This window comes from Chrysemys picta, chromosome 2 (assembly GCF_011386835.1).
Source record: "Chrysemys picta bellii isolate R12L10 chromosome 2, ASM1138683v2, whole genome shotgun sequence".
NCBI lineage: Eukaryota > Metazoa > Chordata > Testudines > Emydidae > Chrysemys > Chrysemys picta.
This window is the reverse complement of record NC_088792.1, coordinates 179,949,712-180,073,624: the sequence shown is the minus strand read 5'-3', so window position 1 is coordinate 180,073,624 and position 123,913 is coordinate 179,949,712. Positions and strand designations below refer to the sequence as shown.

The window sequence follows — 123,913 nt, the reverse complement described above, 5'->3', positions numbered from 1 at the left end:
GCCATAAATAATGATAGCTGGAGCAGGCCCGTTTGTGCTGCTCTTTCTTTGTCTGCTAGGTTGGCAAATATTTGAGATGAAGAGTGTCAAGAAGTTATTCTGCAGTTTTGTTCTTTCCTAGGTTACAGACATAAGTATATTTGTAGGTAGAGGTCAGATGGGGGTAGTGGAAGGAATGGTGATTCTATTTTAAGGTTTGCCTATAAAATATGCTCTGCCCATGTCTACATAGGCTGTGCTAGGCTCCTTGGGCTTGGAGAAAAAATAAATGGTGACCCCTTGCCAACACCACCCACTCGTGACACCAAAATGAAATATCACAGTAAATTGTGCAGGTCTATGATCCCCCTCTCCTTTCTTACATGCATGAAATAGTTAACAGCGTTGGTATTTAATTATCATCATTGGGCATCTGAGTTAATACCCTAGTGAGCACCTTTCAGAGATACTGTTCCAGGCTTTTTCCAGGCTCAGGTAGGCTATGTCTTTACTGGGAAGAAAAAGAAAGCTGTGTTTTTTACATCAGATAGTTGTCTTGACTTAGACTGTAGATGGTCCTTATTTCAAGATAATGAATCAGCCCAGCCTCACTTTAGAGTATTTTACAACTTCACTTTTAGACCTTAGCACCTGAGATTTGTGTAGAATGTGGAAGGAAGAGAGTCTGTAGGTTTTTTTAGGGGTAAACAATACTCATTTTAAGAAAAGGTTCTTATATTTTCACAAAATCTTGCACATTGTGGAATCTCTCCTGGTACCATCTATCTTATTTCATTCAGACAAAATATCCGGTATGTTAAAAAACAAACAATTTTTGGAATGTTTATGTCCAACTCACTCACTGGATATGCAGATTAAATTTTGCAAAAAGAACAATGCACACATCTATTGTAAGCAGGTTGAGTTCCCACCCTGCACCTAGCACAGTACACACGCACAGTGGATCTAGTCCAAGCTTACCCATGTCCAAGGATTTGCCTTTATTGCTAACATAAATAGGAACAAAATATAGACCTCAACCAACACTTTTTTTCTGAAAATGTCTGTTCCTAGGGTTTTTCCCTGTAGAACCCACTGGCTTTTCTTCTAGTTTCTTGCTCCCCAGTCACTCACAAACCTTATTAAACTACTAGGGTTGAGCTAAAAGGACCCATTAGCCTGACAGCCAAGGTGAATCAGCAGAAGAGCTCTGTATCTCTATGTAGGATCCTAATACCCTGTTACATCTTTTTAAAAAATTAAAAAGATGTAGTAATAATAATGGTAAAAACCCTCGTTGCATATTTGGCTATCTAATAATAGTACTTTAGACACTCTTCCCACAGTATGGGGACCGGTAAGTAGCACAATGGTGTTTGTTCTGGTTGCTAGTGTAGCTTAATAAAATGTAGTTTGTTGGAATCTAGTATTACACATGTGGTATCTCTGAGGGATTAACACTTTTAGCAATTATGTTTATTAGGAAATAACATATGCATACCCTGGATGTCACTTACTTGGATAAAATGTTCACAACCTTAAATGGAACATGTGTGCGTGAAACCTGTTAAGTAAATGATGAAGGGGGAGGGGTTCCATGCTTTTTGAAACCTAGCTGTTTATTTGATTTGTTCACATCATGTACTTTTAGAAGGGAAAGAAGACAACATTAACTGATGAGAGGTCAGATCTTAAAGAAGCAAATACAAGACCTTCTTGGTTTCTTGAATTGAAGCTGCATAGTCATTAGTAAAAACAACCAAGACAGAATCTTACCACAGTATATACAATGATTGGAAAGATCTAGGAAATCCAAGGAGAGAATGTACATTCACAACCTAACTTTTAGTCCAGATTTAACTGCGTTCCATATTGTATCTGTAAATAGCAGGTACAAATGATTGCAGGCACAACCTTATGCCAACAATTATTTACAACTATATTTCAGTCACTTGGATATCCAAGTACCTAATTTACAGGTGCTGTCAGGCTGTGCAAGTAACCAAAATTGCACTGACCGTCATTTATACCTGTCATTTGGAGATGTAAAAATAGAGACCACTCCCTTAAAATATAACAAATTTACTGGGGAGGGGATTGTTTTTCTAATGTTGTGATGATGCAAGCTAAGTAGTTTTTATAAGGGACATCAGTAAACCTGTCCTTAGCCTAGAAATTGATGAAAGTTAAAATCACCAAAAACTACAGAAGAATGATAGTGCTGTAAAACCGTGCTCATATGCAAATGTCTAACATTGTTTTTGTCTTTCAGAATGGCGGAGACACAGGTGTTGATGGAGAGGCTGGAAAAAGCTGTAATTCGACTTGAATCATTGTTTTCAGATTCACACAGATCCATTGGAATGGAGTGTGGAGCTGTAAACGGAGTCAATGGAGGTATGAGTGGCTCTTTCAAGAACTGCATGCCTTTTTTTGGAATGCCAGATATATAGCCTGTAAGTGGAGCATGTTTTTTGTTCCAAGAGAGAAAGAACAATCCCAGCCCCTTGAGAGCTGCACATTAGCAGAAAGCAATTTTTTTCTTTTTGTAGACTCAGTTGGAAAATGTCAGGAGGCAACCTTAATCTTAATCTTAATCATACATTAGCATGCCCTAGAAAATTCAAGATTTGAACTAGTCTTAAATATATAGTCCATATTTCAAGCTTTATTGCTCTTTCTGTTTTACTGTTTATATTGTTACAGAGCACTCACAGTTGAAAATGTCTGCTGGGGCTAATTAGCAGAAGACATGAGTGTTCCTGAAAAGTCAGAACATACATTTTACTGAAGAAATCAGCAATCAGGATTTATTTTCCAGCTCCTGAATTGAATTTCACTGTGCGGAAACACTGCATTGAATAGCTTGATCCCCTTAATCACAGCTGAACTTGTTCATAAGCATTTGCTCACTAATTGCTGCCACCAGCGCAGCATTGGCCTTATTTGACACTCTCTTTCATCCTCTGCCCCCAGAAGTGCATCTCCAAAGCCCTCCAAACAGAGGAAGGAAGGCTAGGATCCCAATCTACCCACGCTTGTCTGTACCATGTTGCCAAGCCATACTTACTCACACTGTGCAGATCTTAAGTTAGACTTTTGGTTGTCTTTGACATTTCCAGGTTAAGCAAAACTGCATGAGCGAATAGTCAGACAAGAACACATGACCCACACAGAAGCTGGGAAAATAAGTAACTATTAAGAACGATGTATTTTCAAAACATAGGCTCCAATCCTGCAATGAGCTCCATGCGGGGAAGACCCCTGCATCCACAGAAAGCTCACTGCAGGATTGGAGCCATTGTTACTAAGGTCCCTGTTGTGATTATTTTAATTGCAAAGCCACATCTACCCATTACATTTGCACAACCCTGTGCCTATGGGGCCAGCTACATCAGATGGAGGATTCACCACTGGGGAAAGTGCTGCTTTTAAATCCTGGCTGGGCTGCGCAGGAACTCAACCAGCAAAGCCTGTCTGTGAGAGGTTGTAAATCAACACATCTCCCAGCTGGTCTGGCCCTGCCTGTTCTGGAGACTGCATCTGTCAGTCCCAAGTTTCCTGGAGGAGCAGGGGCTACAGGATGTTCCCTGTATGGCACTCCTGCCACAGGCAATTACCATAGATGTGAGCCCAGAACCTAGGCTGTGCTGGCAGAGTGCATAGAGCCCACATCATGTGCAGTGTCACACTCAAGCAATCCATGAGTTTGGAGAGATGTATCAGTTCTAGCAATAGTGTTCATTTTAGGCCATTGTTATCTGTGTGGTGCCATGAGCACAGCTATAAGTTATATGCCTGTGGTGGTATGTTTCAGGGCAGGTTCTCACATTCCAAATAGTCTCTATGGCTAAACATGATGGCCCAAGTTCCTCACCGGGGATGAATGTGGCTCAGTAGCATGACACAGAGTTCCCCGTCTGTTTTTATTCATGCCACTTTCCTTAACGGTGTCCCTCAAAGATGGAGGCTCTGGGCATGTTTTAAGCCACGTTATCGCTCAATAGTCAGAGCTTTACAGCTGCACCTGTTTTATAGGCTAATTAGCAGAAGACATGAGTGTTCCTGAAAAGTCTTTATTTCCTTTAAAACAGGAACTCATGTAAAAGAGTATGTGTTCTTTCATAGCAATGACCCAAATAATTTACCATTGCTTACTTCGGAATATATGTGTGATCAGTTAGGCTTGAATGTATATTGTATTCCATCTTAGTTGGTTAATATTTTTATCATACATGGCACGGGGGAGGAGAGTACACGTTTTGGTCCTGAAGATCATGGTGGCAGGCTTGCAGGAAAAACGTGCAGTTTCTGAATTACAGAGAGGTCTGCAACAAACTCTAGGATATGGTCTCAGAAATCAGCAGCTTTGCTTCCTAAAAATAGGTATAGCTGTGTTCTGACTTTCTACAGTGTTAGTGCACTTGATGGGCTGCTCTTTGAGTCTCTGTGCTCCAAAATAAAAGCTTAAAATGAGCGTGATGGAGACTGGCATGGATTTTTACAAAGAATATAAATGGGCTTTGGAAAACATTTTCTTCTCCACCATAAAAAACTTTGTGCAGTAGGTCCCACAAGAAACTTACACATAAACATTTCAAATGGATGAAAGCCCAGAAATTCCTTAGAATTAAAGGTGAGATGAAAAGTAAGTGACATAAGGAGAACAGGACAGCCTAGGCATTCCATCAAGCAGCTTAAGCTAAACACAGGCAATTCCAAGTCCTCATTGTCAAAGCTAGTGTTTTCTGTCAAAGGGCCAAAATGCTGTTACTGCAAAAAGAGCTTTCAGGGTTATTAATCAGGGTTCTGCAGTAGTGCAGTGCCAACTGGTTAAGACAGCATTGGGCAAAGCCCGGTGTCCCTTCAGAACAGGCTTTACTTTTTACCAAGTAGAGGGGAAGCTCAGGGAGAGAGGAAGGGGAGAATTTTGACCCTGATTCTGCAAAGCACTTGAGTGGCTTAAATTTACACATGTGCTGGATGAGAGCCATAGAGAGGATATATCTCCATAGAGAGGATATATAGACAGCATATCAGGGAGCGAAAAAGGGACTGGAAAATATCCAAGAAAAGATTACTTTCTCTGGCTTAAATGATATATAAGGCTATTCAGAAAGCCAGTTTGGTGTAAGAAACTGATTCTTACCTGGGTTTCCCAATAGTCAAGACAATCCACATCCAGTTTAAATAGAATCCATTGTATCAGGATACAGTAGTATACTCTATATGAAAAATCATGCTTGTATTCATCAGCTTGGTATGTTAAAAGTCACATAGTCATTGAGATTAATGATTTAGTAAAGTTAGCTTTTTTCCAGTCACTGGAGGAGGTTTTATCATTAATGGAATTTGCAGTTTTGCAAACTCAGACAATGAAACAAGGAGATTCCAATGCTGTGTTGATACTGATCGCTTAGGAACTGGTTTCCCTATATCGTAGAATTGCACTATTGCCATATTGAAGCCCCATCTTCCTAGAAATTGACATTATTTTTTAATGTCTGCCAAACAATTTATAAAGCTTCAGGAATGGGTGTGTGGAATAAACATAGCAGTGGTTCAGTACAGATTTCTTTAGGAGGATGACACTTGTTTTATGTATATTAATAGCACTGTGTCAATAAAAAGGTCTAAATCATGCTTACCTGGCCATTCTGACTTTGCAATATTGAAGAATATTTATTTTAGCACCTGTTATTTTAGCACAAAGGCAGCTAGCCACATACAGTATACAGATTACATTATTTTCACACGGCTAGCCAGGTTCCGCTGGGAGCAAAATTGTTTGGTTGTTGCTGGAAATAATGGTTATGCATTAATTTTTACTGATTTTACAAGTCAGTGAATATGGCAAAATATTACAATTTTTTCCCATTTCTACAGTATTTTTCTCTCCAGCAGCAAAGGACAGTATCACAAATTACTGACTTTATGAACCGGTTGTAATGAAATGCCTTTCTCCCAAAGGTATAGCACCGTACGTAGAAGCCTTTGACAGACTGTTAAATGGGAGCGTGGCTGAGTTTCTCAGGAATAGCAAGGTCCTTGAAGGTGATGTGAAGATACATGTGAGTATTTTCCCATTTCCCCCCAATATAACTATGGTTGTCTCTAAATACACAAAACCACCTCTACCAGTCTTGACTGTGGAGAGGGCGATAGAATTCTCATTGCTGTTGCTTTAATTATTATTAGTAGTAGTTCCCAGAGATCTTAATCAGATAGAACCACATTGTGCTAGTGGTTGTATGAACACAAAATATGATACAGTCCCTGTCCCAAACAGTTTACAATCCAAGGCAGTAATGTAGAAAAAAAAACCCTTACACATATGCCTTAGTATACACAATATGAGTAGTCCCATTGCATACAGTTCCGCAAGAGCATGAATGTTTGCAGGATTGGGGCCTAATTAAAGACGAAGTGCAACAAATGAGTAAAAAGCAATATGAAGTAAGGAGGATCCAGCACCACTAAGATCACATGAGTACAGAGGGTATTAATGTGCACAATTCGGTTCCAGATCTTAAGTTTTGGGTTTTTTTTATTTTATTCCTCATCTACTTTCTTTATTTTCAGGACTTTTGCCTATTTTGTTTTAAATTATTAAATTGTTTTTAATCTGCCCAATTTTTTATATCTATGCCTGTTTCTTTTTTCTTTTGCAATAAATTTTGTAACAAGGAATTTTTATAATGACAAAGTTAGTTCACATTGAATGTGGTCATGTTATGTGCTGAAACCTCCCTTTTGTGATCTGGGTTTTAATTTTTTTTAAACTGTCTTTTCTAAAATTCAGTGACAATATACTCCCATTTATCTGAACCCTATTATCCGAACCTCCACATTATCTTAATCCCTCCTGGTCCCCCAGCATGAGATACATAACTCTACAGCATGTATCTCATGCTGGGGGACAAGGAAGGGATTCGGATAATGAGGAGGTTCTGATAACAGCACAGAGACCCCTGGCCACGACTTTGAAGAGGAGCAGGAGGAGGAGCCCCCCGGTATGCTGCTCATGGGAGTGAGGGGAGCCCTCTGCAGCCCTGCTGTCATGGGAGTGAGTGAGCAGCACTGCAGAGGACTCCCTGGGCAGCTGCAGGGCCAGTTACACCCGTGCCCTCTAGGCGCAAGGTACAGGGAAGGCTGGGGTCCTGGCAGGGCAGAGCAGAGTCCTGTATGGGGATCTCTGCTGTGCCCAACCAAGACCGCAGCCTCCCTCCCTCACCTTGCACCTGCAGGGATCAAGTGTCACCCCGTCCGTGGCAGTGCAGGGAGCTCCCGGCCCTGGGGGAGACCACCCTGCTGCCGAATGACTGAATGGCTCCTGCCCTCGATTATCTGAACTCCCAATTACTGAGATAAAATCTGTGTCCCCCACACTGTTTGGATAATCAGGAGTATACTGTATTTTCTGTGGCAGAGGGACAAAGGATGGATTCATCTGATCACAGCTTGCAACATCCTGTCTATCCTGGTAATGTCATAAAGCTACATGCAAATGGGGGGCTCATCGCTCAAAGTCAGTTAGCTGATCTGAGTTGGGGGTGAAAGTGTATCAGGGATTTTCCCTCATCTCAATAGAGCTGTGCGTCCATGCCTTTCCCCATATGAATTAATCCTTGCCTAATTCATTGCTGCTGCTACTCTACCCCACAAACCCTGCAGCAAGGAAAACATGCAGCTTCCACTGAGTTTGCAAAGCAAGGGTATCTACTTTACTCTCACCTTACCGGCTGAGAGCATCACCTTCAAAAGACCCTTACACCCAGTCTGCTCGAGGAACAAGAGTTCGGAGGTTGCTCTCTGAACTGGGTCTCTTGTATGGTTTTATACATTATTGTCCAATAGGGTTAGAGTGCGTCGGTCAGGAAGCTCTAGCATATTGGAATGGGTCAGGAGATCAGGTGGATCCAGAGTCTGACTGTCTTTAGAAATTGCTGCAAAACTTTGCTCTTCGAAAAAGTCTTCCTACCATAAGAATGACACTCCCAACACTTCTAGCCTGAAACCCCTACCAGCAAAAAATAAAACAAAACAAGAAAAAAAGGGAGGGGACTCCTAGGTGCTATGGGAATACAAATTATAAAATAATAATAAAATATTTTTAAAAACAAAAACCAGGCCCTAAGCAGAGATTTGACCTCAAAAATAGAGAAGTGCCAGAGCCACCATGAACTTCACTATGAACTTCACTATTGCAATTGATGGGCAGCAGTATAAAACCCCATGATAAATAGGAAGACTTAGTATTGCATCCTAACAAACAAACAAAACAATGACATGGGCTAATTTACATATGGAATCCCAAATCTCCTCTATGGTAATGGGTACACTGCAAAGCCAGCCACAGAACTCTGCTAATTGAGTAAATCCACTCTAATCTGGCCACCATTTGACATACACAATTTAGTCCACTTAAAAGAATACTTAAATGAAAAGATTTAATCTTCCTGAATATGTGGGCAGTCCTGGCATATTGTGGGTGCTACTGGAATACAAATACAATAATAATAAAGAGTGTTTGTTCAGAGCTACGGAAACTATTAGCAAGTTTCCATCATATAAAGAAAATGGGATTCTGTTTGTAACCTATTAAAATATTCTGAAATTTTAGTCTCTGAATTTACAACATGAAATGCAAACCATAGTTGCCTTATGTTTCTACTTGCTGCTGCAACAACATCTGTGCTTTACCTTAACAAGCAGAACGAGGAGTGTTTTTCTTCTGGGTGTCTTATAGACCATGTGTCCTAAGCATTATGCTTGCAGCTGCTGTCTCTTTCACATAATGAGCTGAAGGGAAGATTGTATTTTGTTTCAAAAAACACCTGTTGCCTAGAAAACCTCACATACCTGATTGATCAGGATGGTAATATGAGAGAGCGCTCACAGGGGATGTTATATTATGCTAAAGAAATAAGGGATTTAACGTGATGCATTTCATGTTGATTGCTGTAAGAACGGTGTGGTTTGAGTTTCTAATGAAAGGAAGAGTACAGCTACATCTAATGTCCGCTGCAGTGCCCCACTCCTATGTTTTTCTGAGCATACTGTATGCTAGTCTTTGGAAAGAGAACAAAATAAAAAAGAGGACTGATAACTAGCTTTTGTAAGCCATGCTGAACATAACAGTGCAGTGGATTTCAGAAAGATTAGTTCACTAAAGAAGAGTTCGGCGTAGACCCAAGCCAATTAGTAGTAGAATGGTTTTGAATTCAAACTATAGCATGTCTAGTGATGATTATTTTGGGAGGTCAACTGCATTAAAATAGCTAACCACATTAAAAACCAAAAGCTAGGATTTTTGTATAGCCTATTGAAAACAAGCTATATTAAACGTTTATGGCCAGATCTTTGGCCTTGCTCTGCTCCTGTGGTGATGCATATTGGCCACAAAACTAGTGTAACTGTCTATCTGGGTATTTAATCCATGCCTCTCAGAGCCCCTGACATAGTGAGGCTGCTCTAACTTGAGTCCAAGGATGAAAAGATCCAAGGAATCAGGGGAGTGCAAAGGTGCCTCCTGGTTTAAATTGCACCTGTGGAGATATTCCAGCAGCCACAGATAGCCGGAGCAGAGTTGCATCAGCTATATCCCCTTTTGCCTGGCCATATCCCCTCCTCCCAGGACTGTGATGAGGGTGACAAAGAGCCAGCTGTGCCAGATCTATTCTACCTAGTGATTCTGTTACATTGAGGAGACTGATCAGGCAGTACAAAGGGGCCGAGGACCTGGCTTTGTCAAGTGTTCAGTAGGAGTCAGTTTGTGTTGGTTATGTGGGAGTCTGATATCCCAGGCTACGGGATGCTTTGGCTCAAGCAAATTAGAATAATGATGTTCAAGATAAGATGTACAATGTAATGATAAGAATAGAACATACAAGTAGAGAAGTCTTCTGAGGTAAGGTGTGCATACCGTAAGATTGGCATATGACAATATTTCGTAGGACACATGATGGAAAAGAATTACAGTCTCCTTGTCAAACACATTGTATGATACGTGTTACTGTATTCAAAGAATTGGTTATCTGGTTAACTCTAATCATAGTTCCCTTTCCTCACATTCCAACTTATTTAGTCCATAGAGGAAAAGGTTACTGGTCTCTCTTCACTTCCAGGTTCTACTGTTTCTGCCAGAGAAACAGTCTGCAGTCCCTAGTGGCACAAAGTGTATCTGAAAAGTGGTTGCAGTGTCTCAAGACACTTCCTCATCCCTCCCCCCTCTCCCCTCCAGCAGGGGTCCTGGAGCCATCCCGGAAGAGGCATGGAGTATGCCCACAGGCTGTGCTGATTTAGCCAATCCTTTGAGCAGCCTCTGCTTGTAGGGCTCCTATGGAGCCCTGGCTGTCCTTCAAAGCTGCCTTCCCTTGGCAGTACCCCTGGGATGAAGCTGTCCCTGCTGGCATGCAGGGGAGGGGATGGGGTGATTTTTATACATACATACACGAGCAGAAATTAATCAACCCCCCTGTATATTGTGTGTGACATTTAAATTGGGTTTCTGTGTAGTTTCTTGAGAAGAAAGATCTTGAAGTCATTATGGATAGTCCTCTGAAAACATCCACTTCATGTGCAGTGGCAGCCAAAAAAGCTATCAATGTTAGGAATTGTTAGGAAAGGGATAAATAACAAGACAGAAAATATCATAATGCCTCTATATAAATCCCTGGTACTCCCACATCTTGAATATTGCATGCAGTTCTGGTTGCCTCATCTCAAAAAAGATCTATTAGAATTGGAAAAGGTACAGAGAAGGGCAACAAAAATGATTATGGATATGGAACAGTTTCTGTATGAGGAGAGATTACAAAGACTGGAACTGTTCGGCTTGGAAAAGAGATGATGAAGGGGATACATATCCAAGGTCTATAAAATCATGAATGGCATGGAGAAGATGAATCAGGAAGTGTTATTTACTCCACATCACACAAGAACTAGGGGTCATCCAATGAAATTAATAGACAGAAGGTTTAAAACAAACAAAAGGAAGTACTTCTTCACACAACACAGAGTCAGCCTGTGAAACTTGTTGCCAGGGGGTGTTGTGAAGGCCAAAAGTATAATGGTATTCAAAAAAGAATTAAATAAGTTCATGGAGGATAGGTCCATCAATGGCAGTTAGCCAAGATAGTCAGTGATGCAACCCCATGCCCTAGGTGTCCCTAGCCTTTGACTTCCAGAAGCTAGGGGTGAACGATGGGATGGACCACTTGATGACGGTCTGTTCTGTTCATTCCCTCTGAAGCACCTGGCATTGGCCACCGTCGGAAGACAGGATACTGGGCTAGATTGACCATTGGTCTGATCCCATATAGCCGTTCTTATGTTCTAGGAAGGTCTTGTAGTTAAGACACTGGCCTGGGACTTAGAAGATCTGAGTGCAGTTCCTAGCTCTTCCACAGATTTTTTGTGTGACCTTGGGTAAGTCACTTAGGCTCAGATACTCAAAGGTATTTAGGTGCCTAACTCCCAATAAAAATAAATGGGAGTTAGGTGCCTACATACCTTTGAGGATCTGGGCCTTAATCTCTGTTCCTCATCTGTAAAATGGGGATAATAATCCTTCTCCCCCACATACTTTCTCTATTTAGATTTTAGATAGTTCAGGCAGGGACTCTCTTTTGCTGTGCATATACACAGCACTTAGCACAATGGGTCCCCAATCTCAATAGAGGCCGCTAAGCACTACTCCAGGGCTGGAGCACCCATGGAAAAAATTAGTGGGTGCTCAGCACCCACTAGCAGCCAGCTCTACCTTTACCCCCAGGACCTCCTGTCCGCCGGCAGCCCTGCCAATCAACTCCTCCCCCTCTCTCCCAGCGACTAATGCGAGAAACATAGTTCTGTGGGAGACAGACAAGATTGTCCATGATCTTTGCAGGTTGTTGTATCCTTGCTTTGTGCTGTTCGCATTTTTCACAGAAGGTATTAATGCGCCTTGCTTCAAAGCAGTTAATGGTGACATGACATATCTGCAGCCATCTTGCTCTGTCGTGGGCTGTTGCTTCCCAGTTGTTGGAATCAACCTGATATACTTTCACGTTTGACTTCAGTGTGTCTTTATATAATTTCTATTGGCCACCACGAGAACAGGTACCTTGCATTAGATGACCATAAAATATGGCCCTAAGTATTCTCAAGTTGACAATAGAACGAGATGCCCAGACTAATGCAGCTGAGCATTTATGAGCATGCTTTGAATGCCAGACATCTGACAACGATTCAGGATTTTGATATTGGGAATCTTGCCCCACCATTTGCAAATGGACCAAACGCAGCACATGTGGAACTGATCAAGTTTCCAAATCATTAATAATAATTAGACTAAGATAAGGTAACTTTATTTTTCTTCATGTTGGTAACTACTATAAACAAAATAAGTAATAATCTACATCTGTTCATGACAAGCATTTTACTGAAAGATATGACACTCCCTGTACTCAAATCATCTATCCTTTACAGGGAGATGTGTAGAAATAGACAATGGACTTTCATGGTCATGATTTTTCAACAGGATCTCCTCTCTATGATGGGCAGAAAACACTGTTACAATTTATATTGCCTAATTTAACCATGCACTATCAAACCTATTATTTGGCTGATTCCTCATTAACAAGGCAATGTGCTTACAGGGCAGCAGAATGCACATGTGTACTCTCATGTTGATCTTGCTGTGCCCACAGGCTGTGTGGTTTCAGGCATTGTGCTAAAAGTTGAGTCAGGACTCAAAGTAGAGAATGATGTCAGTCTGCCCAATGAGAAGCATGCAGCGGGGCTGTCTCTCAGCTGTTGAAAGCAAACACTAGATAGAACCGTTTTTAGGGTAGGGAAACAACAGAGCAAAAGAAAAAATAATGAAGCAAAAATATTTTTAAAATATCCAAAATACACTTTCATAAAATAAAGAGAAAATTAAATAAAAAATAGTCTTAATGTAATGTTGATTGAAAAAAATTAAATATTAAAAAAATCCAGAAATTCTCAAAGTTCCCAATGCAATACCAACATTAACGTTTGGAATTTCCTGACTTTTGATTGCTTGGAAACAGCTCCCATTGAAGTCAAACAGAATCTTTCTGTTAATTTTAATAGAAAATTGGATTGGGTTCTTTGTTGGAAAGGTTACCTTAATATTGCAGTAATGCCAGTTTTAGCTTAAAAAGGAGGAGAAAAAAAGTCCAACAGACAATGCTTAAAAATCTTGGGAAATGGTGCCCAGCATGCCTAGCTGTGCATTGCTGGCACCAGAAGCATGCACCTGTAAGTTTTAAGGGGGGGGGGGGGAATTCTACTGGGAGTGCTCCAGATGGCATTTAAGTCAAGTCAGAACATTAAGAACCCACAGACAAAAATAGTCAATCTATCAACAATTCTATACAACAACCTGCTTCCTTAGGCTTGGATTCTGCATAAATTTACACACATGCTTAAGCATTTACATTGTCCCACTGAAACCACTGGGACTGCTTGAGGGAGGCAGTAAGGTTAAACACATGCATAAGCGTTTGTAGGATCATGACCTTAGACTGTAAGCCTCTCAGGGCAGGGACAGTGTCTTCTGTGTTTGTACAGCACTGGATATTGTGGGATCCTTATCTCAAAATGGATATTGACAAAATAGGGAAGGTTCAGACAGAGGCAGATTAAGGTTTTGTGGGGCCCTGGCCAGAGCAAGTGGGGGGGCCCTCCCAATGGTCCCGCCCCCGTTCCGCTCCTTCTGCTTGTGGCCCCGCCCCTGGCCCCACACCATTCTGCCCCGCCCACTGCGGCCCCTGTTTGTTCCTTTCTGCCACCCCCCACTGTGGCCCCAAGACTGGAGAACTCTGTTCCCTTGCCACGGCCCTGGGGCCGCAGTGGGGAGTGAGAACTCCCCCAGCCCTGAGGCTGTGGCAGGGAGTCAGAGCTCCTCCATCCTGGGGCTGCAGCCAGGGTCTGGGTGCTGGGAGCTTCTTCTGTCGGGGATTAGGGTCAGGGTGTTGCACACGCACTGCAGAAGACAGCTGTAGGGTTGCCTTCCAAGGAGTCCATTCTAAGCCCCAGGATAGGGGGCTTGGCAGGGGTGGCACTGCAGCAGGCAGACTTTGGAGGTTCACAGCCATTAGGACAACGGTTCCCAAACCTTTTCCCTGCATGACCCCATTTTCAGATGTATTGTTTCCTATGACCCCAGACAGTCTGAAGGATGCCATTTTAAAACCGTGTCCTTGAACAGCATCACCTTGTAGGTGCAAGATCAGGCTGCATTTTTGTTCTACGCACCAATGGTGTTCACCCTGGAGTGTGATCTCGCATACACCATACATACGAGGTCATGCTGTACGGAGGATTCCATTTTACAATCCTGCGCACTCAGGATTGCTAACGGAGCGACCCCACTAGAGGTCACGGTTCATAGTTTGGGAGCCACTGCAGTACGGCAGTCCTCCTTAAAGCTCTTCTTTGCTGTGATGCCTGTCAAAAAAAATTGACAATGGTGAGGCTGCTTCGTGTTCTGAGACCACTGCATATCATGCTGACCAGTACTGTCTCATTGTTTCCTTGCACTCCCCTATCTGTCTGCATGTACCTATTGCTTGTTTCTTGTCTTATACTTAGATTATAAATTCCTTGGGGCATCTTTTTTTCCCTGTGTTCGTAGAGCGCCTAGCGTAGTGGGGTCCTTGTCCATGACTAGGGCTCCTAGGAGCTATGGTAAAATAAATAATAATAAGTCCTGAGAGGCCATACCTTAGACAGCCCCAAGGCTAACTTATGCTGGGGACCTCTTCAGCCCCAGACAGCCCAAGATTGGGAGAGTGCAAAGGTGGGTTAAAGCTGCCATAGCCATCCATCCTTCTAGGATGGGAGTTCTGTGCCTGTCACAGTGCTAGCAGACTCCTATGGAGTCCTCACCAAAATAGAAGCTGCCCTGATCCAGCAGAAAATCTGAGGGAGAATGGCAGAATCAGTATTACCTGCCCTCCCCATCAGGGCGAGCTCCCCGCATCAAGCTATAGTTGACAGCTTCTTGCACCATTGAATCTGTCCCATGGTTTTAATTTCTCTCACAATGAAGGAGAATGTATTATTATTTTTTATCTCAGAGCTGTAGTGCTACAGTTCTGAGCCCAGTTTTTCAAGTTGAGAATAATATACCCCTCAGTGTCCATTTTTACAACTTTTCCTCTGATGCTAAACAGTGGTTCCCCTCTCTTATGTTTGATTGAAGTTATTTGTTTACAGGCTGTGAACAAGCTTTTTCATTAATTTTCAATCTCATTTTCTCCAGGAACCACGTGCCCTCACTGCCCTGCATAACTCCTTTCTCCCCTTCCCCCTCCCCCCACCCCCCTTTTTTTTTTGTAGTTGGTGGCTGCAACTGTTTGAGTCGCATAGAAATGCTGGGTTTGGAAACTGGGGGTTATTCATTGCAGTCAGCAGATATGCAAACAATGAGTTCAGAATCTGGCTCTTCAGTTAGTTTCTAGAAAAAAGGAGTTCAATGAATAATGAGCATTAACAAGGCACAAGAGAAACTGATGTGCAGTTTGAATGTTGTTTTAAATAATCTGGGAGTGATGTTGCAGGAGGGGGGAGCGACTGGTGTTGTAAATGTGCATTTGCCTCTCTTTGTTCAGATTGAAGCATATTATCAGTATGTCCAGTTTCATGAATGCTGGAGAGTTAATTTGGATGGAACAATCCTGTTGTTGCTAACTTCTGTTATCATATGACATCATAAACTAAACTATGTCACTTCATAATCAATCTGAACTGTGCACACATACACACAAAAACACCATTGGGTAATGCCAGAATTTATTTAGTTATTTACAAATTTAATTTCACATTTCTCCCCAACTCCTGGAGGTGCAGTAAAATAGATTGGTGCAGGGTCTTGAAGTCAGTAGTTAAGTCTGAAATCTTTTTATAGCCTCCTATTTAAAGAATGACCTTAGGCCAAATTCTGCTCTCAGTTATATCACTGTGAACCTGGAATAAATCAATTTAATTCAATGGAGTTACTTTGAATTTACACCTGGTATAACTGAGGACAGAATTTAGTCTCATGAGCTTATTCTTATAAAATACCTGTTTAACAGAGACCAAGGGTGGTTGCAAAACTGCATATTTAATACCTTTCTTTGCAATCGATACTAAAAATTAAATCAGAGCCCAAAATATTCAAACATGGTGCCTAAAAGTAGACCCCTACATTCATATTTAATGAATAGGGGCTGGTCTACACTACAAACTTGCATTGGCACAGCTGCATTGATGCAGCTGCACTGCTGTAGCACTTCTGGTGAAGACACTCTACGCCAGGGGTAGGCAACATATGGCACGCATGCCAAAGGCGGCACGCGAGCTCATTTTCAGTGCCACTCACGCTGCTCGGTCCTGGCTAACGGTCCGGGGGGCTCTGCATTTTAATTTAATTTTAAATTAAGCTTCTTAAACATTTTAAAAACCTTATTTACTTTACATACAACAATAGTTTAGTTATATATTATAGACTTATAGAAAGAGACCTTCTAAAAACGTTAAAATGTATTACTGGCACACGAAACCTTAAATCAGAGTGAATAAATGAAGACTCGGCACACCGCTTCTGAAAGGTTGCCGACCCCTGCTCTAAGCTGATGGGAGAGAGCTCTCCCATTGACTTAAAAACTCCACCTCTGTGAGAGGTGGTAGCTATGTCGGGAGAAGCTCTCCCACCAACATAGTGCTATCTACACAGAGGTGTTAAGGTCAATATAACTATGTTGCTCAGGGGTGTAGATTTTTCACACCCCGAGCGATGTAGTTATACCTAAGTAAGTTTGTAGTGTCGACCTGGCCCTAGATAACTGGCCTGCTTTAGTGCTTTTCAGAGATCCTGAGCACCCGCAACTCCAAGTCAATGAGAACCCTGGATACACAGCACCTCTGAAAGTCAGGCCACTCTTTAGCAGAAGGTACCTAAATATAGTTTTAAATGCCTTAACTTTAAACACCTACATTTGTAAATTTTGGCCTGGGAGTCTTCCAAAACCATATAAATGGAAATCAAATACAAAGGAGCCAGGATTCTGACACCATTACTCACGTTGAATGGTATCACTGATTTCAATAGGACAACTCACAGAGAAAGTTGGGTAAGGGTGTCAGAATCTAGACCTAGGTATATAGAAAATATAACGTACACATGACTGAACAACGTAAGAATTCATTTGTCATGGATTTCTTTCTGAAGATAATACAAACGAGAAAAAATGAGCAATTATCTATTCTTTGTACTGAGGCATTTTGACAGATTTGTGATTATATAGAGAAAACCTCATCCCCTGTGTGTTGTCTTTCAGTTGGGCCTTTGGAGATCAGGAAGCCCAGTGAAGGTAGCAAAAAGAATATTTATGAAGAGAAACCTCAAAGAATGCCGTAACCTTTCAACTTTACACACGTAATAGCTGAAGTTCACAGAACTTCTTTTGACTAAGTCTTCTCACAAAGACATGTTAAACTACAAATACAAGTGTCTGCAAATCATCTAATATTGGATTTCAGAGAAACCAATTGATCTGGGAAGCAGAGGAGGAAGTGCCACTGCTATTGCATATCATTCCCCACCTGCCTCCAAAACTCATTGAAGCCCCTCCACGGGAGTTTTGATTAACTGTTGACCTCATCTTGGAGGGTCTATAGGTTTGGGTGAAATATCTATTTGCTAAGGATGCTTCTGGAAATAATAATGGAGGTTACTGAAGCTGTAACAGCAAGTAGAAGAACTAAAATATATGTACTAAAAATAGACTTGGCTATAGATTTTAAGCATTTAGTGTTAGAGACTTAGAGTGAAGCCTAGTAGAAGTCGGTATTATGTACTTTCCAGAAGGTCATGAAATTTAGCAATATGTATCTTGTGATAGGTAGCAATGTATTGTATAGCAAACAGGTAAACTACAAAAGAATATATGATAGCATTTTAGGGGCTTTTTGCAATAAGAGCTAATGGCATTGCTATATCAAAACTATTGGAAAAGGGACTGACACAAATGGTTGGGTTAACTGTCTGAAATTGTTATTCCTTGACTTTAGCAAAGCTTTTGATACGGTCTCCCACAGTATTCTTGCCGCCAAGTTAAAGAAGTATGGGCTGGATGAATGGACTGTAAGGTGGATAGAAAGCTGGCTAGATCGTCGGGCTCAACGGGTAGTGATCAATGGCTCCATGTCTAGTTGGCAGCCGGTTTCAAGCGGAGTGCCCCAAGGGTCGGTCCTGGGGCCGGTTTTGTTTAATATCTTTATTAATGATCTGGAGGATGGTGTGGACTGCACTCTCAGCAAGTTTGCAGATGACACTAAACTAGGAGGCGTGGTAGATACACTAGAGGGTAGGGATCGGATACAGAGGGACCTAGACAAATTAGAGGATTGGGCCGAAAAAAACCTGATGAGGTTCAACAAGGACAAGTGTAGAGTCCTGCACTTAGGACGGAAGAATCCCATGCACTGCTACAGACTAGGGACCGAATGGCTAGGTAGCAGTTCTGCAGAAAAGGACCTAGGGGTCACAGTGGACGAGAAGCTGGATATGAGTCAACAGTGTGCTCTTGTTGCCAAGAAGGCTAACGGCATTTTGGGCTGTATAAGTAGGGGCATTGCCAGCAGATCGAGGAACGTGATCGTTCCCCTTTATTCGACATTGGTGAGGCCTCATCTGGAATACTGTGTCCAGTTTTGGGCCCCACACTACAAGAAGGATGTGGAAAAATTGGAAAGAGTCCAGCGGAGGGCAACAAAAATGATTAGGGGTCTGGAGCACATGACTTGTGAGGAGAGGCTGAGGGAACTGGGATTGTTTAGTCTCCAGAAGAGAAGAATGAGGGGGGATTTGATAGCAGCCTTCAACTACCTGAAGGGGGGTTCCAAAGAGGATGGAGCTCGGCTGTTCTCAGTGGTGGCAAATGACAGAACAAGGAGCAATGGTCTCAAGTTGCAGTGGGGGAGGTCCAGGTTGGATATCAGGAAAAACTATTTCACTAGGAGGGTGGTGAAACACTGGAATGCGTAAACCTAGGGAGGTGGTGGAGTCTCCTTCCTTGGAGGTTTTTAAGGCCCGGCTTGACAAAGCCCTGGCTGGGATGATTTAGCTGGGAATTGGTCCTGCTTTGAGCAGGGGGTTGGACTAGATGACCTCTTGAGGTCCCTTCCAACTCTGATATTCTATGATTCTATGAAATGTAATTAGGGTCAACTGGAATACCAAATATGCATAGGGGTCTGAGTCTTAATGAGATATGGTCCTGGATATATGTGGGAGGGCGGAATTGAAAAAGGTGTAGGAAAGGTTGTCAAACTTATCCATAGCTGGGACACCAGGATGATCACATGCGGTAACAGGATAGGAAGCCTGGCCCAGCACCATCCTCTTGTGGAGAGCTCCAATGATGGTTTCTTCCATCTTTATTTCTAATGGTCTCCTCCATAAGGTTGCAAGTGTGCACAATGTAAGATTGTAAATATGAACTATGTAGGAAACCACTTTACTGTATTTATTGTTATGTGCATTGATTTTTCTGTTATTTCAATTATATTTGTATATATTAACTAAAGTTCAAAGTTTCCATGTGCACTTCACCAATTTCAGCTTCTTAATTAACTCTAAGTAGCCACCTTAATAAAGAACTTGTTGTTTGTGATAGTTGCACATTGTACCCTAGATTAATCCCAGGTTACAGGGAGTTGGCCAGGGCCTGAATGTGTTGGAAGGGAGCAGGCTGGAGGTGGGAGCACATAGAACAGAGGAATGGCTGCTCTTCACATCAGCATGACCTCTCCTGAGTTTCTCCTCTACGGGTTGGAATCTTTTCTTAGAAAGGTTTCTGCGGCAGTGGCTGGTGAGGGATTACATAGCAGCACAGTTCTTGTGGAAGCTAACCTGTCAGGAAATGATGAGAGCCATAGAATCGTAGAACTGGATGGGATCTCAAGAGGCCATCTAGTCCAGTCCCCTGCGCTCATGGCAGAACTAAGTATTATCTAGACCATTCCTGACAGGTGTTTGTCTAACCTGCTCTTAAAAATCTCCAATGATGAAGATTTCACAACCACCATAGGCAATTTATTCCAGTGCTTAACCACCAACAGTTAGGAAGTTTTCCTAATGTCCAACCTAAACCTCCCTTGCTGCAATTTAAGCCCATTGCTTCTTATCCTATCCTCAGAGGTTAAGGAGAATATTTTTTTCTCCCTCCTCCTTGTAACACCTTTTATGTACTTGAAAACTGTTATCATGTCCCCTCTCAGTTTTCTCTTCTCCAGACTAAACAAACCCAATTTTTTCAGTCTTCCCTCCTCACAGGTCATGTTTTCTAGACCTTTAATCATTTTTGTTGCTCTTCTCTGGACTTTCTCCAATTTGTCCACATCTTTCCTGAAATGTGGTGCCCAGAACTAACACAATACTCCAGTTGAGGCCTAATCAGCATGGAGTAGAGCGGAAGAATGAACCAGTGCAGAGCACAGGGTCTCTGTGCGAATGACTCTAGACCCTTTGGTTTCTCTGAGATCTCTGTGGATCTCAGGTGATCTGCTAATTTTGGGGTCCATGCCCCTGTTCATTCTGCGGAGGTAAGCCCAGCCCCTGGGAAAGATACCACATAAACATTATGAGGAAAAGCTCATTGGGTTTTCAATCCCCTATATGAGTAATTCCCTAATACAGGACAATCAGGCCCTCAAAAGAAAAAATAGAAGTCTGCACTCAGGTTTCCATGGGGAAGTGAACCTGAGTTAATGATGCTCATTCCTTCTGCTTAAAGTCTTTGAGCTGCTTGGAACTGGGGCTAAATGGTTTTTTTTAATGACTTGCTTTTAATCTGTCCCCGGCATACACATGATTTTCATTCACTTCAGCGGGAACTGCATGCTTGCATGTGGGGATGGAATTTGGGTCCCTGTAATGCAAATGACTCTAGACTAAACTATTTGAATATTTGTGGGAAATAAGAAGGCATTGGGTACAGCAGTTTCCATTCCATATTAACCTGTTGGGGTAGTGGTAGTTTTTTTCCTCTCTTTATTCCCCTTTCACTGAACTGGCTGCCATTCTAGCCCACAACATCCAGTCAGAAAGAAGAGAGACATAACCTTTCCCAAGATGCTGTCTATGCTGCTCTGTTGATGTATTTGCAGGCTGTGATGCATCTGTCCATCCATCCTTTTCAACCTGCTATCCTCAGGAATGATTCCAAACAAATCACACTGGTGTCATGTTTACTCCCTATAACCTTTGACATGGGGTTCGGAGGTTATTCCTTCAAATTTTGTTAAATGATTTCTGCTTGGAAAATCACATGCTATTCTTGGTGGTCACTATTTTATAGCATTAGCATTTCACCTCAGGAATCGTGGTCTCAAATCATAGGTGGGTCACGAATGAAATAGCTATTTGCCCTTATCCATATCACAGAACTCATATTATTTGCCATGATAGACAGATTTTCTTTAGTAAGAAAAACTGAGGACTAGAATGGCAGGATAGTGTATATTAGTAGTGAAGCAATCTCTTGTACTGTGTAGGAAAGCACTGTAAGTGACTCTAGCTGTTGCCATCAGGTTCAGTTTTATGATCATCAGAAATTATACATTGTATAATGTGACTTTCAGAGCACAAACTTCTGCAAGGTTGAGAATTAATTTTGAATATATCAACCAAAATATTATCTCAGTAAATAAGCCTCATGGGTCAGATCCTGAGCTGGTGTAAATTGTCATACCTTCATTGGCTTAAACTGAACTACAACAGTTTACACGAGGTGAGGATCTGCGCCCTTGTACTCTGCAGCGAGATGAATCTAAATCCTGTAACCAGGCTCCTGCAGCATGCATGGTGCTGAACTTAAAGAGCAAACTTAAATTCTGCAGCATTTTCAAACAAATTGAAAAATAGAGGGTATTTTTTTTAAAACGTACTTAAAAAGTGAACATGACTCTTAATTACGTAAGGATCCCCCGGGCCATTTATTTTCATAATTAAATTTTATTTATTTTGTTTGCTGCTCTAGAGTTGTCATTTATCGATGTGTTGCAGATTTTTGTATGGACAACTTAAAATTTCATTGTAGAAGTTGAGGAGACTGGAGGTGGAGAGATCGGCAGATTGCTATTGTGCCAGGGACATTTTGCAGTCAAGAACTGTAAGAGAGGACCTGGGTGTTCAGGGCCCAGGAAAGAGTTGAGATTTTTGGCTCTGTTTTTTTCATTCTCCCTAGTGAACCAAGGCACAGGCCATTTGAATTGTTTTGGGAGGGTTTGGACTCCTTGTTTCTCACCACCGCAAGACTTGACAGCAATCAAGTGTTTGCCACTTGTCATTCCTTCCCTATTTGAATGGGCCTTTTAGACAGCCAAAATTTCCTCTCTCTTTTAAACATATATACACACTGCTCCTTTGCTCCCTGTATTTGTATACAGACCTGCCCTTCTAGGGGCCCCCACGAGTCCCTCTCTTCCCTCCCCCTGCAGGGAGCTGCTCCCGCCCCAAGACCCTTTTTGGCAAAGCTGGGCATTTATCCCATTTGCTCTTGCCAACCGATGATGGACAAATGCCCAGTTTTGCCAAAAAAGTCAGGACGTCCAGGGCAGGGCTTAAAAAGGGGACTGTCCTGGCCAAAATAAGACGTATGGTCACCCTAGACTGTAATAAAAGCTGCCCAAGGAGCCTGGGCAGCTGTGGGGAACCTGCCCTGGGCGAGGAGCCGGGGTGCCTGAAAGCAGCCCCCAGCCCATGTCCCAGCCTCCCAGGGTGCACTGTCCAGGACAGGTGGAGGGTCCAGGGCTCCCCACAGCAGACCAGGCTCCCTGGGCAGCTCTTACCACAGCCCGGCTTCTGGCCAGGCCAGGAGGCAGGGCAATGGGGGGAAGGGGAGGAGCAGGGGACAGGGCTCCATGGTGTGGTTTGTGGGCGGGGGGCAATGTTATTTGTGCCCAGGGCCCCAATAAATCTTAATCCACCTCTGTCAAGGCCCCAAATGATGAAGCTGAATAAATAGTGTCCAGACATCCTGGGCCTCAACAAAACTCCCATGCAATCAGTGTCTGCCCTCCCTCGCCTGGGCTTAAACTCCTAGTCCTTCCCCAGGACCCTGTCCCTTGTACAGGAGAGCAGGCTCCAGGGTAATTCCCTGATCTTTTTCCCCAGTAGCTCTCTACTGCTTCCCTCACCAGGGGACTCTGGGAAGCTCCATGTAGCTCTCCCAGAGAGCTTCCACCAGTATACATGTACAGCCACGCATTCACTGTCCTAACTACTGCAAGGCTCTTTATAGAGGCCAGGTATTCTCTCTGAGGCCCCATTGAAAGGCAGCTAATTAATCACAGGTGAACTGTACCCATTCCCTCTTAACTGGGCCAGTCATCCTATGACAGGATCCTTGCTATCCCTGGCTGGACAGGATATATAAGGAAGAAAAAACTGGGTCATAGGGGAAGAAGACTGTGGCCTCTTTCTCCTTGGCTGGTTGAGGCAGAAAAAGCCTGGGGATGGTGAGCAGCATTTTTCAGCTGAGTTGTTATTTTGTGTTGTTTATCTCCTTTGTTATAAACTATCTACCATGCAGGGACTGGGGCATGGAGTTTGCTTCCCTTTCTTGCCTGCTGGAACAGCCCATCAGCCTACAGCACTCATATTCCCAAACTCAAGGTGCAGGTATGAAATGTATACAAATACAGAATTTATAGTTTGCAAAGATAATAAAGAACAAACATTGCCCCAAAACAAAGTGAATTACCACCACCACCCCTAAAGCCTGAGAGAAGGGATGGACTTACCATTCCCTAGGGCCATGTCTGCACTACAGAACTGAACTGTTCATAACTGAATTGGTTCAAGCACAAATGGCTCAGCGTGACCCTATCAGTTCACATTCTGAACCAATGAAGCTTTGCCCAGTGTCCAAACTAGCACTATTCTAACCAGTTCAATTGCAGTATACTCCCTAGGCATCACTCCCAGAGTTCCTGGCACCACTACTAGAGCAGTGCATTCAGGGAGATGTTCAGTGGTGGACAAACGTAAGAAAGGCCATGCCGGATCAGACCATTGGTCCAGTATTCTGTCTTCTGACAGTGGCTGGTGCCAGATTCTTCAGAGTGAATGAACAGAATAGGGCAATTATTGAGTGATCCATCCCCTGTCATCTAGTCCCAGCATCTGGCAGTCAGAGGATTAGGGGCAATGAGTTTCACAGGTTGTCTTTGCATTATGTGAAGAAGTACTTCCTTTTGTTTGTTTTCAACCTGCTGCCTATTAATTTCATCGGGTGACCCTTGGTTCTTGTGTTATGTGAAGGGGTAAATAACACTTCCTTATTCACTTTTTCCACGCCATTCATGATTGTGTAGACTTCTGTCACATCTCCCCTTAGCCATCTCTTTTCGGACAGTCCCAGTCTTCTTAATCTCTCCTCATAGGGAATCTGTTCCAAACCCCTAATAATTTTTGTTGCCTCTCTCTGTACTTTTTCCAATTCTAATACACCGCTACCTCGATATAACGCGACCCGATATAACACGAATTCGGATATAACGCAGTAAAGCAGCGCTCCGGGGGAGGGCGGGGCTGCGCACTCCGGTGGATCAAAGCAAGTTCAATATAACACGGTTTCACCTATAACGCGGTAAGATATTTTGGCTCCCGAGGACAGCGTTATATAGAGGTAGAGGTGTATATATATTTTTGAGATGGAGTAACTGCATGCAGAACTGCATGCAGTATTCAAAGTGTGGGTGTACCAGGGATTTATACAGTGGTATTGTGATATTTACTGTCTTATTATCTATCACTTTCCTAATGGCTCCTAACATTCTGTTAGTTTTTTTGACTGCTGGTTCACATTGAGTGGATGCTTTCAGATCGGGTGACCAGATAGCAACTGAGAAAAAATGGGACAGGGAGTGGGGGATAATAGGCGCCTATATAAGAAAAAGTCCCAAAAATGGGACTGTCCCTCTAAAAACGGGACATCTGGTCAACCTACTTTCAGAGAACTATCTATGATGACTCCAAGATCTCTTTCTTGAGTGGTAACAGCTAATTTAGACCCCATCATGAGGGTGCTCTGTGGGAGAGTGGTTTGAACCACTATGATTAGGGCAGTGGTCTCCATCTACACTGGCATTAAAACAATGCAGTCGTTTAGACTGGCTAACAGGAAATTTAATCCAAAACGGAAGTTTAACCATTCGGAGCACTTTTGTATGTGGACATGAGATATTTTACAAGTCTGCTAGGGGAACTAAACGTTCTTTGAACACTAAAATTCTCTAGAGTAGACAAGGCCTTACTTGGCTGGATAAGGGAGAGAAGTGAATTCCTTAATCAAGGACCCTCTGCTGAGAACACGCCGCCACCAGCCACTGTGAAAATACATGTATCCTCCAGATGTTGCAAACATATGTACTGATGACAGCCTTCACTAAAGCCTGAATTTTAGCTAGCATCAGCCCAAATATATACCTATTTGAAATTGTAGAGGTAGCTTCAAAACCGTTTCTCTCTCTCTCTCTCTATCTCTCTCTCTCTCTCTCTCTCTCTCACACACACACACACAAAATATAGTTTATTTAATCTCTTTAGTCAGCTGTCATGCACAGAGCTAAGTGTATGTTGTGGCAGCTAGGATGATACAGGTATGCTGTTTTTCCATCATGCTTTCTCTAGATTAGGGGAAGTTCTGGCCAGAACTAGGCCACAGTGCTTTTTAGATGCATAGTTTACCCTACAGTACTTGTACATTATGGAGCAGATTTTCGAAACTGCTAAGAGCTCAGCAGCTCCCATTGACAGCCATTAGGACCTGAGTTCTTTTTAAAATCCAGCCTCTTATTTAGGATCTTAAATGGGAGCTATTGGGTGCTGAGCTTTTTTGAACATCTGGTTCTATGTATAATGTTCCTGTACAGCAATCTAGCCAGAATTCTGCAGTGACCTTTTGTAGGATAAATGCAGTGTCACTGTCTGTAATATGCCATTGCTCTTCCTTTTTAAACACCTCACAGCCTTTGGGACTGTTTCACACATTTCATTGTTATCTATGTGTTATCTACCTAAACAGACAGCATTCTTTTTACAGGGAGCTGGTCCATGAATAGGATTATTTATTCAATATGCAGCCAGCAGAGTGAGTGGAGCATAGGGAGGAGGTGTTCACAGTGATCTATGCGTCACTATTGCGAGACCTGGGTATTGATAAATGTTACTGAGAATGTACAGAAGGACTCACTCTTTATCTGATTTATAGTCAATGGAAGCACTATAGACTTCCATAGGAAAGGAATTGGCTTCATTGTTTGTTTGTTTTTAATGCTACTTGTCATTGTAGCAATTTTCATCTTCAGAGCACTGTATAGTCATCAACTAATTAGTCCATACAACACACCCTGAGGTTGGTATGTAATAATATAATGTGTCATCATCCCCATTTTATTCTTGGGGAAACTGAGGCAGAAAAGTTAAGTGCCTTGCCTAAGGACTCACATCAAAGCCAGGATTAGAATATAGGCAGGCTTTGGCATCCTGGCCCATAATCTGTTAATCATGTTGCCTCACCTCTTGCTATGAAGTATTTTTGAACACCTGTAGGGCAGATTACTAGGAAGAGAGAAGTGCTTTGATGAACCTGCTTCCTCTGTAATATACACCTCAACTGAAGGCACCTGCCCACTAATTGTGAAATCTGTGCACCAGCCTTGAACAGACTAAAAGGACTCCCAAAGATTTTGCATGCCCAGAGAGCCATGGCTGCAAAATATGTGCATTGGCACCCGCAGCTAGCCAGACATTTTGCCTCGTCCTGTAGGACACAAATCTAGCCATGTTTACCCATGCATTTATGACCTCCAGATTGCATTTCATATCTGGGAAGGAAGCCAAATAAAACTTTAAAAGCTTCAGCTGATACAAAATGCAGCAGCCCATCTGCTCAGCCACAAAAGTCACTGTAAACACATCACCCCTGTGCTCACTGTCACTACACTGGCTGCCTATTGAATAAAGAATCCAATTCAAGGACCATCTCTCTGTAAAAATAAATGTATCTGTTTAGGTAAATAACTAGTTTGTTAGAACCAGGTAGGTAGAGGCCTGCATGGATACAAAATGTGAGTCCGCATCCAATCCGCGAGCTGCAAAAATGGTCCGCGGACATAAAGTGGATATCCACGGATTTGCAGGGCTCATCAGGTAGGTGACAATGAAATGTGTAAAATAGAGTTCCAAGCCTGTGAGGTGATTAAAAAAGGAAGTGCAGTGGTAGATTACAGCCAGTGACACTGCATTCTCAATGTGAAGAAGCATTTGTGTTACTTCGTAGGGACATGGTGGAATGAAATCAACACACCTCCAGAAACATTGATTTGCAGTAGAACTCAAGTAGGATCATCTTTAAATATTATTGCCAGGAGAAGGAAGGAAAAAACCTTTCAAAGTGACAATAAAAGGACTTATAAAAGTATACTATATGAATTGCAAAGGCTATGTTAACGCAACCTTTTGGTCAAGATTTAAATACTCATGCCAGGAACATGAGCATTCTGGTACCCGCAGCAGCCTGTAGTATCTAAAGCCAGATTAATTCCTGGAATACAGGAAATCAGCAACATTACACCACAGACATGAATTCGCTCACAAAGTATCTGAGGTTACTAGGTATGATATTAAAGGTAACATTCATATGTGCAAATGTGTCTGATTTACTGTTGCTATAACTTTGAATTTCCTGACTCATATTTAAAATCTCAATCAAAAGTTATATTCCCATGGACTTTTTTAATTTCCTTGTTTTATTTTTAGGTGGGGGGTAGATAAATAGAGGAAAGACAATGGGGAAAAACAAAAGGACCAATATGTACATTCCCATTTGAAACTACAGTTATTAGGATAATTTAACCTAGTCATCCTGTTTTTCATTTATTGATATTATTACAGTTGTAGTATCATAGTGCCCAAGAACTGAATTCAGAAAGCAAGACCCCATTGTGCTAGGTGCCATAAGATGGTCCCTACCCCACAGAGAACTTACAGAGACAACGGCTGTATGCAGACAGACCAACAGGGGAGTACAAGGAAACGATGAGACAAGTATTAGTCAGCATTATACACAATGGTTTCAGCACACCAACAGCCTAGCTGTTGTCAAGCTTTTTGTAGGCTTGATGGTAAAGGAGAGTTTTAAGGAGGGTTTGAAGGTGGATAATGAGATAGCTTTGTGGATGTTTATGGGAGCTCCTCCCAAGCATGAGAGACAGCGTATGACAGGGGAGGAGGAGGAGGAGACAAACTACGGCTCGCAGGCCATATCCAGCCTGTCAGACCTTTTAAACCACCCTTCGAGTTCCCACCGGGGAGCGGGGTCGGGGGCTTGCCCCACTCCGCGTGTGCCGTGACTCCGCGTGGCTTCTGGAAGCAGCGCCATGTCCCCCCGCTGGCTCCTACACGTAGGGGCAGCTAGGGGGCTCTCCAGTTCTCATTGGCCGGGAACCACGGCCAATGGGAACTGCAGGGGCGGCTCCTGCAGACAGGGCAGCACGCAGAGCCGCCTGGCCATGTATCTGTGTAGGAGCCAGAAGGGGGACATGCCGCTGCTTCCAGGAGCTGCTTAAGGTAAGCGCCGCCCAAAGCCTGCACCCCTGGCCTCCTCCTGTGCCTTGACCCCCTGCCTCAGCCCTGATCCCCCTTCTGCACTCTGAACCCCTTGGTCCCAGCCTCCTACGCCTCAAACCCCTCAGCCCCAGCCCAGAGCCCGCACCCTCAGCTGGAGCCCTCACCCCACCCCACGAGTCCCAGCCCAGACTCCTCAGCCCCAATCCAAACCTCCTCCGCATTACAGACCCCACCTCCTGCACAGCCCCAGCGCATTCCAGACCCCTCAGCCCCAGCCCAGAGCCCCCTCCCCCACACCCAACCCCCCTGCCCCAGCCCAGAGCCCCCTCCTGCACCCTGAACTCCTCATTTCTGGACCCACCCCAGAACCCACACCCCCTGCCAGAGCCCTCAACCCTCCTGCACCCCAACCCCCAATTTTGTGAGCATTCATGGCCCGCCATACCATTTCCATACCCAGATGTGGCCCTCAGGACAAAACGTTTGCCCACCCTGGCTAGGAGAAAGCACAGATATGCTTGTTTGAAAATGTAGCTATATGTATTTATGAACTGTTTGTTATCTTCTATGCCTGTATTGGATTCTCCTGATCTGCAGTTGAATGAGGATTAGATGGTACATTCTAGCCCATGCCAAGTTTTGTGCTTGTTTGTGCATGTTCAAAAACACAGAGGACCCATTGCTAGCAGTAGCTGAGCACCTCCTGTAAGGTGCTGGACTCCCCTACCACCACTGTCTTGTGGCCAGTCTATACTGCTGCAGGGAGTTAGACTAGAAGCAGAAAGAGAGAATTAAGTCATAACACTTGACTTGGAGGTACCAACTAGAAGAATGAAGGCTATAGGGGGGAACTAGGGCATAAAGAAGGAACAGAATAATTGTTAATGCTAAAAAGATGAGGTTAATGTTACTATTAACAATTATTTTCCTTCCAAGATTAAAATTTAATTTGTTTTCCTCTTCTTATAGGCAGAAATGGTACGTGCTGCTTTCCAAGCACAGAGAGCCTTCCTGTTGTTAGTGTCTCAATATCAAGAACCTCAAGAGGTAAGAAAATCAGTATAACATTTTGGGAGGCAACCTGCTAGAATGTCTGTGCACGTATAAATGGCAGCACTCAACCTCTGGTGCACTCACTGCTCTGTATTTAGAGCCAATATGTGAAGATGTGGTATAAATGCTGTACTGACATGAGTTTGGGATGGGAGCAGTACCAGTGGCAAAGCTAGAAGTGGGTGATGCGGCTACTCTTAAATGAGTGCTGATATAACCACACTGTTATTTATGCTGTTTGTCACATATATGACAGAACATTTAAAAAATATTTTAGAGAGTTTTAGAACTTTTTTCCTAGGACTAGTTTTTGCAGCCCTCCACCTGTAAAGCAAGGTACCTTAGTAGCTAGAAATTCCATTGCACAGGGATCAGAGTAAGCCATAAAATCCCCCAAATGCCCTAAAACAGTTTTTCCATGCCTAAAAGTGTCGCAATACTAACGGGACCTTTGGACCTTCTGGGACTGGAAGCGAGTGCTGTGTATCTCATTGGGAAGTTGGAAATCTCCTGTTTCCCATGGAATAAAACTCCCATTTCTAGCCCTGCAGGAACACTAGGTAACAGACTTGAAAGTCACAACATTTTTTATGTATAGAAACATTATTATTGGCCCAGGGCTGACTCATGCCTTGCCTAAGGCCCAGATTACACTAATTTGGGGAGAAAAATACTACAAGGAGGTATCATGAGGAGAAGGAGGAAACATTTCTCTGTCAGGATGATTATTTTTTTAAAGCGGAGTTATTTGAATCCTTCTTCACAATTTGAAGCTAGGGCTTGGAGCAGCCATGCACTTGCTGTGGAGCCTCTATTGCAGATTCTGTAATACACTAGGCTTTGATCTGTCTGTATCAAATATCCCAGTCTCTCCACGGGCCCACCCTCAAATCCTCCTTCATGGAGCATGCAGGGAACGAAGAGTCCCTGTGCACAGTCTGTCCGTGGCCTGCAATCTCAACCCCCTTGTTTTGGCTCCTTGCTCGATAAATTGTATAATCCAGTAATTCCTCAGCAGGGTTTCTAGTCACTAATCTGAATTAGGAAGGTTCTGCTGTCACTGACATTCCTACAGATACAAATAAAATGATATTTGAATCAGTACTTTTAATGGTGTGGGCACTCCAGGAGGAAAACAGGGCCGAACCTTGACACATGCAAACTCCAGGCCAGACCTTTGATTTACACAGCCCAGAGCAAGAAGGGATCAGGCTGTGAATTGTATCCTCATCTGGCCCTGCGCTCAGAGGGTAGAAGTGGGTCATGATTCCCATTAGGGGCATGGCCTCAAGCAATCATTTGTCCTGCTTGCAAGGCCAGCCCTGCATGAAGCTATAGAAACTCACAGGTAGATCAACCCTTTACAATAGACAGATTCCAATTCATTATTGTTATATAGGCATCTCTGACAGGAGTAAAAAGTTGATTATTTGGGATTGCTGTTGTTTGCCTTTTTAGATGTTGGGGTATCAGAATTATTTTCTCTGTGCTTTGCTAGTGAGAACTGTAGTGGCCTTTCCCTACATTGAGCCATAACAACTTTCAGGCAGTGCTCTATAGTGCTCTACCATCCTGAAGGGCCCTAGAGATTAAACCTGCCCATGGCCTGCATTAACTCTATTTCAGTTTTAAAAGCTTTTTACTGAAGTCAGAGCCATACAGTTTATACAAATCAGCCTGACACACACTGACAAGATACATTCAGCTTGTGCATAAACTTTAGACTTCTTTTTCTTACCTTGTGCTCTTGTGAATAAGGGGACAGGTATGCAATGGATTTGAGACTAATTTCCAGCAGCTCCCATTGGCCCGGAGCCGCGATCCGTGGCCAGTAGGGTGACCAGACCACAGGGATGAAATATCGGGACGCCGGGGGGGGGGGGGGGGGGGCGGAGCAAAAAAAAAATGGCGGCGGAGCCAAAAAAAAAAAAAAAAAAAAAAAGCAGTTTCGCAGGGGCGGGGGGGGCATTAGCAGGCCCCAGCCGCGCCGGGCGCACGTGCTGCCCACCCCAGGGCAAAAGCTGGCCCCGATGCAGAAGGGGCTAGGGATAAAGAGGGCGGGGGGGGGGACAAGAAACAAAGTCCGGGGCTGGCCACGGCGCGGGCGTGCAAGGGGCCAGGGCTGGCACAGCCGAGCCACAGCAGCGGCCGGTCACCTGTGGGGCTCCAGGCTGGGCAACGGGCAGGAGCCAGGGCTTTTCCCAGCCCTGCAGAGCCTCCTGCCCCCCAGCCTGCCGTGGGCACATGCAGCGCGTCCCGCCGCCGGCAGGGAGCCCCACGCCTCTCCCGCTCGGCTGCGCTCCAGCGGCTCCTTCCAGGCGGGGCGAGCCGCTGGAGCGCAGCCAAGCAAGAGAGGCGCGGGGCTCCCTGTCAGCAGCGGGGAAGTTTATGGGGACCCCGGCTGGCCCCTCGCCCCTGTCCGCCGGCCTCCCTGCCTGGGACAAGTCTCGCCCCCGCAGCCTCTCTTCGCCGCGTGTCTCCGGCGGCCCACGCTGCCCACCCGGGCCAGAGCCAGCCCCGGCTGCTGCCTCCACAGCAGCGGCCGGTCTCCTGAGGGGCTCCCCGGGGCTCCAGGCTGGGCAACGGGCAGGAGCCAGGGCTTTTCCCCAGCCCTGCAGAGCCTCCCGCTCCCCAGCCCGCCGTGGGCACATGCGGCGCGTCCCGCCGCCGGCATGGGAGCCCCGCGCCTCTCCCACTCGGCTGCGCTCCAGCGGCTCCTTCCCGGCGGGGCCGCGGCAACTTTCCCTTCCCCTCCCAGGCTCCTGGTAGTTGCCCGACCCTCCTCCTAACCTCCTCCCTCCATTGAGAGATCCAATGGGGGAAGGAGGGGGCGGAGTCGGGGTTGGGGGGGCGTGAGCGCCGGAGCAGAGGGTAAATTTCCTTCTTTGTCCCGCGTCCCGACCGAACATCGGTCGGGACGCGGGACAAAGAAGGAAATATCGGGACTGTCCCGATAAAATCGGGACGTCTGGTCACCCTAGTGGCCAGTGGGAGCCGCGATCGGCCGGACCTGCGGACGGGGCAGGTAAACAAACCGGCCCGGCCCTCCAGGGGCTTTCCCTACTGAAGCGGCGACCCCTGTTTGAGAAACACGGTTATATAACAACCAAGGTAGGTATGACCCTTTCCAGGTTACCCTGGGTTGTGAGGCACCTCATTAGCATCTGCACTTTGCGTGAGGAATCCTTGTCTGTGCCTGCCAGGGGTCAGCTCCCTGAAACCACCAGCCATAGGTAGCGCACATCCTCCCCTCTCAGCCCACGCAGGCTGCACTGTCTCCTCTGCAGGTTAGCGATAGATAGGCACACGCCAACCCCTGAGTCCTCTGAGCATCTCCATGCAGTATCCAGGCCCCAATACACTGGGCACTCACAGAAATCCTAAATCCTCTGCTCCCAAGGGAACAGTACACCCAAGCGTATCCATTACACATTAGATCACAACTTATTACTGTCCAAAACCACCTCTCCTGACACCTCAATCTGGGACAGTTCCTCAGATTTGTCACCTAAAAATAATGGCTCATGTATGGGAATCTCCCTCACATTGTCTGCAGTTAAGACCAAAGAATTCATTTGGCTTCTTGGCAAAAGTCTTGTCTTCCTTGACTGCTTCTCTAGCACCATGGATTGTTTAGCAGGCTTCCTGCTTCTGATGTACTTTAAAAAAATTGTGCTGCCTATTTATACTTTTCCACTTGGCTTGCCAGAGTTTATGCTCCCTTCTATTTGACTTCTTGTCCTTTTGTCTCTAACTGCCTCTTTTACTCTCTTGTTTAGCTATTTTTTGGTCCTTTTACTGTTTGAGGTATACATATAGTATGATGTTCTAAAAAATTTCCTTGCAGGCATTTCACTCTGCTGACTGTTCCTTTTAATTTCCATTTACGTAGCTTCCTCATTTTTGTGTAGTTCTCCTTTTGAAGTTAAATGCTACTGTAGTGGGTTTCTTTGGAATTTCCTCACCTACAAGAATTAGGGTGACCAGATAGCAAGTGTGAAAAATCGGGATGGGGATGGGGGGTAATAGGCACCTATATAAGAAAAAGTCCCAAATAACGGGACTGTCCCTATAAAATTGGGATATCTGGTCACCCTAACAAGGTTGTTAAATTTAATTACATTATGGTTGCTATTCCTGAGTGGTTCAGCTATATTTACCTCTTGGACCAGATCCTGTGTGCCACTTAGTACGAAATCAAGAATTGCCTCTCCCCTTGTGGGTTCCAAGACTAGCTGCTCCAAGGAGCAGTCATTAATGGTGTCCATTAACGACTAACTTCCATTGTAAGACACCCAATACACAATGGTCAGCCAGGGAGATAAGTGTCTCCTATCCCTTGTCTGAACAGAAACTGTTTATCACCTTCTGGTGATCTGTCTTACATACCTTAAGAATGCAGTTTTCAGTATATACACACACATGATCTCTTCCATATTATCTGTAATATATTTTGCAGTGATTGTGATGAACAGTGTGAGACAGGCTTTCAGTAGAGACCTTACATGACATTCTTTGGCACATTATTTTCCATATAACTGATTCAGGGGATCCCTGTAAAACTCTACGAATCCCCTTTGCCCTCTGCCAATTGGTTGATTGCCAATCAAGAAGTTCCTGGGTCACAATAGGTTAAGCACTAGGCGTGCTAACCTGAAAAATGATGAGTCAGGCCCACCCAAAAGTTTATGATTGGCTTTAAAAAATAATGGATTTTGGGGTTCTTTTTTTTTTTTTTGTCTTCTTGTTTCTGAGCTTTTAGCATAATTGAGTCACATTTTCAGGCTTTTTTCTAGCCCTCGTGGTTGCTGAGAATTTCAATTAAAAAACAAACAAATAAACAACCCCTAAGATTCTCATGTAAATCACCGCTTTCCAGGAGCTGGGACTTTAAGGAACACATCACATATTGCAGAACTTGCAATACAATCACAAGACTTGGCAACTTGGTGTATAATTTTATTTGCACTTTGGCTGGCATGACACAGTTTTGTTACCTTGTTGAAACCTACACTAGGACTTACATGGTCAAGGCTGGAATGTTATAGCTATAGACGGAGGTCCACATAGTAGGCGAACACCATTGGAAAGTTAAAAATGTCATAAGTATTGAAAAATCAGTAAGGGTTTTTTTCTGATCACTTTTGAGGGAGACCAAGCCCAGTGCATTTGTTGGTTTTAATATCAAGAGCATTAGACAGCATTGCTGATATACACATTTATTTTGGTGTGCCTTCATAAAAAGGATATTGCTGTTCATTCTGATTTTTTTTCAGACCCAGTTCTTTGCATAGCTTTACACTCCGCTATCCCGTGGGCAGACCTGAACACTGCTGATTGCTGCTTATTCTGTGCAAAATGTAGTTTGCATGGCAGCAGCTTGAATAGTATTTTCCATTGCAGTCCATGCAATTCCAGGCACTACTCTGTCTTTTCACATCTACATGTCAGTGGTAGAAAAAAAAAAGTGTTACTAATTCTACACAGATTAATGGGTTTGCAGATTGTTTTCTGCACCACATATGAAAACTGGTGAACATAGAATAGCCCAAGAGAGGGAAGGAAGGGGAGACCCCCCCAGGACTATATCAATGTGATGTCATCTGGGTCTGCTTGTATTTATAGCCTAAAGCTACAAAGTCAGTGTGGAATCCAAACAGGAAAGCTAATCATTAGTGTATCGGAATGCACAGGGCAGAGAAAAGCAAATGAAGATAACAGGGTATCTGTAAATGCAAGAGAAAAGCGAGTAATTCTGTCATTCAGCTGTCTAGACTGTTTGCTTTAGTAATGTAAAGCTGTGAAAGAGCCAGTGAGTTGCAATTATGGCATAGTAGCTTTGTAGATATTCAGAGACAGCGGTGTGGAGACTGAGAGGATTTACTGAGTTCCTGTGGTATTGGGATGTCGCACATGGTGACTTTTTAAGAAAAAAAAAATAAAGAGAAAAAACCTTGAAAAAACAAATTAGCTCAGCTGTCTTTGCTAAAGAAACTAATGAATTAGGCAATCAGCATTAAAAAGATGCCTGTTGTGGTGATAATATTATAACTTTGAGGGTCAGAAAATAGAAATACATAATGTGTAGAAGCTGGGATTTTTTTCTCTTCTCCTTTTATTCAAATGCTGAGGTCACTAATTAATTTAGTTCTTTAATATCTGTAATCAGTGTGTTACTATCAAATGCTCTTCTAATAGTTAAACTCATTTAGCTTGGTTTTGTTCAGAATTGTTTCTTAATATTAGCTTCTACATTTTTTCATCTCGGAGCTTGTTGTGGTGCACAGCCTTTATCATCTGTATATGTGAAAATAGCTGTTCCAGATGGCATACCAATCCTGCATCAACTGCAATAAATTACTTAGCAGAGTGCATGTTCTCCTTACTTTTTATGGTCATGTTCTATATTTGGAGGTGCAGTGGAAAAGATCACATGACAAAACTATCATTTTATATTAATGTTTGTCTCCCAACTAGTGGCTGCTGGATACAAACTAATTCTAACATTCATCCACTTATTGGAAGTAATTTTCTGATGCTACATTTTAAAATGTTATAAAATGTAAACCTGTCTACCATAAATTAATTATATATGGGAATGGAAGGGGGTGAAGAGAGAGCTAAAGAGGTGTAAGTGTGTTGTGTTCTGTGAAAAATTATTTTAAAGGCATTTTGAGTACTTCGATTTATGTGTTTTTTGAGCTGTTCAAAAAATTAAGATAACAAAACATTGTGAAACAGTTTTGAACTGAATTTCCTATTCCACATATTCTACTCCAAATCTAATTCTGAATCAAACAGCATATTATTTTGTGGCATATTTAAAGTTATTTGTTTCCTTGAGTAACTATCTTTTTAACAATATAATTTTTTACTTGTGATCTTCAAGAAATGCATTCTTGTTCCAGAATGGTACCATTCAAAGTCATAGCAGTAAATATTCTATGAATGATAAATTTTATGCCACTGCTTCTTCAGTAACTGTTTCTTTTCACTTCAAGAGTTTAAATATCTTAAGAAACTGCTTTGTCAGTTTGGTCTTCTATTTTTACCACTGTTCCCACAAAGGGGATCATTAATATGATAAATTTGCCCATGAATTATTATAAGTATAAGCAGTATCAGCTTTAGATCTGTGTCAAACGCATTGCTGCAGATAGTACTGGACTGAGATGTTGTAGCCCATTTTATCAGGAACCTCTCATATTAAAGTTTATTCCTCAGATATATTGTGGGAGACAGAGGCTGCTTTTTTCATGATGTAATGACTGGACTTGCCATTAAGTCCATTCATTTAAAATTATACCACAGCACTTCTGAGGTAAAGCCCTTTAAATTCAAAATTTAGTGTCCATACAAACAGGCACAGCTAGAAATGTAAGAAACTGTTCATAAGAGATTATCACAACTAGATTCAGATGACAGATGCAGTTCAGACTATAAATGGTGCTAGAATATAATTCCTTACACACACACATACACAAAAAGTGCCGATTGAATTCATATGTCTGCCAGTCCCCAGCTGGTCTGATATTAACATTCTGTAGACAAACATTCCGCTCAAATACCTGCCTTTAATGTGCAGATACTATAACCCAGTAGTTCTCAAACTTTTTTTTTCGTAGACCACTTGAAAATTGCTGAGGGTCTCGATGGACCACTTAATGATCTTTCCAAATGTTGTTTGTACCATTAGCTAACTATTGTAAAGCACTTTGGATAAAAGCGCTATATATAAAAATAACTTAATTATTAACTTTTTTTATTCTACAAATAAAAGCACACAACTCATATTTTAATATCAGTAGTCTAATGTGATGGATGTGCCCTCTCTCCCCCGCCACGGCAGCCCCTGAGCTGGGGCTGGGAAGGAGGGAGGTCTCCAGGCACCTAATTAGTGGAGCCAGGCCTGCGTGGCTCCACTAATTAGGTGGGTGTCCCTACATTCTCACATGTGCGGCGACCCAGGCATGTACCTTAGAGGGAACTATCCACAGACCACCTGAATGGAGCTCGTGGACCACTAGTGGTTCGCGGACCACAGTTTGAGAACCTCTGCTATAACCAATTTGGGGGTGGGGAATGGGAAGGGCTCACCTAGAAAAAAATAAATCACAGTAACCTGTACTCAAAACCCCACAAAAACTAGGGAAGTTAGAGTAGAATCGTAGGAGCAAAATTTGAGGTTTTAAAGGGCCTTTTACTCTAGTCAAATTCCCACTGACTTTAATGGAAGTCATGCCAGAGTAGAGACTGAATAAATGCATCAAAATTTAGTCTATAGAAATTAGAGATGAATGTTTCCAGCCAGCTAGTTCCTGCAAGTGCAGGATTGTTCGCAGCATCATATTCTTACGTTTTTCTCCAGTCTATTTTGTTCAGATTGAAAAGAAGTTGAACACCATTCAGATGAAGCTAGCATCTCAGAAACGTTCGAAAACATCAAATGGTATGAATTCAAGTCAATTGAAGAAACCCGTCTTCCAACTAAACAGGTCCCACTCTCTTGGACGGTCACCCAACATTCTCTAAGGTGGTATGGTCATTTGCTTCTAATGTCCACCAGCTTCCCCTGAGAGAATTATTTTCTATTTTATCCAATGAAAGCAGGATAGAAAAGACCCCTCGGAAGACCTAAAACACAATGGCTGGATAGTATCAACAGAAACCTGTTGCTCATAGGCATCTAATCCAGTAACCCGCCAGATTTGGCTCAAGACAAAACATTATGGAGGCATATAACTTGTTCGGTGGCCTCTATGCTCTCCAAGCAGTAGCATGGGAACTAACTTATTTTAAAATGACCCCAGTAATAGGATGGCCACTATGTCCCATGGGAGACTACTGCCTCAAGTAGGAGATTTTTCCTATTACTTATGTAGAATTTCTCTTTGTTGATTGTCATTCCATTACTGATTGCTCCTAGATATACTACCCATGGACCACCTATTTTCTAAATACATCCCTCCCTCTTCAGTTATTGCTCAGCCAAACTAAATATTTTAGATCAAGATCTGCTGTCGTTTTACTCATTTGGTTGACTTCAGCAAGGCTGCACCTTTGTAACTAGAAGTAGAATTTGGTCCAATTATTTTTTCTTCTTTCTTAAATCTTTCTAGACCCTCAGGGCACAATCTTATAAAAAGTGTGGAGGTTGAAGTGAATGAGAGTTGAGAGTGCTGAGCACCTAATAGGAGGCACTCAGTACCTTGTATCATTAGACCCTTATTTCTGCCCCTGCCCACTCCCCCCCCCACACACACTCCCCCGGTTCTCTGAATTCCTTCCTGATTGTCAGCATGTTTCAGGTATGAATAAGCCTAGCAGTGCGTGATGCCTGTGGTCTCATTAATGCCATATAAAGAGGGTCCACAGGCAGCATACAGTTCCCAGCTCCTTCGCATGATGCCTTTTTATATGCAGCCCAAAACTGCATGGGCTCTTTTTTTTATCAGCATTGCAGACTTGCATCCAGTTATCCACCACCATCCTTGGTTGTTTTTTGGTAAGTATTATTGTTTTCCAAGTAGTTATCCACCACTGATTGCATATTTCTCACTTTTTTTCTCCAGATGCACTTTACCAGCTTCAGACTCATTTTATTTCCTGCCCACCTAGCTAACCTCTCTAGATCCCCTTGTATGGTTTCTCTTTCCTCATTGGTGTCTGCACAACCTTCCAAATTAATGTCTTCTGCAACTCCATGATTTGAGGTGTTTGAGATACAGCCCTGCATTGCAGGCAGGGCACTTAGCCTCGGGAAGGCATAATGCCATCTGGAGCTCCAGGGAGTACAGAAAGACTGTGATTGTTGTGCTGCCATTGAGGAAGTCCATTCTCTGTACCCTACCAGCTCTTCTGGCCAGTGCAGAAGTGGGGGTGGAGCTACAGTCCTGCTTCTTCACACCCCTTTGAGGGGCAGACACCACCACCAGCACTAGCCTCTCACAGACCTTGCACTTCTCAGTGTGAGCACTGTCATCATGTACGCATGCAGGGGACAGACACAAGTAAGAGGGAGGCTTCTTCCGTCTTTGACCCCATAGCACATCCATGTAGCAGCTGAGCACCATCTTACCATTTTAACGGATATGCTATTCATTGCCTCTCGAGGATCAGGAGTGAAATAGTAAATGCCTCTGGACACAACACTAATAATCCCTGTAGCACCTTACTGGATACCTGCCTGAAACATTTCCTTTTAGGATTTATCCTTTCTCCATAGTCCTTCAGCCAGTTTTCAATCCCTGCAGCTATGTTCATACTCAAGCCCTTGAGCCAGATAAGCTTACATGAAACCATTTTGATGTAAGCATTCTGGTAAGAATCCCTAATCCACTAGGGACCATGTTCTTCATTTTTTGCACACCCAGAACTGAGGTAGTTCACTCCCTTGGCCAGCATGTCCACCCACTTCCCAGCACTTTTGGGCTGCACTTACCCCCACTACATCTTCTGGCAGGAGAGACAACGTGGCGATTGGGCACTGCTGAAATCTCCACCTCTGGCAAATTTGCTACTACTAGTGACCTGGGATTGGGGTTTTTGCCATCATAAACACAGGATGAATCCGGTTAGTGGATTTTAACAGTGGCAGTGTTTAGAGAAGAATGATTGTCCTTCTTAAAGCCAGGGCTGGCTCCAGGCACCAGCCAACCAAGCACATGCTTGGGCGGCACCTGGTAAGGGGCGGCCAATCTTAGGGTGGCGGGGGGCAGCTCGGCGGGTGGGGGGGGTTCCGGCGGTGCAGCGCTTGGCAGGGGGTGTTCGGCGGCGCGGCGCTCCGCGGGGAGGGGTTCGGCAGCTCAGCGGGGAGGGGTTCGGCGGCACTCCGCGCGGAGGGAATTTTCAGCAGCGCGGCGCTCAGCGGGGATGTTTGGTGGTGCGGCGCTCTGCGGGGGTGTTCAGCAGCGCGGCGCTCCGCAGGGGTTTTGGCAGCGCTCCGCGCCGGGGGATGGGAGGGTGGTGTTCAGCGGCAGTTTCAGTGGCGCAGCGCTCCGCAGGGGGGCGGGGGTTTCGGTGGCATGGCGCTCTGCGGGGGGTGTTTGGCTGCGCTCCGTGCAAGGGGTTCAGCAGCACGGCGCTTGGCGGGGGTGGAGGGTGTTCGGCAGCGCAGCGGGGGCTGTTTGGTGGCGCGGCACTCAGCGGGGGGGGGTTCGGCAGCGCGGCACTTGGTGGGGGGGTGTTTCGGCAGGGCAGGGCAGCAATGGGGGGGGTGTTACGGCGGGGCGGCACTTTTTTTTGCTGCTTGGGGCGGCAAAAAAGTTAGAGCCGGCCATGCTTAAAGCTGGAGTGTCCATGAATGCCCATGTTGGAGTGGTACTACTACATGTGATTGCTTTTTAAAACCTGAGAAGCTTATATAGCTAGTCAGCTCAGTCTTCCTGCGCACTTGTGTTTTCAGTTAGTCCACGTGCTCTCCTACAGCCATTCTCTGTCCTGAAATTTGCTTCAGTATATTGTTAGAACATACAACGCAAGGCATACCATGTAACAAACAGAACCCAGGATTACCTCGAGCAGCAAAAATTAGGAGCAAATCAAAAGCTTGATAACTGCTCTTGCCTGAGTATCAGCCCACAGTTAGGAGTGGAATCTGTTCAGTTTGCCTGGAGTAGCAGAACACCTAGATGGGTCTTCACAGTTTGACTGTAGGAGTGTCTTTTTGTTGGTTATACAGTGCGCTGCCTGGCCAGAATGGCCGCAGAGGGTAACGCGGTATGCAGTAGCATGCAATTCTAATTATAAAAATTGTCAGACTGACTCCAGGCTCCCAAGATAAATATATTGGGCCTGATTCTCTGTTGGTGTATCTTGGCACAGCTCCACTGAAATTTACACCAACCCCAGGTTTCTTCACTGATTAGGAAGCTATTTATCTTTCATGTTCTTGGCTGTTTGCTTTCCTAACATTTTATGCATAAAAATAAAAACCACAAGTGACTAAAATAGTAATTTGTCAGTTTTGACAGAACACCTAGTCGTTATTAGGTTGGGATTGCTGTGGTTTTTAAGAGAAATACATCAATTGCCATTTAAGTCACTGCTGAATCACATGCTTCTATCAATAGACAACTGACTCGGTAAGGCCAGGAATTTTTCCCCACACTTTTGTCGCACCTTGTTAAGGCCCTCGTCCTGCACTATTAGTCAATCGGAGCTTTGCCATGGACTTCTGTGAATGCAGGAACAAGCCCTAAATGTATAATTGTGTTGGAGACACATTTAATTTAAGAAAATCAGAAAATTCACTTATGTATGGAGGGTCTGCACAAGGCCCCCTGCATGGAAATATTGCTTTAGCCCTCCCTGAGTGGATTGGTCACACAGGGTGATCTCTGAAGACAGATCTGTACTGATCCTGAATAAGCTGGTGTGGTGAGGGCCTGTAAGCCCAGGGTGGGGGAAGTTCTACTGAAGCTGCAGCTGCACATATTTAGCAGTAACCTACTTGCTCCCCACTGCACAGGGGCAGGGGATGCTATTCTGGCCCATAGGCTGAAGTAGCAGATGCAGAGGGGCTGAAATTTCTTCCCACTCAAACCTCACACAAGACAAAGCCCATTTGTGCAAGGAGGGGTGAATCATCTCGTTCCATGGAGGAGGAGGAGTGTGCAAAAGGAACAGTCCGGCAGCTGCCTTTGAAAGCTGGATACATTTTGCTAGGAAATAAACAAACAGAAAATTGTAACCATTCAAGGGATCCAGCTATTTCCCAAGCAGAAAGCCCTGGAGTTTCAAGGCTGTTTAGCAGCTTGTTTGGGTTTTGTTTAGATTCAGCTCTGAAAATCATTGGCCAGCCTAACACAACCACCACCTCAGTTGAGTTCAGATTGTTAATAAAATAGAAAAATTATTCTATCACAGTGCCGACATTCTTGAATGTCAAAAACAAAACAACCTTTCATGTCTTCCTTATGCATAATAAAAGAAGGGTCCAAGTCCAATTAAAAAAAATGCTCTTTACAGATTGCCTTTAAAAGAAACACAAACATTTGAAAGTATGGAAAAGCACAGTTAATGCACCCAAACTCTGCAACTGTAGTTAGGCTAGAAACTCTTAGATGATTTTATCCATCCATAACAGAGTTTTATCTCATCAGCGATAACAGAAACTACAATGCCTTATTCTTCAATACACGGTGATATCACTAACTCTGGCCTACCTTATGGCTATACACAATTCACAGTAAAAGAAATACTGTACTGCTTGGTGGAGGTGCAGGATCTAGGATGACCAGATAGCTGTGAGGATGCAGCATCTCAGGTTACAACTCATCAGATGCTAATCCAATCACTCTGTGTAGCTCCAGTATTGTTTCGCAATGACCACTCTGCTCTCACTCGGAGTCAGGTAACCTGGATGCTGTAACTGGAATGTACTAACTCAAGCTAACTGTTGCAGTGTGGGCATCATGGATGTGCACTGCAATTTTGTAGGACTTGGGCGGAGTATGTTAAAATAAACCCCTGAAGCCAGTGTTTTGCGTTCAGTGACTTCTTTGGAGTGTTTTCAGCTACACTAACCAATTCAGTAGCCTTATCACTCTGATTTAGTTTTTTAATGCAGAATTATAGGGAATGGATTAGTTTGGTTTAGGTTAGATTTACTAATAACGGTAAGAGATTCTTGTCTGGCATTACTAATTATTATAAAGGCTGAAGGGTAAGAGAGAAGCTAAGAATTATATTTGGTATTTTTCAGTTGTACTATTCTGCATTTTTAAAATTTCAGTAAAATGATGTTGTAATAGAAATGTATCTAGTGTTTATGTACCAAGAGCCCTAAATTACCTAAAGTAACTGTGCCATCTTACATGACAAGAAATTTAATGTAGCACATGCCGAAGACATGTTGAAAATTTTTTCCAACTAAATTGGTCAGATTAATCTCTTTGAATTGATTTTTTGTTACAGATACAGTATAGAGATTCACTTTATTGCAATGAATATTAAATCAGCTGGTTCTTTTAGAATCCTGAGCAGATCCATATTGCTCCTATTGTAGAGCCCAATCAAGAGCTATTACTGCCCGAAGTAAGAGTCTTTTATTAATTAATTCCCCCTCACCATATAGTCAAATGCACTATATATCATTCGTCTAATAGTACATTTAATTCATTTTAAGACATTTGGATGCTTAGGGCTGGATTGTGACAGACCCTTGCCCAGGTGCATGAGTAACAAGAAGTGCCACACACACACACACACACACACACACACACACACACACACACACACACACACACACACACTCTTCCTTAAGAGCTGCATCATTCCTTACGAGCAACACAAAAGTGATGGAACAGGGCTGAGGATCTAGCCTACTGTGGCTGCTCTGTTTCCATAGCCACTACGCTATCAGTAACTCATTATTTTGTAGACTGCTCTGAGACACTTTGAGGATGAATATAGCTGCTGTATGAATCCAAATTCTGCTCCTTTCAGTTTCTCTAGCACTTAATATTTCATCTTTAAAAGCCCTACCATGGGCTTAAATAACTTAATAGAAAAATGTAAAATGGACTACGTTTTTAGAAATATTTAATATGTAGTGAAGTAAAAGAAAATATATATCTCCCTACATTCAAAGCAACAGAAATACTCTAACACCCGTAAAATGAATGGACATAATCTTTTACTGAAGTCATGGGAGCTTTTCTGTTGACCTTAGTGAAAGCAGGACTGAGTCCCCTGCCCCCCGTAACAATAATATTTATCTCTTATTTAGGGCTTTTTATCCTTGGGTCTCAAAGCATTTTACAAATGAAGGTAAGTATCATTAGCCCCATTTTACATATAGGGAACTGAGGCACAGAGAACTGAAGTGCCTTTCCAAAAGTCACACAATAAGTCAATGGCAGAGCCTGGAAGAGAACTGAGGTTTCCTATCTACCAGTCCTGTGCCCTATCCTCATGACCATGCTACCTCGATATTCAAGGCCTTTCTGGAGCTACATGTTCTACTCCTGACATTCTCTTGGGTTGTTTGGATCTGGGCCATGAAGGTTCATGATGAGCTAGAGACTGTAAACATTCCTTAGACTCTAGGAGCAAATTGGTACAACACAAAAGTAGGGCAAATACTTTATTTTTTTAATTTCATTTTTGCTAACCACTGTTATACTCAGATTCCTGAGTGTTGTATGAAAAAATAAAAATTGTAAACAAACAAACAAACAAACAAACAAAGAACTTTCCCAAACTTGATATTATGGTCACACAACCAATTTTTAAGTGATCGCAGGGTCTTTTTAGACTTAATGACTTGTAGTTGGGGAGCCAGAGATATTAACTTTCTGATCCAGTTAATATTGTAAATATATTTTTTTCCTTTGTGGAGGCAGGCCAGATATCACTAACTTTACAGATGCACTGGTCTTTCTCAATGTGACAATAATGTTCGAGACTGACTCCTTTAAAATTTTTGAAACCCTGATTTTTCCCCTGTTGCTGGGAAAGCCTTTTGACCACGTGTTGACTTATGGTAACTTTGACGCATTTATTTTAAGTAAGGGGAATATTTTAAGAAGCTTAGGTCATGTGGAATGGCTTGAAACACATGTTAAAGGGGAGGGAAATAAACAAGCAAAGCTTACTGCTGTGTGTTATTTTTTACAGCCATCAGAAGTCATGAGATATTGTTACCCAATCAGAAGTCATGAGATATTTTAATGAAGATATCCTGTAGAGGTCATCCTGTAAAGGTTTTCCTCGGCTGATCTGGGGAACATTTGAACTTCTCTATGTCACAACTCTCCCCCAACACAGAAAAGAAAAACATGTAGCTCTCAAGAGGCCATTTAGGAGCTTTCACCTTTTCCACTAATCCCACTTTTGGATACATCTTTTGCAAATGAAGCCACTTACAATCAATCAATTTTTTTTGCTGACTGGAAAGTCTTTCTGCTAATTAATCTCTGTTACACTACCTACCTATTTTAGGAATTGTATAGCATCCATCACTGTAGTACTTAAGCACTCTGATATACCAATTTTTTACTACAGAATGGACCTGCACCTTGACTGGGCAGGTAATTGTACAATAATGTGGCATGGTAATGCTAGTCCTCAAAGTATTCTGAAAAATGAATTTTCTCCAATAAACAGTTAAGTCAGTCAAACAGTTACACTCTTAGGAAAAGTGAAAAGAAATATCTGTCTCAGACAACTTTGTAAATACTAGTGGCCAACTTCTCCCCTCGGTTATATTTGAGGAAAGAGTGTGGGCACTGAGGAATGGTGCTCTCTCAAGTCGGTCACATGTCAGTGTGTGGCATGTGTTAGGTGACTGAACTTTCAAAATCAAAAACTGAGCCACTTTTGTGGCAACATATTTTAGGGTCGCAAGATAGTTTATATTACAGACAAGAAGATGCGGATAAATTCTCACTCTGCAGCAACATGCGTATATTTCTGAATGTAGTAAATTTTCCAGCAACTTAATGTTCTGAATGAGTTTACCTGATACACTGGACAAGTATGATTAATATTCATGCTGAATAAACTAATAGCTTAAATGATGTCTGTGCTCTTCCAGCTTTTCTCTTCATTGTAAACGCTGTTCATCGCACTGAGTACTCATTCTATTGGACTGTTTGATGCTGGTAAACACAGAGCAAATTCTACTTGGTATAGCAATACATCAAAACAAATATTTTGTACTTCTAAAAAACAAAATCAGACATAAAATACATTTTGATAGATAAAATGAAAACCCAGGGCATTCCAAATGTCCTAAAGAAGTTTCTGGAATATCATATGAAAAACTGTCACAGTAACTCCAAGATGTAGAGTCATTTTAGGAGTGGGGTCCTGTGACCCAAGAATCACTTAATGCCAGCTGATAAGGTTATGGGCATATCCTGATTCTAGTATGTACATTTTGGTTCACCAAAGAATGTCACGTGAGGTCTCAAGTTAAAGTCAGTGTCACACTGGTCATTACTATCATAGTGAAATGTATGAAGAAGTTATGTATATATGCACTGAAAATATGTTTAAGTCTGTATCAAGATATTTGTCACCAGCAAAGGTGAAAAACAGGTTTTCCTCCAAACGGGAGGTAAGAAATATGTCTCTCTCTCTCTGTCGGGATGTAAATTAAGCATTGTAAACTAACACAATGGCTGACTATTTACATATGAAGTCAAATATTAATGGAGCGATGTGAAGCAAACAGGGAAGGGGCACACAGGAAAAAAGAATCTGTGGGAGGTTACCCTGTCTGTGAATAGAGACCATGAACTTCAGGGTATATCTAGAAGACAAAGAAGATACCCCTGTGACGGGTTCAGCCACAGAGACCCCTTGGGACTGTCACCTGATGTGCTGAAATTACCTCTGGAGCCCGTTTTCCCTGCCAGCTTGAGACTCCAGAACCCTGCCTTGTTGAGCCAGACACGCTAGCCTGTTGCAACACAGACTCAGGGTCTGGGCCATGCCCCCAAAGCTGCAGACTTTAACCAAAACCAGCTCAGCAGGTTACCTCTCCAGCACCCAGACACCCAATTCCCAATGGGATCCAAACCCCAAATAAATCCGTTTTACTCTGAACAAAGCTTATACAGGGTAAACTCATAAATTGTCCCCCTCTATTACACTGATAGAGAGATATGCACAGATGTTTGCTCTCCCAGGTATTAATCACTTACTCTGGGTTTATTAATAAACCAAAGTGATTTTATTAAGTATAAAAAGTAGGATTTAAGTGGTTTCAAGTAATAACAGACAGAACAAAGTAAGTCACCAAGCAAAATAAAGCAAAACATGCAAGTCTAAGCCTAATACATTAAGAAACTGATTACAGGTAATATCTCACCCGCAGAGATGTTCCAATAAGCTTCTTTCACAGACTAGACTCCTTCTTAGTCTGGACCCAATCCTTGCCCCTGGTACAGTCCTTGTTAGTTCCAGCACACATCTCAGGTGGTAAGCAGGGGCTCTCTCATGACTGGCAGCCCCCTTTGCCTTGCTCCACCCTCTTTTATAGGTTTGGCACAAGGCGGGGATTTTTTGTCTGTGCTTGGCTCCCACCCCTCCTTCTAAATGGAAAAGTACAAGATTTAAGATGGATTTCAGTATCAGGTGACATGGTCTCATGTCCCTGTGAGACCTCATTCTTCATTACCCATGGGCTGGTCCACACATACACAGGAAGGCTTGCAGGTAAATAAACCCATTCACAGTTAATTGATTCTGAAGCACCCTTAATGGCTTCCACTTAATATGTTTACATCAGTAATACAACTTTATATCTTATTCTCTTAACTCCAGACATAGAAATAATACATGCAAACAAATAGGATGAACACACTCAGTAGATTACAAGCTTTCTAATGATACCATACAAGAGACCTTTTTCATAAAGCATATTCCAGTTGCATCATATTCAGATTCATAAGCATATTTCCATAAAACATATGGAGTGCAACATCACAACCTCTTCATCTTGTACCTGGGAAGTAAATGAATGTGTTTATATTCATGAAAATGGGATCTCAGCCAGCCTTGGTTGAAAATTCTGAAAATCTTTAGACAGGAGGTTAATCTGTCTCTAGAAAGTGTGTTATGATATTGTTTCATATGTAACCATGTCTCCAGTATCCTTACTCACTATCTCCTGAATATCTGCTATTTGATAATAAACTTATTCTTGTTTTCACTATAAATATATCTCAGTGCGCTGGGCCTGAGCTGAATCTTACAAGCTGGTGTATGCTTATGTGTATGTTTGTTTTCTCGGTGTGTGTTTTCTGAGTGTGAGTGTTCACTAAACACCCAGAGAAATACCAGGACACAGAGGATATGGGGCTGGACAAAACAGAAAATGTTCAGAGAGAGCTTGGCCGTTAGTGTGTGCCAACCTGCTCAGAGGGAGTGAAGCCTACAGAGGCCTGGAAGGCAGTGCTTGTACTGCCAAAGGCCATTGGTTTCAGGGAGCTGATCCACAGTGTGAAGGAGTCTTGTCTGTGTCTGCTAAGGGCAGGTAGTGGTGACGTGCCTCACAACCCTGGGTACCCTTGGGGAGCATCACAGGTCTCAGGAAGCACAGGTCCCTGTTTAACTATATAGCAGGGTGGCCAAACTTACTGGCCCTCTGAGCCACATACAAAAATCTTCAAAAGTTCGAGAGCTGGAGCACACTTGGCAGGAGCCGGGGCTCGGGGTGTCAGCCCCACTCTTGCTGAAGCCCCGAGCCCCAGCAAGTGCGCCCTACAGGGCTGAAGCCCCAAGACACTCCCCCTGCTGGACAGAAGCCTCTACCCCACCACCCCACTGCAAGGCAGAGGTCCTGAGCTCCCCCCCCCAGTCTGGTAGGCAGAGAATGGGGGAGGATGTGTGGGGCTTGCGAGCCGCACTTTAACGGCTTGCAAGCCACAGTTTGGCCAGCCCTGCTATGTAGGTTGCACATATCACAGACACTGCCGGTGCTGACTGTAATTTACGTTGCAATGCACATCAGTATTTAATGGGTGGATGTTTTGCTGTTGTAACTGGAGTGGGGCAAATGAAGTTGTGTGGTGAGCTTACAAGTGATACAAGACATTGACCTTTATTCCTTCCCTAAATCGATGGTACTACGCAGAGAAATACTGAGCACAGAGTCTTCCAGTCTGCCAGTGCTAACAATAGTTTCATGTTTTCCTGCAGAGTGAGATGGCCGTGCTGCTCAAACCAATATCTGACAAGATCCAGGAAATCCAGACCTTCAGAGAGAGAAACCGAGGAAGTAAAATGTTCAACCACCTCTCAGCTGTCAGCGAAAGCATTCCTGCACTTGGGTGGATAACAGTGGTGAGTTACACACAGACTAGGGCATTTTTAAACACATTTCTTAATGGTACTCCATAAAGAAATAAATAATATTAGGGACTGCTCTGATTTGATTAACGCTGCATTCCCATCTCCTTATCTCTACACTCAGGCCTTGTCTACACTAGGGGAGTAAGTCGACCTAAGTTATGCTATTCCAGCTACGTGAATAATGTAGCTTAGGTTGACTTACCCCAGTGTGTTCACTGCACTGTGTTGATGGGAGATGCTCTCCGGTCGACTTCCCTTACTCTTCTTGGAGAGCTGGGGTACCGGAGTCGACTGAAGAGCGCTCTGTCGTCAATTTAGGGGGTCTTCACTAGACCCGCTAAATCGATCTCCCGCTGCATCGCTCGCAGCCCCGTTGATCTCCCCTGTAGTGAAGACAAGCTCTTAGTCTAAAATACTGGTGGGGGGTTTTGACTAATGTTTTAAATCTTCTCTTCTTTTATTTTTTTCTTGCTATACTTGGGTGATGGTGCTGTTCTCTTAGTCTCCTAAACCAGGCCCTTATGTCAAGGAGATGAATGATGCTGCTACCTTTTATACTAACAGGGTGTTAAAGGACTACAAAAACAGGTATGTTGCCTGGTGTTAATGTCCACACTTTCTCTATGGATAGTTTAGAACTAGCTTTACTGAGGTGCTAGCGAGTACTGTATTATTTGCAAAAACATCACAAGAAAGTGTTTTGAAAATTAAAAAGCATTCAACACATGAACTCCCCCCCCACACACACACACACAGGCAACTACAGCACTACCCTGTCTGACTGATACACTGCTGCAGAGATGAAATTCCCTGACTGCCCATCTTGCTTTTCTGCTTGAAAAATTGCACTTTGGCTCTATCACCTGGAGTCCAGCTCCATGCAGTTGAGACTTTACTGCCCCTTGATGCAGTTTTCCAAAGGGCTCTCTTTGCGCCAGTGCATGGCGATCTTAAGGGTGTGGGCACAGGGAGGCATGTAGTTGCAGTAGCAGATACAGTGCAGTGCTACTGGTGTTCTGTGGCCTGAGATAGAGAGAGGATGACTCCTTTTCTGAGCCCCTTTGGAGAACTCTTGCACAAATCCCATTCGCTTGCCCTTTGCAGAGGGGTCAGTTTTTAGCCGTGAGTACCATATTGTTACTAAAATACAATACCTGCAAATTTGTTTTTTTTTCCCCCTTAGCCATCATCTTCCATGACAAATTAGGCTGATTCAAAACCCATTTTTGTTCTTTTATAGAACATACCTGATTTAAGTCCTTAGATCAGGTCTGTTGCTACACATTTCCATCCACTCTGGTCAGCCGAGGTAAAGCAGCACACAATTTAATCTTTTGCCCAAGTAAAAATTAATCTGCAGATCTGAATTTTTGTGAAAGTTCTTTTAATTATAGTTATGAATTGCCTGCTGGAGCCCCAAATTATCTACTCTGGGTAATTCTTTGCTCCATTTCAGAATGTACTTTTTGAAGGGGCATAAGCACCCGTGGGGAAAGTGCACCTTTTTAAAAGGACTAAACTACGTGCATGATTTTTAGGGATGATGTTTGTTTAGTATTTCACACCAAGATATTTCTGAGTATTGGAGCTGGAAAAGTTACATAAAAATATACAAGCAAGACACAGGCTTTGAGAGTGGAGATTTTCCTCTGAGGCTTCATTTACTTTAAGACCTGATCCCACTGCTAAGCAATGGAATCAATGGGAGTCTTTCCATTGACTCCAGCAGGCCGTGGATCAGGCTTTTAGTGATCACTGTTATTATCTTTAACTAGATTTTCACCATTAAGGGCTCCATCCTACGAACAGTTACTTCTGTGCATATTCTTACTTCCACTCATTGTCCCATAGCAGTCAATGATAACCATCCGGGTGCTTGGAGTTTAGGAAAATTAGGCCACTTATTTAGGTGCCTAAATAATAATTTGGGAACCTAACATTTTTGAAAATCTTGGCTTATAAATATGAGTCTAACAGAAATTATAATGTGACACCATATTATCTAGCCTAAAGATACACATAATCTTTGCTTCCTGACCACCCTTCATTTATGACAACTCCTCCTTTTCTTTTGAGATTAATATTTTGGTTGCGTTTAAGAGTTTATAAGGTGCTGGTTAAAATGTTCCAAGGGGAAAGGGTAGCAGAGCACATGCTGGGTTGAGAGGCGTAAAGGAGAGTGACAAGCTACCTTTGGACTCAGAAGCCAGGACACTTTACAGAATACGCTGATCTTTAATTTTCTAAAAATCAAAACACTGAGGGGAACCAGGTTTGAATTCCTGGCACAGGGCCCCATCTTGCTTTATTACTGCCCTGGTTCACTTTGAGCCTCGGCAGGAAGCATTCTGTCCCGGAGCCCTCTTGTTCCCTTATCTCTCCTCCGCAAGGATCTCAGTCTGCTAGGCCTCACCATTTGCTGGGCTGCCTGTCTTTTCAGCAGTCTTGTAACTTAATTGTCTGTGGCCAGTGACAGATGCAGTATCTAGTCCGCTTTAAATACAGGGTAGCAAGTATCTATATTTAAACACTAAATCATACATAGAAATATTTCCTTTTTTTTTCCCCCTTACAGTGACTTACGTCATGTTGATTGGGTGAAATCATACTTGAACATCTGGACTGAGCTTCAAGCTTACATCAAAGAGCATCATACCACAGGCCTCACCTGGAGTAAAACCGTGAGTGCTCCTCCCCTTTCACTGTCAGAACAGGAAAACAACACTAGCTGATTCTGCTTTTACCAGATTCTGGCATTACTGCAGTGAGCCCAAACATTATCTCTGGGAGAGGAAAGGACTAAAAAAAAAAAAAAAGACATTTCTGTATTTAAAATTTTTAAAATATTTTAAGAAGGGGATAAGACAAATGTGACACAGGAAGAAGATTCAAAACAAAAGCTGACAGTGCAAAGCAGTGAACGTTGTAGTAAGCCTAAAAAGCTACCCATGTCTACACTACAGACCTTACAGCGACACAGCTGTACCACTGCACTGTAAGGTCTCCTGTGTAGCTGCTCTAAGCCGGCAGGAGAGAGCTCTACTGCTGGCATAATTAAACCACCCCCAATGAGCAGTGGTAGCTATGTCGTCAGGAGAGCATCTCCCGCCGACATAGCCCTATCTACATTGGCACTTTTGCCGGCGGAACTGATGTTGGTCAGGGGAGTGTTTTTTCACACCCCTGACTGACAAAAGTTTTGCTGACAAAAGCTGGTGTAGACAAAGCCTTAGTCTCCTAGTATGAAAGATCTAAAGTGGGTTGGGTGCATTGATAAAATAAAATGGAGACCTGAGCGGGCGGAGGTGGACATCGTAATCAAATAGTCATCAGACATGAACAAACTAGGCTCAATGCACGCTGGCTGCAGGACTTTTCTTTCTTTAATCTGCATTTGTGGGTAGTGCCATCTCTACCCTCATCTTTCCTTTCACTTTGCCAAAGCATCACAACTGATGGGCCCCAGGGAGGTGAAACCTCCCCAGAAATTTTATATCTGACAGAAATCAGAGACAAAATAGTGCTGGCTGTATTGCTGTACAACTGTGCTTCTCCAGGGCAGAACAGGCAACAGTCACAGCTCACTGTTCTTAGCCAGTAGCAGAAGTGACATTCTTTTTGCTCTCTGCTGAGAACAGCTGAAACATGCGCTAAAGATGGATGGAACGATGCTTCAGGACAATTGTGGCCTAGACGTTTGGGAAGGGGCAGAAATTCTTTGGGGAGGGGGAGAAATTATTTGGGCTCCTAGTTCTCAGCAGCAATGTGGGAGGAGTAGGAAAATTAGATTCTCCAGGTCCGGTGTGCCATTGCTGGGCGGGATAGAGAGCAGAAAAAAGATTAAGAAGGGGATAAAAATTAAGGAGAGAGAGTGAAAGGTGGAAGAATGGGAGGGAAAGACAGAGAAGAGGAAGGTTTAATAATGAGAAAAAGAAATACAAGGGACACGTACCACGTTATTATAGTATAGATAATTTTATTTTACTATGTTATATGAATATAAATAATTATTGAGCTCCATGCTGTGTGTATATATTGTGTGTACATATATACAATATAAGTACATTTTCATTGTGTTACAGCTATGATGTGTAACCGCATGAGAGGATCATCTGGCAATCTGTTGTCTATTCTTCTTTTAAATAGCGTTAAACTTTAAGAATAAAGAATTTGCTGTGTTTGACACACATGCAAGGATTTTGATCCCCTGTCAATATAAAAATGTAAGAGTCTAAGATTCTTCTTGGGATTCTAAAGAATGTACTCACATACTTATTATCTAGTTAGAGGAATTCTTGATGTGAGTCAAAATGTCTTAGGCCCTGAAATGTCATTAACAGTTTTTTGGTTTTGGAGTGTCCTATTTTTTTTTTTAAAAAGCACACACATACAATATTGTTCATAGTTTCTTTTGTGTACGCAAATAAAGACAGTTTTAAAATTTGTAATTATGTGGGATGGGACAAGTCACCAGAATGTCACCGTTTCAGGCCAAAACAGTTTTCCAATCCAAAGACAGAGGAGCTAAAATAATGTTTTATGATGGAGGCTAGCTTGAACTTCAACTATGAAGAGGATACCTCTCTCCCCTGCCCCCAGTATATATGACACATATGTAGAGGTGAGATCCATGTGATAAACTGCATCTATTTCTAACCTTTGATGCCTGCGTCCTAACCACTAAGCCACCTGTTCTGAGACTTATTCTAATATTACAAACCCATGGTTGCCAAATCACTACGGCCTAATAGTAGGAGTCAGGATAAAGGCCCTGATGCAACTTTTATTGTAGTCAATGGGAGTCTTTCCACTGACTTTAATAGGAGTTATGTTGGCCCAGAGAAAGAAACACGTATTAGGATGCCAAAGATCACACTTGACATGTCTCTTTAGACACATACATTCACTGCACATGCTTTGCACTCAAGGGGTTTGAAACTTACTTCTGTTCAGGGAAAACAACTGTGCCTAGTACATCATGTTACTTGTGCCTAGGGATAGCCTTTGCTAGATTTGTACTGGACTACAACTTTGCACGCTTTCCTGAGCACCATGCAAGACCTTGCAGCATAGCAAGTGCAAGTTCAAGTTCAAACAAAGAAGAAACTAGCATTTGCTGAAATGTGTGTACTTTTTGGTCTGAACCAAAGTAAAATATTAAACTTTTTTGAGGTGTCTGAGAAATTAGCTGCTTTTTTGTGGGGTTCTTTATTTAGCAAAGGTTTAAAATATTAAACTTCACTTTCTTTCTCAGTGTTTGGTATAAAATTACACCCTTGCTGCATCCTATTCTATTTTAATCCAGTCAGTGGGTGTGAGAAGAATTATCCATTTTGAAATGATTATAAGACAGGGCTAAGGAACTCTATTACCCGGTTAGCAAAATGAGCATTAGAATAAGGGCCAATTTTATATCTGCTAATATATAAAAGAAATAATTTTATTCTACATAATGGAATTTTACAGGTATGGAACTAATATTATAAGACAAAGCTATCTCATTTGCATTTTGTCAAATAGGAGTCATTTTTAGCTTTGTGTGCACCTGCAAGCTTTCCCAGAATAGTAGCTATTGCAGGATACATTTGACTGGTTGTAAGACAGCATCTCAACCTCCCACCCAGGGTCTCTCTGTTTCCTTTGGTTTAATTGTCAATCAGAGTGCTGTATGCAAACAGACCGAGACCCACTATTTGTTCATATCAAATATAACTTCTCCACAGACAGTACTCAATCCATCACAGTTGGTTAAAGACCATTTACTTCATCCATAGTATTATTTGTTTCACTCACTTGAAGTATGTCCTCATATCTGAAGTGGGTTATCCTGAAAGTATGGTTCCATTAAATCTCAGGTGACCTGGGACTCAAAATGTCAAATTCTAAACATATTTTCTTATTGATGTGATATGTAATTCTTTTGACATACCATCAAGTGAACCTTACAAAGTCAGAAGTTTAATAAATTAGCATGTATCTTCTCTGTTTAGATATTTTCTACCAGACACCCGTAACAAATCCATGAGTTATTAAAATGGTAATATGATTTTTCTTTTACTTTTTAAAGTCAGAATTAAACAGTCACATATCAATGTTTTTGGATAGTTTTCAGTGAATCCCTGAGTATATACTCAGGCTTTCAAAAGTGATACACCTAAGAGTGTCGGCCAGGCATAAAGTGACTGTATCATAAAGATACTGCATTTAACAAGGGAACTTTTGACCAATTTAGCACAGGTTTAACTCCCAGTGAAATCAGTGGAACTATTCACAAGGCCTGATCCTGCACTATTGAAGTCAATGGGATCTTTGCCATGGACTTCAACAGGTCAGGACCAGTCCCACAGTGCATAAAGTTGGGCACATGTCCAGGTGTTTGCAGGATCAGGGTCTTAGATAGGTATTGTGGGACTATTACAAACAAAATTCTTAATCCTTGCAAGGAATAAGATCCACTTATGTGCATAAAAGGAAAAACTGGTAGGTTGGCTAGGCATTGAGGAAGAGGAATGTTTATGGAAAGAAAATGTTGGTACAGAATTGCTATTGTGTATAGAAAAAAAACTTTTGAACAACTTGAATGCATATTTATAAGTACTATGTCATACAAATAATTTGCCTTTGGTATTTATAAAACTGGACAAGGAATGCTAGAAATCACACATACACACAAATAAAATAAATCAATCATTGTGTTTGGGGTTTTTAAAGAGAGAAAAAGTGTCTTGGAAAATGATTAGCAAATTACTAATTTTTCCCAACCAGTTTGCAAATATCTTGGAAAAATGTACAAAAAAAATCAAGAAGATAGGAGTTACCAAATTAGATCAGACCATTAGGGCATCTAGAACTGTATCTCTGTCTCTGGCACTGGCCAGTTCTGGATGCTTTAAGAGGAAGGGTCCAGATACGTCTTAATGGAGTACAGTACAGAGGCACTAGGACAGGGCACATAAGGATGAAAGCACACACAAGCAATCAGCCCTCATAATATAATCACAGGAACTCTAACAGCTTTTATTATTGTGCTTACACTGATAAATATAGATCTGTACAGACTGAAAGATTTTGATAATGTGCCCTGTTCTGTCACCCTTATTCACTTTGGTCTTGATTCTGCAACCCTGTTGAGTAGTACCTTATTCCTCAAGCAGTCCCACTGAAATGTGTGTAATTATTTGAAGAGTAAGTTACTTCTCAACGTGCATACAGGTGGCAGAACTGAGCCACCTGTATTTGCAAATTTTTTAACAAATAATAAATAGGGTTAGTGCATTTCTGGGCACTTTGCTCATGGAAAAACTATTCACAAGACTGGCTCCCATTGGAAGAACCTGAGGGACTAGAACCTAGGACTACGGCACGTTTCCTCTGGAGGACTTTGTGAAGATAGACATTGGAGGAAGTACCTCTCAGCAGAGCCTGAGTAGCCACCCCTCACATCCCACTGATCGGCTCATGCTGGTATTTAAACCAGGAAGCCATCATGGCGAGCTGTCTGAGCAATGACACAGGCTGCCTGCTTGCTTCTGCCCCAGACCTTACTTTGCTCTGGACCCTAGACTCCGACTTCTGACCCTGGTTTGTCCCAGTCTCCATTATTTATCTGCTGTCTGTAACTTGGTCCCTGATTCCTTGATATCCCAACCCAGCTTGACTCTGACCCTGCTACTTGCCTGGTGCCTGACCCTGACGTCTTGGTATCCTGACATGGCTTGACCCCAACTCTGCTACTCTTCTCCTGCCTGCAGTTTGGTAACTGACCATGCACACAGGCTACCCACAGCCCAGCCCTGACAATTTACTCAGGCCACCTTAATCCCCTAAGTCCATCCAACCCCTCCCCAGATGATGGAAGGGGCAGGCTGCCCTCCAACCAGTAGCTCCCCGAGGGCCTGGAACCTGCAAGACCAAGTCACCAACCTGCAGGCGGAGAACCTCATACTACAGACCTGAGCAACGCAGTTCACTGCCAAAGCACAACCCTACACGAACAGCTGGCATGCTTACAGGAGAAGCAGCTACAGTATGTACCCAACAGACCACCCATCGCCTGAACCAATGCCTGAGGTGCCACTGCCCAAACAGTTTGTCAGGGATTGTTGGAAATTTCAGGGGTTCCTGAACCAAGGCAGGCTGCTCTTCCTGCTGTGCTCCCAATGTACCCCACAGACCAGACAAAGGTGGAGCTAATAGTCAGCCTGATTGCCTGTGAAGCATTCGTTTGGGCTTCCCTCCTGTTGGAGCAGAGCAGACCTGTGGTCTCTGACTGCGACTCCTTCTTGCAAGCCTTCTCAACCATCTTTGATGACGCACATTGTGGCTGCTCTGCAGAGGCTGCCCTCTGGAAGCTTCGCCAGGAGCAAGGGCCAGCCACTTATGTTGGCATTTCCAACAGCGTGCAGCGGACGTCCAATGAATGATGCTGCCCAACTACATCAATTCCGGTGGCGCTCAGTGAGTATGTAAAAGATGAGCGACCCTGCCCCACCTGCCTACAGGCCTCTACTGAACTCACATCAACTCTCAGCTGTGTGAGTAGCAGGAGGAAATGAGGGGTGGCTGGATGCCCCCATGTCCACCCTCTACACCAAAGCCTGTAGGACCCAGTCCTGAATCCATATAGGTCAATGTGGGTCACCAACACCTGACCTCAGGAGAAAACAGACAGCAGTGAAGCTCTGTTTTTATTGTGTGGTGCCAGAACACACCCTTGCCTCCTCTCCAGCTCAGAAGAGCTCAGGAAATGAACCAGACCAGGCCCAGTAGGGGGGTACAGCCTGGGCACCACCACACCTCATGCTCTGGAACCACCCCCAACCCTCAAGTAGAACCCAACCCAGAACTGGTGGGTGGGGACTAGAACCTGGACCATGAGAATTCTGGGCTGCTAACAATTCAACATTGTCATCGGGAGCTTAAGCTAGGTTTTCACTGGAGTGCCCTGTGAAGCTAGGCACTGCAGGAAATACTGCCCAACAGGGTTGGAGTGGCAGCCCCTGCAGCCCACTGATTGTCTCATGCTGGTATATAAACCAGGAAGCCATCATGGGGAATTGTCTGAGAAATGACAGACTGCCTGCTTGCTTCTTCTCCAGACCTGGCCTTGCTCTGGAACCTAGACTCTGGCTTCTGACCCTGGTTTGTCCCAGACTGTGCTCTTTGACTGCTGTCTATAACTTGGTGCCTGACCCTGACTCCCTGGTGTCCTTACCCAGTTTGACACCGATTCATCTCCTGACTGCAACTTGGTAATTGACCAGTGCATACAGGCCGCCCACCACTCAGCCCCGCTGACACCCATGGAATAAAATATAGAATTATCTTTTCATCATGATATGCAAGCATAACTTCAATGAATGTTAACTCAAAGAGGCTGTTCTTGCCAGTATGATCCAAAATAATTCAAAGTAAGGTTTTTGGGAGTCATTGAATTGATTGGAATGTGTGAAGATTCAGAAATCACGTGAAAGGGTGGGAGTCATGATACCTGGTTCTACTACACATTTCCTATGTGACCTTAGGTAAGTCACTAAGTGTTGTGCCTCAATTTACCCATCTGTATAATGGGGATAATAATATTTACTTACCTAATAGAGCTTTGTAAAATTTAATTAATTAATGTTTGGACATTTTCAGATGTCAGAAGAGACTGTTGAAGTGCAAAGCCATTATTATAATGAACTGTTGAAAATGATCAGCATAGCATTTCCCCCACACAACAACTGCTCTGTTTTGTGACAGTTGCAACCATGTTTCCTTGTTACCACTTTTTGAACTCTAGACGAAATCTACAGCTGTAGTAATAAACTGTTCCTTCTGTCAGTTGTCACTGGTGAAATGCAAGAGACTACTGAACTACCTTTCTCTCCCTCCCCCCACCCCACTTTCCCCCCTCTTTTTTGAGAAAAGGACTGAACAGCTGTAGTATAAGCTATCAGGAATGTCTCATAAAAGTTTTAGTTTGCTGGAAGGGTTGAGTGTGTTGGGAGGGACCAGGGAAACAATGCAGGTTTACTTTATGACCTGAAAACAACTGGCAATAAGGAGAGTTTGCTGTAGCTAACTGTACCTCAAATCAGTGCTAACAAACAAATACTGCTTGAAGATTATTTTCCAAAACATTAATCTCAACTTACTTGTTTAGAGCTGGGATAAATTGTTTTTTTGTAGACCATGGTCATTTGGGACAAAATTGACCAGTTTTCAATTTGATGAAATAGTCTCAAAATAGTAGTGAATATAGTGATAATGTTCTCTTTAACACAATCTCAAGAAAACACTAAACATTTTCCCCATTTATAAATCAAACACAGATACCTAGGAGAAAATCTTCAATTTACCAACAGTTTCAAAATTGAGATTTATTTACAGTGGCCCGATCCTACTCCCGCTGAAGCCAATGAGAGTTTTATCTGTGTCTGCAAGTCTTACCTCCTAACACATATTTTTCTAAAATATTAATAATGGAATACATATTTTAAATGTTCTTTAAAAAACTGAAATGTTGATTAAAACTTCCATAAGCATCTTCAGCGAGAACCAGAGATAGATCAAACAGTGGTAAGTACTGCAGCCCATAAACTAGCATGCCAGTCTGCCCGTATATTAGTCCCAATACAATCATTTGGCATTTCATTCCCAGCTATATAAGCCTCCTCTAGACATTCTCTCATGGAATCTCCACCATTTCCTTTAACACCGCAATATTTTCCCATAAAACTTTGTCTCGTCCCTACCATCTGCCTGCTCAGATGAGGAGGCTGCAAAGGCTGATTTTTGCAACCAGCAACCTCATGCTATCTTTATAGTATATCCGTCATACTAGGTTTAGTTTGACCCATTTATCGAGAAGCCACATAGCCATGTCCGGGCGAATTATAAGTCTTGCATTCTTATGTGGAGTACAGTTCGTATTTCTTTTCTGACCACCCTCTCAAAAGAAGAGATATTGGGAAGGTATAAACACACGCCTGATGCAATTCCATGTTTCCAACAAGAACTTCAGAAAATAAACGATGCACCCACAATTGCCAGCGACACTCATCTTTCATAAAACAAGGGGTTAACATGATCAGGCTAAATTCTACTCCGAGTTATAGCCGTGCAGCTCCACTCACCTCAGTGGGACTGCACAAATATAAGTAAGGGCAGAGTCTGGACATCGTGTTTTAATTCTCTAGGTCTTGGTAAGAGAACATGGCTTGCCCCGCCCTTCCCCCTTGCAAAAAAAAAAAAATCTTTTCTGGGACATCCTTCTGCCCCATGTTGTATTTCCCTCTCACTCATTTTTGCTGACCAGCTTGTATCACTTTAATGTTAGCCACTTCCATTTCACAGAACACGCTGTGCTCCGAGACTTGCTGGTGCAATGCCAAGCTGCAGATTGCCTGGCAGAGGTTCCTGAAGAAAGCTTCAGCCGTCACCTTTCCCTTGTAAGACAGAGTCTCACCACCGAGACACTAACATTATAGAAACTGCCACGCAGGACATTCAATGTAAACATGGCAGAACACCACCCAGTGCTGAAATCAGTTTCCCCACTGGTGTAGATAGGGTTGGTTATATCCAACACACCTACTAAGAAAGTGTCCTTGCTCACTCTTTCTAGCAGGGGTTGGCAAAACTATATACTAATTTGACCCTATCTACACCAGTGGCTGAACATTATTCAGCCCCGGTTAAGGGGAAGCCTGAGGAGACTTGTTTGACACCAGCCATCAAGTGCAGCTTGAGCTGTAGTATAAACACAGCCATAGTTTCCGGAAGCAGGGGGATGGAATGGGAGGACTGAACATACATAGAAGGAAAAGGAGAGAAAGATGTCTACTAATCAATGTACAAAAAGTATTTCCACATTTTTTTTACTTTTAAAAAAGAAGCAGCTTAAATAGGCCCATTATTTTACTTAATGATAGTACATCATCATTCAGCTCCGGGGTGATTTAGAGAACCCAGACTTTGTAAAGCATCTCTGATTGCAGGATTGAATGGTACCATTGCTCCGTGGCGACATAGGCCCTATGTTAAATCCCGAACAGGTGATAAATGGCACAAATGCATAAAAGCGGCTTCAGAGCTGGAGAGCCAGACAGATAAATAATCCTGCCGAGCACCAGAAAAAGAGGATTTTTTTTTAATTCACAAAGACTGCAGCCCCTGCACATCAGCTGTTTCATCTTATAACTTCCATATCATTGGGCAGCATGAATGCTTGCAGACAGGTGGCCTAACATGTTGTAGTTAATAGGGCCATAACATTAAGCCACTTTTATGGAAGAAACACCTTAACAAAAGATCTGTGTCTCTGTGTCATAGTCCACCTGTTCTCAGAGGCGGTTACATGATATTTTGAGCTCTACGATCCTCATCTTTGTGCCTGCATGTGTATGAGGAGAACAACACAGAGCAGTAATCATTTCAGGCATGTAACTAGGATTATAAAAAGGGAGGTGGGGTATCCTTTTATGAGGAGAAAGTGAACCTCCCCATTGGGAGTCCTATTCATCTGTTGCCTTGAAAAGGAAAGTGTTCAATGAATTTCAGGGGGTTATGCCCCCCAAAACCACTTGTCTCATCCTCAGTTAGATACTTGTATCCTGGAATAGATATACAGGGATACATTTTATTTCTAACTTATGTCAGTTATATACAATATAATTGTATGTATTATTTAGAAATGTCTAATTATACCCAATGTCTTTCCTTACTAAAAGCAATCAGTAGACTACAAAATGAGATGTGTTCCCATTTAAATGTTCCGCAGCAATCTCACACAACCCTCATCCTCCCATCTTCCTTGTTATTACACATAAAACCCTGCAGTAGATCACTAAAAGCTTGAACAAAAAGAGAGGCGTGCCCATGTCTTTATGTGTGTTTGTACAGCACCTAGCACAATAAGGCCTCACTTCTCATTGTGGCATCTGGATGCTACCATAAGGACAGATACCTTTCTGTGGCTCACTCAATTTGAACTCAATGAGTGACAGAAGTGAGATCCTTTCTGCTTTGAGCCCTACAGAAACTTCCTTGGGAACTAGCAACAAGAGTGCCTGGGTAGGTTGTTGTAACGCCTGCGTTGGGACATAAAAATAAAAAAGATGAGACATGATTTAGATCTAAAGAGGTCATAACTAACACCTGGAATTGCCTGTAGCAGCAAACAGGTAGTGCCAGGGCAGCACGTGGAGCACTGATGGTATGTGCATACAGCATTTAACGTGACTCAAGAGATGGGCTGTTGCTTTGTGTTCTAGATGAAGCCATAGGTGCTTTCCCCCCAAGTAGAGAAAGTTCTTGTAAGCAAGACCCAGACTCCTACAGGCATTGGGCCAAATTCATCTTTCGTGTCATTTCACTGAATCAAAGGAGTTGCCACAGGAATAAATTTGGCCCTCTGTGCCTGATGCCATTGTACTTGGAATGGCCAGGTTATCTCAGGCACATTACCGGTCTTAAATTATGCTCCAAAAGCTACCATATAGAAGCTACTCAGAATAAAGAGCTTTGGGTCCAAACATCCCTTCCCACTGATCTGCACATTTGATCTCACCCCTCCAGCATGGTGTGGAGGTATCAGCTTCTTCCATGCAACATTCTACTCCTTCACCTTCCTGGCCCATCCAGTGGGGGAAAAGAGGTAGGTCAGAAGGAACATGTCATTGCTCTGTGGAGCTAAGGGTGGAGAAATAATACAGCCACAGTCTCTATTACATTCATGCACCCCTTCCACAGCAGCATCCCCCTTTTACAGAGGCTCCTGGGGCATGCACAAGCTGCTGGAGCTTTATAAGCATGACTCCACTGGAACTGTGTCACTGAGGTACAGGGGGCTGCTGGGGAGCCAGAGGCAGTATGGAGACAGGGCCTCTCTGCAGATGATTCTGACCTACACAGGGTCAAACCCTGACCCCAATGGAAGGCTGCAGAGGAAACACCATGAAGATAATCCCATGGAGGTTACTGTCCCCTACATAGCTATTTCCACATAAAGCTAGGTTCTAGCCTTTCCAAAGTTCATAGGATCTTACTTCAGACAGCTACAAAGAATTCTTTGTCCAATTATATAAATCTTCACTAAAGCAAGCTTTTAAACCACATTGAGATTGCTAGTACTGTATGATGAAATGTATATGGGTTTAAAGTTATGGATACAGTCCCTTCTTCTCAGATGTCTTCCTGTATTTGTATAAAATTGTCATTTTAACTAGCTAGTGCTGAAGTCAGTCACTTCCCTAATATTTCTTACAAGGGGCACATTTGCAAGTGATGACACCATTTCAACAAAAAGGTCTTAATTACAAATGGAAAATGACCACCCAAAGATGCAAGTGGGAACAAACATCCCAGAGCATAATTTGAGTGGATGTATGTAAACCAGGGCACTGAGGAGAGCAGCTGTTACCAAGGAGAACAGCTGAAATGAAAATAGATGACAGGGGCTTGCAGATAACAGCCCTCACTAGTCAAATGGCTCTTAAATACTCTTTGTGTAAAGATACATTGTTGTGGACATCTGCTCAAAGTTAATGTAAAGAATTGTTTGCAAATAGCAAGTCTTTTAAGCACCTGCTATATTAGAAAAGATGAACTTTTGTGAGCGTATAATGTGCTGTTTTTCCTATTCCCAGGGGCTCACACATACACACAACATGCAATACAAAGCACAAATAAATGGGCTTTGTGAAGGGAACTCAGTGGAAATTGGACAGGAATGGAATTCACCCCAATTCAGGGACAGGTCACCCAACCGTAAAATACCCCTTACATAGCTACTACTCCAGCTTGTATGGTGATTCCTGCCCGACTGTCATCCCTATGCAGCCATTCCTAGGTACTAGAGCAATTTATGGATCCAGTGGACCCCTAACCCAACCACTCCAAAACTGCCCTCCAGACCAGCGTATTTGGAAGCAGCACAAAACCCATTGCCCTGATAGGCTAGGGGTGCAGAGACTTTCCTGCGCATCCAGTCTGCTTGCCTGCTCCCTGCCCCCTTGCCAAGATGTGGAATCCCTGAGATACCACAGCATGAGGGCCTTTCATGGTGTGATGGTTCTCGGGGTACCCAGGACTGTGAGTCATTTCTCTTACCCCTGCCTCCAGCAAGAAGGAGTTTTCCTTCTGGTAACTAGGCTGGTGGTGTCAGGGAGGTGACACCCGTCAGCCATTCAAGCACTCTCCTCTGGACTATGCCAGCCCTGTCTTCACCCTGCAGGGTAACAATAGGTGCACCCCAAGCCTTGAGTCCCTTTCAATCATTCCCTTGTGACATCCATCCCCAGACACTGGCTACTCACAGAAATTCCAGATTCTCGGCACCCAGAGGTGCAGTGTACCCCAGTTTAACCTTAAACCACCACTCCTGTAAACCACATAGCACTTGTGAACACTTACAATAAAACAAAAGTAGGTTTATTTAAGAAAGAATAAAGATTTAACTAGAAGTTAACTAGAGAGAAAGGGATGGAAACAACTGGTTACAAACAAAAAACAATCGTAAAACACAAACCTGGGTCTATGCTTACCAATAGTTACCTTTCCTATACAATAAAGTAGGCTTCCCCCCAAAGTTCAGCTTGTTGCAGAGCTGGCTGGTTTCCCAAGAACTGGGATCCAAATGTTCATGAAAGCCCCCTTATTAAAGGGTTTCCTCAGTGAATGGGTCCAGAGCGCCTTTCACTACACTTTGTTATACTGAAACAGTGTTTTGTTTTTATTCATACCCAGGGCAATCTCCTGCCTGCTAAAATGTTCTTTTCCACCACCTCTTTTTCACCTTCCACCTTGATTGTTGGCATTTGTCTTTGATGGTTTCCCATTGACTGTTCTGCAATGTGGCAAGGGTAGGCAATAGAATCTTGCATTACCTCACCAGCTGACTAGGGAGGAGTGACAACTCCTGCTTGAATATGTCATCACCAAGACTACCCTGGTGACTAATTTTTGCTCCAAGTTGATAAAGCCTAATTTCAATATAAATACATTATTCCTTAAATATTAGCCATATATATCTTGCAAAGATTAAGCACAGTTGCTAACTTTCACGTGGTAAATAAGCACCCTGATTTTCACAATAAGACAAAAATCAAGCTAATCCCATTTCAAAACAAGGCCAAAACAAGCCAATCCTTAAGAACCCCAACACTCTCTGTGACTAGATCCCCCCGGCGTGCAGTCTGGGACTGTGGTGGCCCTGCTGTGCACCCCTGACTCTCTCGCCCTCTTGCCGGGAGCCGATCAAAAAAGAAGCAACAAGCTACATGCCAAAAAACTAGCCAACAAGCAACTCGCAAGCCAATTAAGCCAAAAACAACCCCAATTTCTGCGTTTTTCCCCAGGGTTTGGCATGTCTGGTTATAAGCTTACTGTAGATACCTTACATGTGGCTCTTTATGACTAAAGATCCTGGAAGACATGTGCTTGGTGTAGTGAGATTGTCAGGTTTGAGGGGAGATTGGTTTTAAAAGAACAGGAGACTCTTGGCCAAGGAGCCTCTGTGCTACACATGGGTCCTCCTCCATGGAATGAACTTCATGCAGCATGAATATTTACTTGATCTCAATTGGTCAACTCAGTATTGCACAGGTTAAAAGAGAGACAGACACACACAGTACACACAGAGACAGACAGTTGACAGCAGCACCAGTGTTTGCAGTATGTTTCTGTATGCCTCCTAATTATTTAAATTTGTCTGTCTTTTTTCTTGTCATTCTATCCCAGGTGTGTTCACTGGGTGTGTTTGGGAACCTCGGCTGAGTCCCTCATGCCTTGAGATGTGTACATACACTGGAGCAAACTCAGCCCTGAGTTATACCCCAGCAATCTCATTACTTTAGATTTGTTTTTAGATGTCTCAATGGCCTAAATTATGACTGAAACTCACGACAGGTTAAAAAGTGGGACTAATTTTTGAGAATCTCTTCCTATGCATAAATAAGGGGACAAATTCTGCTCTCACATACACCCATGTTATTCTGTTGATTTTTATAAGATTACTTGGCTGTAACTCTTCTTTTTTCTAGACCAGTGATTTTCACCTGGGGTCCACAGACTGTCTAAGATTTCCAAAAGGATCTGCACCTCCATTCTAAATTTTTTAGGAGTCCACAAATGAGAAAAGGTTGAAAACCACTGTTCTAGACACTTCCCTATTCGGTGTCAGCAACTTTTATAGCCTTCTTCCAAAACCCATGATTGTACTCCAGGCTGTTGTGCCGATTGATTTCTCTGTGGTCTGCTGATATTCTGTCTATGTTGCTTGGCTGTAATTGAGAAGAGAATTTGGCACACAGGAAAAAAAATTTTGCAACAGAAGTTCAACTTAACTCTTCAACTTCCTTGATTTCTGTTACAAAGTTGATTGTGATTTTCTCTTCTCCCCTTCCCAAGCCACCTAAATGTGCATAAAAGTAAGAAACAAGAGAAAAATGCAGCTTATTTACCATTCAATCTTTGATGGCTCAGTGAGAGCTGCTATGAATTCTAGGAGAATAGTGGAAGTATAATGATTTTTGTAACCTCTATTGTTTACTTAGCCCACGGAGCAGGAGGAATACAAAACACTGGTGGTTTTACCGTGTTTAGAGTTCTGATCTTTTACTCACTACATGAATCATAACTTGTATGCAACGATCTTACTCCAGACTGAAACGGTGGGAAAGTACATTACAGAGGTAATGTTGGTTGAATATATTATTAGGGTTAGGTTAGGGTTTTTACTTCCGACACAATTGCCAGAATGCTTCCTTATTGTTATAGGGCCTGATCCAAGGCCTGCTGAACTCAAAACAAAAGACTCCCATTGACTGCAATGGGCTTTAGACCAGGCCCATAATAGGATGTGAGGCAGTTGGGCAGCATGGGGGGGGGGGAAGGAAATGATCCCAAAACCACACAAAAAAGTTATCTTTTCTCTAATGGAGAAATTTACCCATCCCACATAAGGCTCAAGTATCTGTGCTCTATGGGAGTGAAGTGGCTGTGGAGGTAAAAATCCACCTTCCCATCTCAGGTTTTGTGCAGCCCAGCCTAGCCTTCACTTGACTGCTATTCTAGTCTATGGGCTGGAATAATTCAGGGACTCTGCTCACATGTGAACCTATGGCCTTTCCAGCAGCCTCATCCCATTGTAGCCTTCCCCATTGGATTGTGCTGGACCCACACAGATGCAAGGTACTCTTATGAATCCATTCTCCTAGCAACCCGCCTGTGCAGCCTCCATGCAGGATATAATTGGTACAGAGGGCCTCATGCTACTTCCATATAACCAGCCTGGGCTGCTGCTTCTAGGTGGTAGTTATGCCTGAAACAATGAGGTTTTCAGGTATAGATTCCAAACGTCTGATCTTCCATAATGGATCCTATAAAATATAGTCTTTGTCCTCCTCCGCAGAGGTGCTGTCCAGATGAGGGATTCTTGGAATCAGAGTGACACTCAGTGAGTGGTCAGACAGAAAAAAGGAATCCCAATTCCTTTGATCCTTCCTGACTTTCCTGTGAGTCAGGCAAATTAGAAATCTAAGATCTGAATCTGATTTTTTTTTTTTTTTACTAATGAAGCCATTCTGTTTCTTTTCATAGTGCACTGGCATAGACATATAATTCAGACAGACCAATACCGTGTACTGCTGATTATACAAACCAATTGCTAGAAAGAGTAGTTTATTCAAACTATATCCATGTCCCTCATTACAGTATGTGTCTATAACTTACATAAGAATGGCCGTACTGGGTCAGACCAAAGGTCCATCTAGCCCAGTATCCTGTCTCCCGACAGTGCCCCATGCCAGGTGCCCCAGAGGGACACTAACAGGTAATGATCAAGTGATCTCTCTCCTGCCATCCATCTCCACCCTCTGACAAACAGAGTCTAGGGACACCATTCCTGACCCATCATGGCTAATAGCCATTAATGGACTTAACCTCCATGAATTTATTCAGTTCTCTTTTAAAACGCTGTTATAGTCCTAGCCTTCACAACCTCCTCAGGTAAGAAGTTCCACAAGTTGACTGTGTGCTGTGTGAGGAAGAATTTCCTTTTATTTGTTTTAAACCTGCTGCCTATTAATTTCATTTGGTGACCCCTAGTTCTTGTATTATGGGAATAAGTAAATAACTTTTCCTTATCTACTTTCTCCACATCACTCAATTTTATATACCTCTATCATATCCCCCCTTAGTCTCCTCTTTTCCAAGCTGAAAAGTCCTAGCCTCTTTAATCTCTCCTCATATGGGACCCTCTCCAAACCCCTAATCATTTTAGTTGCCCTTCTCTGAACCTTTTCTAGTGCCAGTATATCTTTTTTTGAGATGAGGAGACCACATCTGTACACAGTATTCAAGATGTGGGTGTACCATGGATTTATATAAGGGCAATAATATATTTTCCGTCTTATTCTCGATCCCCTTTTTAATGATTCCTAACATCCTGTTTGCTTTTTTTCACCGTCTCTGCGCGGACATCTTCAGAGAACTATCCACTATGACTCCAAGATCTTTTTCCTGATTTGTTGTAGCTAAATTAGCCCCCCCCCATCATATTGTATGTATAGTTGGGGTTATTTTTTCCACTGTGCATTACTTTACAATTATCCACATTAAATTTCATTTGCCATTTTGTTGCCCAATCACTTAGTTTTGTGAGATCTTTTTGAAGTTCTTCACAGTCTGCTTTGGTCTTAACTATCTTGAGCAGTTTAGTATCATCTGCAAACTTTGCCACCTCACTTTTTACCCCTTTCTCCAGATCATTTATGAATAAGTTGAATTGGATTGGTCCTAGGACTGACCCTTGGGGAACACCACTAGTTACCCCTCTCCATTCTGAGAATTTACCATTAATTCCTACCCTTTTTCCCTGTCTTTTAACCAGTTCTCAATCCATGAAAGGACCTTCCCTTTTATCCCATCCCAACTTAATTTACATAAGAGCCTTTGGTTAGGGACCTTGTCAAAGGCTTTCCGGAAATCTAAGTACACTATGTCCACTGGATCCCCCTTGTTCACATGTTTGTTGACCCCTTCGAAGAACTCTAATAGATTAGTAAGACACGATTTACCTTTAGAGAAACCATGTTGACTTTTGCTCAACAATTTATGTTCTTCTATGTGTCTGGCAATTTTATTCTTTACTATTGTTTCAACTAATTTGCCTGGTACTGACATTAGACTTACCGGTCTGTAATTGCCGGGATCACCTCTAGAGCCCTTTTTAAATATTGGCATTATATTAGCTATCTTCCAGTCATTATGTATTATGAATGCACCTGGAGCTATTGTGTTAGAAACATACAAAAATTAAAAAAAAAAAAAAAAAAAAAAAAGCAGTCAAATCAGAATTCTGAAATATAGTGTTGAATTTAACAGCCTGAGTCACCTCAGCCTTACACCATGTTGCAAAGTATATGCAAAATCCGAATGGTAGCATTTTATACCCACTTTGCATATGTATAACTGGCTGGCCAAGTTCCACCCTGTTATTCATTGTGTTATCATCACTGGAAATTAAAGTGAAAAACTTTATTTGTCTGGCCTATATTGAATGTGCATCATTCTGGGTTTTATTTTATCTGGGTATTTGGGGAAAGAAGAAACCTTCTTCCTTACACTATGAATCTCTCTTAATATGCAAGTTCATTCATTGGTGCCCTCAATTTTTCCCAAGTCCACTGGTGGCTGAAGTCCAACTCCCAGCGGCATTCGAGGATGAAAAGTAGTAAGAGATTCCATAATAGAGGGTTTTCTGAAAAACTGTATTAAACATATTTTCCATCTCTCTCACACATAGGGTCCAACTGCATCAACAGCATCTGTATTGTCCACTCTAACAAGTGGGCAGTGCCTCCCACCACCCCCACCTCCACCGCTGCCCCCAGGACCTCCTCCTGTCTTCGATACAGACAGTGGAAAGGATGAAGCAACCACGTCTCGCTCAGCCTTGTTTGCCCAGCTTAACCAGGGAGAGGCAATTACCAAAGGTTAGAGGGAAATAGTTCAACTGGTCACTCTTCAGCCAACTGATACTAGCTACTGCTAAACATCCTTAGCCAAATTCTCCCTTCAGTCACATCCATACAGCCAAAAGCCAGTATATTTTTAAGCTTGGAAGCCTGTATTTAGGCATCTAAATTCATACCGAGCCACACAAATAATTAGCCGGATTTTCAGAGATATTGAGCACTGGCAACTCCCATTGAATAATTAGGATCTCATAGGTGCTCAGCACCTTTGAAATTCAGGCCACTTATTTAGATCTCTCAGTGTGAATTTGGGCACCTTATTATAAGCACCCAAGTTTGACACTTTGGGTCCTGTTGACTTCAGTGGCAGTGCCCAGGTGTCACTGAGACCAGAATTTGTCCACTCTGCATTTTCACACCCAGTACACTGATTTGTATGGAGACATTGGTTTAGATAAGCAGGTACCAATTGCTATACCACTGTATAATGTTGTTGTAAGAACACCTAGATAAAGCTATTAAGCTTTTCTCAAGAAGACTGGACAGTCTTAATTAGTGTGCACAGCTTTGAGTTGAAATATACGCAGTACAGTAAAGTTCAGTTTTCGGTCCTAGGTATTCTGAGGATGGGTGCATTACAATCAGATTAGATAGAGAATCTAATTTTCACAGAGGAATCTATAAAATGGAGTGGCAGCAGGCACAGATCACTACAGATATAGTGAACCGTTAGATCTATACAGAGATATGCCAATAGACATTGCTAAGCTTATCTATGAAGACATAACACCAGTCCATTCACAGTAAAAAAAAACTTTTATTTAAAAGTATGAGGCCAGAGAGTTCCTTTTTGGCAGCATAAAAGCATGTTGGACATTTTAATACAATTGTAATCAAACTAACTATGGTATTCTCTTCCCTGTTTTAATATTAACCTCCCTAGGGGCCTAATGCTGTGAGAGAGACTCTTAGGCATATTAGCACCTCTTTGTTTATTTTTGTTTGTTTTTTTAGGGCTACGACATGTCTCAGATGACCAGAAGACCCATAAGAATCCCAATCTACGTGCTCAGGGTCCGCCAGTTCGTTCTCCTACAAAAAGCCATACTCCAAGCCCCACTTCTCCCAAAAATTCTCCTCAGCAGATCCATTCTCCTTTGTTAGAACTAGAGGGAAAGAAATGGAGAGTGGTAAGTTCAGCTCACATCTCATATACACATGTACTTGTGCCTGGAATATTCCTAGAGGGATTGTACCTGCCTGAGGCACAATCTCTCCAGTGCTCCTCTGGGGGCATAGCGGCTCTGCACTTAGCCACAGCTTAGTCCTTAATATTCTTATAGGATTTATAGTTTGTTCATTTGTTGGTGAGAATAGTATAATAATTTACCTGAACTGGAAAATACTGTTATAAGGTTCAGAACCAATACTTTAGTTCTTAACTCAGTCAAAAAGTCCCTCAGCAGGAAACCCAGAGGGAGCTCCAATTGAGTAAGGTCCCATCGTGCAAGCCATTCTTACGTACGAGAGATATAGTTGTTGTGACGCAATGGAAGTTCTCCTCATTTATTAGCCAGTGGAAGCACCGCTGTCTAGGTACAGTACTCATATCGTCACAATATCATAGTATTTACAAATAGAGAGAACGATTGTTCATCTTCTTTCCCAGATTAAACTAATCAAAGGGGTTTTTTTTTGGGGGGGGGGGGTTGCATGTGCATGCAAAGAACTTATTAAATGGAAAATTACGTTGTTTATAAGAGGGGGGAAGACAAGACATGATTTAGTCAGTTGGTAGCTTACATAGGCCCTTGTTTGCATGGGTCACAGTGTGCATGAGGGACAGCCATTGTTTACATGGGTTGTGCTATGCTAGTGTTAGAATATTCCAGGTACTCTCACTGAGACAGGAAAGTGCAGTAAAGGCAAAACATGGGAGAGCCCCTGTGTACATGCTAAGTAGACCAGCATTTTGCTATGAATTCTGTTTTACCATGCTGGGACAGGCAGTGCGTAGCTTACATACCTCAAGTCTCCCATTGAAATCAATTAGCAGTCTTGAGCACAAAATGGGCCCTCAGTGTCTTACAAATAGAAGGGATGGTCTTCATGCACTACTCCTTGTTGGATACTGCTTTGCTCACACCTAACCCTAATGAATTATATAACAGTATGGCACCAACAACTTGTTCTATTCTTGAAGGAGCCTACTTGTTCTAAAACTGGGTGGTAACCAAGCAACAATTTCACTGGAATAGTTTTAAATAGTTGAGTGTATAAGAACCTAGTACCAAAATAAACATTTTTTTGCCTTGGTCAGTGTTAAGATCTTCACAACACAGACACTTCAGCTCTAAGTCATGCACACACAGCACTGAATATGTGCCCTCATAAACCCAATCAGTTCGACTCATCACAGGCGGAGATAAGTGAGAATCTTTTTTTCCCCCCTTCTCTTTCTATGTGAAGATTCAATGACTGGAATAAGTTGTGCTTAAAGTCTACCTTATTGCTGCCTTATTAAAGATAGTGAAACCAGTATATGCGTTTTTTAAAACAGGAATACCAAGAGGATAAGAACGACCTTGTTATTACTGATACTGAACTCAAGCAAGTGGCTTACATTTTTAAATGCAACAAATCTACACTACAAATGAAAGGAAAAATAAATTCCGTTACAATTGGTGAGTGAACAGTCTCACATATGAGCTTTGGGGCAGTAAGTCCTGGAAAGATTTGCACATGCAGTTAACTTTATGGACATGAATAGTCCTGTGTAAAGTTACTCACACATGTAAGTCATTGCAGGGTGGAAGCATTTTAGTTTCTAATGTGGTCATGTAATTTTTTTTTTTTTAAAAACATCTTTTTATTATGCCTTCATTTGTTTGGGGTTTGTTTGTTTGTTTGTAGACAACTGCAGAAAGTTTGGCCTTGTGTTTGACAACGTCGTGGGTATCGTGGAAGTGATCAATTCCAGGGATATTCAGATTCAGGTAAACATCCAATTAGAAAAGAAGAAAAGAACCAACAACTTCAAAGTGGTATTCGGCTACTCGAGATGATTTCAGCTTCCCTGGAGTATACAAAAAAATTCTATATTTCCAAAAGTTACCTTTTAGATGCACTAAATTCTTCTAACTTGTCTAGAAATAGGTTGAGAGTTACTATTGTTTTTGCTTTTGAGTTTTCAAGTGCCACTGATCAAGGCTCCCTTTCGAGAACACCTTTCCTTAATGTTCTGGTGCCGTAGTTGAGATCAGCAGAGGTATTTTCTGATAGTCTGGGAACTGTTACTTCTGGAGAGTGCTGGTCAGGTTCTCTCAATGAACAGTCCCTAGCATCCTGGTCCATCAGTGCCAGAGTTTGGCAAAGCTTCATGGCATAGTGCCACTCATTTTTGCCTAATTGGTGCTAAAGTCAAGAAGGTGGTTGTGAGGCTCAGCTAATTTTCTCCATTTGCCCACTGAGGATGTTGGGGTAGATTTTCAAATGGCACCTAACTCTCAATTACTTTAATTGAGAGCTAGGTGCTGCGCCCTTGAAAGTCTACCCTGTTAGCAACAGAATGGAATTGAAATGGCTTCTCCGGCTTTGCTGGGAGAAGGGCAAACAATGGCTTTTCTTTAAAATATCAATAAAAAATAAAACCCTCGAAACATTCATCAGCTCATATCCTGCCATCGGTCTCGAGGCTCACATTCCTCACTGAAATCAGTGGGGTCTTCTACTTACATGTAGATGGGCTGATACAGCAGAGTGAGTGACATTAATAAAGAAGAATACTGTAGCATGCTTCAGAAATATGGCTCAAAGCCACCACGGGGAGAGGAACAGCAAGATATTTTGTATCTTTTAAATGTTAAACAAGTGGATGCCATTACTACTAGCTACGTGTCTACTTCTGAACGTTAACCAATAATTTTATTGGTAATTACTACATTTCCTTTTGTGGGAAAGAGGCAGTTGGGAGAGAAAAAAGGGCATGGTTATTTAGGAAACAGTGATCTTTTTTCAATAAATAGAGGATTTTCATTGTTAGCACTAGAACTATTCACCAAAGCTGAAAAATCTATATATAATGAATAGGAATGCCACATCTTGTTAAAATTCAAATAAGGGTGAAATATATTTGCTAAAATCAAAATGCTTTTGATGATTCAGGCTTCATGAATGTTGCATAAGATTTCAGTGCCTTATAGCATGGCTGGTCTTGCACTTAAAGAAAAGTATGAGCCAGGCTGAACAACAGCTGCTTGAAGCAGGCTGCGGTCTTCTTTCTAAGGGTTTGATCCTGAGCACCTGAACTCTGTCAGCACTTCGCAGGTTTGGTCATATGAATGATATGTTAATGTAACAGATCACTGGAATTCACAAGCAGATCTTGCCATAAATAGCAATAATAGTGCAATGCTCTTGGCTCTTGACCCCCACCAGTATAACGATTTACTGATTTTTTTTTTCTGCTGGGTTAATATTTAATCAAATAAAATATCCCCAGTCATACATATGATCCATATAGGAGCATGCTTTCGCCTCAATGGAGCTCCATTAAAATCAATCTAGACACAGTGCTCCACTTGGACAGACTAGCCATAGAATCAAAGCCACGGTCACTTAACACTCTGTGTTTATCAGCATGTTGTTCAGGAACTGAATCTGAAATGTATTAATGTGAATGATGTGAGCAAACACTCCTTTTTATTTACATGTGAATATATATCCCTTGCTGCTGCTGTCTTCTGACCCTAACTATCCTCTGTCCTTTTGATACCTTGGCGAGCATATACCATGGGGCTCTAGTGGGGGGGAGTGGGGCAGGGCAGAGAAGGGGATTCTTACTGACAAACAGTGACTCAACCACTTTGTCCTCTGGAGTTGTTTACAACCCCACAGATGCAAAGAGGAGTTGGCTTGTTTCCTCTTCTCGCCTCAAGTAAATCTTGCACCTGCTTTCAAACTGACTTACAGAAATGTCTGTTTAATTTAAATTGTAATCAATTTCAATACACTTTTAGAGCTGTACCATAGCCGGCAGGGGAAGAAAAAAAAATCCTTTCTTACTATGTGCTGCAATACCTCAGAGACCCTTCAGGCTGCAGAATGTTTTATGCAGAAACTTATAGAGCATCTCTCTAGTCTAGGAGTATTTGCAGTCAGTCACTCTGTATGTGTGTGGGGGAACTGTTTCCCCATAAGTCCCACTGACGTACATGCAAGCTATGCACTAGTACTGGTGGGAGTGTGTGTATCCCATGACCTTATCCCCTTTGGTAAAGAGTGCCAAGGGGTGGAGACTCTGTGTGTGTGTGGGGGGGGGGGGTAGAGGCTTGTAGTTTAAAAGTTGATGTTTTAGAACTTCAGGGCTAAAGAATAACATTTAATACAGTTAAACGGTAGCAGCCTTCCCACCATCTATTAATTGGTCAATGCCAGTCTGTTTAAATCCCCAAATGTAAATGCAGCATCAGAGGTTGGTGGCCAAAGCCAGGATCAGAAGGTGGATGGGGGTTTTGTTATCAACTGTTACTTTCACTGACACAGTGACATTTGGTATTAGGTGCATTTATTGTTCTTCAGGTAATGGGGAAAGTGCCAACCATTTCAATTAACAAGACAGAAGGCTGCCACATATACCTCAGTGAAGATTCATTAGACTGTGAGATTGTGAGTGCCAAGTCATCTGAAATGAACATTCTCATCCCCCTAAATGGAGATTATGTAAGTGGAATATTTTTAAAAGACTCAATTTTTCTCCCTCTTTTAATCTGTGTAGTGATTAGCCTTTCATATTACTAGGCAAGTAGGAGTTATAAAGTGCCACAATTTTCCCCCCAGCAAGGTGTGCTTCAAACCATAGAAATAAACCCTCTTTCATACACCAATAGTCTCAGATACAATCCATCGAAGAACACCTTTTCCTGGGGTGCAAGGTAATTCTGTACATTAAAAGAGCCTTTATCTCCTTCCATTGTGATGGAAAATAATTCAGTGTCTCCTATGTCAATGTAGTCTCTAGACTGTGTGAAATAGATTTCTAACTATAGTTTCCTGCCACACATTATAAGAACATTAACTCAAAGGTCAGGAAATGCCAATGTTAAGTCAACATAATCCCATATTAATTCTCAAATAATACAATGTATTTTTAAATACTATACACTTACAAAAAGCTTGTATCTTGTAGTACTTTCTGCGCATGCCAGACAGAGTCCAGGAAAGCCATTCATACATAAGGTGCACGTTTCAGAGCCCTTGCTTCAGGTCTCTTCTACGGAGGTTCTCATACTATACCTAGGACTGCTGTATCTCAACACCTCCTGTGGAGCCGTGCCTCATTCACTGCAGGCAATACAGTAGCAGGTTATCATATAGTAAGACTGTGTTATAATATAGACACACAAAGGGGCAGGGTTAAAGTTGTGTATGCAACTTTACTGAGGGCTTAACCAGGCTATCTTAATGTTCTCTTGATATTTTTGTGCTCCAATTCCATTGGGGAGTTTTTTGTTAATTAAAAAAAAAAAAAAAAAAACCACACACACTAGACACTATACCCTAAATGTTCAGCAGTGACTAGTGGTCCTGGGTGCCCAACTTCAGACACCTTAAAAGGGCCTCATTTTCAGAGGATTGTTGCTAAGCACTTTCTGTAAATCAGGCCCCTTTAAACGTGTCTTGAGCTGGGTACCCAAAATCACTAGTCATTTAAGAAAATGTAAGTCTACTGAATGCCCTTGCAGGGTCTGAAGAAAGGAGCCCTCTCTTCCACATCTTAGGAGTATCACACAATTTTTACCATACAGGGTGTGCATAACCTGAGGCCAGGGCTCCAACAGAGTCCCTGGCCACCTTCACAGGTGCCCACTGAATGAGCTAAGGACTCCCGTGAAGTCCTGCATCATTGACTGTACATATTGTGTCTTTTGGAATGCTTCACTGTTAAAGTGGTAATGTGACAGTGTTTTTGTTACATGCACCTTTGTTCATCCACCTAAGACTGGTGAACAATTATCTTGAGGTCTGAGATTAAATCTGCCACCAAATTCTGGGGATTGACCATGGGTTTTGCTCTGTAGGACATCACTTTTCTCTTTAAAATTCCGGTTAGTCTTGTCATTACCTTACCAGGTTTAAGTCCTTCTTTTCTACATTCCCATCCAGTTAGCTTGGCTGCCTGCTAATGGAGTCCATAGTCTTTTTTGAAACAAGGTATATTGACGTAGTTTGCCCAAATAATGAGGAAAGGGGACTGTTACAAACTAGCACATGAACAAAGCTATATGAATTATGGTAGTAATGAGCTTATTTTCTGTGTGGCATTGAAACAGTTTCCTGCCCGCAATGAAGAAGGCCTCTTTGTAATCCAGGCATGTCTGAGTTATAAATGCCTTGTCAATCATGCAGCACTAATAGTACTCCATCAGTTTTTATAAGATATCCACTGTTTATCTAACAATTGTTGTTGCTCTTTCCATTTACCAGAAAGAATTTCCTGTTCCTGAACAGTTCAAGACAGCATGGGATGGATCTAAGTTGGTCACTGAACCTGCAGAGATTGTAGGTTAACTTCCTAATGCCATACAGCACCTGCTGACCACGATCTCAGACCAAGGTCAGCCTAAATAAAACAGCAACATAAAGAACTAGAAGTAACAGTAGCTCATACTGCTGCAGTAGGTCTTCAAACAGCAGCTCTGTACATTAGAAACAATGACATGTCTGGCACGCTTTTATTAGGCATTCTGTTATTTTTAAAGTTTCCACACAGTTTGCCTTCATTTACGGTTTTGATTCTACATGATGTCATGTGAACATAAGGGATTTAAAAAAAAAAAATACTCCATTTGCATTATTGGCTATTACACTGCACACAACAAGCCAAAAATATTGCATGATATACTTTGTTACAATCATGTTTCAGTGCATTCCTTTTTACGTTTCTGCTAATCAAAAATAATCTTAACAGTTAAGATGTTTATTTTACCTTTTAGACAATTCATGTATGATGTGGTGAACATGTACCCCTAGGAAGTGTGTGATTCTTGTAGATCTGTTCTAATCATCATGGGGGGTTTTAAGATGCAAAAGTACAATTTTTCAGCAATACATATTGCCAGTGGACTATAAAAACAGGATATTTTAATCAAACATTTTTCTAATATGTATATGTAGAGTATCCTTCAGCTTTCAGTTTACACAGACCTGTTGTATCCCTTTTGGTTGTAAATTATTAATCCTAATATCTTCTAGAAAACATTACTTAATGTTCAGCATATCATCTGAAGGTTTTTCACTTCTCTGATTTCTCTTGGGTTCCTTTATTTTGGGCTGGGGCAGGGCGGGAATTGGGTTTTTTTGTTTTTCTTCACGCAGTACCTCACAGCCTGCTCTGAAAACTGAGGGCAGGTCTACACTACAGCCAGGATCAATGCTCTGAGATCAATCCACTGGTGGTTGATTTAGTGGGTCTAATGAAGACCCAGCAAAATCAACAGCAGATCACTCTCCAGTCGATCCCTGTACTCTACCCCCAACGAGAAGAGTAAGGTAAGTCAATGGGAGAGTTTCTTCCATCGACACCCCGCAGTGTAGACCCCGCGGTAACTCGACCTAAGGTACATCGACTTCAACTACATGTAGCTGGAGTTGCGTAATGTAGGTCGACTTTCCATGGTAGTGTAGACATAGCTTGAGATAGGGTTGTTTCATGATTTGGGACACATGCTAAGTGTCAGATGCCCTATACCTGGTTTCCTTGCTGATTTTGTTTCTCTGAAGTATTCTAGTGTATAAGCCCTCTGTTGGGGATGTAGTCCCAGGGTTTGGTTGTTTTTTAAGCCACTTGCAAGATTTGCATACTAATCTTCAAATATGTCCATAAATAAAAGCCATAGATGTATTCCATCTGAATTCTGAACCCAAATTAAAGGGACTATTTCTTGTTTAAGACCCTTGATTCTATGTTACAGTTCTTATTTACATGTTTTTTTAACACTAAGGTGGAGTGTGCTATACATTTTACGATTTCAGCGTGTAGTAGTCAAAATTCAGCATACATTTTTGATCACTTGTAATACTTTGTAAGAGTGAAATCATGGTTATACGGTTGCAAAGCTAGTTACAGGATATACATTGTGCCTACTGCACCTTTTCAGAGTACATAAATTCCTTCAGTTTTAAAGTATCTGATTGTACTACAACCAATAGTGCTCATACAATAAGGTTTTATTATCTGATGTTTTATCTGTATGTATAATGTTGTGGCTTTAGTACATACCATTTTTGAACAGTAAACCTATTCTGAAATAAAAAAGGCGTCTGTACTTGGTTTAAATACAGCGAGTTCAAAGTGCCATTTCAAAAGGTTTGAATGACGAGAGGCAGCTCTGACTCCCTGCTGTTGACCGAGTGTCTCTTGTACATCATATCCAACCCTCCCCTCTCCCAGAGAATAGCTTGGATAGAATGTATTAGTGATAATGGGCAGACTTGTATTTTCAAAATTAAAGCCTTAGTGGCAACCACAGAACTTCAGAGGCCCTCACTTTAAATAATTGCATTGTATAACATCACTCTCTCTTTTTGGTGCACCTGTATGTGCCATAGGTTATGTCCTGGAAATGACCAAGTTCAAGTTGGAGTCACAGAAACTTTGTTTCTAGTCTCAGCTCTGCCACTAACTCATTGTGGGCCCATGGGCATGTCCCTTTTGGGCTGATTGTCAGAGATGCACAGCATAGCATCATCCACTAGTTGTGCAATATATTGCACCTGGATGTAGAGCACATGCCTAAAGAAACAGGCGGCCGGTGTAGGTCATGACAGAACAGTTTATTAACATTAAGAACACTAATAATTTCTGCCGTAAAACAATCACACATAGGAACATTCTAAACCTGAGCCACTGACTTCTCTTCTAATCTTGCATCTGATATGGATACTATGTATGTCATCACTCAGTAATATGATGCCAACCAACCCTTTGGACTGCTGAAGCAAAACAAGTGTTGAATACTCAAAAACAACAGGAAGCAGATATACATCTCTGACTTATAGGAGGCAGGCAAATCATTTCAAAATATCCCCGTGAGGAACCAGGGATACTGATTCTCCCCTGAAATAAGTGGCTGTTTGAGGGGCTGTATACTTGTATGACTTTTCTCCTAAATATCTGCAGGGAAAACACCACTGTGGTACAGCTTTCTCCCTATGGATTATGTTCCTGCAAATGTTTTACAAATATTGCAGAAAAGGCATTTCTAAGAAATTATCCTATTAACTGTTGATATCAGATACATGTGCCCTTGCTACACTTTTTTTAAAGTGCAGTTTAGTTTCCTTGCCATGCATTCTCATGTAGGATGGGCTGCACCCTGCCCTACAGTGGAAACCCATCTTTAACGTATCTATGGGATGTGAAGGAAGAGGATCTTTTTTTTTAAATCCCAGCTTCTGACTCCACCTAATACACATCTATGTACAGATGCCTCTAAAGAATAATTCTCTACTGAAAATCATATATAAAATCATGTTGGTAAAGAAATGTACATGCCTCCATCCTTCCGGCATTCTGCATAATGACAATCTGATGAGCTGTGCCAACTTTAATTGATTGTCTTCAGCTCTGAGCTACACTTAATGCCTTCCCCAGTTCTGTTGCTACAACCAATATATCATAACTTTAGGTGAGGAATAAGCAGGAATGAGCAGCCCTAATGTGCAAAGATTGTTTTGCATTATCTTGTGCCGATTCCAGCTGTGTCCAAGTCACACCCTCATTGTGCTTTTCTGTACCAAAATTGTGGTTATTCTTGATATCAACTGTTGCACCCATTTAAATTGTACAGCACCACACTAGCTAGAACCCACTTGGGTGCATACAGTGATCTTGAGAGAACAATTATTTAAACATGTGTGCTATCTATGGGGATAATTGTGGCATGCAGGACAGTTATCGCCTTTTTGATGAAGAATTACACAATCAACGTAGTGTGATTTTCATGAAGTTTTGCACCCATGTAAATATTGGAAATAATGCAGAGAACAGGCCCTTTTGAACTTTAAAGCCTTTATTCTCAATGTTGTCATTCTCTGTATATTTTTGTTTGTTAATGGAAAGAGGTGGGAGTTATGAGGTGGCCAAAACAGCAGCTTCTAGTTTCAGTGACTGAAGAGTTGTAGCTTTAGGAGTGAAGAGTCAGCCTTGTATCCAAGGTAATAAATGCAGGACACAAGGTTGTATCTTCTAAACACATCTCAACTTCTTTTCATCAGTGTAACTATAGATAAATATGATTGTTATCATTTTACTCCTAGAGACAATATCTAGACTTTGGAACCACAGGTTAAAATCCTTCTGGCATCAATTCCGCCCTTTATCCTTCCAAGGTGTATAAACTGAGAACCATAAGTTGTTTACTGTGTACGTCCTTTTTTATTATTAACATACCTTCCCTGAGGGCCTGTCTGCTTTGCATGGATGTTAGAGATCCTATGACACTTTCCACAAAGTAGGGGGTTGCTTCATTGTTTTTAGTCAAAAGTGTCCCTTCTCCCAGGGCTGTCCCTAGCTATTCTGGGGCCCTATGCAGCTCCCCCCCCCACCCAACAAGGGGTGGGGTGGGGCCCCAGGCCTCCACGGGTTGTGTGGGGCTGGGCTCAGGCCTCTGTGGGAGAGGAGGGGGTTGGCTTGGGGGGAACCACCCCCCAGCACTCACCAGCAGCGCGGCTGCGGCCGGGTCCCTGCACTTCCTGCCGTCGGTGAGTGCAGGCCCGACCCTGCTGCACTCCTCAGGGGCGGGAAGAGGCAAGGGAGGGAGCAGAGCAGGGGCAGGGACTTTGGGGAAGGGGTGAAGTGGGGGCAGAGGTGGGGTGGGGGCTAGAGCAGCACGCAGCTGTGCAGTGCACCAGGAAATTTGGTACCTCAAGTTTCCTGGTGCCCTACGCAGCTGAGTATTTTGCATATGGGTAAGGACGGACCTGCCTTCTCCACATTTTTGTGCCATTTGTTGGCTGGCTGGCCGGCCACTGCCATCCACTCCAGAGGTGACTGCATTTCAGTGATACTGTAAGTATGTGGCCAAAAGGACAAATGCAAGGTGTGTTGCCAAATAATGAAAATAATTACTGCATAATACAAAGTTCGCATGTAATGGTGTTAGAATGATCAAGTTCGTAGAAAGCCCCAAAATAATAAAGGTTTCATTGCTTGATACTGTGGGGCAACATCCCATATGAAGTTCATCACCCTTTGTTGACACTTAGCCTTTGTCTCTACTGCCTTGCACTTTGTGTAGTATTTGGGCCTAGAGAACCTGCTCTTGCCAAATTAAAAACATAAGTTTTGCCATGGATTTTAATGGGATCAGGATCAGACCTTAAGTACTTTAAGGAATATGCAATTCTAGAAATAATCCCAACATTATATAATAGAATCTGTGCCAATTTTTGATACAGACTGATGACAGGATATATCCCTGAAAGCAGAAACTCAGGTAGTAAATACAATAATTCCCCAACCGTTATCAAGAAATGGTGAATTGGCCCTTTGTTTCTTATTATCTTAAAAAGGAAACTCTGTAAAAATCCTGATTTAATTAATCATACTTGTCATTAAAAATATAGGAAAACATAAGAGATTGTAAGTATTGAGGTACTGACCCTATATATCCACCAGGTGGCAGAAAACTATTATGGTGCAAGCAATTCCAAGCTTTGTTGGTAATCAGACAATGTAGGAACTATACTATTTATATAGAATACATGTATTAATTTAGAATTGCAGCTAATCCAGGAATTAGGAAAGTTTACACTCCAAAAACAAGGCAAAATTAACATTGTTAAAAACAAGAAAAGATTATTTGATTCTGAAAATGATCATTTGAGTAAATCCAGAGTTATAAAAGGATTTATTTTTTTTTAAGAAAGTGCCGGGGGGAGGAGGAAGAGAGAGAACATCCAGTTCTAGGTATCAGTGAATACAGCTCATCCATTTTCAGCTAACCTTCTAGAATAACCATTTTAAAAATACATGCAACAGGAAATACCTAGTTGACTTAGAACACTGAAGTCTAGTGAGCAGGGTTATTAAAGAAGGTGACAGGAGAAATAATTTCCAGTCTGCCTTTGAAATACAGAAATCTTTCCAGTGTGTTCAACCAAAGCATTCATGTTATTATTAATTATTAAGTGTGGTTAGGGTGCTCGGCTTTGTACATGTCACATGCCCTGTAGACCTTGCATCCAGTATTTAATTTAGTGCCATTGTAATATATACAGATCCCAGAAATACCTACACCTGAAACCCCAAATTCTACTCCCAAACATCAGCCCATATCATGTAGTCATTGGAGATCTCCAGCCTAAGAGCTAAATAGCCTACATGGGTGAAATGCTGGTACCATTGACTTCAATGGGGACAGGATTTCTCCCCATATCCCTTGCACCTGCAGAGGGTGGGGATGAATGGAAGATCCACATGGTGGTAGAAAGACTGACTATTACTCCAGCCTCTAATGCTCTCTGATTACTTCGCAGGGTGAGGGGAGACGGCATAGAGGATCCAGAGGGCAAGGGGTTCTCTGGCCTGGCCCAGGCTATCCCCAAACAGCTACTATGCATAGCCACTCAGCTCAATCCAGGGTCCTCTGCACCCACATAATAAAGGAGAGATATTGGAGGAGATAGTAGCATTTGTTATTTGATCCATATAGTAATGATTAATAAGCTGATGTCTGTGAAGTATTTTAAACATATAAAACATTATAGCAGTCACAGATACCAGAGGCATAACTAGCACTATGTACTCAGCCCTCTTTCTACACAGACACTACCACTCCTTTCTACATTAGAGTTCTTCTGCCAACTAAAAAAATTAGTCTGGCATAAAAGGAAATTAAAGCATTTTAAAAGTTTTTCTTACCTTGTCCTTAACTGCATTCAAGTGGTATTTTATGTGCCTCAAGTTCCATTCCAGATGAGTTACTACAGACCTCTAGGGAAAGAGTCCATTCCTTGTAAAGGAGGGAAAGCAAGAGCTCTCAATGCCTCAGCTCCCCTATCTGTACAATGGGGATAATTATACTGCCCAGCCTCACAGGGGTGTTGTGAGGAGAAATATATTAAAGAGGTGCTCAGATACTATAGTAATGAGGATCATATAAGTATTTAAGAAAGGTAGAACCTAGTGTGAGAGACTTCCACTCCTTAGCTATTGCTACCCTGAGTAGGGTGACCAGACAGCAAGTGTGAAAAATCGGGACAGGGAGTGGGGGGTAATAGGAACCTATATGTGAAAAATCGGGACAGGGAGTGGGGGGTAATAGGAACCTATATAAGAAAAAGACCCAAAAATCGGGACTGTCCCTATAAAATCGGGACATCTGGTCACCCTAACCCTGAGGAAGACAGAGATGGAGAGCTTTCCTCTAGGTCTCAGCTCTAGAGAAGAAAATAATAAGCTGTTAAAGGCCGTCCCCTCCTATTTCTCATCAAATGGCAGGTTGGGCTACCAGAGGCCACTTCCCCCTTTTGATTTTCCTTCACAAGAGAGTATAGCTAACCCTTAGACAACGGAAATACTCTGTTATTTATGGATAAGGGGTTGGGTCCCAATCCTGCATGTGCATATGTGTTTAACTTGAGTATCATGAGTAGTGATTTCAATCAGTATTCACAGTACTAAAGTTAAGCAGCCGAGTTTGCAGGGTTGGTGCCTGAGAATCCAAAGACCAAGCTGAGCATTACAAAAGTGTTCCAGGGGAATAAAATTACTTCATATTAATAACTCACAACACTCAGAGTGCACCTGATTGTGAGCACCCCACACTGCAGGTGAATTACATGTTTTCACCAAGTTCCATTAACTTTGCAAGGGATTAGTGCAGTACTATTCTGAAAAGTGACTATGTAAAAATAGCACCTTCTTATGCAACAGATCTGTTCTCTGTGTGTATTCACAGTCCTGTTTGCTCACTTACATAACAAGAGGATGTTTGTAGCTGCTTTTTCAAAAAAATTTGTCAGCCCCAGAGTCAACACAGCTGTGAGAAAGTGAGCTGGATTCTGTTTCATGTTGTGCCTCAAGAGCAGAATTACATACTAAATTTCAACCAGTTACACCTGTGTAAAACCCCTGAGGGCAATAGGATTGCACAGGTGTCACTGAGGACATACCTGAAGCCTGGGAGGTTGCACAGATGTAACTGGAGGTCTAATTTGGCCTTCAGAATTCTTTATACAACTGGTAATGCCCAGAAAGGAAAGAACTAAGTTGGACTTCTGGAGGCTAGTTGAATTTGCAGGGCTGGAAGTTAGAAAACCTATTTAAAGCAAAAATTTTAAAAAGTACAGTTAATATAAAAATCAGTGAAAAGTAATGAACAAGGGGCCCTATGATACCAATTTTACAGTCCCTTTCCAGACTAGATCTCCATTTAAGGATTAATAATCCACTTCAGGATCTCTTAAAAAAATCCCTGGGCTTGCTATAGTCATTCAGCAGCAGAGCAGTTCTCTACTGTAAGAGTTCCTGATCTTGCGGTCTTCCATCCAAAGGGTGAATCACACTGTGCAGTTCTTGTCTTCTTTATCTCCTTTCTTATCTTTTCTCCTTTCCCTCTCTCAGTGATTAAAGTGCACTGGGTTAGAGGCCCAGAAATAAAATTTCTACAACTCAAGCAGGGTGACATTTCAGCCCTGCCTGCGGTGGGGGGAGCGGGGAATATGCCCTGCGCTTCCTCTCTTGCCCAACTCCTGGGGCCACTCAATCAGAGCTGCTGCAGGAAACAAGTCATGCTTTCTCCCCTTCCTTTCAGGAGCCAAAGTCCTTCTCACTAGCGGGAGCACAAAAAACACAGGATAGCTCCACTCCCTCTTCCACTCCTGTGAACTACCCTACCCCCCAACAAATGGGTTTCGAATGCAAAGTGTATGGGAGTGAAGAGCACCTGGAGCTGCTTCCTCCAAGGAGCTTGGAGAGGGGACCCCAGTGCAGCCCCTGAGCCTGGGAGAGACGGGCAAAGAACCCCAAGAGTAGGGTGACCAGATGTCCCAATTTTATAGGGACAATCCTGATATTTGGGGCTTTGTCTTATGTAGGTGCCTATTACCCCTCACCCCCTGTCCCAATTTTTCACACTTGCTGTCTGGTCACCCTATGCGAGAGCTGCAGGACCAGAGATGAGGCAAGGCGGGGGGAGACCTGATGTGAAGGGTTGGAAGGTCAGAATTGATAGGCTGCAGAGAGACAGGCAGATGTGATACCGCTTTCAGTTCTATAGAAAATAATAGACCCACACAAACACTTTTTTCATTCCACTTTACGCATTACCCTCATCTCCTCTCATCTTTCCCCATTATGCCAAACTTTGCAGTATAAGAAGGTCTCAATTCATCTGCCTAATCCAATCTCTACTTTTCATCTGGGCTATATTAGAAAACATGCACTAGTGTGGATCTTCTTACTACAGATGTGCTTAAACTGATTTAGCTAATGTGTCTATCCCTCTCAGTTAAATCAGTTTAAGCATGATTTAAATGCGTTTCAATCCATCTGTATTAGGGAGTTGCAACAAAGTAACTAGATTGACTTTAAAATCAATATGGTTTAATCCCTGTGAGGTTTGTTTTGGCTTTCTTATATAGACAGCTACTTCTCCAATATTGCTGAGTACCGTAACTTGGGCAGCAGGAAGATGTGGTTTTTCTTTGATGTACTGCCGCCAGCCCTGTTGAAGGTGGCTCTTCAGAGGAAAGCCATCACTTCCTACTGAAGAGTGGCTGTCATGCTCAGCAGCATCTGGAAACCAACCAAGTAGTTTAAAAATGTAAAGTTAATTTTAGACAGCTGAGTTGGAAGCTGCTGTAAGGCTCCCAATTTAGTTTCTTACACTTCAAAATTGTGCGAAGAGGGAGACAGAAGAGATGAGAGGCTGAGGACTCAAGGGAAAAGATACTGTCTGACTTAGATACCAAGGTGACAAGTGCCTTAGAAACAACTAGGATATACAGAAAAATGGCAATGTTTAGCTACCTCCCATCCTCCTGAGCCTTGATGCCCCTAGCTAATTCTGTGGCCTCTAGCTAATTTCAGTTTAGAAAATACAACTGCAAAGCTAATTCAGTTTTCAGAACAGAAAGTGATTTGAAAGTAGCCAGAGGCCACAAGCTGAAAGCAGATGGGCAATGGCAAGAACAGAGAAAATTCAATTTATCCAGCTACATCTGCTCAGAAATGTAGAGGTAGGGTGAGAGCACATTTAATCATGTCAGTAGCTTTATTGGCATGACAAGGTAGCTGTTGGTAAGACTGATTCATCAGTGATGTCGACCAAATTCAGAGGTAAGTTTATGGAAAGCTGAAGTGGTAACTTATGCCCTGCTCCCTTAGCACATCTGTTATACCAGCTTAAACTCAGTTCTGAATTCAGAATGGAATTTCAACATGGTAATGGGATTTGTACAAAAGATCCACTCTGTCTTTTACACCCCATGTAACACCACTGACTTCAGTAGAATTGCATGGGTGTGATGGAGGACAGCACTGGGATGAAAATACCTTAAATTATAGGAACAATGAAATGAAGTCATGCTTGCTGATCAACAGAGCAGCCCCAAATGTCTCACTCATTGACTAAAGAAACTTGTTAACTAAGGAATACAGCTAAAGGCCTTTGGGAAAGAAGGGTCTATCTACATGTGTTTCAGCTAGAGGTTAACATTCTCACATTAAAAAAAAAAAAAAAAAAAACTTTGTGCACATGGTCTCTGTGGATTGCAATGCAGGCAGCCCCGAGACTAGGAGGTGATTTGAGAAGATATTAAAGGAGCTTAGAGTGTGAAGTTGTCTCCCTCAGAAACTCTGAATACTAAGACATTTGATAAAGATATCAGTACTCAACTACACAGATTTCTGTTGAGAAATCTTTCAGCAATGCTCTCACCATCACATTTGCTGCACTCTGGGCTCTCACCAGCATTAGTGGCATTATTTTATCTTAAATGATTTACAGTGGAAATTCCTGTGGTCATTTCCCCGCACCTTTAGCTGTGGAGTACTGATCCCTACATAGACCTATCAGACAAAAAGACTGTCTCACACTGCAGTGAAATGTGTTAAGACAGACACGAACTCAAACCAGTGACCATAACCTGGAGGCAGAAAGCAGGAGGCACAAGCTGTCTAAACCTAGTGGGGACCAGAGAAACACTTTTTACTCAAGGAAGATAGGTCCATCAATGGCGATGAGCCAAGATGGTCAGGGACAGAACCCTATGCTCTGAGCGTCCCTAGCCTCTGATTGCCAGAAGCTGGGAGTGGACAGGATCAATTACTGGATTATTGCCTTTTCTGTTCATTGCCACTAAAGCACCTGACACTGGCCACTGTCAGAAGAGAGGATACTGGGCTAGACAGACCATTGATCTGACCCACTATGGCTGTTCTTATGTACTCACTAGGAGGAAGCACGAGAAGGGTATTTTTCTCAAATCAGCAGACACCATTAAAGATTTCTCCTCAAAAAACAATGAGGCCAAACTGGAAAAAGGAGAGAGAAAGCTGAGGTGGCCACGTGCACCTGCGTCGGGACCACAAAGGGCCAGCAATGACAGGACACAGGTGACAAAACCCACTGCCAAGCAGGTCCGACCTCCTGAGAGCAGTGGCGGGGAGCGTTAGGGGGGTGGGAGGTGCGGGGAATCTCTCTTCTTTGTCACCAGGTGGGCAGGGCAGGGCAGTCTCCTGGGGGCTCTCCATGAATTGGGTAACACGTGTTGGGAGGTGATTTCCCTAGACCCGCCCACCCCTGGTGACCCTGAAACCCTCAGAATTAGGGTCCATCCTCCCAGCCCCGGCCGGGTCATCTGATTTAGGTGCGGCCCCATTGCACTGAACCTGGGCGGATGGAAAGGGATGTCGCTACAGTGCTCGCCCCCCCTTCCATTCCCGGGACTGCGAGCTCCCGCGCTCCACCCCCCAACCCTAGGAGCTCCTGCTCTATCCGCTCAACCCTGGACGATACCATCTCCCCGCAGGGGGGGGGGAAGGGGAGAGCTCTTCAGTTTCTCTCATGCCTCCCCCGTCCTGGCGGGTGGATTGGCTGGAGCGGCACTCCGCGCCTGCGCAGTCAGGGAGGGAGGTCAGGGAGCGTGTGTGCGTCACAGGGAAGGTAGAGGAGGGGACGGGGCTATGGCGGAGGTCGCGGCAGCCCCGGCCGAGCCCGAGCCCGAGGTGGCGGAGGCGGCGGCGGGCGAGGGCTCCGAGGCCAAGGCGCTGAGCGCGGGGGAGTACGCGCGGCGCGTGCACCAGTGGCTCTGGGACTCGTACTGCGGCTACTGGAGCTGGCAGAGCAGCCTCCCCGCGCTCCTCGCCGCCGCCCCCTACGGCAGCCCGGGCCCGCCCGCCGCCCCCGGCTGCCCCCCGCCGCCCGCCTACTACGCCCCCTGCTACCTCCTCGCCGCCCCCGCCGCGCCGGGACCCCGCGCGCCGCCCGCCTGGCCCGGAGCCGCGCGCCTGGCCGCGGTGCCCAGGCCCGGCCCCGCCGCCAGCAGCGCCCCGAGGGAGAGCGGCCGGCCGGCAGGTGAGATGGGGGTGGGGGGAGACCCGGGCCGAGGTGAAGGCTCAGGGGCAGCTGGGGAAGGAGCCTCCTAACGAGTGGTTCTGGCTCGAGCGGGTGGCCCCGGCGGGATCTCTGAACTGACTGGCCGGGGTGTCCTGGGAGTTGTGACGCCCCAGTGCTGTGAAGGTGCCAAGCGCTGCCCTGGCCACCTATCCCACGCCTGGTCTCCAGGCAGAGCTTGGACCAGGCTTGTCAGTGATGGGGCTTTGCTGTTCGGGATTAGGTGGGATTATTGGACTGGCTGCTGTTGGGGGAGAGACAAGTTACACAGAGCCCGTTTTCGGCTCTAATATTTAGCATTTTATATTTTCGAAGCGTAGCGTTGTGGTTGGCCTGGGAATGGGAGCGTCTGTATTTCATTCCAGGCCCTGCCACTGGTTTATGATGTGTAGGCAAACTTAATCTCTGTGCTTCAGTTTCTTCATTTTACTATAGGGAACTATGACTAACGAGGTTTAGATGTTAAGGTTGCAACGCTTCTCAAAATCCTCAAAGGGCTTTGTAGAAGTACAGATATTATTGGGATTGTTTAGTGCCTCTGAACTTGGGTGCATGACAACCCCTTTAGCTGCCTCTGAACTTGGGTGCATGACAACCCCTTTAGCTGCCTAATGAAAGAAATGGTGATGATCCCAGGGGCGGCTCTATGTATTTTGCTACCCCAAGCACGGCAGTGAGGCAGCCTTCGGCAGCATGCCTGCGGGAGGTCCGCTGCTAAGGTGGATTCGGCGGCATGCCTGCGGGAGGTCCACCGGTCCCGCACCTTCGGCGTGCCAGCCGCTGAAGCTACGGGACCGGTGGACCTCCCGCAGGCATGCCGCCGAAGGCTGCCTCACTGCCGCCCCCACAGCAACCGGCAGGCCGCCCCCCGCGGCTTGCCACCCCAGGCACACGCTTGGTGCCTGGAGCTGCCCCTGGGTGATCCAAATACTAAATAAAATCAACATTTTATTCTTGAATCAACAATTTTATCCTCATCTTCAGAAGTTATGCCAGGGGACAATGTGTGGAATGACGGATACTTGGTACTTTGTGTTCTGCTGGCATCTGAAAGTGATTTTGAATATCAAGGATAGTTGTGACCACAGTCAGAATTTCATGGAAGCAATAAAATAATTCTTCTTAATTCACCATAGACGGTTATCCTCAAAGAATAGCATATGCAGTATTATATTAGTAGCACCATTCATGTTAATAGATTTAAGAATTCTAAGATACTTTAACAAGTGTGTCATATTTAAGTCCTGACTTTCACAGTCTTAACACTTAGCTTTCATCTTAACCAGTTGTTGCTGCATTTAATATATTAGTGTGGCTAGTCAGAAGAATAAAATGAGAGGTTCCATATCACTAACTTTCATATTAAACATGCTCATTTTAGAAAGTTCATTTGTTTTGGACCTTCTGGTACTGCATGCACAACTTGGCGTGAGGAAGTCAAGCTGTGTTCTTCACATTCTTGCGTCATGTTTGGTTAAAGATTGTACAATTAGAATTTATTTGACAACTATGACAATGCAAGAATGGGAATTGAATCTGTTTTTCTGTTCTTTAGCATTAATGAGAGTAACTTTGTCAGTGAAGTAAGCAGATATAAAAGGAAGATGCGCAGAAGCAAATATTAAGAAGGTGCCCTTCTTACCTAATCACTCTTCTAACTGTATTTGCCATTTAAAAACAAGAACACAGAGGCTGAGAGCTTTGTGCTGCTCTCAAGCAACTTGTTGAGGCTAGTATTCAGAGTGCCATTTGTGCAGCTTCTGTGGATGCCTTGTGAAGATGGCTTTTTTGGTAGGAGAGGTTATTGTGGTGAAGTTTTTTGTGGGGGAAGAAGTGGAATAGTAAAGGGTTCCTTCTTCCTTCCAAAATATACTTGTGTGACTTTTAACAAATATGGTTATATTAAGTCAGATGGATGAATATTTTAAATTGCAATTGTTAGAATATAAGTTTCATTCAGGCGCCCCTGTAAGTGCTGCTGAGGAAATACAATGTGGAGAATCAGCCTAGCTAGAATTCTTTTATATGACACTTGTCCTTTTGGTTAAAAAAAAAAAAAAAAAATCTGGTGCCGAGAGTGGCTAGGCATTTAGGATACCTGATTTTCAGGAACCTGTCTTGAGAGATCTAAAAGGACCCTGCCTGATTTTCACAGGGCTGATGCTCAGCTCTTTCTGAAGTCTTCCTCTAAGGTAGAATGAGTGAGTGGTGGGAAGGAGGCAGTTTTAATCCCAGATTAAAAAAAATAAATTGCAAGAAAACATTCTATATCAAGTTCCTTGTAAATATCATAATAGAATGCAAAAATGGTACACTACAAAAAGTAAGCTCTTCAAGGATGGGACCATGTCTAGTTACTTAGGTGTAATATGTGACTCAAACAGAGCAGGGATGGGATGAGGAAGAGCAACAGCAAAGATATGTTGCTTGGTTTAGGTACATGCTTAGGTAACTTGTCATCCAATTCCCATTGTATCAAAGTACAGTACTGGGGGGAGGGATAGCTCAGTGATTTGAGCATTGGCCTGCTAAACCCAGGGTTGTGAGCTCAGTCCTTGAGGGGGCCACTTAGGGATCTGGTCCTGCTAGTGAAGGCAGGGGGCTGGACTCGATGACCTTTCAAGGTCCTTTCCAGGTCTAGGAGATGGGATAGCTCCATTAATTTATTTTATTTTTATTTACATTTTAAGGAGGTAATTGAATAAAAGGAATATGGGCTTTCATGGGTCAGAATAAGGATTTTTAAAATGTTCCCTGCAGTGGGACAATGTGGAATACCATTTTAATATTGCCTCTTATTCTGTATAGTGCAAACTAATGTACGTTCAGGTTTAAGTTATAAATTGCTTTAGCACAGTAAAATTTTGGGTAATTAAATGTTTTTGTTACAGGTCGGGAATACATTATCCCATCCTTGGCACACAGGTTTATAGCAGAGATGGTGGATTTCTTTATTCTTTTCTTTATAAAGGCAACCATTGTCTTAAGTATTATGCATCTCAGTGGAATAAAGTAAGTTAAACCATTTAAGGCATTATTATATAAAGCTTTTCACTCTTGTGATTAAAGAATACATATATATATATATATATATATATAATGTGCATTTTGGAGTAGCTAGGGTTGCACAGAGGAGAAGCACATGATGGAACCTTTATTGATAAGAGGCTCCTTTCAAACATATTTTGTCTTTTAAAAATAGATCTTTATTAAAGTGACACATTATACAGGTGTGTGTATTATAAAAAGTTACTGTACATGCCTAGAAATGCTCTCAAATGTTTACTTTTTTTTGTTAACCTTAGTAGTTGGCACTCACAATTTTGTTTAAAAATGAAATTTCTGAGTATGAGCAGTTGGGAAAACACTTTAAACTAGCTTGTACTTTTAAAAGACACTATCAGGGTTTTTCAAAAATCTCACATGCCCTGTTTAGAAAAACTTTGAAAGCTGATATATTGGAGGGTTCCTCCATCAGTTGTTCTACACAAATTCCACGGTCTTTGGTGTGGAATTTTTATTTATTTATTTTAAAGAAAAGGGCTAAGTAGCATTTACTAAACAAAACACTTGTTTGCAATTCTTTAGTATGGGTAGGGGGTAAGATAAGTCAGATGTGGAACCTGTCAACCATGACTGTTTTCTTTACTCCTTGTATAAAATGTAATTTTAAATGCTACTTGAGAACATGTTGCATGAGAACATTCGTAGATTATAAAGTCAGAAGAGACCACTGGGATCATCTAGCATGACCTCCTGAATTAATTTGTTTTTGAACTAGAAACATTTAGAAAAAACATCAAATCTTGATTTAAAAATTGTCAGTGATGGAGAATCCACTGCAGCCCTTGGTAAGTTCCAATGGTTATTACCTTTGCTGTTTAAAAACTTGTCCCTTGTACCTTCTAGTCTGAATTGTCTAGTGTCAGATCTTCTTATACCTTTGCTAGATTGAAGAGCCCTCTATTGAATTTGTTTCCCATGTAGGTAGTTTTAGACTGATCAAGTCACCCCTTAACCTTCTCTTGGTTAAGCTAAAAGATTGAGCTCCTTGAGCCTTTCAGTATAAGGCAGGTTTTCCAATCATTTAATCATTCTCATGGCTCTTCTCTGAACCCTCTCCAATTTATCAACATCCTTCCTGAATTGTGGGTATCAGAATTGAAAATAGTATTCCAGTGGGTGTTGCACCAGTGCCAAATAGAGATAATGCAGTCTCCCTAATTCTACTAGATATTCCTATGTCTATACATCCAAGGATTGCATTAGCCCTTTTGGCCACAGCATCTCACCTGGACCTCATGTTCAGCAGATCATCCATCAAGATCCCCAAATACTGATTCATAATAAAAAAGGAGGAAAGGGATAACTCTGCCCCTCTTGTGGAAAGGTCTGCTTTCTTTTCCCTGATGGGCATCTGCATGGACTTGCAGTATCACTACAAAGGTACTGGCACTGGAAGATAGGTCCAAAGTTGGTGCCAAATGAGGAGTAGGTGCCGAGATGAGTTTTTCCTGCATCGTCGCCAAGACTTTTAGAGCCTCAGTAGACAGTGATGGTTTGGTCTTCCGTGCCACTTCTGATTTAACTGCTGCTAACAATGCTGGGTAAGGGATTTGCTCCTGGTATAAGGCTGAAGACATTCCAGTTTTGGACCTGTGAGAGACAGCAACACTAAGGCCAGAATGGCAATATCTGTCTTGGGTCCTGTGTCAGAGGACCTTGGCACAGAGGCTAGTCTCGGTTCCCTCAATGGCCCCATCTGAATATCAGGCTGTAGCCATGGAAAAACCAGATGAATCTTGAGCCTCAAGTGTCTCCCCCTTCTAGTGCGGGTGGGAGGGAGTGAGGGTGTGGCAAGCTGTGCGAGACCCACTTGATAACCCAGACGTAGAAGGTACTGGATGTGTAAGGCATGATCAGTCAGGAGGTACACATCTTGAAGAGCTTGGGGCTCAATTTGGTTACAGCGGAGAGTCAATTGTTCCCCAGGACAAGGGCAGTGTGTGTACTCTAAACTATCCTATACTGTGCACTGACTCATTATATGGAAATAATATAGAGTAAGGGAAGATATAGCCTTAGGACAGGAAGGCAAGTACCATTTGCTGTCTGTGGCAGCAGAGAAGGAACTGAGGTAGTTGAAGCTCCCCTCCCTTATACAGAGTTGGGTGATGAAGCTTTCTTCCTGTAAAATCTCTTGTGCGCCCCTCAAAGGATATTGCTTTTCAAGACAGCCCCTCAGCTCAACACCTGGGGCACCAGATTTTGCAAGTGGGTATACAGAGGAAGGATCTATTTTAATAAAACTAAGAAGCAATCTAGAATAATGAAGGAGGCATAATGAACCTGGTGCAGTAGCCCAGAAGTGGCCTGTTAAGAGGTCAAAATGGTTCTGTTCCTTGGTTGAAAAGAAGGAATGGAGGGAATCTGCTACAGATGACTGATTTTTCTCAACTTCAAAGCCCTTTCTAACTCAGTTTGTTCCCCTATCGTCTGCACAAATGATGCAGATTTTTAGGGCTGATTTATCTGCTTTTGCAAACATCTCCATTCTTTCTATGCGTGCCCTTATGCTTGGAACGCTGAATTAATCCATAAGACTACTGCTCTCTACAGACTCATTTCTGCTGTGATACTTAAGAGAGCCAACCAATGATGTCTGTGTGTGTAGAGCAGTTATGGGAAAGGTGAGTTAATTTGAAATAGAATAATTGGAATCACAAGGCTGCAACATAGCTAATCTATGTAACAACATGATCCAGTTTTTTACTCTTGTCCGCTTCTCCTTGACTCTTTGAAATTTTTCTCCAAGTAAAGTAAACTGTTCAGGGCAGGGCTTGTAGCTACATATTTGCACAGCATGTAGCACAATGGGGTTTGATCTTGATTAGGAGCTATAGGGACTACTGCTATCCTAGTAATGGAAAAACTTTTTTCTACTCTGCACTCAGTCTGCATGGGAAGTTGGGATCAGTGTTGTTTGAACCACCTACTCTTGATGACCTAATTTAAGCAGTCTTTGAGGGAGAGATGCTTTAAATTATTAGACTTTACAACACAACTGTATATTGGATACGTGTGACTGAAGTATGCAAGTTTGACATTTAGGCATGTATGACTATTTCATTTAGGGGTGTGGCTTCTTTTAAATGGTTAAACCAGTATAAATGTGCCCTATACTGGTATAGCTTAGGGCTACACTTGCAGATGTACAGTGCTTTGAGTTAAACCAGCCTTCGTAGAGCGCAGTAGGGAAAGTGCTGCAGTCTGTCCACACTGACCGCTTCAAGCGCACTGGCGTGGCCACATTTGCGGCACTTGCAGTGGCATTGGGAGCAGTGCATTATGGGCAGCTATCCCAGCATGCAAGTGACTGCAACATGCTTTTCAAATGGGGGGGGTGGAGTGTGACGTGGAGTGTGTTGTGTGTATGTGGGGGGGGAGAGTGAGTTTTTGGGGGACTGAGAGCATGTCAGCATGCTGTCTTGTAAGTTCAGACAGCAGCAGACCTCCTCCTCCCCCCGCCACTCTCTCTCTCACTCACAGCATTCCACACTATGGTTGCTTTGTCTCAGGGCAGGTAAGCAGCCGGCTGTCAGAAACGGAGCTTTCAAAGGGCATATCCACATTCCTGCTGCGATTCAAAACAATGACAAGAGTGGCCACTTGACTTAAGGGGATTATGGGATGTTTCTGGAGGCCGATCAGAGCGCAGTAATGCAACACCCCATTCACACTGATGCTGGGGCACTCCAGCTGGGGTGCAGCAAACGTTATTCCACTCGCCAAGGTGGAGTACCAGGAGCGCTCTAGCCGCGGAGTCAGAGCACTCTACGTGGACAGGTAGTGAGCTAGTGCACCCAGGGCTCCTTTATTGCGCTGTAACTCGCAAGTGTAGCCAAGCCCTTATTCTCCTTCCTGTATGGGAATAGCTATATCAGCATAAAGCACCTTTACATTGCTGTAACTATGTCCATAGGAGTTGTACTGCTTAACTATATGGTACAGTAACTCTTCCCTTAACGTCGTCCAGGTTAATGTTGTTTCGTTGTTACGTCGCTGATGTATTAGAACGTGCTCATTTAAAGTTGCGCAATGCTCCTTCATAATGTTGTTTGGCAGCCGCCTGCTTTGTCCATTGCTTGCAGGAAGAGCAGCCCGTTGGAGCTAGCTGGTGGAGGCTTGGAACCAGAATGGACCGGCAGCCTCCATATCAGCTCCCCTAACTTCCTTGTGTGGCAGCTGGCCAGCAGGCTGTCAATTGCCGGGCATTTTAGGTGTCCCTCCCCCCCACTGCTGTGTGCTGCTCCTGCCCTCTGCCTTGGAGCTGCTCCCAGGAGCCTCCTGCTTGCTGGGCGGGGGGGAAGAAGGGTGCTGATGTCAGGATGTCCCCCTCCACCTGCTCCTGTACCCCATCTCCACTGAGCAGGGGGTGGACACGACAGGGCTTAGGATGGAGGGAGCTTGCTGACAGCAGCTGCTGTCTCGACTTGCTGATCTACTTAAAAAGGCATTGTACTTAGAGTGGGGTCAGCATACTTAAAGGGGCAATGCGTGTCTCTCTCATCTCTCACACATGCACACACGGCAGTTTGGAAAGTGGGGGAAGTGGTGCGCTCCAGTGGGATAGCATGGGTTCATCATCATGTTCAGTTTCCGCAGGGAATGTTTGCAGCCACTGCCATGCGTCTGTTGTCTTCTCCCTCCATTCCTACTGCTTTGTAGAGTGTGAGGCTACATTTACAACATGTTAACCCTTGAGGGCTCAGCCGAGTGCTAGTTCATCATTTAGCAGCAAGGCATTCCCTGGGAAATATCCCACCCTCTGACTGCACCACCTCAGCCAAGCTTCCCAATCGTCATTGCTGTGTATAGTATTAAATTGTTTAAAACTTATAGTGTGTGTGTGTGTGTATGTATGTGTGTGTATATATATATATATATATATTGTATTTTGTCTGGAGAAAAAATGTCCCTGGAATCTACCCCCTTTACATTAATACATACATTACAATCAATACATGAAATTGGATTCACGTAACATCGTTTTGCTTAAAGTAGCATTTTTCAGGAACATAACTACAGTGTTAAGCAAGGAGTCACTGTAGTACCTATTTTTAAGGAAGAATAAAAATGATCCGGGAAACTGCAGGCCTGTTAGTATGACCTCAGTTGTATGCAAGGTTTCGGAACAGATTTTGAAAGAGAAAGTAGTTAAGGACAGAGGTTAAAAGGTAATTGAGATAAAATGCAACATGGTTTTACAAAAGGTAGATCGTGCCAGACCAACCTGATCTTTCTTTGAAAAGATAACTGATCTTTTTAAGTATCAGAGGGGTAGCCGTGTTAGTCTGAATCTGTAAAAAGCAACAGAGGGTCCTGTGGCACCTTTAAGACTAACAGAAGTATTGGAGCATAAGCTTTCGTGGGTGAATGGCTTCTGATGAAGTGGGCATTCACCCACGAAAGCTTATGCTCCAATACTTGTTAGTCTTAAAGGTGCCACAGGACCCTCTGATCTTTTCAGACACAGGAAATGAAATAGATCTAATCTACCTAGTTTCAGCAAGGCATTTGATACATTTCCAGGTGGGGGAAATTATTAATTTGGAAATGATGTGAATTAATGAGAATTGAAAGATGGATAAGGAACTAGTTAAAGGGAAGACTACAGTGGGTCATATTGAATAGTGAACTGTCAGACTGGAGGGAGGTTATTAGTGAAATTCCTGAGAGATCCGTCTTGGAACCAATCTAATTTAACATTTGTATTAATGACGGTGACACAAAAAGTAGGAGTGTGCTAATAAAATTTGCGGATGACAAAAAGATGAGAGCTATTCTGGTCCTCCTCAATATTGGGAATATCATACAAGAATCATAGAATATCAGGGTTGGAAGGGACCTCAGGAGATAATCTAGTCCAATCCCCAGATAGATTTTTACCCCAGTTCCCTAAATGGCCCCCTCAAGGATTGAGCTCACAACCCTGGATTTAGCAGGCCAATGCTCAAACCACTGAGCTAGATCTGGATGACCTTGAAAACTGGAGTAATAGAAATGGGATGAAATTTAGTTGTGCAAGGTCATGCAGGTAGGGACAAACAAAAGAATTTTTGCTATAAGCTGGGGACTTATCAGTTTGAAGTGACAGAGGAGGAGAAAGACCTGGGCGCACTGGTTGATTACAGAATGACTATGAATCGTCAATGTGAGGCAGCTGTGAAAAAGGCTAATGCAGGATGCATTAGTTGAGGTATTTAGAGTAGAGAGAGGGAGGTGTTAGTACCATTATACAAGGCACTGGTGAGACCTCATCTGGAATACTGTGTGCAGTTCTGGTCTCCCAGATTTAAGAAAGATGAATTCAAACTGGAACAGATGCAGAGAAGGGCTGCTAGGATGATGAGAGGAATGGAAAACCTTTCTTATGCAAAGGAGACTCAGAGCTTGGCTTGTTTAGCCTAACCAAACAAAGGCTGAGGGGAGATATGATCGCTCTCTATAAATACATAAGAGGGATAAATACCAGGGAGGAGAGAGAAGTTATTTAAGTTAGGTGCCAATGTTGACACAAGAACAAATGGCTATAAACTGGCCATCAACAAGTTTAGGCTTAAAATTAGACAAAGGTTTTTAACCATCAGAGGAGTGAATTTCTGGAACAGCTTCCGAAGGGGAGCAATGAAGGCATAAAACCTGACTGGCTTCAAGACTGAGCTTGATACGTTTATGGAGGGGATGGTATGATGAGACTGTTTACAATGGCATGTAGCCAAGCTGGGACTGCTAGTAGCAAATATCCCCAACAGCTGGTGATGAGACACTAGATGTGGAGGGCTCTGAGTTACTACAAGGAATTCTTATCAAGGTATCTGAATGTTGGGTCTTGCTGATATGCTGAGGGTCCAATTGACCACCATATTTGGGGTTGGGAAGGAATTTTCCCTTAGGTCAAATTGGTAGAGACCCTGGGGTTTTTTCACCTTCCTCTGCAGCATGGGGCATTGGTCACTTGCAGCTTTAAACAAGAGTAAATGGTGGATTGTCTGTAACTTGAAGTCTTTAAATCATGATTTCAGAACTTCAGTAACTCAGCCAGAGGTCAGGGGCCTATTACAGGACTGGGTGGGTGAGGTTCTGTGGCCTGCAACGTGCAGGAGGTCATACTAGATGATCATGATGGTCCCTTCTGGCCTTAAAGCCTGTGGCCTGGTCTAGCCTACAGTTAGGTCATATGCAGCCTTGCGTTGACCTAGCAGTGGAAGTGTCTTCACTTAAATTTGGTTCCTGCCAATGTGCTTCTCTGTGCCGCTTTCCCCAAGCGGCATTGTCACGGTCGATGTAATTAGGTCGATGCAGTGTCAGTGTAGACACTGCGTTGCTTATGTTGACTGTTGCTGGTCTCCAGGAGCTGCCCCGCAATGTCCCACCCTGACAATATAGTCCATACACCAAGCACTCCTGGTAAGAATGTGCACTGCTGACACAAGGAGCCAAATGTGTGCGCACAAGCTATTTAATAATTGTGCTGGCTGTATGTCCACGTAAGTTAGGTTGACATAATTTGTAGTGTAGAATTGGGCTATGAGGCTGAGTCAGCAAGCTGCATCTGCACTAGGGATTATGCTGGCAAAGCTACATCTGTCAAGGGATTGTTTTTTTCACATCTCTGATGGACATAGCTATGCCAATATAACCTTTCAGTGTAGACCAGGCCTAGGTTCCAAAGGGGTGGCTGCAGGTATGGCAATACCATAATGAAGGTCAAATGCAATAGCCTTGTGGAATGGCTCACTTGTTAAAGTGAAGTCTTCTTTTGTACAGGGACATTTCCAAGTTTGCTATGCATTATATAATAGAAGAAATAGATGAAGACACATCCATGGAAGACTTGCAGAAAATGATGATAGTGGCCCTTATCTACAGGTTGTTAGTCTGCTTCTATGAGGTAACTAGTCATGAATATTAAATCCTAACTTATCAACTGGATGTCCAGGTCAAATATTGTTCCATGACTATCAGAAGTATTTGAAAACTGATTAGTTAACTGGTTAAGAAATCTAACACTAGTACACCAACTGGTGTCTGATCCATGAAGTTGTTGGAATTACTAATATAGGATACTACTAGAAATTCATTGAACCATAAATTCCTTTATTAAATCCAAAGGCCAAATTATACAATTGCTCTAAAAACCTAAATAACAATAAGCAATCAACACATATATACAATAGCAAACATAAGTTGATCAGTACACTTTCAAAAGGCCCATCCTAGGGACATCTCTCTCATTCTGACGGGCATCAGCTTGATCAGATAGGAATGACAACTACCCTTAGCAAACATGTTTTTTTGTTATACAGTATAACAAACAAGTGATGTCATTGCCAATTGCTTACTTCAGCCAAAATCAATTTTCGGCTGTCTGGGGCTGCTCTTTTTTTGGCTTTCCATCGACCTTGGCTAAGACCGGATTGGGCAGCGTGGGCCTTTTTCTTTGAATGTATCTGTGTCAAAGCTGGTCTTTTATCTCTTTACAAGGGCCCATATTTTAAGATATTAAATATAAATTCATCACAACCATTTTGTCTGTAAGAACCAAGTTTTTATTAATGAGAGGGTTCTCTTACCAATATTTCAAGAATAGCCTCCTCCCAAAACTTGTCTTGTTAGATGGTGCATTTTTTTTAGCATTTGAACCAATTATTTTTCAAGGTTTGGTTACATTTGCTTAGCTCTTTAACCAATTTACTGCACACACATGTCATTCTTACCCAAGCTAAACTAACTTTAAACCTTTTATTTTAAAACTATAAATGTAAACTTACTACATGAGAATAAATGTAAATTAAATACTCAATGTATTATTATTAAGACTTATACTTCTGTGCCATTTGGATTGCTCTTATTTATAGATCAGACTTATTAAAATTATATACGTTTTGGGCAACCAACAGTGATGGATTGCAGAAATAAAATAGCTAATTTCTCTTGCAGATTATCTGTATTTGGGGAGCTGGTGGGGCAACCCCAGGGAAGTTTCTGCTTGGACTTCGAGTTGTGACATGTGATACATCTGTACTTATTGCACCAAATCGTGTGTTAGTGATTCCATCCTCTAATGTTAGCATAACAACGTAAGTATTCTTCACTTAATTGTATCACTCGCAAATTAATAGGGTTGAAAGTACATGATTTGAAATAAGATCACTTTGCCAGCATTTTGCTAATTTTTCTTATTAAAACCGTCATGTACAATGAGATCTCTCAGTACGTACTTTGTAGTGAGGGGGTCTGCCGTTTAAAACTAAAGAATTGAGGGGCTCTATTTCTACTGAAATATGGGTCTATTATAGGAGTGGGTGGGCAAGGTTCTGTAGTCTGCAATATGCAGGAAGTCAGACTAAAGGATCATGATGGTCCTTCCTGGCTTTAAAGTTTGAGTCTCTTTGGCACTGAGTCTTATCAGACAGAATCCTGCAGTGACCCAAGAATCCTGTCCTGACTGTTTAATCACCTAAACAGAAAGGCATATTTTAGCTTTGCATGTTAAAATACTTGATTTCTAAATCCATATGTTTCACTTTGTGCTGCATACATTTGAGGTACTGGATCAGTGGCAAAACTTCTCTGGGCAGGGACTGAAAATTAAAACAAACTGCTTTCCTTCTCATTCTAGGTCTACAATACGAGCCTTGATCAAGAATTTTTCTATTGCTTCCTTTTTTCCTGCATTCATTACGCTGCTATTTTTTCAGCATAACAGAACAGCCTATGACATTGTAGCAGGAACTATTGTGGTAAGAAGAAATGGAGTAAGATGATACTAAAAGAAGCCCAGATTACCAAACTTTTTTGAACTCCTAAAAAACAAAGTAAAGAAGACCATCAGTATTGGTTGCCCAAATTAACTGGAGACAGATTCAGACGTTAAACAATGAGTCATTCCAGTATGGTGCCAGTGATTATCTTGAAAGTATTGATTTTTCTTAAATGCCAAAGACATTTCAGAGAAATAGTACCTATTCAATTTGGAAGTATTAACATTAGATTGACAGGAAGGAAACTGGTTATATTTATCCATAAAGACAGTTTCTCTCCATCTCCAGAAAGGAGATGCCTGGAAATATTGCCATCCTAAAAAGTACTGGTTCTACAACTTGATTATTTTATGGCAAAAATAAGTTGGAGAATGTAGTTGTGGTCTATATGGGTGTTTACAAAACACATTACAGAAACTATCCCTTAGAAGGGATTGCAGTGTTTCTTGGGGGGATGGAGGCAAAAATATAGCTAATAATGTGTTGCCATTAAACCGATACATTGTGCGGTGGTTGGGTATTATCAGCCCCTAAAAGGCTTAGTGAACTCCTTCACTTCAAGCATTGTATTCACCACTTTTCAAATGTGTTCTTTAAACATGTATTGTGGCAGGTTTTTTGCATGATTGTGTTAAGCATTAAGTCACTATTTATGTCTATCCTAATGAAGAGGTAAATTAGGTTACCACTTCTTTGTGGGAAGAATAAATTACTGTGGTGTTTGTGTAAATAACTTCAGAGCTATAAAATTAACAGTATAGATCATGGAAACAAAAGGTGAATATGGTTGCTTTCGTTAGTTGGGGAAGGAAAGGTTTTACTTCCCTCAAATTGTTGCATATAGACTATGTAAACTGATAGATGGAGTTTATATGCAGCATGTAGAAAATATCAACCAGAACACAAATTATGGCTAACTTTATAGACAAGTTCAAAAATTGGTTTTCACTTTATATTTTAAAATTCTGCCTAATCACTGCTATATGCAGAATAACTTGGATACCTACTGATGAATAAAGAAGCCTAATATTTTGCATGATTACATAGCTTTGATAACTTATGTTTATTCTTCATGTAATACTGACTGGGAAAGAGCTTCTGAAGAACAGTGCCAACTTTTTGTTAAAACTTGATTAAATATGTCAGGTGGTTTTTTTTTGTTTTGTTTTGGTTTTTTTTATGAATTGGAATTCCACATTACTGTCTGTAGTTGGCTTAGGACTAAATATTGACAAGTGGTTGCAGCAGTTACTCTTGACTGTCATCTACTTTGTGCAAGGGGGTGTTGTGGGAGGGTATTTTAAAATGTGCAATTTAATATAGAACAAGCATTTCTACTGTTAGTGGCATTCACCTTCCTAAATTATTTCACTATCAACTTTCACAATAGTTTAGCATTTTAATGAATGGTGTATCATTAGGGCTAAGTATTGAAGTGTTCCTGAGGGAGTATTCTGATCTAAGGAAGCATGAAGCTAAACTAATTTTCACTACAATGGTGTTTAATCTGCTTTTTGGTTACTACTTGCAAAAGGTTGAATGTCTGTTTTAGAGAGATGTACTCTTTGCATGATTAGATCTCCACACACACACCGCTCCCCCCCTCCCCCCCCCAGCAGGAGTGAGTTCATTGCTTCTTGTAAACTTGGTTTCCACTTACACATGAGAGTCCTGTGGCACCTTTAAGACTAACAGATGTATTGGAGCATAAGCTTTTGTAGGTGAATACCCACTTCGTCGGATGCAGCGAAAGCTTATGCTCCAATACATCTGTTAGTCTTAAAGGTGCCACAGGACTCTCTGTTGCTTTTTACAGATCCAGACTAACATGGCAATTTTAAAGTATTGCCTACTAACTGCAGATCAGATTAGAAGCTGCCAATTTCTTAAACTGCAGAGCCACTGTTTAAAATTTGAACCTCAGCTAATACTCATTCCTAGAGCTAATGAAGTGGATAAACACTGAGTTCAGCCACAGTACAAAGACAACCGTATTCTACTTTCCTTTCTGGTTTCACTGTGCAGTAGGGCAGCAGGTTTCACCAACAGTGTGTGTGGTGTGCCCCCCTCCTCTTCCCTTAATAAGCGGTTCCTGTTCTGCACATGCTGTAAGCACAACCATTGGGATAAAATACTAGCATGAATAGGTTAGACAACAGAAAGCTGGGAGGTGAGCCTACACCACAAACTCAAATAGCTGAGTTAGTCATACTAATATAATTAAATGGTTTTGGGAGAATGACAGGTTTGCACACAGTAACAGTGAATATGAACTACTGCTAGATAGAAATGACAGGCTAACTCTGCTTAGGCCATTGCTTTTCAGTACAGATATGGCGGGGGCAAAGTATGGCCCACGGGCAGGATCCGGCACGTCAGGGCTTTCAGTCTGGCCCGTGGGATTGCCAGCCCTGTGGTGCAGTGGGGCTAATGCAGCCTCCTTGCCTGCTCTGGCCCTGTGCGGCTCCCAGAAGCAGCTGACACCAGGTCCCTGTGGGGCAGAAGGCTCTGTGCACTGCAGGTACTGCCCCCCGCAGCTCCCATTGGCTGGGAACAGGGAACCACAGCCAATAGGAGCTTCAGGGGAGGTACCCACAGGTCTGAGCCCTCTCTGCACCCCAAATCCTTGCCCTGAGGCCTTTCCTGCCCCAGCCCTACGTTCATGGCCCTCAGGCCAAAAAGTTTGCACATCCCTGAGATATGGGGTGGCTATTTAACTTGATGGGCAGCCTTCTGCCTGTATCTAAAATCAGGACACTGACCTAACCTTTCTCAGCTGGACACCCAGATTCCAAACCTACACCCATCAAAAGAGCACCTCTCTGCCTTCCCCCCAAATTATGATGGCACTGTACAAACAGTCCAATGATTCCTGTCCAAAGAAATTACAATCGAAGATGACAAGATTAAAAAAGTAGTGGGTTTATCTTACACTATAGTCATTGCAAACAAATGGAGATAGGCTTGCTATTTTAGGGGGGAAAATCATCAGTATTAAAAGGAGATGTATTTTGCACATGCTTTTCCTTCAAAAATGTAAAGTTGATAATTGTACAGTTTTAATAAATTTAATAGTAAATAGTGTAGTTAAGGTAAAATCATTCCACTGGCTAGACAGAATAACTTCCCATTTAATCTTTAGTCACAAAGGCTGTGATGTCTAACACTCCAAACTCTTGGGGGAATGTCTGATGGGTGTGGATCAAGCTTAATTGTACCAGCATAAAATTGTTCTAATGATGTATGGGTCTTCTCCCTGAAGATATGCATTTTTGAACTCTTAAGTTTAGTCATAACCTTTAAAACTAACACCCAGATCAAAGATTTCTGAAAGGCTAATTGCATTCTAAACAAGAATCTAGTTTCTTCTCTATAAATGAATTCATTCTATGTATTACAAAAGGCTGCATGTTACCTTATCAGTTGCCTATAGATGATATGGTGCAACAGACTGCAAAGTAGAGACGGTGCTAGAGCAAAACTTCAAAACAGAGATTATAGAATCAAGAAAAAGAAACTTGACATCTCATGTTAAGGTTCTGCTCTTAAGTGCTCAAGATGTCAATCATATGACCAGATTTATGGTGAATTGCTGCAGTTAACTCTGTACTTTCTCTTGTTTATACATTTAATCTTCTCTCAAAGAGAAGTTCGTTTTTACAAAGTACTTGAATTCAGCTGTCACTGCCTCTAGCTTCACTCTGTTTCTCACACTCAAATGGCTGCTTGCAGTTGGCACTTTGTTTGGAAGTGGTCGGGGTATTCAGTTGTCTGATAGGTCAAAGACCATTTATACCATTCAGTTCCTCAATAAAAATCTAAGCCCCGATGTGTCCTTTTATTTGAAGAGTGACGTTACCACAAACTTTTGAGTTTTGAAATTAATTCCTTGGTCATAGCTGCAGTTTGTTAGCTAGTACATGTTTGGCTTCCCTGCTCTGTCTTTCATAAAAAAGTTAATTCACAGCTGTTTGCCTATTTAGAATATAAGCTTTAAGAAGTCACTTCTAAATTGCCTTTAGACTTTAGCCTATCCATTTAAATGTGACCAACTTATGCTCTAGTTATTCAGCTGGGAGGAGCTAGTTATCACAGAACTGGATAGCTCAGCTGTGCTTGTGGAAAATGAATGGCAAATTGCACAGTTTACAAGCCAATCAGTGACTGTAGGCTGGTCTGTATAAAATACAAGTACCCTTTTGTATTCCTACTTCAGCATTAGGTATGAAAGATGCAAGGGGAAAAGGACAAGCTAATCATGGACTGAAGTGTATCTCCACTTTTGGAGAAGTGTTTTACTGTGTTGAGTGGGGAGCTGCACTTGAATACTGGGGAGTGATTAAGATCAACCTAGATATTACGATTCAGAGTTCTGTGAACAAGACTACCTGAAGGTGGTAGGTTGAAAAGTTCTCTTTGCAATAAGCATGTCCTGCTTCAGTCTTTAGGCATATTTCAGAAGATAAATATGCATCAGCAGGTAAATAAACTGGCCCAGCCCGCTAGGGTGCTTACCCTGGCAAGCCGCATGCCAAATGTTGCTGACCCCTGCTGTAGAGCCTCAGTAGCTCTTCACTGCAAGTATGGCTTGGCTAAGATAAAAAGGATGTTTATTTTAAAGGTTTAGCTAACACTTCAGGCATACTCTAGGAACTGCTACAATTTCCTTCCTTCCTGTATAAAGGCCATTTTCTGCCCACAGTGGGGGAGAGTGAAAATAATTCCTTGGTATTACACTCGTTAACTTTGAGGGCTTATCTTTACTGATGTGTTAACTCAACATACAACTTGTATTGCCTTAATCCAACTCCTGTCCATACACCTAGCTCTTAGTTTGAATTAGGTGCTTTAAACCTGAGAGAGTTAGCCCATCATCTGCTGTGAACTGTAGCTCAAAAAAGCCCCTCAAACAGATGCACTTATACCAGCAAAACAGTGCTTTTGCTAGTGTAATCTGTTTCTCTCATGGGAGGCCAGGGATGTGGGAAACACCAGTAAAAGTGCACTTTTGCTGGCAAACTGTCCACACTAGGAGTGCTTCCCAATGTGGGATGCTGATAGCTGTTCCAGCAAAGCCTTCCAAATATAGAGCTGGCTTTAATAAAGTAGTGGGAGCTTGCTGCATCCTGAGTGTTATTTTGTAGTTTGACCAAAGTCACTTGAGGTTAGCTAATGTTTGGTAATAGCTCAAGTGTAGACAGTGTAAACTAACTGCACTGAAGGCAGTTGAACCCTTGAAATAGGTAATTACTGCTTTCAAAGGTGATCAGTACCGTAGTAGTGAAGTAGGTGAGCTGCCCCTCCCAAGTTTCCAACTATTCCCATCACCTGTACAGCTCCACCAAGGGGAGCCCTACTGGAAACAGACCAGCATAATTTTTATTAAGTCTTCTGATGTTGCTTAGAGCAATGGAGCTAGGTGAGACTACTACAGACTTACAGCTTGTCCCCACTACGCTTTTACAGCAAGATAAGATAGATGTCTCTGTCAAACCCCCCCCCCACCACCACCCATTTTGGAAGTGAAGAGAAACTTGAGGTTCCAGCAGTCAAACTTCTGAAATGAAGCAGCTAAGAGTATAACTAAGTTCCCTGTTTTCAGAGATGACTAGCACATTTAATGACAAAGCTGTTTTCCGTTTTAAAAATATAATTTGATAAGTGATTAAGGCCACATATCTTAGCTATCAAAACACCTAATTTTTAACATTTTTAGTACTAGCTTGTGCTTTAGTAATTCTAATAGGCTAGAACATTATGTAAAATGTTCCATGCTTTGAAGAAAGTTAAGTGAGGAGTCGTCCTTGGAGTAGGCTTTGGATTTGTCTACACCAGAGAAGTTTGAAGTGTTAACCACATGTAGCTCCTCTGCCCATGTAACATAACTTAGATTATGAACACAGTAGAATGGATACCTGGGTTCTAGCAAATTCATGTTTCTGAACGTCCAGTTGGATAAACTTCTAAATGGATGTGTGGCAGATGCTGCTGCATACCATGCAACCTCTAAACCACCCTCATCCCAACAGACCAGTAACAATCTGAGGAAGCTTGTTTCCTCAGGGAAATGGATGCTCTTGTCAAGGTACACATAAGTAAGGAGGCATTCCTGGAACTATGTAATGCAACCACTGGTGTTTGTCCCACCAGTCTGTTTCTGGACCATAAACAATTAGCACTCCATGGGGTGAACAATCTTGGCAGCAGAGGTGGGTGTCTGACCATTCCCCAGTGAGCTCTGAGATCAGCTTGTCTTACACCAGCTCACTGCAGGTACTGCTAGAACACTTACTGCTGCCTCAGAAGTTTTAATCAATACAGTGGAAGCCACCGAAACAGATGACCTGGTGGTAGGGATTTTAGAATTTCCATAAAATTATTCTAGGTTTAGAGGCTTTCGAACATCTTCACTAGAGTCTCACAGATCACCATCCCTTCTATTTGCAATCACTTAAGAGCCCCATGACAGTTACACATGCTTACATGGAATACTAGGAAAATATTTTCCAGCTGGGAACAATGACAAGGAGCCAGCCTTATGTAACCAATCAGCCAGGTCACCCGCAAGTGCTTTGCAGTTTGATACACACTAGGCCTCAGTCCCATGTGCTACAGCTCTTTTGTTGGTTTTCAGTGCTGTTGAACTCCAAGCAGCAGCACTTTTAATTAAATCAAGTAAAATACGAGTACAAGCAAATATTATAGTTAGGTGCATTTATTTTGATTTTTAAAAGTATGTAAATGTATATGCAAGTTAGGTGCAGCCCTCAGGCTCTAGGTAAGTAGCCAGTTACAGCCCCTCTGGGTTGAGAAATTTGGACATCCCCTTGTTTAGAGGATCCATTAAATCACAGAGCACACATTTATACCAATCTCTGTATTTCTGTTGAAAGCAGAAATGTTGCAGGGAGGTATGAGCTCTATTCTGATGGACACAATGCTTAATCTTACAGATAGGCTTCATTGGGAGTTAAAACTACAACAAACAATATTTCATAATTTTTATTGATGGCATTTATCCCATGGTTTAACATGTTAATTATACTGTAATAAACATGGCTTTAATATTAAACTTTTCCTTATTATCCAAAGTCACCACAGTCCATTTCTGTAAATATAAAAATATATACTTAATACTTTGTACAATACTGGTTTTTGGTCCAAACAAAAATGGATCAGAAAAGCCAATAAACTCACTTTAAGAATTCCCAATTTTATTTAAAGATTTTCCAAATGGATTTAGGCAACTTTGAATAATGGGATTTACATAATAAAATCTGAGACAATACTAAACAAAAATTGCCATAACACAAAATTAAAATTTCAAGTTCACAGATTTGTTATGCCAAAAAAGAGAAACAAAAATGTATTTACACTTTTTCATAATAAAATAACAAAAAGGCGAGACAGGTGATAAAGAGCCGTAAGAATGAAAATATAGAAATAGCATATAATTATTAAATGGAGAACTACAGATCTAACAAGTCCTTAGCAGGGACCATCCTTTAATCAGTCTTCCTCTATCAGAAAATTTTAGTGCACAATACACCCAACTCACTCACTTCACACATACACCAGCACAAACTCAGCATAGAAATCATTCATTATCAACATTCTCTACTCTATACAGAATCCCTTCACTGATATAATTACAATTTTGAGGCGTCAGTAAACGCAAATGAGCGCACATAGTGGTGCAGATGAAGAGGTATTATACAAAGCTATTTGCTGTACGGGCTATATTCATGTCTATAGCCAGACCATGCCAAGTCTGAATAAAGAAATTGCTGGATTCTAAAATAGTTTTGCTTGAGAACCTTCCTGTTGCCAACTCTACTTCTTACCAAAAAAACTAAATGGGGAAAAAAGACAGCAGAGTTTTGAATTTCTTTAGGCAGATCTGACTTCAGCTAAACCCAGCGTGAGGTACAATCCAATAAGTGCAGGGCACCAGCTGTTGTGAAAGTTGCTGTCTAACCACCACTGACAATTATTTTCTACGTCTAACTGCAGTCTTTATCTTCCGCCCAGAAACTGAAGATCCAGAAGCAGAGAAAATATTTTTCCCGTTAGACCTGTCAAAAAGAATTCAGAAGTAGTCAAAAGTCTAGCATGCTGCCACTGCAAATCTCAGGATTTTTCTGTAATAATTTAAAATAACCATCTGCAATAGTATGTATTCTGACAGCAATTAGTCAGGCCCACAAGTCATAAAATCCAAAGCAAGAGAAGGATTCCAGAAACAAAATAAGCAGCCACGTTTGCTGTATTACAGTACAGAACAAGATGAATAAGTAGCTGGCTTTAAAGTAGATGCAAAGTCTGCAAACATGAAAGATGGCCTAATTTTCATGCATAAAAGTGATTCTGTGCCTCACTTCAGACACTTTAAAAAGAACCTGATCTTCAGAGGACGGATGCTCAACATCTGAAAATCAGGCCCCCTTAAGATGATGTCAGATTTGGCACCAAAACCATTAGTCGGTCACTTTTAACATAATTCTAAGAATTTATATGGAGGTCATTGTTCATAGATGTTCATGTGAACACCTACAGTAATCATATAAATGAAGACTGATTTGGGAGTTAGAAGTTGCACATACTCAACACTGTGAATTAGGATCCTTATTCCTCCTCCTCCCCCCCCCCCCCTTTTAGTCACTTAAAGATATTCTTACCCCATTGCAAATGCTGGAGTCGGGTTAAATGGAAATCCTGAAGAGCCAGAAGGCTGGGTTGGTGGCGCTGGTGCACCAGGATTTCCACCAAAAGTAAACACTCCTGGGCTATTACTTGTGAAGCTGAAATTATCACTACGTCCGAACTGGAATACAGCACCTAAAAAAAGACAAAGTCTACGTTTAAAACCTCCAATGCGCGCGCACACACACAAAAATCACATTTCTTCCCCTTTGCCATTCTACCATATAAATTTGTGTCACAACAAGACTACTGGCTTCCCTAAAGCAGTGATACCAGAGTAGCTATTGCTGTAAAACTAACCAAAAATCTACACTAAAAATATTAACTCATTTAAGTTGGGCAACTTCATGGAGGACGGACTTTTAAGCCAACAGCTACTTCAGCATTGCTGATTCAGATAAAAGGTGATGGCCCTGTGAATGCAGCAGCTTTTAATATGTGCAGCACACACAAAGACAAGGAAGCTGGGAAATGTTCCCTTTTAGTAACAAATATGCATTCTATTCTGAGAAAATACTACTTACGCTACCATCATCAAAACAATCATAAATAATAAACTACGGTGACAGAAGAGGATCCTCACGAGTGCAGGGCCTTGTCCAGGCTTAGACTATATTCAAGTCACATTGCCTTCAACCTCATGGTGTGAATTTCATATATTTCATACTGTATTTTTCTAAGATTTGTCAATTTTAACACTAACATTCTTGAAAGAGAACAAACACACAAACCACTGATGTGCTTGCAACCTTAATTTCACCCTAATAAATTTTGTGGGGAAGTTTCTGATGAAGGTGGGGGCTAACATCTGGCCTCTAGGAACGAGGCAAATTACTGAATAATTCTGTTAATGGACATTACAAGTTAGAGTAATCAGATTCTATTTCTTATCTGTAATAAAGTGTTTAATATGCACTATGTTTGAGAGAGGAGATTGTTTTATTTTTTAATTTATTCCTTAAAAGTTGTAGCGTTTTACCAAAAGCTGGCAAGAAATCCCACGTAGCCTTATTACTCATTGAACATTTAAGGAGAATTCATCCTAGAAACAATCTACATCTTGGGACCAAAATAGATGTCAGACATGAAGGGCTTCCACTCACCGGAATTAGGTGTTGTACCAGAGCCAAAACCAGGCTGTTGGCTTGCTTGCTGTCCAAACACAGGAGGCTGACTACTGCTTGACACAGACCCGAAGGCTGGAGGTGCAGGCTGAGAGCCAGCTGAAAATAATGAAGTTGATGATAATGATCCAAAAGTTGGAGCATTTGGCTGGCTGGCACCTTGACTTTGACCAAATGTTGGTGTCTGGCTGGCACCAAATGCTGGTGGCTGGCTGGGACCGACAGCAGGTGCTGAAGACCCAGAGCCAAACACAAATGAAGAGGAAGAACCTAGAAAAGCAAGGAAGCAGACCAGAAACTTAAGTATTGCGTTCAGTTTTTTCGCAAGGACAAAACTAACTCAAGGCGGCTTTCATTTTTAAAGCATCGTCTTTCAGGATTAACAACCAAATGCTACAAAAGAAATCTGAAGTGGCTGAAATAATCCCTACAACAACTGGAGTACATAAAACAGAAAGTAGCAATTCAAGCACAGAAAAAAGTGCAATTGGTACCATTATATTAAACATGAAAATTAATATGGAAAACAGCACATTTACTCTGCATAAAGAGTTACTGTCAGTTTTTTAAAAAGAGAATTTTACTCCTGGCCTAAATACCTGTAAATTGCATTTCATACTTAACATGAAATGGTCACTATATAAAGTAAATTGTTCAACACAAACACCACAATTATCTGATCTAATAGCAGGTACACACTAATGGTGAATTTTTATTCATATAGTTGTTAAAAGTTATTTGTGTCACATCAAGCCAATAACAAAGAGGGCAGTTTGCAAACTTTTATTTACATTTATTCAGTTTTAGTAACTTTTCTGTCAGACATTTAAAGTGTGGTTCTACTCCTGTCTAGAAGTGGAGGGGTGAGGGTGCCCATGTTTATTGTCTTAATGATTCCATGTCAAATGTGCTCAATAAGATTTGGGGTTTTTCCAATAACTGTGAGCCCACAAACTCAACCTGAGATCTGAGTTAAACTGGGTTCCTTCTGCTGCAGTCACAGCTGACTCACCTGTAATGTAAGTCCTGCAGGCCAAATTAGGCCACCAATGACAATCTCACTTTCTTCAAATTGTGCATAATTTCACAATAATTAGAATTCAGTAAAACAATTCTACTGATGATCCATAGGAGAAATAGAACCCTACCTAGCTCACTCTCCTAGCTGCCTTTGCTCTGCTGTGCTAACAGAAATAAAATGCAGTAGAGAAACATATAACTGACATCCAGTAATAACTGAACGCACAGGAAACACATCTGCCAAGTAGAAAGTATCACTATTTCAATGACTTTTCATTTCGTCTAACGATATTTCAGGCAGCACTTACACAACTGAGAAAAAGAGCATGGTCTACTGCACTATAACTTGGAATGAAGGAAAACAGATTTGTTGAACTGCACATACAATTTTGGATTTCTGCATGAGAAATAATAGTAAATTCATATGTCATTTTTGTCTCAGATTCAGTGCAATTTATTCAAAGTGACACGCTGGTGTGCTGGCAAAGAAGCTGTAATTCAGAGTTAGGATATTATTTGTTCTTAAAAAATGTGGAATTCTTCATATGGCAATTCCAGATCCAAACTCTGAACTGTTGCTTCTGGCACAAAGAGTTCCTGAACATAACTTCCGGGGTTATGAGCGTTGGAGACAACCAAATTTAAATTCTGCTTCTTAATAGAAAGAATAACAAAATAAATTTTACTTAAATCACTGGGTGGTTTGAGCCTTGCACTGTATCTCTGAGTTTAAGTTGTCTGAATCAGTAGGAGATAAACGGGATCACTGTTCTTAACCCATTAACTTGGAAGAAACAAATCTGATCTTAAATTAACTTGTCATAGTAGCAGCAGCAAACACATGAGTGTTGTGCTTAAACACGGCATTAATGAAGAAGGCTGCATTAAGGTAAAGAAGTCAAGAATTCTGTGCTTAAAAATACTAATGACATTTGAGGATTTTCATATGTGGAAGATTGAGTGGGAAGATAAAAAATGAACCATTTTCACTGAGAAACCTGAGTGCTGTCAAGTTGATCTGAGCTGCAGAGGAGGCGAATTGAGAACCAAGGGCTCAGCAACAGAACGATGACAGCAACAATATTGTGGCAACAAATGGACCCAGACCAGCCAACATTTAGTGAGAGCTTTAACTTTTCCAAGAGGGTTTTTTGAAAAAAGAAAAAAAAAATCTCTCTTCACATTTTAAAAAATTGGGAACGGAAGCTGGAATTTCAAAAACTGGTTCTGGTACAGCAATATTCCATAACTTCAATCAAATTTCTCTACGGTTTCTATAGTAGAAGCGGAACTCTAGTTATATGAACTGGAAACCAAATAGGGAGGTTATATGGTGTATAAACAATGCCTGTGACACTTTGCTCTTAAACTGTTTCTAATACTTATGCCTTTTTCCACCAGGAATGCCTTATGACTTTTCCTAAAAATTTCTGTGACAAAGTCCTTGAGATATGCTGATGAAAAGTACTAAGAGCTAGGCATTTTTTTCATAATAAGATAGCCCCACTAATGACTGTTTGACTCCTTTGTCGTACAAAGAATAATGAATAGCCCTGTACAGAGCCCATGTATTCTCCACAGTAAAATGCTGATGGAAATAAAATTGTGTTGGTCCTACATCTACCCACAACAGTGAAATTCCCAGCACTAAATTGTATATATACCTGTAGAACTTGATGTGGTTGTGGCCCCAAAGTTGAAACCAGGGGTTGCAGTATTGTTACTGCCTGTTCCTGAACCAAAGAGAAATGAACCAACAGCTGCACCTGTGCTGGAGGATGTGGTTGCTGGTTTGTTTTCTTGAGAGAACCCAAATGACTGAGGGGCATTGGATTCGGAGGCATTGCCAAATGCAGAACTGCTCACAGTGTTGCTGGCCTGTCCAAACAAAAAGGCAGCGGCAACTGGTGGAGGATTTGAGGCAGAGGAGGAGCTGCCAAACACACTACTACTGTTAGCAGAAGTGCTTGGTATGGCTGTGCTGGAGGAACCAGAGCTCAAGAAACCAAAGGCTGGCTTTGCTGCCCCTGGATCTGAAAAGAAGGAAAGCAATCATAAACTACTTTAGAAATGGCAAATAAGGCTCTGAAGGCACAACATACGTTTTGTTTCAAGCACTGTATGCCAACGACAACACTGGATGACACCTAAGTATCAGAGCTTCTATCTCACCCATGTAAAACCAAGGTGAAATGCATAAACTGGTCTCTTTCCCAGGAAAAACACAATCCGGGGGGGAAGGGGGTTAAGAAGACTACAAAGCAGAGGAAAGGCACTCCTGTCTTGGCTCTACTTGTGGCTGGCAACAGTAGCGGTGTTTGCTAAGGAAATATGAACTAGCATTACATATGTACAAGTACTTCAGGTTTGTTTTTTTGTTTTTGTGCCATCAGTAGTGGAAATGCTTGGTAGTAAATTATTCCAAGAGACATTAGAACAAATAGTTTCATGGCTGTGCTAAATGGATCCTACTTCGGGGGGAGAAGGGACAGACTGATTTAGAGATATTTCTTCTCCAGCCCACTGTGAATCTAAGGACCTGATCCTGCTTCCCTAAGTCAGGCAAAACTCAACAATTAAAGTGAGTACTTTGCCTGTGTAAAGGCTGCAAGGTCAGGCCCTAGTTGCAATTTCACATAAATTCAAGGGTGCCCTGTTTATCCCTAATGGGGGTTAAAGTTTACTAATTAACCCCTGTTCTATCTGGAAAATCATTTAAAATTGTCTGCTAAAATATGCATATTTAAGTACCTTCAAGATTTCCTACAAAAGCAAAGAAGACTAACTCTCCTCAGTCTGATTTCTTCATCAACCATTTTGTTTTAAGACATTAAACTAAGTTTACTCACATTTTGGAATTAAGGCAAAGCTTTAAGCCAGTGGTTCTCAAACTATTGTACTGGTGACCCCTTTCACACAGCAAGCCTCTGAGTGCGACCCCCCCTTATAAATTAAAAATACTTTTGTAATACATTTAACACCATTATAAATGCCAGAGGCAAAGCAAGGTTTGGGATGGAGGCTGACAGCTCGCAACCCCCCATGTAATAACCTCATGACCCCCTGAGGGGTCCCAAACCCCTGTTGGAGAGCCCCTGCTTTAAGCTTTCTCTAAGTCTGTTGCTGTGTCCATTTCTCAGTCTTAATTGTCTGACATCTTGTTTTCATTTCTCAGTCTCCATTTTTCTATTACTTAGGCCTCTGTTTCATCTCCCCCTTTCTTTGGGGATGGAGATGGGGCCACTTTGAGGAATTAGGTTCCCCTTTCGCCATAAAGGACTGTCACAAATCTCTTCAGTTAGAACTAACAAGTCTCCTTGATGACACTGACTCTGGGATTAAAATAGCACTGTAAATGTGTGTGTGTCATGGTATTTCATCTCAGAACTCTGGGCCTTCATTCTCTTGTTTATCTAGCAACATCATCATGCAGTTTTATGATTTCGAACAACATAACACTATGAAGAGACTAATTAAAACACTATTTTTAGTCAGAGTTACTGACAAAACTCTTTGCTAATCCTCTAGAGAAAAAAAGTCTGTTTTAAAACCTGACAGGTAGTTGGGCACCACTGGAACTTAACAGCCAGAAAGCCCTCTATGCAGCGACATCACTAAAAAGCTCATTTTCACCTGCAAAGGTGGAGATATTACCAATATATGGGCTAATGCGGGACAATATACTAGTACCAGATTTTGTACCAGTATAACTATTTCAGTTAGGGCTGTGATTTATCTTTTTTTATGGATATAGTTATACTGGTATAACTTCTCATGTGGGCACAGTTATAGCAGTATAGCATAGTCCCCATCCCATACTGGAATAAGCTGCACAGGTATAAGGCACCTTTACACTGGGATAACTGCGCCCACACTGTACTGCTGGTATGGAAAGCGAGAGGTACAACTTTTGTATTTAGGCAAGGCCTACTAGAAAATGGTTCTTATATGCAGTAAATATTTTGTCAACGTTTCAATCTGTGGTGTTCAACTCCACTGAAGTCCATAGAGAAATTGTAACAATTCTGTTATCCTCTAAGTCCCAAAATTGTAAATTCATCTTCATGTAGTAGATAAAAGCTTTTCTACAGACCTAACACATGAAGAAATCACTCAAATATATTTGTTTTCTTGGCAGTGACTTGATTTTGTTACTTCATGGACTTGACCAGACAACTAAAGTTTAAGGCAAGAGATTCTTTACCTGCAGTATTGGTTTGTGCCCCAAATGTAAAAGCTGGCTTTGTTTGCTCAGTTTCCTTCTCTCCTGGTTTTGTTAAGTTGAAACTGAATGGGGGTTTTGCTGTGCTCTCTTCTTTGGTCTGCTCAGACTTCCCAAATGAAAAGACGGATTGCGCCTTTGGCTCCTCATTGTCAACCGTCTTCCTGAACACTAATGAAGTAGCAGAGGTAACAGAGTCCTGTTTCTCCTCTGTCCTTCCCAAGACAAACTGTGAGGCAGATGCAGGCTCCATGCTGCCAAAAGTGAAGCCTCCCTTGGCTGAAGGAGTTTCATCTTTTTTCTCCTCTGACTGTTTAAATAAAAAAGGAGTTGCTGCAACTTCCTTTTCTGCCACCGTTCCGAAACTGAATCCACTCACTCCTGTTTTATTCTCTAATGTAGCTATGGGGGCAGTAGAACTTGTGCCAAAACTGAAACCCCCTAAAACAGGTTCCTCTTTCTTTTCCTGCTGTCCAAGATTGGATGTCCCAAACTGAAATGCTGAAGTAGATGGATTGCTTGTACCAGAGGGAAGTCCAAAGTTAAAATTGTTATTCTTACTGTCTTTTTTACTCTCCTCTGATTTAGAGTCTGAGGAAGAGACTCCAAATTTGAAGTCCCCTGAAGTTTTAGAGAAATTGAAGCCCCCAGTCATGTTGTTTGTTACAGATCCCGACTCTGATGTAATACCAAACTTCAAACCCCCTTGTTCTCCAAATTTAAAACTTTCTGTGCTTCCTAATGTCTGAGATGACTCCGAGGATGATGACTGAATACCAAATTTAAATGACGGTGCAGCAGCATCTGAGGACACAGCAGCAGTACCAAAACCTGTAGAAAGGAATAATAGACTACATTTGTAATACAGACACATGCACTTAAGTCCTGCTCTGCAACAACACTGTTATTCTGATTCTGATCCTCTCCTGAGCCAATTATATCAAAAACTCTTACTAGAAATGCCCTTTGTTTGTAGATTGTCAGTTACTTTAGCATACAGACCCTCTCAAATGAGTGGTGCTGTATCCGCAACTAGGATCAAAGAACTGTACTTACAACTCACTCTAAACCGAAGTTTGAAGTGAATATAAAAAGTTAACAGATTTGGTGATATGGAATACTTTAAGAACAAGAATATATTTCCCCCCCAACAAGAGATATTTTCCCCCCATACATACACACAAAGACAATGCTGAGCCCTAACAAGTCATTTGTGAATTGTTTTTTTTCCCCTGATATAACACACACACACTGGAAAAAATGTGGCAAATCTTCCACTACAACTGATAGAAAACAACGGAAAGAGTGCAATTATTATTTCCTTCATGAAGCGTTACCTTTGAGCTCGGGCTTGGTGCCTGGTTTTGCATTCTCACAAGCTATGCACTTTGTGGCCTCTGCTTTGTTTTGTACCAAGCATGTTTCACAGTCCCAGCTTCCCTCAGGTTTCTTGAATTTGTCTAATCCCAGAAATCCTCCAGAAGGAGCGGAGAAAGAGGATGTGCTGCTACTAGTCACAGGCACTGAACCCCCTAGAAAACAAAGGAAAGTGTTAAAAGTCTATTTAAATTATAAAATAAATAAATATGACCATTTTATGAAGCTCTTAAGTTTCAGCTACACTTTCAAGATGTATAAACTGATCAAGCACAGGAGGCGGAAACAAAACCTCCAGATTATCTTAACTATAATTTAGTATCTCTGAAGAATCTTGAAGAGCTTTACAAACTTAAAAGTAATATACAGACTACACAGAGGGATTACTTGAAGCACCCTAAAATGCAGCCAACGCTAGGTTTAAAGGGCTAATGCAGTTCATAGGCTATAGCAACATACCTCAGCTATTTACGATATACAATGAAGGAGTCTGTATCGAACTGAAACTGCAGGAGAAATTTAGGTGGACAGAAGGTAATTACCAGAGTTGGAATTAATGCTACCCCAATTTGTAAAATGACATGACGTAAGGAGTTATTTACCAGGCAGACTCATCAGCAAATTCCAACCAGATCTCTTCCTCCTTTGCCTCTGCCCTGCAAGCCTGAACAGAGGATAAAACCCTCCTGCAGCAGCAGTGGCTCCTCCCCTCCTCCTCCTTCCTCTTTGCTGGTTGCTAAAGCTACTCCCTCCCGCCAGAACTGTGAAAGACTAGAGGAGATGAGAAAAGGCTGGTGATAAGGCAGAAAGAAGAGATTTGTCTAAAACCACATACCCCTGTCAGTGATAAAAGAGCTAGATCTCATGAGCTCCAGACTCCCAATGCTATGCTCAATCACCCAAACCTAGGGTTACCATATCTAATAAATAAAAAAAAGAGGACCCTCCATGGGCCCTGGCCCCGCCCATTCCCCCAGCCCCGCCCCAACTCCGACCCTTCCCCGCCCTAACTCCGCCCCCTCCTCACTGCCAGCCACGCGGAAAGGGCTGCCCGAGCGCTACCGGCTTCACAGTTTGCCGGGCAGCCCCCAGACCCTGCGCCCCCGGCCGGCGCTTCCCCAGCGCAGCTGGAGCCCGGGAGGGGAAGCGCCCAGCCGGGGGCGCAGGGTCTGGAGGCTGCCCGGCAAACCGTGAAGCCGGTAGCACTTGGGCTTCAGGCAACCCCCATGCCTCCGGACCCTGCGCCCCCAGCCGGGCACTTCCCCTCCCGGGCTCCGGCGGCGCAGGGTCCGGAGGCATGGGGGCTGCCTGAAGCCGGTAGCGCTCGGGCAGCTCGGCTCTTAAACAGAGCCAAAGAGTCAGGGGAGGAGCAGAGCCGCCATTTTCCCGGACATGTTCGGCTTTTTGGCAATTCCCCCCGGACGGGGGTTTGAGTGCCGAAAAGCCGGACATGTCCGGGAAAAGGAGGACGTATGGTAACCCTACCCAAACCAACTGTCTTCAACAGCAACAGAGGCTTCTTTGAAGAGACATGGAATGCACCGTATTATCTGCAGCACTGGCATGCTCTCATTTGTAGCTGGCTCCTTCTTCCTGCCCTGCAACCTAGGCCCATTGTCATCCCCCAACGGAGAGCGTCAGTGGATGCTGCTTCCGTAGCAGGCAGTCTGACTTCCATAACAAATACTCAGATTGAAGCACAAATCCAAATCCAGCAGGTATATAAAGGGTTCCCTGAACACCAGTTTAATCTCAGCAAATTTATCCCGATGAATTGGGTCTTCGAAGCAGCCAGATTGAAGAACTGCCTGGCCACCTTCTACTCTTTTCCTTAAATTCACCCTCCTTTGACTTCAACTGTGGAAGATAGGGAAGATATTCACTGTCATCCCACAACTTATCTTATAGAATGATCAGATATTCTTTGCCGTCTCTCCCCCCCTCTAATTCTCATCCTTGATGGATCTAGAGGCCATGCAGTTCTCTGCATCATGGGGATCACACTGTAATCTTTCTTTTATTTCCAGAACACTTCTCAGCAATACCCCTAAGCCTCACAAGCAACATCAAAAGGGCCAGCTCACACAAGCAAGTCCCTGAAGTAACAAGATGTTCACTATGGTGCTGAAAGTCCACAAAAGCAACAACCTCTGGAATTTAATATATATTTGGAAGAAATTCCACTCTAACTGTGCAGAGTGGTTGGAGAGCTAGGTTCTAGCTCATTTTACAGTTGTCAGAATTTTTCAGGAAGTCTTTAAAAAGGCGATAGCACGTGACATATTACTAGAACAACTCATCCTTAAAGTCCATCAGGGGTCCTTTAGGAAGGGCTTTCCATCATTTCCCACCAATCTAGATTTTTACAGCTCACAGAAAATCTACAAATTAAGCCTTAGCCAATAGTCAGTATGGAGTCTTGGCTTAGCAGTCTGCAGACCCACCCCACTTCCAAACCCTTAATGTGATTCCCTTTTTCTAGCTCTCTGTAGGAGTGGCCTTTCTGGTGGCCATCACTTAGGCCAGGAGGGTGGGCTAGCTGCTCTCTGTGGATGCCTATTCCTGCAAAAGGTGCCCCAACTTGAAGATGTTCCTAGTTTTTTGCCTAAAGATAGATGGCCTTATTTCAGCGCATCTCCCTTCATTCTGTTCCTGCCCAGCTTTACTGAAAGTAGCCACGTGGCAGTCAGGTACATACAATTATAAATACAAATCAAAAAATACATCAATTTTATACATATAAATACCCTACACACAAAAATCAGATGCATTCAGGGTCAAAACATATTTATAAAGAGCTCAAAGCTTCTGCAAGGAAGAGTGGTTCTCTTCAACTGTTGTAAAAATGAAAGTATGTGCAGGTAGCATCTCAGACCCAGAGGCCAGAAGGAGCCATCATGATCGTTTAGTCTGACCTGCACATTACAGGCCACAGAACCTCACCCATCCACTCCTGTAATAGGCCCTGGCTGTGTTACTGAAGTCCTCAAATCATGATTTAAAGACTTCAAGTTATGGTGAATCCACCATTTACTCTAGTTCAGACCAGTAAGTGACCTGTACCCCACACCGCAGAGGAATGCAAAACCCCCCAGAGTCTCTGCCAATCTGTCCTGGGGAAAAGTTCCTTCCTGACCCCAAATATGGCAATCAGACCCTGACAGGTGGGCAACATGCAACAGACGCAGGCAGGAAAGAATTCTCTGTAGTAACTCAGAGCCCTACCTACCGTCCCATCTCTGGCTACTGGAGATATTTGCTAATAGTAGTCGCCATATGCCATTATAGGAAACCTCATCGTACTATCACCTCCATAAACTCATTAAAGATAGTCTTGAAACAAGTTGGGTTTTATGCCCCCATTACTCCCCTTGGAAGGCTGTTAAAGAACTTCATTCCTCTGATGGTTAGAAACCTTTGTCTAATTTCAAGTATAAACTTGATGGCCAGTTTATATCCATTTGTTCTTATGCCAACATTGGCCCTTAAATAACTCCTCCCCTTCCCTGGTGTTTTATCCCTTTGATGTATTTATGGAGAGCAATCACATCTCCCTTCAGGCTTCGTTCTGTTAGGCTAAACAAGCCAAGCCCCTTAAGACTTCTCTTGTAAGTTAGGTTCTCCATTCCTCTGATCATGCTAGTAGCCCTGCTCTGCTTTTGTTCCATTCTGAATTCATCTTTCTTAAACATGAATTGCATACAATATTCCAGATGAGGTTTCACAAGTGCCTTGTACAATGGTAATAACACTTCCCTGTCTCTACTGGAAATACCTTGCCTGATGCATTCTAGGATTGCATCAGCCTTTTTCATGGCCACATAGTCATCCAGTGATTGACCAATGCACCTAGGTCTTTTCCAACTGATATGTTCCCGACGTACAGCACAAATTCTTGTTATTTCTCAGTCATAGCAAAATAGTTATGTGCTTATATTAAGGAAGAATATATAGCTGAAGCTCTCCCTTGCCCTCTAGAAGTCAAGAGACATTCTACTAATGGCCTGATGGCTACTTAAGCATAAAAGGAATGTGGACACACTGCCAGGATATAAACTAGAAGTCCATTCCTACCTTCATTCTCTGAGTACACATTGGTACATCTGTAAATATGTTTTTGAAGACTTTTTGGAACCACTGTTCAAGACAATGTGGTTTCTTTCTCCTCTCTGTAATGTAGTACTACAAGTGCCATAGGATAATGAGTCATTTGTCTTGCAAAAAAAGTTCAACTAAGTTATCAACTTGTGCTGGAAGATGGGCTACAGCTTAGGGAAGAGTAACCCTTTGGGGCAGAACTACCTCATTCCAGGCAATGAGGAGAAGCAGATGCTAGTTACAAAGCAGTGGCCCACAAGCAGACACTTGGAAGAAATGGTAACCAGAAAACAGAATCAGATATTTAGTCACACAAGTCATGAGACAGATGTGTTAAAGAGCTTATATATTAATCTTAATCCTCAATTTTAAAACCAGAGTATTCAGTATTCTATACTTTAAGCTTCAAATTAAATAGAATGCTTTTTAAAGACCAGGGTTTTTTTAAAAAGTATTTAAGTAAATTTGCAAGCACGGAGAGCT

The 123,913-nt window shown here is 42.4% G+C and overlaps 3 protein-coding genes and 1 long non-coding RNA gene across 14 annotated transcripts in view; 2 read left to right on the top strand and 2 right to left on the bottom strand.

Moving 5' to 3' along the window:
- Positions 1 to 2,227: 2,227 nt before the first annotated feature.
- LOC135981641 (adenylyl cyclase-associated protein 2-like) lies at positions 2,228 to 79,753 on the top strand. Of its 3 annotated transcripts, none has more exons than XM_065585009.1 (12): positions 2,228 to 2,376; positions 5,950 to 6,050; positions 29,585 to 29,662; positions 49,322 to 49,465; positions 49,977 to 50,062; positions 52,050 to 52,155; positions 70,266 to 70,455; positions 71,452 to 71,627; positions 72,998 to 73,121; positions 73,351 to 73,433; positions 76,018 to 76,158; positions 77,923 to 79,753. In XM_065585009.1, the coding sequence occupies exons 1-12, from the start codon at positions 2,253 to 2,255 to the stop codon at positions 78,004 to 78,006; spliced, it is 1,437 nt and encodes a 478-aa protein (XP_065441081.1). In that variant the 5' UTR covers positions 2,228 to 2,252; the 3' UTR covers positions 78,007 to 79,753. The 3 variants fall into 3 exon arrangements, with proteins under 3 accessions (XP_065441081.1, XP_065441083.1, XP_065441082.1); XM_065585011.1 differs by lacking the exon at positions 2,228 to 2,376 and adding an exon at positions 2,801 to 3,019; XM_065585010.1 differs by lacking the exons at positions 2,228 to 2,376; positions 5,950 to 6,050; positions 29,585 to 29,662 and adding an exon at positions 35,250 to 35,390.
- Positions 71,509 to 85,630, bottom strand: LOC135981642 (uncharacterized). The gene is made up of 3 exons (XR_010598765.1): positions 84,362 to 85,630; positions 76,605 to 76,779; positions 71,509 to 71,603 (listed from the first exon to the last, which is right to left on the bottom strand). It is a non-coding gene; the product is annotated as an uncharacterized LOC135981642 (long non-coding RNA).
- Positions 85,631 to 89,565: 3,935 nt separating this feature from the next.
- LOC135981640 (protein FAM8A1-like) lies at positions 89,566 to 104,038 on the top strand. The gene is made up of 5 exons (XM_065585008.1): positions 89,566 to 90,020; positions 92,951 to 93,071; positions 100,890 to 101,013; positions 102,063 to 102,202; positions 102,745 to 104,038. The coding sequence occupies exons 1-5, from the start codon at positions 89,630 to 89,632 to the stop codon at positions 102,887 to 102,889; spliced, it is 921 nt and encodes a 306-aa protein (XP_065441080.1). The 5' UTR covers positions 89,566 to 89,629; the 3' UTR covers positions 102,890 to 104,038.
- Positions 104,039 to 109,873: 5,835 nt separating this feature from the next.
- The window catches only part of LOC135981639 (nuclear pore complex protein Nup153-like), a 65,038-nt gene continuing 50,998 nt past the window's right edge, over positions 109,874 to 123,913 (bottom strand). For all 9 annotated transcript variants that reach the window (XM_065584999.1, XM_065585002.1, XM_065585001.1 and 6 more), the window contains 6 exons: positions 119,293 to 119,487; positions 117,938 to 118,786; positions 115,398 to 115,766; positions 112,693 to 112,983; positions 111,565 to 111,724; positions 109,874 to 110,961 (listed from right to left, as the gene is read on the bottom strand). In XM_065584999.1, the coding sequence (XP_065441071.1) occupies positions 110,877 to 110,961; positions 111,565 to 111,724; positions 112,693 to 112,983; positions 115,398 to 115,766; positions 117,938 to 118,786; positions 119,293 to 119,487 (1,949 nt within the window). In that variant the 3' untranslated portion in view covers positions 109,874 to 110,876. The remainder of the gene's footprint in view (positions 110,962 to 111,564; positions 111,725 to 112,692; positions 112,984 to 115,397; positions 115,767 to 117,937; positions 118,787 to 119,292; positions 119,488 to 123,913) is intronic.

What these genes read in the sequence shown, in the direction of transcription:
- LOC135981641 (XM_065585009.1), top strand. Translation starts at nt 2,253, where the DNA reads ATGGCGGAGACACAGGTGTTGATGGAGAGGCTGGAAAAAGCTGTAATT. An exon ending in AAGGTGATGTGAAGATACAT is followed by an intron (nt 6,051 to 29,584) that starts GTGAGTATTTTC and finishes CTCTTCTTATAG; the next exon opens with GCAGAAATGGTACGTGCTGC. An exon ending in AATATCAAGAACCTCAAGAG is followed by an intron (nt 29,663 to 49,321) that starts GTAAGAAAATCA and finishes GTTTTCCTGCAG; the next exon opens with AGTGAGATGGCCGTGCTGCT.
- LOC135981640 (XM_065585008.1), top strand. Translation starts at nt 89,630, where the DNA reads ATGGCGGAGGTCGCGGCAGCCCCGGCCGAGCCCGAGCCCGAGGTGGCG. An exon ending in GGAGAGCGGCCGGCCGGCAG is followed by an intron (nt 90,021 to 92,950) that starts GTGAGATGGGGG and finishes TTTTTGTTACAG; the next exon opens with GTCGGGAATACATTATCCCA. An exon ending in TGTTAGTCTGCTTCTATGAG is followed by an intron (nt 101,014 to 102,062) that starts GTAACTAGTCAT and finishes TTTCTCTTGCAG; the next exon opens with ATTATCTGTATTTGGGGAGC.